This window comes from Oncorhynchus mykiss, chromosome 1 (genome assembly GCF_013265735.2).
Source record: "Oncorhynchus mykiss isolate Arlee chromosome 1, USDA_OmykA_1.1, whole genome shotgun sequence".
Taxonomy (NCBI): Eukaryota; Metazoa; Chordata; class Actinopteri; order Salmoniformes; family Salmonidae; genus Oncorhynchus; species Oncorhynchus mykiss.
In genome coordinates, this window is record NC_048565.1 from 16,570,395 (window position 1) to 16,714,573 (window position 144,179).

General features: G+C 42.3%; 4 protein-coding genes, 1 long non-coding RNA gene and 1 pseudogene across 9 annotated transcripts; 4 read left to right on the forward strand and 2 right to left on the reverse strand.

The window, feature by feature from the left end:
• The first annotated feature begins 8,561 nt into the window (after positions 1–8,561).
• LOC118941201 (phospholipase A2 inhibitor subunit gamma B-like) lies at positions 8,562–22,573 on the forward strand. The gene is made up of 6 exons (XM_036953512.1): positions 8,562–8,782; positions 9,517–9,669; positions 9,814–9,924; positions 10,124–10,288; positions 15,358–15,480; positions 22,057–22,573. Exons 1-6 carry the CDS (start codon positions 8,770–8,772, stop codon positions 22,281–22,283), a joined length of 792 nt encoding a protein of 263 aa, XP_036809407.1. The 5' UTR covers positions 8,562–8,769; the 3' UTR covers positions 22,284–22,573.
• Positions 22,574–26,414: 3,841 nt separating this feature from the next.
• On the reverse strand, positions 26,415–31,243 carry LOC118966506 (annotated as a pseudogene).
• A 3,735-nt stretch (positions 31,244–34,978) lies between these two features.
• On the reverse strand, positions 34,979–38,433 carry LOC118941208 (interferon-induced protein 44-like). 2 transcript variants are annotated; one of them, XM_036953607.1, is made up of 8 exons: positions 38,305–38,433; positions 38,008–38,186; positions 37,176–37,245; positions 36,861–37,062; positions 36,519–36,671; positions 35,931–36,102; positions 35,730–35,830; positions 34,979–35,329 (listed from the first exon to the last, which is right to left on the reverse strand). In XM_036953607.1, exons 2-8 carry the CDS (start codon positions 38,183–38,185, stop codon positions 35,141–35,143), a joined length of 1,065 nt encoding a protein of 354 aa, XP_036809502.1. In that variant the 5' UTR covers position 38,186; positions 38,305–38,433; the 3' UTR covers positions 34,979–35,140. The 2 variants fall into 2 exon arrangements, with proteins under 2 accessions (XP_036809502.1, XP_036809564.1); XM_036953669.1 differs by having other exon boundaries at positions 36,867–37,062; positions 38,305–38,432.
• A 3,772-nt stretch (positions 38,434–42,205) lies between these two features.
• On the forward strand, positions 42,206–53,804 carry LOC118941290. Its single transcript, XR_005037575.1, has 3 exons — positions 42,206–42,538; positions 42,636–42,706; positions 52,872–53,804. It is a non-coding gene; the product is annotated as an uncharacterized LOC118941290 (long non-coding RNA).
• A 48,037-nt stretch (positions 53,805–101,841) lies between these two features.
• On the forward strand, positions 101,842–108,446 carry LOC118941333. Its single transcript, XM_036953687.1, has 5 exons — positions 101,842–101,998; positions 102,165–102,257; positions 102,480–102,632; positions 107,531–107,647; positions 107,811–108,446. Exons 1-5 carry the CDS (start codon positions 101,929–101,931, stop codon positions 108,173–108,175), a joined length of 798 nt encoding a protein of 265 aa, XP_036809582.1. The 5' UTR covers positions 101,842–101,928; the 3' UTR covers positions 108,176–108,446.
• A 16,891-nt stretch (positions 108,447–125,337) lies between these two features.
• Positions 125,338–139,291, forward strand: LOC110491738 (phospholipase A2 inhibitor subunit gamma B). 4 transcript variants are annotated; one of them, XM_021565707.2, is made up of 6 exons: positions 125,338–125,554; positions 126,308–126,440; positions 126,642–126,695; positions 126,893–127,057; positions 132,351–132,473; positions 138,775–139,291. In XM_021565707.2, the coding sequence occupies exons 2-6, from the start codon at positions 126,392–126,394 to the stop codon at positions 138,999–139,001; spliced, it is 618 nt and encodes a 205-aa protein (XP_021421382.2). In that variant the 5' UTR covers positions 125,338–125,554; positions 126,308–126,391; the 3' UTR covers positions 139,002–139,291. The 4 variants fall into 4 exon arrangements, with proteins under 4 accessions (XP_021421382.2, XP_021421305.2, XP_021421139.2 ...); XM_021565630.2 differs by having other exon boundaries at positions 125,340–125,554; positions 126,289–126,440; XM_021565464.2 differs by having other exon boundaries at positions 125,414–125,554; positions 126,289–126,440; positions 126,585–126,695.
• Positions 139,292–144,179: the final 4,888 nt, after the last annotated feature.

Genomic DNA, 144,179 nt, shown 5'->3' on the forward strand with positions numbered 1-144,179 from the left:
GTGGCTGTTGAACAAGTTGAGCAGACTAAATTACTTGGTGTTACCTTAGATTGTAAACTGTCATGGTCAAAACATATACATTCAATGGTTGTAAAGATGGGGAAAGGTCTGGCTGTAATAAAGAGATACTGTGTTTTTTTGACACCACAGTCCAAAAAAAGCAAGTTCTGCAGGCTCTAGTTTTGTCTAATCTTGATTATTGTCCAGTCGTGTGGTCCAGTGCTGCAAGGAAATACCTAGTTAAGCTGCTGCTGGCCCAGGACAGAGCGGCACATTTTGCTCTTAATGTCATCAGAGGGCTGATATAAATACTATGCGTGCCAGTCTCTCTTGGTTAATAGTTGAGGGGAGACTGACTGAATCACTTATTATTTTATAAGAAACATACATTTTTTGAAAATCCCAAATTGTTTGCCGAGTCAACTTACACACAGCTCTGACACACATACTTATCCCACCAGACATACCACCAGGGGTCTTTTCATATCCAAAACAAATTCAAGAAAGTGTACAGTATTATATAGACCCCTTATTGCATGGAACTTTCTTCCATCTTATATTGCTCAAATAAACAGCAAACCTGGTTTCAAAAAACAGATAAAGCAACACCTCAAGGCACAATGCCTCTCCACTATTTGACCTAGATAGTTTGTGTGATATGTAGGCTACGTGGTTCTTTTTCAAACATTTATGTAGTTTTGTCCTTGAGCTGTTCTTGTCTATTGATGTTCTGTATTATGTTTCATGTTTTGTGTGGAACCCAGAAGGAGTAGCTGCTGCTTTTGGAACGGCTAATGGGGATCCTAATAAAGTACTAATTACCAAATTAATAGGTAAATTACTTTGTAAAATAGGGCAGCCTTGGATTATCTGTTGGCAACTTCATGTTGTACTTTCATTCCAGACTCAAGTGGAAATATTTCCACTGCCATAGAACAATTAGCTAAGGGGCGCTTTAATGGAAGGAGAGGCTGGTGATGGTAGTGTCGGGTTCACCTAGGGGTCATGAAAAGGGTTGTACCAAAATGTTCAATGTATTAGATTAATTAATTATGCTTATGTTTTATTAATAGAAGGGGAGGGGTTATAAGACACCAACCTCCTTACATTTATAGGGTCCTAAACTACAGATTAACAATATATACAGTCTTTATATAGTTTTAGAATTGTTCCACAGTTGTTTGCTCTTTCTCTCTCTCTCTCTCTTATAAAGAAGACCCTTCTTAGAGATGTGTGATTGAGACAGAACTCTGCAAGGGAGTGTGGGAGATAAGAGACTACTCAAACATTCCACAATAAATCAACTTTGGGGAGGGGACATTTATTGTCTAGCTTTTAGATAAACACTGACACTATGTTTGTATAGCTATGGATGCAGGGTTTTGGTCTCAGGAGTAAAAAGGTAATGACATAGTCAGTGACATCACTAAGACGGGACTTCGGTTTAATAAAACAACTTGAGATCTTTTGTTTGATGCGGAACTTACTCAGAAACATGCGTGCTATGTTCCTGTTTGTCAACTTCTGTCTGCAATTGCATTAATAAAGGTTTTTGAACGATTTAATTAAAGATATTGTCATAATGCCAATTTCACCAATTAACCAATGATTGACAAGGAAGGACGTAAGGAACAAATCCTAACATTAGCTGGCCTTTTACCTGGATGACTTCCCTGTTTGGTGCTTGGGGAGCAACAGTTTTCCATTGGATCATCTATGTAGTAAACCTTCTTGTTGTACTACTTAGATCGAGTGTTAGATCGAGTTCAAGTCCAGGCTCTGGCTGGTGGCTGGGCCACTCAAGGACATTCAGAGACTTGTCCCGAAGCCACTCCTGCGTTGTCTTGGCAGACCGTACCGTGAAGCATGGTGGTGGTAGAATCATGCTATGGGGATGTTTTTCAGTGGCAGAGACTGGGAGACTGGTAAGGATAGAGGGAACAATGAATGGAGCCAAATGCAAGAATATCCTTGATGAGAACTTCGGAGCGCAACTTCGACCTTAGACTGGGTCGAAGATTTACATTCCAACAGGACAATGACCCCGAGCATACAGCCAATGCAACCCTGGCATGGCTTTAGAACAAGAATGTGAAAGTCCTTGATTGGCCCAGCCAAAGCCCAGACTTGAATACCACGGAAAATCTGTGCAAAGAATTGAAGATTGCTGTTCACTGCCACTCACCATCTAACATAACAGAGCTTGAGAAAAACTGCAAAGAAGAATCTGAGAAAATCTCCAAAGCTGTTACCCAAGACGACTCAAATCTGTAATCGTTGCCTAAAGTGCTTCTACAAAGTATTGACTCAGGGGTGTGAATACTTATGTAAATTGTATCACAGAATACTTTCTGTATTATCCCAGGCATTTTCTTTTCTCTGACATATTTTAGTCTTACGGCTCACTTTTGAGACATGCTACTATTTGAAACACACTATGGCGGTTATGAATGTCAAGTTTTTTGAAGACTATTCCTCTGTTTCCCTCCTTGTAGTGGAATAGTTATGGTAATCCCTGACCAAGTTAAAATAGTTACATAGGTACTTTGGGACCATACTGTGGACAATCTTATTTACAAGACACAATTTAGTCTGAGAGACTCTCTCCTCCACTTTGAGCCATCTGAGGCTTTCGAAATGGGTATAGTCAAGAGGAGTAGGTGCTGGAAGTTTAAGAATATTCCTGAATATTTTTTTCTGAAATGTCTTCAGTTTGTTTTTATCTTGGGGGCACTACTGTACCAGGAAGAGCATGCCTAATCAAAGAGGCACTGAGCAAGAGCCCCTGCCAATGCCAACATTGCCGGCTTATCCAGAAATGTGGATGTTCTGGCCAGGAACCTGATTTCATGGTTCACTTTATAATTTTTTTTGTCAGATAGTTGCCTAGCACACATCCAAGATAATTAACTGAGTCACCTACTACCACCTTAAAGCCAGACTGTCTTCAGTCTGAAAAAAAAGAAGTTTTGACACAACCAATACTTTTCACACTACAACCATATTTGCAAGAATCCCAATGCATTTCAATGGCCATAGACTTGAATGGAGAAAATTCAGGTTGCTACCAGTCTTTAACCTTTAATGCTACAAACACCAAACCAACTCTAGAATGTGCAGACTGATTCAACTTAGGTTGCTTTTTGATACTACTTATACTTTTCACACTGTAACCATATTTGCATAAATGCCAATGCATTTGAATGGTTATAGGTTATCATAGAAAAAAAAATTCAACTGTTTAAGCTACAAACAAAAACCACCTTTATGGATATGTTACACTCCTCAGACAGAGGCGTGGTCAGCAGATAATAAACCTGAATTAACATGGTAAAATGATGAGACAGAGAAATGGTAGTAGTGTTCAGTAGTAGGCATTCTCCAAGATTCATTAAAATATTGTTGTCTTTTGTAAAAAAAAACATTTTTTTGTTGTCAATCAATTATCCATTACAACTCTGTTGTAGTATTAAATCTTCACATTTCATATTCCAGCTCAAAGAAATAAAAGGTCTCAGGTTAAAAAACTATAACCATACACCTGCTGTACACATTCACATTATATATATATATGTATACTGTATAACACAAAAGTGAGTACACCCCTCACATCTTTGTAAACATTTGAGTATATCTTTTCATGTGACAACACTGAAGAAATGACACTTTGCTACAATGTAAAGTATTGAGTGTACAGCTTGAGTGTACGCTGTATAACAGTGTAAATTTGCTGTCCCCTCAAAATAACTCAACACACAGCCATTAATGTCTAAACAGCTGGCAACAAAAGTGAGTACACCCCTAAGTGAAAATGTCCAAATTGGGCCCAATTAGCCATTTTCCCTCCCCGGTGTCATGTGACTCGTTAGTGTTACAAGGTCTCAGGTGTGAATGGGAAGCAGGTGTGTTAAAGTTGGTGCCATCGCTCTCACACTTCCTCATACTGACTGGTCACTGGAAGTTCAACATGGCACCTCATGGCAAAGAACTCTCTGAGGATCTGAAAAAAAGAATTGTTGCTCTACATAAAGATGGCCTGGGCTATAAGAAGATTGCCAAGACCCTGAAACTGAGCTGCAGCCCGGTGGCCAAGACCATACAGCGGTTTAACTGGACAGGTTCCACTCAGAACAGGCCTCGCCATGGTCGACCAAAGAAGTTGAGTGCACGTGCTCAGCGTCATATCCAGAGGTTGTCTTTGGGAAATAGACGTATGAGTGCTGCCAGCATTGCTGCAGAGGTTGAAGGGGTGGGGTGTGAGCCTGTCAGTGCTCAGACCATACATGCTCAGACCATCTGCATGGCTATCGTCCCAGAAGGAAGCCTCTTCTAAATATGATACACAAGAAAGCCCGGAAACAGTTGAACAGCTGAAGACAAGCAGACTAAAGACAGGGATTACTGGAACCATTTCCTGTGGTCTGATGAGACCAAGATAAACTTATTTGATTCTGATCGTGTCAAGCGTGTGTGGCGGCAACCAGGTGAGGAGTACAAAGACAAGTGTGTCTTGCCTACAGTCAAGCATGGTGGTGGGAGTGTCATGGTCTGAGGCTGCATGAGTGCTACCGGCACTGGGGAGCTACAGTTCATTGAGGGAACCATGAATGCCAACATGTACTGTGACATAGTGAAGCAGAACATGATCCCCTCCCTTCGGAGACTGGGCCACAGGGCAGTATTCCAACATGATAACAACCCCAAACACACCTCCAAGATGACCACTGCCTTGCTAAAGAAGCTGAGGGTAAAAAGGTGATGGACTGGCCAAGCATGTCTCCAGACCTAAACCCTATTGAGCATCTGTGGGGCATCCTCAAACGGAAGGTGGAGGAGTGCAAGGTCTCTAACATCCACCAGTTCCGTGATGTCGTCATGGTGGAGTGGAAGAGGACTCCTGTGAAGCTCTGGTGAACTCCATGCCCAAGAGAGTTAAGGCAGTGCTGGAAAATGATGGGGGCCACACAAAATATTGACACTTTGGGCCCAATTTGGACATTTTCACTTAGGGGTGTACTCACTTTTGTTGCCAGCGGTTTAGACATTAATGGCTGTGTGTTGAATTATTTTGAAATTTACACTGTTATACAAGCTGTACACTCACTACTTTATATTGTAGCAAAGTGTAATTTCTTCAGTGTTGTCACATGAAAAGATTTACTCAAATATTTACAAAAATGTGAGGGGTGTACTCACTTTTGTGATATACTGTGCAAAAGTGCAATATGTGATTTACTGATATACTGTGTATATATATATTTCTAAAGGTATACATTTTTTTCACCTTTATTTAACCAGGTAGGCCAGTTGAGAACAAGTTCTCATTTACAACTGGGACCTGGTCAAGATAAAGCAAAGCAGTGTGGCAAAAAACAACAACACAGAGTTACACGTGGGATAAACAAACGTACAGTCAATAACACAATAGAAAAATCTATATACAATGTGTGCAAATGGAGTAAGGAGGAAAGGCAATAAATAGGCCATAGTAATTACAATTCAGCAAATTAACACTGGATTGATAGATGTGCAGATGATGATGTGCAAGTAGAAATACGGGTGTGCAAAAGAGAAAAAATAAATTAAATAAAAACAATATGGGGATGAGGTAGGTAATATGATGGGCTATTTAAAGATGAGCTGTGTACAGCTGCAGCGATCGGTAAACTGCTTAGATAGCTGACACTTTAAGTTAGTGAGGGAGATATAAGTCTCCAACTTCAGCAATTTTTGCAATTCGTCCAATCATTGGCAACAGAGAACTGGAAGGAAAGGCGGCCAAAGGAGGTGTTGGCTTTGGGGATGACCTGTGGGATATACCTGCTGGAGTGCGTGCTACGGATGGGTGTTGCTATGGTGACCAGTGAGCTGAGATAAGCTGGAGATTTACCTAGCAAAGACTTATAGCTGACCTGGAGCCAGTGGGTTTGGCGACGAATATGTAGCGAGGGCCAGCAGACGAGAGCATACAGGTCGCAGTGGTGGGTGGTATATGGGGCTTTGGTGACAAAACGGATAGCACTGTGATAGACTGCATCCAGTTTGCTGAGTAGAGTGTTGGAGGCTATTTTGTAAATGACATCGCCAAAGTCGAGGATTGGTAGGATAGTCAGTTGTACGAGGGCATGTTTACTGGAGGCCTGTGCTAAACAAACATTATAAATCACTAACATTTAAGCTAACATTGACTGAAACCAACTAGCCTGGAGCTAGCCGCTTAGCCAAGCTAAATTTTGTTAGCATCAAGCTGGCTAACTGTTAAATGCTATTGTCGTACAAACATTTTCACTTCAACACATTTTATTGTGACATCACGTTTTTAAATATATTAACTGAACTAAACTGAACCTTTGTTTATAGACAATAAAACAAAGAGGAACTAAAACTTTGTACAAGAAGTATAAAAAGTTCTGACACTATCTTAATCCCTTCTCTTACATGTAAACCATTAGCAAATTAGCCAACCTCCATTACTTACAATGGGGGAAATACCAACCAGTTTGTCACTCCGTTAAAACTCAAATCAATTGCCTTCAAACATCAACTCATGGACTATGTAGTTAACCATGTTACCTCAATATTTTGAGAGTCATATTGCACATTTGCACATTACATACCTGAATTAACAGGGTAAAATGATGACACAGAGAAACATTAGTAGTGTAGGAATTCTCCTAGATTGAAGAAGAAACCTCCAAGACCTGATGATCTCACTTACTCTCTCCACTGACGTCACAGCTCCGCCTAGCCGCAATAATCATATACATTACTTTAAATGTAAATACCTAGGAGGCCTAGAAAAGGATACAAGGGACTGCCCCGTAAAATAACCAACAAAATAAAACATCAAAATTATGACCATACATATTTGTGTGTGTCACAAATACATTTGCATTAACCAGCATATCCCAAACTCGGTTCTCGGACCCCAAGGGGTGCATGTTTAGTTTTTTTGCCGTACACAACAGATTCAATTGAGCAAAGCTTGATGAATAGTTGATGACTTGAATTGGCTGTGTAGTGCTAGGGCAAATAACTAAACGTGCACCCCTTGGGGCCCCGAGGACCGAGTTTGGGAAACCCTTGCATAAACGCTCCAGGCTACAATGGGAAGTATTTGGATTTGGCACGGCTCTTGAAGCTACAAACACCAAACCAAGGTTGACATATGCAGACTGACTCAATGCATATTTCATTTCAAAAGATTGTTGATACTATCTGTTCTTCTTGAACTATAATCTTTTAAAATGCGCTGTTTGTGTTTGAAGATGGAGAGAGAAAAGGCATACAATGATAATTTGCTCAACGGAACAGAAGGAAATGTGTTACATATAGATTTTTTTCATTTATCTGAAGTTACCTCACCCTTCAGTCAAAGGTATTGCAGCCTCGGGTACAGTTCACATCTAGCCTGGGCCCAGATCTGTTTTAGGCTGTGTGGTTGACAATGACCACAGAAGTTGGGTGAGACAGCACGAACAGATCTGAGACCAGGCTAGTTCACATCAGGCTCATCACATGATTATTAATGTACCTAATTACCTATTCACTGAAATACTACTCCCCATGTTCTGTGTGTGGTTGTGAAAAGGGCATACTCTGAGAAAAGGGCTTCGTTGGAATGTGACAAAGTCTTTGGAAATAATAACTTAATTAAATTCTGCATTACAAATGGACTACCAAGGCCTCCCACAACATAATCACTCAAATTAAATTAAAATACATTTTAGTGGTTATAGATAGACCACAAAGTGCAGCTGTTAGTAGGTTTTAAGCATATGGATAAATTCTGTATCTATCTCTATGGTTACACAGTCGTTTCTGGTGTTGTGTTTGTACAAGCCAGTGGAGCACATAACAGGATGTGGTCTAAGGCTGAAAGCGGATCTGATCTCTCTTTTAACCTTCCTGTGTTCAACCACTCACTTCCTGCCTCTGGAGTCTGCATTGTCTGTCAGCTGAGTGGTTTTGCATTGGTTTAACTCTTACCACACATGAACTGTAAAATAAAGAATTGGATTTGTCAGTCTGTATAAAACAAAATGGGAACTTGTTGCTATGACCTGGTGATATAACTGATATGTTATTTTTTTCTAGCTGCTTTTCTAAGAGTTGGTGTTTATTAGCAGAATCACTAGGTCCAGTTAGGTTCATCCACTCTATGGATTAATTAAACCCCTATGCATCTATCTTTTACCTTTGAAGGTACGGTATGTTCATAGGTGGGTTGAGTGTTCCTTTACAGACTTCAATTCACCATGGTTGTACAGTACGATAGATTATTGGAGCATTTTTGTTATTGCAGAGCATTTTAACTTGTAATGCAGCCAAACCACGTGTACTGTAGCTAACCTGCACACCAGCTGTCACACCTTGAAACTGTCTTACATGAAAGTACACGCCCCTCCAACTGCAAATTACTAATGGGATCTCTCTGAGATCCGCCTTCTCCCACATGCTGAAATCTAGCAGTCACAGCTTTTCTGGCACCTAAATGCAACAAAACATCATTTATAAACACAATCTATTAATATGGTTTTTGAACACTATTATTTGTTTACGGGCATGATAACTGTACTTTTAGTTTATGGTAGACACAGCTTGTTCGCACATTTTCCAATTTTACCACTAGTTATGAACGCAACATGAGTTTCTACATCCCCCTCTCTTGTTAAATAAAAGTGCCACCACTGAAATACGCCTGTTACTTCCTGCCTCGTTGGGTGTTTGTCTGTCTTTTTCGAAACCATCATAGAGCATTTTCATTTAATGCAAGATATTGGTGAGTTGTATTTAATGTTTAAAATCTATTGATCATAAATCATAACATTTCCCTTCTTTAGCATTTTTTTGTGGTTCTGTTAGAATTGCTTTCCATCTTTCTGGCATTCTCTCATGTCCTCTTTCCACTATCTGCATGTCCATCCTTCAGCCAGTGGTGTAAGAATACTTGAAAGAACTAGTTACGCAGTTCTTTGGGGTATCTGTATGTACTTAACTATTTATATTGTTGACAACTTTAACTTTTACTCCACTACATTCCTAAGCAAAATATGTACGTTTTACTCCCATATGTTTTCCTTGACACCTAAAAGTAGTCAGGTGTTAGAATACGAATGCTCACTCAAGACAACAATATGGTATGATTAATGTACTGTATCAAAGTAACACGTTGCCATTCTTACTGGGTTTTTAAATTATGTCTGAGTTGGAGTGTGTCCCTGTCTGTTAAATGTTTGTTTTTTTTATATAATTCCGTCTAGTTTGCTTAAATTAAGGAATTTTATATATTTTACATTTTTGTATGTTTCAGCATTTACTTTTTACTTTCAAGTATGACAATTGAATACTTTGTCCACCACTTAAGTATATTTTAAAACAGATACTTTTAGACTTTTACTCAAGTAGTATTTTACTGGGTGACTCACTTTTACTTCATTTTCTATTAAGATACTTTTACTTCACATTCCTCCCAATCTCTGTCTCCACATTTCCTCCTCCTCACTGGTTTATAAGGACCTGTTTCCCAACCCAGAGTACCACTGCACACCTGCCTGTCTACCAGTCCCAGATCAGCCCACAGTACCACTGCTGTTCACCTGCTTGTCTATCTGTCCACGATGAAGCTCATCTTGACTCTCTCTCTCATCTGCATTCACTTCTGCTCAGGTAACACCACTGACCTCTCACAATTAGAGGTGTCTACCAAGATAAATGGTTTCTTAACTGCATCACTCCCAAATGCCTGTGTAAATATTCATCATAGCTAAATGGCCTTTACAGTACATTTGTTTAAATGTTCTTGTTTTTCAGTTGAGATGCTGCAGTGTTTCAACTGTACTGATGCAGCATGTACAAACTCTTCTTTAGTTACCTGTCCAGCCTCAAATGAAAGATGTCTCACTGCAACCAGAACCATACAAGGTGTGTTTAGAGTTTGTTGTCCACTACATGCTAACGCTTCAAGACAAATTAAATTATGCTGTTAGCTTCCTCATGAAGGATGCTTTTGAACACTCCTGTAAGATTACAGTGTAATTGACTCATTGCTCTATGATATTATTTCATATTATATTCTAAATTGATCTATTCTTCTCTGGTTTTGGATCTGTTACTGGTGAAGGTCCCGATAATACCACCGTGGTACTCAAAATGTGTTCACCATCCTCCATCTGTGTAACTCCTCTTAACACTGAAGTCACAGTGTCAGGGAACTTGGGCATCATAAGGGCTGCCTCTAACCAGCTCTGCTGTAACACCAATGGGTGCAACAAGGAAACTCTGTCTGGTAAGAGACTTGTGTCCTTTACTTAAATTAAATGTGGTTTTCAACAATGTATTTGATGTCCTGATTTCAATTGTCATAGTTTGAAGAAATATATGATCCGAGTGTGTTTCTTACATATCTGGACAGCATCCATGCCCATCTTCAGAAAATGTCTGAAACCCTACCTCTTTAGAGTATCTTAACTAAATCCCATAGCGCCCCCCCCCCCCCCCCCCCCCTCCCTCCAAGTGATCATGCTGTTTGTATGTGGCTAATATGAAAGTGAACTGTGTTTGCGTATGATCAGGGATGTATTCATTCTGCCGATTCTGTTGAAAAAAAAATCTTCAACGGAAGCAAACTAAATTCAGATACCTGAATTTGTCCAATAGAAACTCTTGTTTACAAATGTTGGACTAATGATTTCACCCTAGATCAGCTAGATGCAGGCAAGGGTGTGCAAGGCAGTATTGAATGTGTCACTGTCTGTCACCTTGATTACTCAAATGTTTCTCTCGACCTGTGGACCTACGTTGTAAACTTTCATTTATTGGCTAGGTTGTAACAACCTCATGATGGATACAGGGAAAATGCAAGTGTCATATAGTAGCCTAAACCTATTGATGTTACATTGAGCTGGTAGAATGGAATATGAATGACCGTCATCCAAAATGCTGTAATAGAAATAAGGCCACGCTCATAAAAAGATTATTGTCCTCCCTAATCTTAAACGGACCGACCACCACTGAATGGAACCCAGATCTATATGTGACCACTTGGTTACTGCGACAACGTTCTCCCAAGGACACACAAACCAGAGTGGCCCCTGCAAAGCCCAAGAGCCTGACCCTCTCTGGAAGTTGCTGTAGCCCTGCTTGGGATATTTAGCCTACATTGACTATTGGTTGAGACACAGGTCCCAGTCTACCATGGTATGGGGGATTGAAAATGGGAATTAGGCCAAGTTGGAGGTAATAATGCATTTTGATGATATTTTATTAAGATGCCTAAATACACCACGCTAAAAGATTGATTGTATGGCTGTTTTAAAATGAATTTCCTGCTATTCTTCTTAGTAATTATTTATGTTCACTACTTGGTCAAATGATTTGATGACAAAATCTATGCAAATAAATTATATTAATTGATAGTTCACCTCTCGGTCTTCTTTTATTCTGTAATAGGGTATATTGTAACCATGTGTCCAAGCTGATCAAATCAAAGTTTATTTTTTTGTCCTTGTAGAACCTACGCCTTATAGACCTACTCATCACGTATTATTATTATTACAAATAGAAGATTACCACTTCTCACAATGGTGCTTGTTAAGTAAAGTTAGATCAAAGCTGAATCACTGTCTGCAAGATCATATATTGATTACTCTGAACAAAAATATATACGCAACATGTCAAGTGCTGGTCCCACGTTTCATGATTTCTCTAAAATGTTGTGAGCAAATTTGTTTACATCCCTGTTAATGAGCATTTCTTCTTTACCAAGATAATCCATTAACCTGACAGGTGTGGCATATCAAGAAGCTGATTAAACAGCATGATCATTACACAGGTGCACCTTGTGCTGGGGACATTAAAAGGCCACTCTAAAATGTTTTGTCACACAACACAATGCCACAAATGTCTTCAGTTTTGAGGGAGCGTGCAATTGGCATGCTGACTGCAGGAATTTCTGCCAGAGCTGTTGCCAAAGAATTCAATGTTCACTTCCCTAACGTTTTAGAGAATTTGTCAGTACGTCCAACCGGTCTCATAACCGCAGACCATGTGTAACCAAGCCAGCCCAGGACCTCCACATCCTGTTTCTTCACCTGTGGGATTGTCTGAGACCAGCCACCCAAACAGCTGATGAAACTGTGTTTGTACAACTAAATCATTTCTGTACAAACTGTCAGAAACCGTCTCAGGAAAGCCTATCTGCATGCTCGTTGTCCTCTCCAGGGTCTTGACCTGACTGCAGTTTGGCGTCGTAAGCAACTTCAGTGGGCAAAGGCTCACCTTCGATGGCCACTGGCATGCTGGAGAAGTGTGCTGTTCACGGATGAATCGCGGTTTCAACTGTACTGAGCAGATGGCATACAGCGTGTATGGCATTGTGTGGCAAGCGGTTTGCTGATGTCAATGTTGTGGACAGAGTGCCCCACGGTGGCAGTGGGGTTATGGTATGGGCAGGCATAATCTACGGGCAACGAACACCATTGCATTTTATCGATGGCAATTTGAATGCACAGAGATACCGTGACGAGATCCATAGACCCACTGTAGTGACATTCATCCGCCACCATCACCTCATGTTTCAGCGTGATAATGCACGGCCCAATGCAGCAAGGATCTGTACATGATTCCTGGAAACTAAAAATGTCCCAGTTCTTCCATGGCCTGCATACTCAACAAACATGTCACCATTGAGCATGTTTGGGATACTCTGGATCGACGCGTACGACAGCATGTTCCAGTTCCCGCCAATATCCAGCAACTTCACACAGCCATTGAATAGGAGTGGGACAACATTCCACTGGCAACAATCAGCAGCCTGATCAACTCTATGCGAATGAGATGAGGCAAATGCGCTGCATGCGCTGAATGGGGCAAATGGTGGTCACACCAGATACTGAGTGGTTTTCGAATCCAATCCCCTATTATTGACAAAGCAACAGTGGTAAATAATGCATTGTTATTTTGGAGTGACTTTTTTTACAAATAATAATTGAATATGTTTCTAAACTCTTCTACATTAACTACCATGATTACAGATAATCCTGAATGAATCCCGAGTGGTGCAGCGGTCTAAGGCACTGCATCTCAGTGCTAGAGGCATCACTACAGACCCTGGTTTGGTCCCTGGCTGTATCACAACCGGCCGTGATCAGAAGTCCCTAGGGCGGCGCACAATTGACCCAGCGTCGTACGGGTTAGGGGATGGTTCGGAGTAGGCCGTCATTGTAAAATAAGAATTTGTTCTTAACTGACTTGCCTAGTGAAATAAAGGTCAAATAAATTAAAAGATCTTGCCGCCAAGACATTCTAAACTCTCCATTACCAATAACAGGGGGGTATGATATTTCACCCTCTAACTTTCTCACTCAGCATTATTCAAGGTTCATTCAGCATTAGCCATAATCATGGTAGCATCGACATGAATGTAGAAGTGTTCAGAAACATATTCTATTCTTATTTACAATAAAAGTGACACCAAAATGACACAATACATTACAATAATCTGAAACACAAACAAAAGAACTGCAAAGGCATTCAGTCACAAGCTTGATGTTGTCATTGTGTGCTAGGTATACGGGACCAAATACTACACTTTTGACTACTTTATTTACAGTGGGGCAAAAAAGTATTTAGTCAGCCACCAATTGTGCAAGTTCTCCCACTTAAAAATATGAGAGAGACCTGTAATTTCCATCATAGGCACACTTCAACTATGACAGACAAAATGAGTAGAAGAAAATCCAGAAAATCACATTGTAGGATTTTTAATGAATTTATTTGCAAATTATGGTGGAAAATAAGTATTTGATCATCTACAAACAAGTAACATTTCTGGCTCTCACGGACCTGTAACTTCTTCTTTAAGAGGCTCCTCTGTCCTCCACTCGTTACCTGTATTAATGGCACCTGTTTGAACTTGTTATCAGTATAAAAGACACCTGTCCCAGAACCACACGGGGAGACCTAGTGAATGACCTGCAGAGAGCTGGGACCAAAGTAACAAAGTCTACCATCAGTAACACACTACACCGCCAGGGACTCAAATCCTGCAGTGCCAGACGTGTCCCCCTGCTTAAGCCAGTACATGTCCAGGCACGTCTGAAGTTTGCTAGAGAGCATTTGGATGATCCAGAAGAAGATTGGGAGAATGTCATATGGTCAGATGAAACCAAAATAGAACTTTTTGGTAAAAACTCAAATCATCATGTTTGGAGGACAAAGAATGCTGAGTTGCATCCAAAGAACACCATACCTACTGTGAAGCATGGGGGTGGAAACATCATGCTTTGGGGCTGTTTTTCTGCAAAGAGACCAGGACGACTGATCCGTGTAAAGGAAAGAATGAATGGGGCCATGTATCGTGAGATTTTGAGTGAAAACCTCCTTCCATCAGCAAGGGCATTGAAGATGAAACGTGGTTGGGTCTTTCAGCATGACAATGATCCCAAACACACCGCCCGGGCAACGAATGAGTGGCTTCGTAAGAAGCATTTCAAGGTCCTGGAGTGGCCTAGCCAGTCTCCAGATCTCAACCCCATAGAAAATCTTTGGAGGGAGTTGAAAGTCTGTGTTGCCCAGTAACAGCCCCAAAACATCACTGCTCTAGAGGAGATCTGCATGGAGGAATGGGCCAAAATACCAGCAACAGTGTGTGAAAACCTCCTTCCATCAGCAAGACTTACAGAAAATGTGAAGACTTACAGAAAATGTTTGACCTCTATCATTGCCAACAAAGGGTATATAACAAAGTATTGAGATAAACTTTTGTTATTGACCAAATACATATTTTCCACCATACTGTGCAATTAAATTCATTAAAAATCCTACAATGTAATTTTCTGGATTTTTTTCTATTCATTTTGTCTGTCATAGTTGAAGTGTACCTATGATGAAAATTACAGGCCTCTCATCTTTTTAAGTGGGAGAACTTGCACAATTGGTGGCTGACTAAATACTTTTTTGCCCCACTGTATATGAATTTTTAGGGGTGTCAATTTCACCCCTACCTTTTTGAGAAAGAACCTATTACTTGTTAAACAGTCTCTTTCGCTGAGCAGTTTTATTAGTATAAAATCATATGTCCCTAGTTTTATTGCATACAAAATATTTATTTAAATGATTTATTTCATTCAGTCATTATTACTTATCTGTATCAAGGGTGTCAACAATGTCAGACCCCACTGTACTGTGTCATTGGCTCAATTCCGCTATCTGAACCAGGACAATATGCTTCCTGAATGTGTTTCCATTGCATTACCAATGAAAATAGTTATTTTTAGATCCTGGAGCTAGCTATGTCCACTGAATGTACTGTAGAATGCATATCCACTGATATACATTTCCGTTCTCTTCCTACAGCCCCGAGTTCACTGGCTAACGGAAGACAATGTACCTCTTACAGCAGCTTCCAAGGCGTTGTGCATAACAGCACTGTGGCCTGCCTGGGGGTGGAGGACCAGTGCTTGAGCTTCAGCGGCAATGGTGACTTGTTTTGTTGTTCATGATACAAAAACTCATCACATTTGTGCAACTATAGATCAGGTGTTCCCCCCCAAAAAATGTAAAATGCTATGTGAGATAGCCTATATCAATCAAATGTACACTGCTAAAAAAAATAAAGGGAACACAAAAATAACACATCTTAGATCTGAATGAATGAAATATTCTTATTAAATACTTTTTACATAGTTGAATGTGCTGACAACAAAATCACACAAAAATTAACAATGGAAATCAAATTTATCCACCCATGGAGGTCTGGATTTGGAGTCACACTCAAAATTAAAGTGGAAAACCACACTACAGGCTGATCCAACTTTGATGTAATGTCCTTAAAACAAGTCAAAATGAGGCTCAGTAGTGTGTGTGGCCTCCACGTGGCTGTATGACCTCCCTACAACACCTGGGCATGATCCTGATGAGGTGGCGGATGGTCTCCTGAGGGATCTCCTCCCAGACCTGGACTAAAGCATCCGCCAACTCCTGGACAGTCTGTGGTGCAACGTGGCGTTGGTGGATGGAGCGAGACATGATGTCCCAGATGTGCTCAATTGGATTCAGGTCTGGGGAACAGGCGGGCCAGTCCATAGCATCAATGCCTTCCTCTTGCAGGAACTGCTGACAAACTCCAGCCACATGAGGTCTAGCATTGTCTTGCGTTAGGAGGAACCCAGGGCCAACCACACCAGCATATAGTCTCACAAGGGGTCTGAGGATTTCATCTCGGTACCTAATGGCAGTCAGGCTACCTCTGGCGAGCACATGGAGGGCTGTGCGGCCCCCCAAAGACTGACCCACCGCCAAACCGGTCATGCTGGAGGATGTTGCAGGCAGCAGAACGTTCTCCACGGCGTCTCCAGACTGTCACGTCTGTCACGTGCTCAGTGTGAACCTGCTTTCATCTGTGAAGAGCACGGGGTGCCAGTGGCGAATTTGCCAATCTTGGTGTTCTCTGGCAAATGCCAAACGTCCTGCACGGTGTTGGGCTGTAAGCACAACCCCCACCTGTGGACGTTGGGCCCTCATACCACCCTCATGGAGTCTGTTTCTGACCGTTTGAGCAGACACATGCACATTTGTGGCCTGCTGGAGGTCATTTTGCAGGGCTCTGGCAGTGCTCCTCCTGCTCCTCCTTGCACAAAGGCGGAGGTAGCGGTCCTGCTGCTGGGTTGTTGCCCTCCTACGGCCTCCTCCACATCTCCTTATGTACTGGCCTGTCTCCAGGTAGCGCCTCCATGCTCTGGAGACTACGCTGACAGACACAGCAAACCTTCTTGCCACATCTCGCATTGATGTGCCATCCTGGATGAGCTGTACTACCTGAGCCACTTGTGTGGGTTGTAGACTCCGTCTCATGCTACCACTAGCGTGAAAGCACCGCCAGCATTCAAAAGTGACCAAAACATCAGCCAGGAAGCATAGGAACTGAGAAGTGGTCTGTGGTCCCCACCTGCAGAACCACTCCTTTATTGGGGGTGTCTTGCTAAATGCCTATAATTTCCACCTGTTGTCTATTCTATTTGCACAACAGCATGTGAAATGTATTGTCAATCAGTGTTGCTTTCTAATTGGACAGTTTGATTTCACAGAAGTGTGATTGACTTGGAGTTACATTGGGAATTTTAAGTGTTCCCTTTATTTTTTTGAGCAGTGTATTTATAAAGCCCTTTTTACGTCAGCCGATGTCACAACGTGCTGTACAGAAACCCAGCCTAATACCCCGAACAGCAAGCAATGCAGATGTAGAAGCATGGTGGTTAGGAAAAACTCCCTAGAAAGGCAGGAACCTAGGAAGAAACCTAGAGAGGAACAAGGCTCTGAGGGGTGGCCAGTCCTTTTCTGGCTGTGCCGGGTGGAGATTATAACAGTACATGGCCAAGATGTTCAAACATTCATAGATGACCAGCAGGGTCAAATAATAATAATCACAGTGGTTGTAGAGGGTGGAACAGGTCAGCACCTCAGTAGTAAATGTCAGTTGGCTTTTCATAGCTGATCATTCAGAGTTAGAGACAGCAGGTGTGGTAGAGAGAGAAAGTCGAAAAGAGCAGGTCCGGGACAAGGTAGCACATCCGGTGAACAGGTCAGTGTTCCATTGCCGCAGGCAGAACAGTTGAAACTGGTGCAGCAGCATGACCAGGTGGACTGTGGACAGCAAGGAGTCATCAGGCCAGGTCGTCCTGAGGCATGGTCCTCCGAGAGAAGAGAGAGTGAGAATTAGAGGTAGCATACTTAAATTCACACAGGACACCAGATAAGAAAATAGAAATACACCAGATTTAACAGACTGACCCTAGCCCCCCAACACAAACTATTGCAGCATAAATACTGGAGGTTGAGACAGGAGGCATCGGGAGACACTGTGGCCCCGTCCGACTATACCCCTGGACAGGGCCAACCAGGCAGGATATAACCCCACCCACTTTGCCAAATTACAGCCCCCACCCCACTAGAGGGATATCTTCAACCACCAACTTACCATCCTGAAACAAGGCCGAGTATACAGTAGCCCATGAAGATCTCCCCCACGGCACGAACCCGAGGGGAGCGCCAACCCGGACAGGAAGATCACGTCAGACTCAACCCTCTCAAGTGACGCACCCCTCCTAGGGACGGCATGGAAGAGCACCAGTAAGCCAGTGTAATAGGGTTAGAGGCAGAGAATCCCAGTGGAGAGAGGGGAACCGGCCAGGCAGAGAAAGCAAGGGTGTTTTGACGCTCCAGTGCCTTTCCGTTCACATTCACACAACTGGGCCAGACTACACTCAATCATAGGACCTACTGGAGAGAGGAGCCTTCAATAAAGACTTAAAGGTCGAGACCGAGTCTGCGTCTCTCACATGGATAGGGAGACCATAACATAAAAATTGAGCTCTATAGGAGAAAGCCCTGCCTCCAGCTCTTTGCTTAGAAATTGTAGGGACAATAAGGAGGCCTGCGTCTTGTGACTGTAGCATACATGTAGGTATGTACGGCAGGACCAAAACGGAAAGATAGATGGGAGCAAGCCCATGTAATGCTTTGTAGGCTAGCAATAGAACCTTGAAATCAGCCTTAGCCTTAACAGGAAGCCAGTGTAGAGAGGCTAGCGCTGAAGTAATATGATCACATTTTTTGGTTCTAGTCAAGATTCTAGCAGCCGTGTTTAGCACTAACTGAAGTTTATTTAGTGCTTTATCCGGGTAGCCGGATAGTAGAGCTTTGCAGTAGTCTAATTTAGAAGTGACATGGATTCATTTTTCTGAATCATCAGGATCCAGAGTAACGCTGAGGTCCTTTACAGTTTTATTTGAGATGACTGTACAACCATCAAGATTAATTGTCAGATCCAACATAAGATCTCTTTGTTTCTTGGGACCTAGAACTAGCATCTCTGTTTTGTCTGAGTTTAAAAGTAAAACATTTGCCACCATCCACTTCTTTATGTCTGAAACACAGGCTTCCAGGGAGGGCAATTTTGGGGCTTCACCATGTATCATCGAAATGTACAGCTGTGTATCGTCCACATAGCAGAGAAATTTAAGATTATGTTTCTGAATGGCATCACCAAGAGGTAAAATATATAGGGAAAACAATAGAGGTCCTAAAACGGAACCTTGAGGAACACCAACATTTTCAGCTGATTTGTCAGAGGACAAACCATCCACAGAGACAAACTGATAACTTTCTGACATATAATATCTAAACCAGGCCAGAACGTGTCCGTGTAGACCAACTTGGGTTCCCAATCTCACCCAATCGATGGTATCAAAAGCAGCACTAAGGTCTAGGAGCACGAGGACAGATGCAGAACTTTGGCCTGATGCCATTAAAAGGTAATTTACCACCTTCAAGAGTGCAGTCTCAGTGCTATGATGGGGTCTAAAACCAGACTGAAGCGTTTCGTATACATTGTTAGTCTTCAGGAAGACAGTGAGTTGCTGGGAAACAGCTTTTTCTACAATTATAGAGGAATGGGATATTTGATATAGGCCAATGGTTTTTCATATTTTCTGGGAGATGGGCTTTTACTGCTGCCACTTTTAGTGAGTATGGTACACATCCGGTGGATAGGGAGCCGTTTATTATGTTCAACATAGGTTGGCCAAGCACAGGAAGCAGCTCTTTCAGTAGTTTAGTCGGAATAGGGTCCAGTATGTAGCTTGAAGGTTTTGACTATTTTCATGAATGTGTCAAGAGAAATACGATTTGAAAAGCTTGAGTGTCTCCCTTGATCCTAGGTCCTGGCAGTGTTGTGCAGACTCAGGACAACTGTGCTTTGGAGAAATAAATAGATTTCAAGTGGAGTCCGTAATTTGCTTTCTAATGATCATGATCTTTTCGTCAAAGAATTTATCACCGCTGAAGTGAAAGCCATCCTCTCTTGGGGAATGCCGCTTTTTAGCTAGCTTTGCGACAGTATAAAAAATAATTGTAGGATTGTTCTTATTCTCCTCAAATAAATTGGAAAAATAGGATGATCGATCAGCAGTGAGGGCTCTTCAATTCTGCACGGTACTGTCTTTTCAAGCTAATCGGAAGACTTCCAGTTTGGTGTATTTCCGTTCCAATTTTCTGGAAGCTTGCTTCAAGGCTCGGGTATTTTCTATATACCACAGAGCTAGTTTCTTATGATAAATGTTTGTAGGGGTGCGACTGCATCTAGAGTATTACACAAGGTTAAATGAACTTCCTCAGTTACAGTAGGTGGTTAATCGATTGTTGTACTCCTATGTCCTTGGGTAGATGGAGGGAGTCTGGAAGGGCATCTAAGAATCTTTTAATTGTCCGAGAAGTTATAGCACGGCTTTTGATGACCCTTGGTTGGGGTCTGAGCAGATCATAAATTGCGATTGCAAACATAATAAAATGGTGGTCCGATTGTCCAGGATTATGAGGAAAAACATTTAGATCCACAATATTTATTCCACGGGACAAAACTAGGTCCAGAGTATGACTGTGGCAGTGAATAGGTCCGGAGACATGTTGGACAAAACCCACTGAGTCGACGATGGCTCCAAATGCCTTTTGGAGTGGGTCTGTGGACTTTTCCATGTGAATATTAAAGTCACCAAAGATGTGGATATTATCTGCCATGACTACAAGGTCCAATAGGAATTCAGCAAACTCAGTGAGGAACACTGTATACGGCCCAGGAGGCCTGTAAACAATAGCTATAAAAAGTGATTGAATTGGCTGCATAGATTTCATGGCTAGAAGCTCAAAAGATGAAAACGCAGTCATTTTTTTATTTTTTTAATTGAAATTTGGTATCGTAAATGTTAGCAACACCTCCACCTTTGCAGGATGCGTGGGGGATATGGTCACTAGTGTAACCAGGAGGAGAGGCCTCATTTATCACAATCAATTCATCAGGCTTAAGCCATGTTTCAGTCAGGCCAGTCACATCAAAAATATGATCAGTGATTAGTTCATTGACTATAACTTCCTTGGAAGTGAAGGATCTAACATTAAGTATCCCTATTTTGAGATGTGAGATATCACAATCTCTTTCTATAATGACAGGAATGGAGGAGGTCTTTATTCCATTGAGATTGCTAAGGCGAACACCACCATGTTTAGTTTTGCCCAACCTAGATCGAGGCACAGACACAGTCTCAATGGGGATAGCTGAAATGACTAAACTGACTGTGCTAGTGGCAGACTCCACCCGATTAATTTAGTTTAATCTGAGGGAATTAGGAAAATGTTGTTTGTTGTTTTGAAGCTCATTCATCTTTGAGTTAGGCTTTTTAATGATACTATTATGAATAATAATACAAATTAAGTCTAGACCCGATTTCCCCAAATTGTATTATTATGTTTTATTATGAACCCTCAATTTATATTGTACATATTCTATTTGACAAAAAGTGATTAGATCAATTGATAGGAACAGAGTCAAACATTGTATAAGATTTACTTCCTAACCCAAATCCAATTTCTTTGACTCCTCAAATTTAGAAGGTCGAAGCTCAGCTTCTGAATGTCATGGCAACAAACCAAAGATATTCCCATATGCATCAGAGTCGTGTCTTCACTCATAATTATTCATGATTCATTCATTTATTAACCATATTCATGGTAGCCTCCACATTAATGTAGAAGTGTTTAGAAACATATTCTATTATTACTTCTTTTTTTTTAAGTTACTCCAAAATGACACAATACATTATTTACCATTCATTTCTATTAGGCACAAAATCATTTGAAACACAATCAAAACAAACAGTAAATGCATCCAACAAGTTTGTAGAGTAACAAGCTTGATGTAATCATTGTGTGCTAGGAATATGGGGCCAAATACTAAACTTTTGACAACTGTAATACACATATTTTCTAAAACAGTTCACCGATATGAATGAAAATATCATCAAATTAAAGCCAACAGTTTGCGCTTTAACCTCAAGTCATTGTATAATTTCAAAGTACTGGAGTACAGAGCCAAAACAGCAAATGTGTCACTGTCCCAATACTGTTGGAGATCATGGTATTATTGTTGATTCAAAATAATTAGATTTTAGTTGTTCTATGAGAGAAAGATGTTCGGAAAATTAAATATGTTGTTCTCTTTGACAGTACTTGGCTCAATCAATTATATGGTGAACATCCAGGGCTGTACATCTACCAACGTGTGCAACTATATTGATCAACTGCTGCCCTCAAGTTACATCAACTTTGTGCAATTCACCTGTAACACAGCCCCTTTACCTGTAACTGTAACCAAAGCCCATAACACAGCCTGGTCCATTAGACTGAGCCTAGTCCCTCTGCTGCTGGGCCTCACTATCAGCAAACTCATCTGATATAAACAGAGATGAACATATCGGGACTCATCTGACAACATAATGCATTGATTACAAAACAACAGAATGTACAATGATTTTTATGTATTGTGAAATACGTACTATAATTGAAAATCTGTTGTTTATATGGAATTTGCCAGATGATGCCCTGTGACATTATATATGCTTGCTTGAGGAAATACTTTCTTATATATTATTCTGTATATTTGATAAAGTGGGATTGCTTGTAAGTTTAAAACAAATAATCTGTCAATGCCAATAAAGTTTCTATCACTTTACCAAAATGGAAATAAAGTGTTATCTTATTGTGAACGTAAACCAATCACACAATATTTTTTATTTTATTAGGAATTAATGCTTATTTGATTTTTTAACAGATAGGGATAATAGCTAATTAACACTCTTAAATCCAAATAATAACAGAGTGTATAGGAGAACCTAATCATACAGAATGCTACCGTCCAAACAGAAAATAAACTTAGACAGTCTTTTTTATTTGACTTAGTGGATTCAGTTTCTCTCTACACTTCCTCTACAGAGGAGAGGAAAACCTGCCGGGGAACAGGATGTGTCTATAAAGGAGAGGAAGGTGTGGTCTGCCGTGAAGCGTTCCACTTGGATCATACAGAATGGCACCATGCCAGCAGTGGCAGCCGCTGCCTTATTCCCCTCCATGTTTACCTCCACAAAGGCCTTATGTGTCACGTGTATAATTGATTGATTGGAGACAGGCGCAGGAATACGTAATAGGGGGTTTAAAATCGTGCAACATTTCAACGTCCTGCTACTCATGGCAGGAATATATTATATGCATATTATTAGTATGTGTGGATAGAAAACACTCTGAAGTCTCTAAAACTGGTTAAATCATGTCTGTGGCTTTAACAGAACGTGTTTAGGAGTAAGAATCCAGAGGAAAACTGTTCACAAAAACCACAAAAAAAAAGTCATCCGCCAGTCTATGTATTGTCTACGGCGAAAATAGATAGAGACCCGTTTCCTGGATCAGACGGGCTTCATAAATCAACATTTTGGGTATACTTTGACGGATTTAATCGGGAAAAAGACCCAATTGAGATGTTTATGGGACATATAGGAGTGCCAACAAACAATACACAGCACGAGAGCCGTAAACATTACACAGCACAAGACCCGTAAACAATACACAGCACGAGACCCGTAAACAATACACAGCACGAGACCTGTAAACAATACACAGCACGAGACCCGTAAACAATACACAGCACGAGACCCGTAAACAATACACAGCACGAGACCTGTAAACAATGCACAGCACGAGACCCGTAAACAATGCACGGGACGAGACAAGTAAACAATGCACGGCACGAGACCTGTAAACAATGCACGGCACGAGACCCGTAAACAATGCACGGCACGATACCCATAAAAAATACACGGGACGAGACCTGTAAACAATGCACGGGACGAGACCTGTAAACAATGCACAGCACGAGACCTGGAAACAATGCACGGCACGAGACCTGTAAACAATGCACGGCACGAGACCCGTAAACAATGCACGGCACGAGGCCCGTAAACAATACACAGCACGAGACCCGTAAACAATACACAGCACGAGACCTGTAAACAATGCACAGCACGAGACCCGTAAACAATGCACGGGACGAGACAAGTAAACAATGCACGGCACGAGACCCGTAAACAATGCACGGCACGAGGCCTGTAAACAATGCACGGCACGAGGCCCGTAAACAATGCACGGCACGAGGCCCGTAAACAATGCACGGCACAAGGCCTGTAAACAATGCACGGCACGAGACCCGTAAACAATGCACAGCACGAGGCCTGTAAACAATACACGGCACGAGACCTGTAAACAATACACGGCACGAGACCTGTAAACAATACACGGCACGAGACCTGTAAACAATGCACGGGATGAGACCCGTAAACAATGCACGGCACGAGACCTGTAAACAATGCACGGCACGAGACCCGTAAACAATGCACGGGACGAGACCCGTAATAACAATTGCACAGTACTACACAGGATGAGACCCGTAATAACAATTGCACAGTACTTCACGGGATGAGACCCGTAAAAACAATTGCACAGTACTACACGGGATGAGACCCGTAATAACAATTGCACAGTACTACAGGGGATGAGACCCGTAATAACAATTGCACAGTACTACACGGGATGAGACCCGTAATAACGTGTACACAATACACGCAGCACGAAAGCCGAAACAACAAAGCACAGGTACTCACAAGACCAACGGACATGTGAACAATAAGTGACAAGACAATGGTGAACAGAGGGCACGTTTGAAAATTACTAATCAGGGGAATTGGAATCAGGTGTGCGTAATGAGACAGTTCAGTGACGCCTAGAGGCTGGTGATATAGAACTCCAGAACTGGTGCACGGAATAAGCAGCAGTACTGGGGGAATCTGTGGCATTATGGGCCACTGTAGACAGGAAGAGCCCACCTCCTCCTGTTCATCCAAGACAAGTTGGCCCTGCCTCTGTTGAATATGCCCCTCACCTGTGCTAAGCTAACACTTCCTTGGCCACTTTGTACCTATATCCACATGTAGCCAGTGGCCCATAACCCCATGTGAAAGTGCCCCTATTATACAAAACAGGTTAAAACATCCCTAGACAGGCAACATGTACACAGGTCAAAATGGCTCTTACACATTCATTTTACTCAAAGCAAGACTTCTGTGAATGACGATTCATTGTAACCAATCTTACCGCAGCAAAACAAGCTGAAATTCACTACTTTCATTTATCTGCTTGCTCTGCCCTTGTTTTCTTTTCAGGACAACCAGGGCCACAAGTAGAACACAAAACATATAACATAAACAGTTGCATTGAGACTCAAGAAGTTAATTAACATGTTAACAATAGTGAAAACAAGTTTTTTTTAAACATGGTAAGCACATGTAATACATATTTCTATTACACTGCATTTCACAGCCTTGTTAAAGACCTTTTATCTTGGTTTGCATTTTGACTCAGAAAGTGATCTTGACTCAAAAGGTTGGTGAGCACTGGTTTAGGCTCTGTTGCTGCATTGTTCTGGGAGTGGAGATCCACATATTGCAGGATGTGGTACACAGCACTGAGCAGAAGGATGTTTTCTCTTTTTTATGTTTATTTTTTTTGGGGGGGGGGTAGATCAGCTTTAATATTGTAGATAGATTGAAGCTTCCATCAATGTATTGTCTGCATCATTTCCAATCTCCCAAATATTGTTTTGTAAATAAATATATATGTCTGTGTTCTCATCAACATCCAGCTCAGATGAGTAGTTCTTCACAGGCACGATGTAGCAGGTGGACATGCCAAGCAGAGCCCTAGCCTTGGTCATCTACTCACACACACACACACACAAACATTTGTTTTACTATCCTTGTGGGGACCAACCAATTGATCCCCATTTCTAAGTCCTATTTTTCCAAACCCTAAACTAACCTTACCCTAACCTTAACCCCAAACTCATAACCCTAATTATAACCTTAATTCTAACCCTAACCCAAACCTAACCCCTAAGCCTAAAATATACTTTTTCATTGTGGGGACCAGCAAAATGTCCCCACTTGTCTGAATGTTCATTAGTTTACTATCCTTGTGAGGACTTCTGGTCCCTCCAGACATTTTTCCCAAAATGTCTTAATGATGAAATGCCCATTATTGTTATGTTGTAAGTGTGAACATCAATTAATGCCTCCACTTCAGATTTCTCTACATTTGTTCTTGCTCTGTACCCAATGATTTATGAAAGCTTACTTGATAGGTCGATGTCCTCATTATGGTTTTACAGACGTGTTTAATACGTTTTATGTACCTACTTTATTAGAATACATATATTTCGTAACACTTGCTTATTTTCCCTCGACTCCAACCTCATTCGATGCATTGAACGGATGTGGGTGGAGCAATGTCTACAATAGGGTGCAAATTACAAAAACTCACAAAAGCTCTGACGAAGGTCTTGAGGCCGATACGTGAAGCTTAATAAAGAGCAGTGTGCAGATGTATTATTTTTTCCCCACCAAGATAGTAAAACCAAACACACACACACTCAAGTCAGACAATGATGCTCACAGGAGACCTACATACAGGGTGCTTACATTTCAGATGTTCCAATTGCTGACTAACACATCAATAAGGGAAATTATTGAGAGTAATGTCTGCTGAACAACCCGGCTTTTCTACACCTGGGTGATGTCACAGTCGGTTTCCTGACACACCTTGTCCAGTTGCGTCAGCAATGCCACTTGATGCACACCTACAAAACACATTTGTTTCACACACTGTCGACTGACAGAATTGACCACAGTTCCTACAACCATTACTGCCGTTGCTAAAACACTTCCTCCTATGCTCACCCATGTCACTGATGTCTCCGATCTCACAGGCTGCTCAGGACTGAACTGTAAAAGATTAATGGGAACATTAGATTGCATATTCAAACCAACCAGCTGAGAGAATATTGGAATATTCACTAAAAACAGAGACATTTATTTCAGGGGTGAGCACTATCTCACCTGATTCATAAATTTTTTATAAATTGAAGACTGTGATTAGTTCAATCAGGTGTGTTAAAGCTAAACTGGAACAAAAACCGGCAAACACTGCGGCCCCTGTTGCTCAACTCTGAGATATACGAAACTCGACTCCCAATACTTGCTCTCTGTCTTACACACACCGGTGGCACTTGTGTCCGTTCTCCCTCATGTACCTTGTGTCCCTCGGGTGCATGGCCTTTGATGATAGCCAGAGTGTCATGGAGGGTTAGTCCAGCGGTCTCCCCATCTCCCAGACCCATGACATCACACAGGACCAGCGCAGTAGGCTGCTCTGGACTCTGCCCACGGATGTTGAACAACTGGAGCTGAGATAGAGGACATAGAAAGAATTATACAGTGCCTTCGGAAAGTATTCAGACCCCTTGACCTTTTCAACATTTTGTTATGTTACCGCCTTATTCTAAAATGTATTAAATAAAAAAGCAATTTATACACGATACCCCATAATGACAAAGTGAAAACAAGTTTTTAGAAATGTTTGCAAATCTATAAAAAATAAAGCTCAGGTGCATCCTGTTTCCATTACTCATCCTTGAGATGTTTCTACAACTTGATTGGAGTCCACCTGTGGTAAATTCAATTGATTGGACATGATTTGGAAAGACACACCTGTCTATATAAGGTCCCACATTTGACACTGCATGTCAGAGCCAAAACCAAGGAATTGTCCTTAGAGCTCCGAGACAGGATTGTGTCGAGGCACAGATCTGGGGAAGTGTACCAAAACATTTCTGCAGCATTGAAGGTCCCCAAGAACACAGTGGCCTTCATCACTCTTAAATGGAATAAGTTTGGAACACCCAGGACTCTTCATAGAGCTGGCTGCCTGGCCAAACTGAGAACTCCAGAATTCCTCTGTGGAGATGGGTGAACCTTTCAGAAGTACAACCATCTCTGTATCACTCCACCAATCAGGCCTTTATGGTAGAGGGGCCAGAAGGAAGCAGCTCCTCAGTAAAAGGCACATAACAGCCAGCTTGGAGTTTGCCAAAAGTCACCAAAAGACTTTCAGGCAATGAGAAGCAATATTCTCTGGTCTGATGAAACCATGATTGAACTCTTTGGCTTGAATGCCAAGCGTCACGTCTGGATGAAACCTTGCACCATCACTATCGTGAAGCATGGGGCTGGCAGCATCATGCTGTGGGGATGTTTTTCAGTGGCAGGGACTGGGAGACGAGACAGGATCAGAGGCAAAACTGAATAGAGAAAAGTACAGAGAGATCCTTGATGAAAACCTGCTAAGGACCTCAGACTGAGGCAAAGGTTCACCTTCCAACAGGACAACGACCCTAGGCACACAGCCAAGACAATGCAGGAGTGGCTTCAGGACAAGTCTCTGAATGTCCTTGAGTGGCCTAGCCAGAGCCCCGACTTCAACCTGATCGAAAATCTCTAGAGGGGTCTGAAAAGCTGTGCAGCAACGTTCCCCATTCAACCTAATAGAGCTTATGAGGATCTGCAGAGAAGATTGGGAGAAACTCCCCAAATACAGACGTGCCAAGTTTGTAGCATTATACCCAAGAAGACTCGAGCCTGTAATTGCTGCCAAAGGTGCTTCAACAAAGTACAGAGTAAATGGTCTGAATACTTAGCTAAATGTGATATTTCAGTTTTTTTTGTTAAATAATGTGTGAGGATAGACTATGCGGTTTAAAATATGGTTAATAGTTTTTGCAACTTAACAAAATATTTTCAACCGGTCAAGCATCTTTATTTTGCATGTAAGCCCCAAAATTCCCAGTTTCTCACAAACTCAAATACTTTTTATGTTTTTTTACCTCTACCTTTTTGGTGAAGTTGGCAGGGGAAGAGCCAACCATGGCCCGTGCATGTGCATGCCGTCACCTACTGAGCAGGATGGAAACAATATGCCCAAAACAGTTAGTGAATCTTCCTGTGAAGACTGACTGAACAGAGCTGATGAAGCTGGACTTGCCGACTCCAACAGTCCCCAGCAGCAGAACCCGAGCCTCAGACAAAGCCTCACAATCAGGCTTATAGGAACTGATAGACTCCATCAGGGTCTCCCTGTGACTGGATACACATGGGTCATTTTAAATTCATTTTGATCACACCAGACGTAGTCTCGCGTAGCCGTACCTCCACATCACATTGTTATTACTAACAGTAATATTGAGAAAGGTGTCCCCCAACCAAAAACTGGTGCAGGAATCTCAGTTAGGCCTACCTTAACAGGTTGCCTGAAGCTGCCGAAAGACATGCTGTCAATGTAATAACATGTTCAATCATTTATCACAACTTTCAAGTATTTAGTGCCAATGGCTGTCATCATAAAATCAGATAGTGTTCAAAGAAGAACATAATTTACTTCGCTACTTACTTACTTAAAGTAGCCTATATAATGCAAAACAGTAGAGAGAAGATTGAGAGTTCAGTTGAACCTGTATCTGTTTCTCAGTAGATGTGTCTGTTGTGAGGAAACCAAAAGAGTTTTGATATGGGGAAGAAGACAAAAAATCATACAAACCACAAATAAAATATTACTAAATCAGGGCAATCTGTTGATGCGTTGTCAAGGAGGGTGGTCACTTGTGTTGTGAAGTAGAGGATCACAAGTTTGAGCCCAGTATGGCTACAGGGACAGTGTTTCATACCAGTAGAGCTGTGTTCAGCAGAAGCATAGCCTACTCAACATAGGCTTAGGCTATAGAATAATTATAATAAGTGTATATCCGAGTTTCAGTGTAGGATATTTGTGTAGTAATTAGAACAGTGTTTGAACTGGCAATCTTTCTCTTTTCGGGGAAATCTGTGCCATTCAGTTCCACACCTCACACGTCCATCAAAAGCATTAGAATATGAGACTAGAGGAGGATTATCCCACCATTGCTACCAGTGTATTAATTGAAGGGAAAGTGGGCAAACTGCACCAACTTGCGACAGTTCTGTTGGGCTCCCGAGTTGTGCAGCGGTCTAAGGCACTGCATCTCAGTGTAAGAGTTGTTACTACAGTCCCTGGTTTGAATCCAGGCTGTATCAAATCCTACCGTGATTAGGAGTCCCGTATGGTGGTGCACAATTGGCCCAGTGTCGTCCGGGTGTGACCGGGGTAGGCCGTCATTGTAAATAAGAATTTGTTCTTAACTGACTTGCCTAGATAAATAAAGGTTAAAAAAATACATATATATTCTGTTACAGGGAAAGCTCACTACTGCCCATGCTTCATAAGTCCAGACCTCTTGGAAGAGGTTGTACACTGACATACTGAGGATACACTTACGCCTATTGCATGAAATACTAAACTGATGCAACACATTTTCAGCAAGACACCAATTGCTGGGCCTCACCATCAGCAAAATAATCTGATGGGAACAGAGATGATATCGGGACTATCTGAAAACATAGTGCATTGATTAGAACACAACAGGATGTTCAATGATTTTCATGTATTGTGAAAGACGTACTATGAGTGAAATTATGTTATTGATATGGAATTTGCCAGATGATGGCCTGTTACATTATTATAGTGTGTTTGCTTGATTGAATATGTTCATATTACTCTGTATATTCCAGCTATCAAGTGTGCTTACTTAAGCATGTAAATTTAAAACAAATAATGTTTTTCAATGTCAATATAACACTCTGTTTAGAGGGTTCGGAGAGTGGAACGTCAACTGTACGAAATTTAAGACTAGACCGGAGCTTTACAAAACATTTACTTATTCTCTTTATTCTCTACAAGCAACCACCATCTCAATCATTTCACTTGACAGACAGGAATTTATAGACACAGGCCAGGCATTACTAATGTCACGACTTCTGACAAAGTTGCAGTCTCTCCTTGTTCAGGCGGTGCTCAGCGGTCGACATCACCGATCTTCTAGCCATCATTGATCCATTTTTTTCCCATTGTTTTTGTCTTGTCTTCCTACACACCTGGTTTCAATCCCATTCATTACCTGTCTTTGTCGGAGATTGTTTTATGTTCAGTATTCGTGTTTTGTATTATGATTTTGGAGTTATGTTTTTTAAGTTATTAAACTACTCCATTCCGACAAGTTTTGATTCTCCTGTTCCCTTCCCTTTCTCCTCAAACTAAGCCTGTACCTGGCCACGGTCCACCCAGCTCCATCGGACCGTGAGAAGAGTTTTGCCCTCGTTTCGTGCCTCACCGGGAAAGCCCTGGAGTGGCCAGCTCTGTGTGTGGAGGGGGAGATGCGGAGTTGGACGATTTTGAGGAGTTCACCTGCTGTTTCCGGACAGTATTCGACCACCCACCCGAGGGCAGAGCGGCGGGTGAGCACCTCTACCATCTGAGGCCGGAGATGAGGAGTGCCCAGGAGTTTGCACTGTAGTTTAGGACCCTGGCTGCCTGCGCTGGATGGAGCAACAAGGCCCTGATCGATCATTACCACTGTAGTCTACGTGAGGACGTCCGTCGGGAGCTGGCCTGCAGAGACACCACCCTCACCTTCGACCAGCTGGTGGACATGTCCATCGGGGTCTGGTTGTTTCATCCTCCCGCATACCCTCTCCGATACCCATGAAACTGGGAGGTGCGGTGCGCAGGGAGACCGGAGGGGGTTCCCGCTTGTGCACCATATGTGGCCACAGAGGTCACACTGCTGGTCGGTGCGGGGTTGTTTCCTCTGAGAATTGAGGTAGCAGGCAGGGCACTCTGGCGTCACCCCAGGTGAGTAGGCACCATTCTCATCCAGAGCCCTCTGTTGCACATATGTTTGTCTCTGTTACTTTTCCTGAATTTTCCCCACGTTCACAGCATAAGGCTCTAGTAGATTCAGGCGCGGCTGGGAATTTCATTAATAAAGGATTAGCTCATAGTTCAGGGATCCCCATTGTTCCTGTGGGTATGCCTTTCCCCGTTCATGCCTTAGATAGTCACCATTGGGGTCAGGGTTTATCAGGGAGGCCACCACTCCTTTGAGAATGGTAACGCAGGGGGGTTACAGTGAAAATATTAGTATTTTTCTTATTGATTATCCTGTGTATTCCATGGTGCTGGGCCTACCCTGGTTAGCTTGTCATAACCCCACTGTTTCTTGGCCACAGAGGTCTCTCACGGGGTGGTCGTGAGAGTGCTCAGGTAGGTGTTTAGGTGTTTCCGTTGGTGATACTACGGTGAAAAGTTCAGACCAGGTCTCCACTGTGCGCATTCCCCCAGAATATGCCGCATTGGCTCTCGCCTTCTGTAAAAATAAGGTGACTCAATTACCACCCCATCGACGGGGGGGATTGTGAAACAGATCTGCTGGCAGACGCTGCACTTCCCAGGAGTCACGTGTATCCCCTGTCACAAGCGGAGACGGTGGCTATGGAGACATATGTCTCCGAATCCCTGCGTCAGGGGTAGATTCAGCCCTCCATTTTACCTGAAGGATGGAGGTTTGCGCTCTCGCATTGAATATCGAGGTCTCAATAAAATCCTGGTGAGGTATAGTTGCTACCTCTTATCGCTATGGCGATTGAGTCAATGCACGGGGTGCGCTTCTTCACTAAACTGGATCTCAGGAGTGAGTACAATCTGGTGCGTATTTGGAAGGGAGACGAGTGGAAGACGGCATTTAGTACCACCTCAGGGCATTATGAGTACCTCTTCATGCTGTATGGGTAGAAGACTCTATTAGTCATCCAATCATTTGTAGACAAGATTTTCAGAGACCTGCACGGGCAGGGTGTAGTGGTGTATATCGATGACATTCTGATATACTCCGCTACACGTGCCGAGCATGTGTCCCTGGTGCGCAAAGTGCTTGGTCGCCTGTTGGAGCATGACCTGTACGTCAAGGCTGAGAAATGCCTGTTCTTCCAACAGTCCGTCTCCTTCCTAGGGCATCGGATTTCCACGTCAGGAGTGGAGATGAAGAGTTACCGCATTGCAGCCGTGCGTAATTGGCCGACTCCCACCACGATAAAGGAGGTGCAGTGATTCTTAGGGTTTTCCAACTACTACCGGAGGTTTATCTGGGGTTTTGGTCAGGTTGCTGCTCCCATTACGGCTCTGTTTACCTCGGTTCCTGTGTTGGCCCATCCGGATCCCTCTTTGCCGTTCATAGTGGAGGTGGACGCATCCGAAGCTTGGATAGGAGCAGTGCTCTCTCAGCGCTCGGGTACGCCACTGAAGCTCCGCCCCTGTGTCTTCTTTTCGAAGAAACTCAGCCCGGCGGAGCAAAACTATGATGTGGGGGACCGGGAGTTGTTGGCTGTCGTCAAGGCTTTGAAGGCGTGGAGACATTGGCTTGAGGGTGCTAAACACCCTTTTCTCATCTGGACTGATCATCACAATCTGGAGTACATGCGGGAGGCGAGTAGACTGAATCCTCGTCAGGCAAGGTGGGACATGTTTTTCACCCGTTTTGTGTTTACCCTCTCTTACAGACCAGGCTCCCAGAACGTGAAGGCAGACGCACTGTCCCGGCTGTATGACACAGAGGAGCGGTCCACGGATCCCACTCCCATACTCCCAGCCTCTTGTTTGGTGGCGCCGGTAGTGTGGGAGTTGGAAGCGGACATTGAGCGGGCGTCACGTGCAGAGTCCTCTCCCCCTCAGTGTCCAGCTGGGTGTCTGTACATTCAGTCTGCTGTCCGCGACCGACTGATCTATTGGGCCCACACCTCACCCTCCTCTGTTCATCCTGGGATTGGTCGGACAGTGCGTTGTCTTGTTGGGAGGTACTGGTGGCCCACTTTAGCTAAGGACGTGAGGATTTATGTTTCCTCCTGCTCAGTGTGCGCCCAGTGCAAGGATCCTAGACACCTGCCCAGAGGTAAGTTACAACCCTTACCCGTTCCACAACGGCCATGGTCGCACCTGTAGGTGGATTTCTTAACTGATCTTCCACCTTCACAGGGTAACACCACGATCCTGGTCGTTGTGGACCGTTTTTCGAAGTCGTCTCCTCCCTTTGCCCGGGTCTCCCTACGGCCTTACAAACTGCGGAGGCCCTGTTAACACACGTCTTCCGGCACTATGGGGTGCCTGAGGATATAGTGTCTGATCGGGGTCCCCAGTTCACGTCAAGGGTCTGGAAGGCCCGTCTGGGGGTCTCGGTCAGCCTTACCTCAGGTTTTCACCCCGAGAGTGATGGGCAGGTGGAGAGAGTTAACCAGTATGTGGGTAGGTTTCTGCAGTCTTATTGCCAGGACCGGCCGGAGGAGTGGGCGAAGTTTGTGCCCTGGGCAGAGATGGCCAGAACTCGCTCCGCCACTTCTCCACTAACCTTTCTCCCTTTCAATGTGTATTAGGGTATCAGCCGGTTCGGGCCCACCTTCAGGGCGCCATACTGCGCCAGAAAGTTGGCGCAGACCGTCACCGCAGTGAGGCCCCGGTGTTCGCACCAGGGGACAGGGTATGGCTCTCGACCCGAAACCTTCCCCTCCGCCTGCCCTGCCGGAAGCTTGGTCAGCGGTTTGTGGGGCCGTTTAAAGTCCTGAGGAGAGTGAACGAGGTATGTTGTAGGTTAAAGGTACCCACTAATTACCGTATTAACCCCTCGTTCCATTTGTCTCTCCTCAGGCCGGTGGTGGCTGGCCCGCTTCAGGAGGCTGAAGTGCGGGATGTTCCTCCGCCCCCTCTGGACATTTAGGGTGTCCCGGCGTACTCCGTTCGATCCATCTTGGATTCGAGGCGTCGGGCGAGGGGCCTTCAGTACCCCGTGGACTTGGAGGAGTACGGTCCGGAGGAGAGATTCTGGGTTCTGGTGGAGACGTGTTAGATCCTTCCATGCTGCGAGAATTCCCCCGTCTCCATCCGGATTGCACTGCGCCTCGTCCTCCGGGTCGGGGGGGGGGGGGGTACTGTCACGACTACTTATTTTCCACCATAATTAGCAAATAAATTCATTAAAAATCCTACAATGTGATTTTCTGGATTTTTATTTCTCATTTTGTCTGTCATAGTTGAAGTGTACCTATGATGACAATTACAGGCCTCTCTCATCTTTTTAAGTGGGAGAACTTGCACAATTGGTGTCTGACTAAATACTTTTTTGCCCCACTGTACTTGCTCACCTATGCTGAGCTAACACATTGTACCTATATACATGTGGCCAGTGACCCATAATCCCTTGTGAGAGTGCCCCTATTGTACAAAACAGCTTAAAACATTCCTAGACAGACAACATGTACACCGTTCAAAATGGCTTTTACTTATTTGTCTTAGTCAAAGCAAGACTTATGTAAAGGACAAATTAAATCAAATCAAATTAAAAAGTTAACAATAGTGCAAGCAAGTCAAAAAACATTATAAACATATGTAATGCATTTTTAAATAACATTTCACAGTCTTTTTAAAGAGACAGTTTAGGGTATGTTGCTGCACAGTCCTGGAAATGCAGATCCACGTATTGCAGGATGTGGTCCACAGCACTGAGCAGAAGGATGTCTGTGTTCTCATCGACGTCCAGCTCAGATGAGTAGTTCTTCACCGGAACGATGTAGGAGGTGGACATGCCAAGCAGAGCCCCAGCGTTGGTCATCTACGCACATGCACACACACACACATTTGTTTTACTATCCTTGTGGGGACCAAACAATTGATTCCCATTCAAAATCCTATTTTCCCTAACATCTAACCCTTATCCTAACCCTAACCTTGATACTAATCCTAACCCGTAACCCTAGCCCTGAACCTACCCCTAACCCTGATTCTAACCTTAACCCAAAGTGAAACCCTACACCTAACCCCTAAGCTTAAAATAGTATTTTTTTCCTTGTTTTACTATCCTTGTGAGGATTTCTTGTCCCCACCATGACAGTAAAACCAAATACACAAGTCAGTCAAGGATGTTCATACAGGGTGGTTAAATGTCAGATGTTCCGATAGCTGATGTTCCAATAGCTAACTAAAACGTCAATAAAGGGTATTATTGAGAATACCGTCTGCTGAACGATCCGACTGTTGTACACCTGGGTGATGTCACGGGCAGTTTCCTGACACACCTGGTCCACGTGTGTCAGCAGTGCCACTTGATGCACACCTACAAAACACATTTGTTTCACACACTGTCAACTGACAGAATTGACCACAGTCCCTACAACCATTACTTCCATTGCGAAAAAGCTTCTTGTATTGCTCACCCAGGTCACTGATGTGTTCTCTGAGCTGTTGGAAGGTGGTGCCCAGACCTTTGGTGTAGCTGGACACTTTAGAAGCATCCACCACAAAGACGACACAGTGGACCTTGTCTTTAAGGGACGGCTTCTTTACATACCCCACAGTCTCTGATCTCACAGGCTGCTCAGGACTGAACTGTAGAGGATGGATGAGAACATTAGCTTGGTTGTTCAAACCAACCAGCTGAGAGAGTATTTATAATATTCTCTACTGAACAGAGAAATTTATATCAGGGGTGAGCAACTCCTATCTTGTGAGGCTGCCTGCATGAGTATGTTCCAACCCAGCACTAACTCACCTGAATCATAATAGTGGTCTAAATTGCAGACTGTGATTAGTTGAATCAGGTGTGTTAGAACTAAACTGGAACAAAAATCGGCACACACTGTGTGTTAGAGCAGACCTGGAACACACTGTGGCCGCTGTTGCTCAACTCCGAGTTATATGAATGTTACACACACTGTGCCCCTGTAATTTTAACGTCGACATCCAATACTTGCATTCTTTCTTACACACAACGGTGGCACCTGTGTCCTTTCTCCCTCACGTACCTTGTGTCCCTCGGGTGCATGGCCTTTGATGATAGCCAGAGTGTCATGGAGGGTTAGTCCAGTGGTCTCCCCATCTCCCAGACCCATGACATCACACAGGACCAGCGCAGTAGGCTGCTCTGGACTCCGCCCACGGATGTTGAACAACTGGAGCTGAGATAGAGAACACAGACAGAATTATACGTGTAAGGATATACAATGTGGTTTACAATATGGAGTGATTAACAATAATAGTTGTTGTAACTTAACTAAATCTTTATTTACGCATGTAATTGATCTATATCATCCAGCCCCAAAACTCCCAGTTTCTAACAAACTCAAATACTTTCTATGTTTTTTTACCTCTACCTTTTTGGTGAAGCTGGCAGAGGAAGAGCCAACCATGGCCCGGTTAGTGAATCTTCCTGTGAAGACTGACTGAACAGAGCTGATGAAGCTGGACTTGCCGGCTCCGACAGGACCCAGCAGCAGAACCCGAGCCTCAGACAAAGCCTCAAAACCAGGCTTATAGGAACTGATAGACTCCATCAGGGTCTCCCTGCGACTGGGCAAACATTGGTCATTAACAATTAAATATAATTACATGGTGGATTGTTTAGTAGGCCTAGTTGGTGTACATAGGTAAGTGTGAGTGTATTGTTGTGATACCCTACTCACTCCTCAGTCCATGCCACCTCCCTCCATGGGGACTCCATCTTACTTTTCCACTGTTCTGCCCCTAGCAGGCCTAGAGTTGAGAGAGTATAGTGTAAGAGCAAACTAATGAAAATCATGAATTATCAGGTAAGTGTAGTCTACTGGAAAGTGGCAATGAGTCTCACAACACACAATAGGTGATTAAAGGTCTGGTGCAGCCAGTGTAGATTTCCCTGTTAGACTATTAAAGGCCCAGTGTAGATTTCCCTGTTAGACTATTAAAGGCCCAGTGCAGATTTCCCTGTTAGACTATTAAAGGCCCAGTGTAGATTTCCCTGTTAGACTATTAAAGGCCCAGTGCAGATTTCCCTGTTAGACTATTAAAGGCCCAGTGCAGATTTCCCTGTGTTTTATATATATTTCCACACTATAAGGTTGGAATAGTACTGTGAAATTGTGAAAATTATTATAATGCCCTTTTAGTGTACGAGCTGTTTGAAAAGACCACCTGAAATTGAGTGGAGTGGAATGGAGTTTTGGCCTGCCTAGTGACATCAGGCGGTAAATTAGTTAAAATACTAATAAGAAAGAGAGTTCTAAGCCTCTCTGCCAATAACAGCTAGTTTTCAGTTTTCCCTTCCATACTCCCAGACAGTCCCAGCAAAGTTATTGCTTGAGAAATTGCTCTTTGCTAAGCTATTTTTGTTTATTTTTGACCATTTTAATTGGAAACACTCACTCTAAGGTACTTAATTGTTACACAGAAATGATTTTATATTGAGATAAAAACGGCTGCATTGGACCTTTAAGAAATGTACTCCAACATCATGATAGTCAACACCTATTTGCTTACCTGCAAACACCCCAGGTGCATTTATCACATTCCCCTTGCTGACTTTACTCGAGTCGGGTCTGCCGTCCCCTCCCAACAGGTTTGTTGCCAAAGTTATTGATGAGGGTTTCTCACCATGCAAAACTGGTGCAGAAAAATTAGGACAACTTCCAGGTACCATCCCGAAGTTGAAGGACATGCTGTCAATGTAATAACATATTCATATACCATCATGCAACATTGAATTCTTAAAGCCAATGACCGTAATAAAATGAACATGGTTCAAAGAGTAACATAAAGTAAACTAAACAAACCTACCTAGCAAGATTGCTTGGAGATTGTATCCACAACCAGCTGAGCCTATGGATCAGTTTGACCTGATAGTATTGTGTATCTGTTTCTCAGTAAACTTGTGGGCGTGTTTGTTGTGTGGAAACGAAAGTGAAATTTTGAAATCCCATTTCTACTTGTCTTTCCAGTAGAGCTGTGTTCAGCCTAGAGTAAAAACAAACCTCAGTTAACTCAACATGAACTTAGACTTTTAATAATTACAATAAGTCTATCATCATTTTATAAAGGTCTGTCTTGGACTAGCAGGAAAAGAGGTGCGGCTGTTGGAAGCACAATCTATAACTGTTGTGGGTTCAGCAGGAGTGTTGCCCACATACTGAAGCTGAGGATCCAATTTCAGTATAGGTTACTCGTGTAGTGATTAGAACAGTGACATTATCTTGAGACTGCCCGAGGATTATCCCACCATTGCCACCAGTGTATTAATTAAATGGAAAGTGCTCAAACTGCACCAACTTGCGACCCTGTTGTGACAGGGAAATCTAACTACCGCCCATGCTATATAACTAAGTCCAGTCCTCTAGTACTACACTTGCGTGAAATACTGAACTGATGCAACACATTTTCAGCAAGACACCATTTTCAATGAGACAGAAAAACAGACAATGAATAGCCCATCGAAAAACTGAATCAGAAAGTTTGGGGCAATTATGCTGAATCTACATATTTTGCCTATGGACATGCTATTGTACACACACTGTAAGTCATTCACAGTCCTCTATGTACAGTGCATTCAGAAAGTATTCAGACCCCTTGACTTTTCCACATTTAGTTACATTACAGCCTTATTGTAAAATGTATCAATCCTCATCAATCTATACACAATACCCTATAATGACAAAGTGAAAACAGGTTTTTAGACATTTTACCTTATTTACATAAGTATTCAGACCCTTGCTATGAGACTGGAAATTGAGCTGAAGTGCATCCTGTTTGCATTGATCATCCTTGAGAGGTTTCTACAACTTGATTGGAGTCCACCTGTGGTAAATTCAATTGATTGGAAATGATTTGTAACGCACACCTGTCTGTATAAGGTCCCACAGTTGACAGTGCCTTTCAGAGCAAAAACCAAGCCGTAAGGTCTAGGAATTGTCTGTAGAGCTCCGAGACAGAATTGTGTCGAGGCACAGATCGGGGGAAGGGTACCAAAACATTTCGGCAGCATTGAAGGTCCCCAAGAACACAGTGGCTTCCATCATTCTTAAAATGGAAGAAGTTTGTAACCACCAAGAGCTTCAGAGTTCCTCTGTGGAGATGGGAGAACCGTCAAGAAGGACAACCATCTCTGCAGCACTCCACCAATCAGGCCTTTGTGGTAGAGTGGCCAGACGGAAGCCACTCCTCAGTAAAAGGCACATGACAGCCTGCTTGGAGTTTGCCATAAGGCACCTAAATGACTCAGACCATGAAAAACAAGATTCTCTGGTCTGATGAATCCAAGATTGAACTCTTTGTTCTGAATGTCAAGCGTCACGTCTGGAGGAAACCTGGCACCATCCCTATGGTGAAGCATGGTGGTGGCAGCATCATGCTGTGAGGATGTCTTTCAGAGGCAGGGACTGGAAGACTAGTCAGGATCGATGGAAAGATGAATGGAGCAAAGTACAGAGATATCCTTTATGAAAACTTGCTCCAGAGGGCTCAAGACCTCAGACTGGGGTGAAGTTTCACCTTCCAACAGGACAACAAACCTAAGCACACAGCCAAGACATTGCAGGAGTGGCTTCGGGACAAGTATCTAAATGTCCTTGAGTGGTTCAGCCAGAGCCCGTACTTGAACCTGATCGAACATCTCTGGAGAGACCTGAAAATAGTTGTGCAGCGACACTCCCCATCCAACCTGACAGAGCTTGAGAAGATCTGCAGAGAGGAATGGGAGAAACTCCCCAAATACAGGTGTTCCAAGCTTTTAGCATAATACTCAAGAAGACTCAAGGATGTAATCGCTGCCAAAGGTGCTTCAACAAAGTACTGAGTAAAGGACCTGAATACTTATGTAAATGTGATATTTCAGTTTTCCTGTTTTTGCTTTGTCATTATGGGGTATTGTGTGTAGATTGATGAGGGGGAAAAAACAATTGAATCCATTTTAGATTAAGGCTGTAACGTATCAACATTTGGAAAAAGTCAAGAGGTCTGAATCCTTTCCGAATGCACTATAAATTAACACATCCCAACAATAAAGTACAATAGATGAGAGCCTAAAGGTAATGCTACTTTTGCAGACTGTGATAGACGCACATCTGAAGTCAAAATGGTCTAACGAGTTTGTGTACTACATGTTGGAAGGCAGTTCCTCTGTGATACTCAGTTGGACTAACAAACAAAGCCTCCCTTCACCTCCAGAGAAACCTCAAGTAGAGTCTATACAGTAAGGCAGTCTGGGATTGAATGCTTATTTTTCATCATCTCACAGAATAGAGCACTGAACCAGGCCATGAAAGGGATAACGAGAATCATGTTACACTTGTCAGTCATTCAAAATGATAAGTCAATTTCACAATAACAATCTCAAAACATCATAGGAAACATTATTTTGAAATAACCAGATTGAGTGTTTAAACGCTTTACTGTCGGATACAGTACCCTACAATCATTCAGTAATTGTGACATTATGTCTCTGTGGAAGTAGGCATATTAAGACATTATGAAATGTAATGCATTTTTTTAAACAGAATTGATTCGAGAACTATGGGTTGTTTCTAGACCAGGCCACTGTCTTTAGGCCTGTATGACTTTCCTTCTTTGACATTCTGTTATGACTTCTACAGGTCTACATTTGGGAGAATCCCTGGGTGTATCACTGAAGAGCTTATCATTGAAACTGGGGGAGGATGCCATTCTGGACTGCCTTCTGTCCACTAACTGTAGGTTGGCCACTGTAAGCTGGTACAGGCAGAGTACAGGAGAGAGGATTGAGATAGTACTGAGCTACCCCCTGACCAACACCTCCCATCTGCTCTACGGTCAAGGCTTCCATCCCAACATGTTCACTGTCCAGACCAACGATAGCAGCCCATTTCACCAGCAGCAGTTAGTGATCCATGGATCTAAAGAGAATGACATGGCAGTTTATTACTGTGGACCTACAGAAGGACTTGAGAGAAACAACAACTGATTTGTAGAGATTAATGTAAGGTATACCATGTAATAACATTGTACTGTATCTACAGATGTAGGATCTTAATTTGATAACTCTTTTGTTGCTGAGTATTTTCCTGCACAGCAGGAAATGCAAACGTGTTGTTTATTCAATGTTGAAAAAGGCTTCTAAGGCTTGTAATTTCCACTTTAACATTTCTGACTGATTTGCCGTAAAAAAAGAATTGTCAACCCCTACTGAAAATATCCTTTAATTACAATCCACATAATAATTCATATTTCCAGTTGCTGCAGGATTATTTTCCTGTTGTAGCAAACTGGCTCAAATTAAAATTCTGCATCTGTATAAGGTTCTCTGTAATGGCCTTCCAAAGCAACTCCTAATAAACTCTCAGGTTGATGTTGTTGTTTTGTTATTGCCATGTTCTGAGAGTGAATATTTCTTGTGGGTTGACTAACAGTATGATGGCAAAGGGAGAAGTAAAGTTTGTGTAACCCGCTTGTGGTTCACAGACAATCCTCATTGTCAGAATCCCCCAAATACTCCAGAGTGGGCAGAACTGGAGAAGTCGTACATGAGTCTACATTTGTTTTAGACACAACCACTCGTGCCAGTTCTTCTTGTTTTTCTATACTCCTTCAAACTGAATAACTGATCTACTTGTTTTGAGCCTGCAATAGAGGGGCACAACACGTGGCTTGGGAAAAAAAACTCATGTTCCACCCAGATAGTTTTTCACAACATTTCCTCTTTGCACCGGTGTCCCGCCTCTAGACCAACTTAGTTGTGAGAAAGTCTGTATCTTTAGAGGAGGTAGCCATATGACTGTATCATTTATTGATATTCTCCTAATTAGTGATTAACTGACGGTTCTTAGCAGGATTGGGCTAAATGCTGAAATAAAAACCTGAGGTGAAGAACTATCTTTCCCTGCAGTAGAAGTCCATGTGAGAGGAGAGAGCTGTATGATACTAGAAGGACAAGACACCAATAAGGGGCTCACAGCAGGTGGGCTTTTCTCCTATCCAGAGCACCAACTGAAACAGACAGAATGAACAGAGCACGAGGACTGTGTTTCACTTTACTACTACTGGGGTAACTTTCAGCTCAACTTTCAATCCAGATTGCATTGCAGTCACTATGTGGACTTTTGCAGTGTTCTGGTGATAATTATGGTCATGTTTTTCCTTAGGTGTGTACATGGGAGCAAGTCTCCTCAAAGAGAAGTGGTATTCAGTAGAGGGATCCAACTCTTTGTTGAAGGTAGGCTAGAATTAAATCCCTTTTGCATTAATAAAATATAAATGTATAGGTGAATTGTTTTTGTACACATTCTCCCACAACGCAGACCACAATTGGGTCGTTCCACCAATTCGGAGCTTTTTGAGAAGTGTTCCAAAAAATGTTTGATTTCAAGTCATTTTAACGTTCTGTCATAAAGAGCCATTCAAATCAATTGTCACATGGTTTGCAAACAACAGGTGTAGACTAACAGGGAAATGCTTACTTATGGGTCCATGTCCAACAATGCAGAGTTAAAGCTAAGGTAAAACATGTAAAAATAATTGAAAAACCGACACAAGGAATAAATATACAGTGATTAACAAATAACAATGAGTAAAACATAACATGGCTAAATACAGGAAGTAGAAAATAATATGGCTATGTATAGGGAACAGAAAATAACATGGCTACATACAGGGAACAGAAAATAACATGGCTATTGACAGGGAGTAAAAAATAACATGGCTATATACAGGGAACAGAAAATAACATGGCTATATGCAGGGAACAGAAAATAACATGGCTATATACAGGGAACAGAAAATAACATGGCTATATGCAGGGAACAGAAAATAACATGGTTATCTATATACAGGGAGTAGAAAATAACATGGCTGTATACAGGAAGTAGAAAATAACATGGCTATATACAGGGAGTAGAAAATAACATGGCTGTATACAGGAAGTAGAAAATAACATGGCTATCTATATACAGGGAGTAGAAAATAACATGGCTATATACAGGGAGTAGAAAATAACATGGCTATATACAGGGAGTAGAAAATAACATGGCTATATACAGGGAGTAGAAAATAACATGGCTATATACAGGGAGTAGAAAATAACATGGCTATATACAGGGAGTAGAAAATAACATGGTTATTGATAGGGAGTAAAAAATAACATGGCTATTGATAGAGAGTAAAAAATAACATGGCTATTGATAGAGAGTAAAAAATAACATGGCTATTGATAGGGAGTAAAAAATAACATGGCTATATACAAGGAACAGAAAATAACATGGCTATTGATAGGGAGTAAAAAATAACATGGCTATACACAGGGAGTAGAAAATAACATGGCTGTATACAGGAAGTAGAAAATAACATGGCTATCTATATACAGGGAGTAGAAAATAACATGGCTGTACACAGGAAGTAGAAAATAACATGGCTATCTATATACAGGGAGTAGAAAATAACATGGCTGTATACAGGAAGTAGAAAATAACATGGCTATCTATATACAGGGAGTAGAAAATAACATGGCTGTATATATACAGGGAGTAGAAAATAACATGGCTATCTATGTACAGGGAGTAGAAAATAACATGGCTGTATACAGGGAGTAAAAAATACCATGGCTATCTATATACAGGGAGTAGAAAATACCATGGCTATCTATATACAGGGAGTAAAAAATAACATGGCTATCTATATACAGGGAGTAGAAAATAACATGGCTATCTATATACAGGGAGTAGAAAATAACATTGCTATTGATAGGGAGTACAAAAATAACATTGCTATATACAGGAAACAGAAAATAACATGGCTATATATATACAGGGAGTAGAAAATAACATGACTGTATACAGGAAGTAGAAAATAACATGGCTATCTATATACAGGGAGTAGAAAATAACATGGCTGTATACAGGAAGTAGAAAATAACATGGCTATCTATATACAGGGAGTAGAAAATAACATGGTTGTATACAGGAAGTAGAAAATAACATGGTTATCTATATACAGGGAGTTGAAAATAACATGGCTGTATACAGGAAGTAGAAAATAACATGGCTATCTATATACAGGGAGTAGAAAATACCATGGCTATATATATACAGGGAGTAAAAAATAACATGCCTATATACAGGGAGTAGAAAATACCATGGCAATCTATATACAAGGAGTAGAAAATAACATGGCTGTACACAGGGAGTGGAAAATAACATGGCTATCTATATACAGGGAGTAGAAAATAACATGGCTATCTATATACAGGGAGTAGAAAATAACATTGCTATTGATAGGGAGTAAAAAATAACATGGCTATATTCATGGAACAGAAAATAACATGGCTATATACAGGGAGTAGAAAATAACATGACTATCTATATACAGGGAGTAGAAAATAACATGGCTGTATACAGGAAGTAGAAAATAACATGGCTATCTATATACAGGGAGTAGAAAATAACATGGTTGTATACAGGAAGTAGAAAATAACATGGTTATCTATATACAGGGAGTAGAAAATAACATGGCTGTATACAGGAAGTAGAAAATAACATGGCTATCTATATACAGGGAGTAGAAAATAACATGGCTATGTATATACAGGGAGTAGAAAATAACATGGCTGTATACAGGAAGTAGAAAATAACATGGCTATCTATATACAGGGAGTAGAAAATAACATGGCTGTATACAGGAAGTAGAAAATAACATGGTTATCTATATACAGGGAGTAGAAAATAACATGGCTATGTATATACAGGGAGTAGAAAATAACATGGCTGTATACAGGAAGTAGAAAATAACATGGCTATCTATATACAGGGAGTAGAAAATAACATGGCTGTATACAGGAAGTAGAAAATAACATGGTTATCTATATACAGGGAGTAGAAAATAACATGAGATGTTTGATATGGGTCTGGAAGGAGAGTTTACAGTCTAACCAGACACCTAAGTATTTGTAGTTGTCCACGTATTCTAAGTCAGAGTTACAAGTTTTACTTGTATTTAAGAGCAATTGGAGGCCACGGAAGGAGAGTTGTATGGCATTGAAGCTTTCCTGGAGGGTTGTTAACCTGTCTAAGATATTGGTTCCCAATTGGGAATCAACCCTCCCACGTTCAGCTGAAACGGTGGCGCATGGAACGCAAAAATATTCTTAAAAATATTTAACCTCCACACATTAACAAGTCCAATAGCTCAAATGAAAGATAAACACCTTGTTCATCTAGCCAGCAAATCAGATTTCTAAAATGTTTTACGGCGAAAACATAGCACATATATATGTCAAACCACCACCAGACACAGCTCATTTGAATAGCCAAAACATGCAATCAACAAACGCAGGATAAAAAAATTAATCGTTCACTAACCTTTTGAAAATCTTCATCAGATGACAGTAGTAGGACATGTTACACAGTACATTTTTTTTTCAATAATATGCCATTTATATCCATAAATGTCCATTGACAGTGAGTTCACGTTCAGAAATTACTCAAAAATGTCCGCAGGAAATCTAGGTAGCGCGGCAAGATAACGTAAATAGACATCATAAACTTTGACTAAATATACATGTTCTACATATAGTTAGAAAGATACACTGCTTCTTTATGCAACCGCTTTGTTAGATTTATTTTTAACGTTACAGAAATCGCACACTATTCTATATGCTGAGACGGCGCTCAGATACAAGCTACATTTCTACGTAATGTTGGAGTCAACAGAAACACAGATTTCAGCATAAATATTCCCTTACCTTCGATGGTCTTCGTTCAGAATGTTCTGGAAGGCTTCATACTTACCCAATACATTGTTTGGTTTCAAGTCTTGCGTCTTTGTATTAGCTACTGCTAATAACATCAGCTGAAATGCACCCAAAACGTCCTCTGGTCCGGAAAAGTTGCGCATCAAAACTTCAAAATTACATATTATATGTCGACTAAACAGGTCAAATCAAGTGCAGAAGCAAGCTTTATGATGTTTTAGACACACAAAACAAACTTCAATTCAATCGGCCATCGTCTGCCCTTCTCTTGAGTGCTGGAACAAAGGAATGGCTGGGACCAATTCGCGCCACAACGCACAACCTATTTTCTCGTGGCACGCACTAATTTCACTCCCATAGGGTCAATTCTCGCGGAATTTGAACGATTCAAAGCTCTACTGAAAGAGGACATCTAGAGATAGAAAGTCTCCCCAGAATCATAACTGGTTGGGAAGGGTGGGGGCGATGACGTCAAAGTTGCTCCAACTTTCATGACCACAAAAACTAGTTTGGAAGAATGCCTGCCCTGTGAGTTCTGCTATACTTACAGACATAATTCCAATGGTTTTAGAAGCTTTAGAGTGTTTTCTATCCAATAATAATTATTAACACAGTGTCCAAAGAAGGGCCAGAAGTATACAGAATGGTGTCGTCTGCGTAGAGGTGGATCAGAGACTCACCAGCAGCAAAAGCGACCTCATTGATGTATACAGAGAAGAGAGTCGGTCCAAGAATTGAACCCTGTGGCACCCCCATAGAGACTGCCAGAGGTCCGGACAGCAGACCCTCCGATTTGACACACTGAACTCTATCAGAGAAGTAGTTGGTGAACCAGGCGAGGCAATCATTTGAGAAACCAAGGCTGTCGAGTCTGCCGATGAGGATGTGGTGATTGACAGAGTCGAAAGCCTTGGCCAGATCAATGAATACGGCTGCACAGTAATGTTTCTTATCGATGGCGGTTAAGATATCGTTTAGGACCTTGAGCGTGGCTGAGGTGCACCCATGACCAGCTCTGAAACCAGATTGCATAGCAGAGAAGGTATTGTCATGTATTGTCATGTTGTGTCTTGTTTCTGTCCTTTCCTTTCACCCTGTCTCCCTCTGCTGGTCGTACTAGGTTACCGTTTCTGTCCCTCTTTCCCCCAGCTGTTCCTTGTCTTCTCTGACTACCTCATTCACCCCTTTTCCCACCTGTTCCCTTTTTCCCTCTGATTAGGTCCCTATATCTCTCTCTGTTTCTGCTCCTGTCTTTGTCGGATTCTTGTTTGTGTGTCTCATGCCTGAACCAGACTATCATCGTGTTTGCTGCAACCTTGTCCTGTCCTGTCGGAATCTACCTGTCCATCTGAGCCCACGTGTGTTCATCATTAAAGAAACTCTGTTTGTTAATTCGCTTTTGGGTCCTCATTCACGCACCTGACAGGTATGGTGAGATTCGAAATGGTCGGTAATCTGTTTGTTGACTTGGCTTTCGAATACCTTAGAAAGGCATGGTAGGATAGATATAGGTCTGTAGCAGTTTGGGTCAAGAGTGTCCCCCCCTTTGAAGAGGGGGATGACCGCAGCTGCTTTCCAATCTTTGGGAATCTCAGACGACACGAAAGAGAGGTTGAACAGGCTAGTAATAGGGGTGGCAACAATTTCGGCAGATAATTTTAGAAAGAAAGGGTCCAGATTGTCTAGCCCGGCTGATGTGTAGGGGTCCAGATTTTGCAGCTCATTCAGAACATCAGCTGAACGGATTTGGGAGAAGGAGAAATGGGGAAGGCTTGGGCGAGTTGCTGTGGGGGGTGCAGTGCTGTTGACTGGGGTAGGAGTAGCCAGGTGGAAAGCATGGCCAGCCGCAGAAAAATGTTTATTGAAATTCTCAATTATGGTGGATTTATCAGTGGTGACAGTGTTTCCTATCTTCAGTGCAGTGGGCAGCTGGGAGGAGGTGTTCTTATTCTCCATGGACTTTACAGTGTCCCAGAACCTTTTTGAGTTAGTGTTGCAGGAAGCAAATTTCTGCTTGAAAAAGCTAGCCTTGGCTTTTCTAACTGCCTGTGTATAATGGTTTCTAGCTTCCCTGAACAGCTGCATATCACGGGGGCTGTTCGATGCTAATGCAGAACGCCATAGGATGTTTTTGTGTTGGTTAAGGGCAGTCAGGTCTGGGGAGAACCAAGGGCTATATCTGTTCCTGGTTCTAAATTTCTTGAATGGGACATGTTTATTTAAGATGGTTAGGAAGGCATTTAAAAAAAATATCCAGGCATCCTCTACTGACGGGATGAGACCAATATCCTTCCAGGATACCCCGGCCAGGTCGATTAGAAAGGCCTGCTTGCTGAAGTGTTTCAGGGAGCGTTTTACAGTGATGAGTGGAGGTCGTTTGACCGCTGACCCATTACGGATGCAGGCAATGAGGCAGTGATTGCTGAGATCTTGGTTGAAGACAGCAGAGGTGTATTTAGAGGGCAAGTTGGTTAGGATGATATATATGAGGGTGCCCGTGTTTATGGCTTTGGGGAGGTACCTGGTAGGTTCATTGATAATTTGTGTGAGATTGAGGGCATCAAGTTTAGATTGTAGGTTGGCTGGGTTGTTAAGCATGTTCCAGTTTAGGTCGCCTAGCAGCACGAGCTCTGAAGATAGATGGGGGGCAATCAGTTCACATATGGTGTCCAGAGCAAAGCTGGGGGCAGAGGGTGGTCTATAGCAGGCGGCAACGGTGAGAGACTTGTTTTTAGAGAGGTGGATTTTTAAAAGTAGAAGTTCAAATTGTTTTGGTACAGACCTGGATAGTAGGACAGAACTCTGCAGGCTATCTTTGCAGTAGATTGCAACACCGCCCACTTTGGCAGTTCTATCTTGTCTGAAAATGTTGTAGTTTGGAATTAAAATTTCAGAATTTTTGGTGGTCTTCCTAAGCCAGGATTCAGACAGCTAGAACATCCGGGTTGGCAGAGTGTGCTAAAGCAGTGAATAGAACAAACTTAGGGAGGAGGCTTCTAATGTTAACATGCATGAAACCAAGGCTATTACGGTTACAGAAGTCGTCAAAAGAGAGCGCCTGGGGAATAGGAGTGGAGCTAGGCACTGCAGGTCCTGGATTCACCTCTACATCGCCAGAGGAACAGAGGAGGAGTAGAATAAGGGTGCGGCTAAAAGCAATAAGAATTGGTCGTCTAGAACGTCTGGAACAGAGAGTAAAAGGAGGTTTCTGGGGGCGATAAAATAGCATCAAGGTATAATGTACAGACGGATAATGTATGTTAGGATGTGAATACAGTGGAGATAAACCTAGGTATTGAGTGATGAAGAGAGAGATATTGTCTCTGGAAACATCATTGAAACCAGGAGATGTAATTGCATGTGTGGGTGGTTATTTTCTACTTCCTGTATACAACCATGTTATTTTCTACTCCCTGTATATATATAGCCATGTTATTTTCTACTTCCTGTATACAGCCATGTTATTTTCTACTCCCTGTATATAGATAACATGGCTATCTATATACAGGGAGTAGAAAATAACATGGTTATCTATATACAGGGAGTAGAAAATAACATGGCTATCTATATACAGGGAGTAAAAAATAACATGGTTATCTATATACAGAGAACAGAAAATAACATGGCTATCTATATACAGGGAGTAGAAAATAACATGGCTATCTATATACAGGGAGTAAAAAATAACATGGCTATCTATATACAGGGAGTAGAAAATAGCATGGCTATCTATATACAGAGAACAGAAAATAACATGGCTATATACAGGGAACAGAAAATAACATGGCTATATACAGGGAACAGAAAATAACATGGCTATATACAGAGAACATAAAATAACATGGCTATATACAGGGAGTAGAAGATAACATGGCTGTATACAGGGAGTAGAAAATAACATGGCTATATATAGAGAGGTGAAAATGACATGGCTATATACAGGGAACAGAAAATAACATGGCTACATGCAGGGAGTAGAAAATAACATGGCTATATACAGGGAGTAGAAAATAACATGGCTATATATAGAGAGGTGAAAATGACATGGCTATCTATACAGGGAGTAGCAAATAACATGGCTACATGCAGGGAGTAGAAAATAACATGGCTATCTATACAGGGAGTAGAAAATAACATGGCTATCTATAGGAGTAGAAAATATAATGGCTATCTATATACAGGGAGTAGAAAATAGCATGGCTATTTACAGGAAGTAAAAAATAGCATGGCTATGTACAGGAAGTAGAAAATAACATGGCTATCAATACAGGGAGTATAAAATAACATGGTTACATACAGGGAGTAGAAAATAACATGGCTACATACAGGGAGTAGAAAATAACATGGCTATATACAGGGAGTAGAAAATAACATGGCTACATACAGGGAGTAGAAAATAACATGGTTATCTATATACAGGGAGTAGAAAATAACATGGCTACATACAGGGAGTAGAAAATAACATGGCTACATACAGGGAGTAGAAAAGAACATGGCTACATACAGGGAGTAGAAAATAACATGGTTACATACAGGGAGTAGAAAATAACATGGCTATATACAGGGAGTAGAAAATAACATGGCTACATACAGGGAGTAGAAAATAACATGGCTATATACAGGGAGTAGAAAATAACATGGCTATATACAGGGAGTACCAGTACGGAGTCGATGTGCAGGGGTACGAGGTAATTGAGGTAGCTATGTACTGTACATATAGGTAGAGGTAAAGTGACTAGGCAACAGCACTTGTTCATTTTCATAAATGACTATAGTAAGTGGCAATAAAACTCGACAGCTTGAAGTCCTAGACTCTGGACATGATTTACCTCTGGTTAGTTCAGTCATTCCTATGGGGGCAATTCATAGGGAAAGTGCCTACAAAAATACGCCATTACTTTTGCTTTCTATTAAGTGCCAAATAAAGTAACAGCATTAACTGTAACACGGTTGAGGATTTCATCTGAAATCAGCCATAAATCCCCTTGTGACAGGTGGGATTGAAAGCTTGTTGTGTGAAACAGGGAGTGGCATTTGCATGCAAGCTTTACCATCAAAAATGTTTTTGTTAAAAAATTTCTAGCCTGTCTGTCTATGGGTAACAGGGTTGATGTGTTATTCTCGACCCGCTCAGTCTTCCCCCACAACACCAGACAATTGCCAAAAAAGAGCAGAACCAGCTCAGCTGCTTTTACACTATGATTGTACAATTATATGTTCAATGTTTCTTGTGAAAAAGGAATAGTTAAAGGAATAGTTTCACCATATTAAAACAAAAGCTCAGTTCACGTAACAGGGATGACCTTAAAATGAGGGATGGATGTAAATGAATCATAACAATAAATAAATAATAATCTTCAGATATGGCTTTGTCAAAGCAATATAATAACTAGGAAACCTGGAGAATGATTGGGTGAAGTGGGTTAAAATATTCCAAGGTTACACAGGGTTGATGCTGAGTTTTGAAACTTTGGCAAATATTTATTCATATTGAAAATCCGATTTATTTACTTCATTTACTATCATTTTAAGGACAGATGTAGGAGAAGAGAAGCAAGAACAGGTAGGCAATATTTAATAAAAACACGGACATGAAACAGAACACAGACAGCGTCTGGACAGGGGAAACATAAACGACAATAATGCTGACACGGGGAACCAACTGAGGAACAGACAGATATAGAGGGGCAATCCACACATTTTAAGGAGTCCAGGTGAGTCCAATGAGCACTGATGCTGGTGACAGGTGTGCATAATGAAGGGAAGCCTGGCACCCTTGAGCACCAGAGAGGGGGAGAGGGAGCAGGTGTGACAGTACAGCGTGGAAGCCGACGGGCAGGGTGAGGCGTGAAAGCCTGACGAAACGGCTGAGGCGTGAAAGCCTAACGAAATGGCTGAGGCGTGAGAGCCCGACCAGCTAGCTGAGGCGTGGGAGCCCGACCAGCTAGCTGAGGCTTGGGAGCCCGACCAGCTAGCTGAGGCGTGGGAGCCTGACCAGCTCGCTGAGGCGTGGGAGCCCAACAAGCTAGCTGAGGCGTGGGAGCCCGACGAGCTAGCTGAGGCGTGGGAGGCCGACGAGCCGGTTGAGGCACCCCCGGATCCATCGGCGACGGCATATGGACCCAACGTTACCAACAAAAACAAAAAACATAGACTCCCTGAAGCTTCCAATAGTGGTGTCAGACACGGACAGCGTCTGGACACGGGAAAAGTAAACTACAATAATGCTGACAGGGGGAACACAACTTAGGAACAGACAGATATAGAGGGGCAATCAACAAAATGATGGAGTCCATGTGAGTCCAATGAGCGCTGATGCGTGTAATGATGGTGACAGGTGTGCATAATGAAGGGCAGCCTGGCGCCCTCGAGCGCCAGAGAGGGGGAGTGGGAGCGGGAGCAAGCATGATAATAATATAACAGGCTTTAAAATTCTATATTGGGGCACAATTTCTACTTAAAATATCAAAAGGACACAAAAGGCTCTCATTTCGTGGAACGACCCAATTGTCTGTATTCAATAACATTTATTCAAGATATACTGTAGTACAGAGTTCCAAATGTTTCTAAACATGTTTGGTTCCAACACCTTTCACCCCGAGAGCTTCATGCATGTTGATATTCTTTCTCTCCTCAGGTTTGAACCCTTCTAATCCCTCTGTAGTAATCCTCTCCTCATTTGGGCACAACCCTGGTGCTTCAGCTACACTGGTGTGTATACTCAGTGGTTTAAAAACACACCATTTGTTGGACATCATTTGGTGGATCAACAACACAGTGGTAACCCCTGAGAACAATGCCATTTGGAGTTCCAGGGGAAGTGATGGCACGTACACAACTACCGGACTGTGGACTATGTCTGGAAAGGACTGGAATCCCTATAGTAACTATGAGTGTGGAACCAGACATGAAGGAAAGCATTATAGAAATGGTACACAGCCCTCACTTTGCATGGATTTTACTTGATTACAAATATTTGTTAACCTATCAAAAATTATCCTTAGCATTTCATGTACAATCTTTACTATTATTAAAGTATTCATGATGTTTCTTGAGTATTTTATTGAAAGATCAGGTAGCCTAGTGGTTAGAGCTTTGGAATAGTAACTGAAAGGTTGCAAGTTCAAATCCCTGAGTTGACAAGGTACAAATCTGTTGTTCTTCCCCTTAAGAGACAGTTAACCCACTGTTCCTAGGCTGTCACTGAAAATAAGAATTTGTTCTTAACTGATTTGCCTAGTTAAAGAAAAAAATACAAATAAATAAATACAGATTATCATTCTAGTTGCCATTACCATATGTTGACACTAGATGGTGCTCACTGCCTGCAGTTGTAGTGTTTGTGTTGAGTGATGGTAAATTCATATGCATGGCATCTCTGTTTCACAAACTCACTGATTTCAACTGAGACAATGCTGCTCTTGTTCCTGGATGTATCTCTCAACAACAAGCTGTTATACAAATGGTCATATGCACAAAGCTGAATACTCTTTAGTTTATGTTCCAAACAACAATTGTGTTTCTGTCAGCCCTTTAAAAATATTTTTGCATAATTTATAAGTTCATAATATCATCAATAAAATATACAAATAATGAACTAATCTGCATTGCACTTTCACATACAAACTCACAACCACTTCTTTATTTTGTCCTGGTCATGCATGCGTATGCTTATGTTCTTGGGGCCACTGGTTGCTGTCTGATTCCTGTGAAGAATTAACCATAACAACCCAATTGCCATTATCAGCCAATGAAATTGCTTTTGGAGCTCAGCTAACTGCTTGCTGTGTGAGTCAATTCAGCAGATTTGGGACACTTGTTGAAGAAACCTTGGAGATATGAGGAATTTCTGAATGGGAGATGGGATGGGAAAACGTTTACGTTGTGAGTGTGTGTCTGTGAGCTGTTTCCAATTTGAAAGGCAACGTATTTTGTCAGTACACCCAGAAAAAAAGTTATATCTAGAACCTCGGGTTCTTCGGCTGTCCCCATAGGATAACCCTTTGAAGAACCCTTTTTGGTTCCAGGTAGAAGAACCCTTTTGGGTTCCATAAAGAACAATTTTTACAGAGGGTTCTACATGGAACCCAAAATGGTTCTACCTGGATCCAAAAAAGGTTAATCTATAGGGACAATGAAGAACCCTTTTGGAACCCTTTTTTCTAAGAGTGTATGTACCCCGTCTGATTCATCTCACTGCCAAGTGTAACCTGCTGTCTTCACAATAACTTGAACGTGACCACTGCTTGGGGTACTATCATGGAAAATGAACTCCATACTCACTGGGCACAGATGTCAACTCAACGTCTATTCCATGTTGGTTCAACCTTATTTAATTGAAATTACGTGGCGACAACATTAATGCAACCAGTGTGTGCCCAGTGGGTATCTGACTCCAAGTTAGTAAATTCTAATTGCAAATCTATGACACGCATTTCAAGATATAGCATGACGAGCATGGAGAGACAAGTCATTGAGTGATCGACAGTACCAGTCAAAAGTTTGGACACACCTACTCATTCAAGGGTTTTTCTTAATGTTTTACTAGTTTTTACCTTGTAGAATAATAGTAAAGACATCAAAACTATGAAATAACACATATGGAATCATCAACATTTATTTGAGATTCTTCAAAGTAGCCATCCTTTGCCTTGATGACAGCTTTGCACACTATTGACATTCTCTCAACCAGCTACACCTCGGCTGCTTTTCCAACAGTCTTGAAGGAGTTCCCACATATGTTGAGCACTTGTTGGCTGCTTTTCCTTCACTCTGCGGTCCAACTCATCCCAAATCATCTCAATTGGGTTGAGACCAGGTCCTCTAATGCAGCACTCCATCACTCTCATTTTTGGTCAAATAGCCCTTACACAGCCTGGAGGTGTGATGGCTCATTGTCCTGTTGAAAAACAAATCATAGTCCCACTAAGTGCAGACAAGATGGGATGACGTATCTTTGCAGAATGCTGTGGTAGCCATGCTGGTTAAGTGTGCCTTGAATTTTAAATAAATCACCAGCAAAGCCCCCCCACGCAATCACACCTCCTTCTCCATGCTTCACGGTGGGAACCACATATCAGAGATCATCTGTTCTTCCACTCTGCATCTCACATAAACACGGCGCTTGGAAACAAAAATCTCAAATTTGGACTCATCAGACCAAAGGAGAGATTTCCACCGGTCTAATGTCCATTGCTCGTGTTTCTTGGCCCAAGCAAGTCTCTTCTTCTTATTGGTGTCCTGTAGTAGTGGTTTCTTAGCAGCAATTCGACCATGAAGGCCTGATTCACTCAGTCTCCTCTGAACATTTGATGTTGAGATGTGTCTGTTACTTGAACTCTGTGAAGCATTTATTTGGGCTGCAATTTCTGAGGCTTGTAACTCTAATTAATTTGTCTTCTGCAGAAGAGCTATCTCTGGGTCTTCCTTTCCTGTGGCGTTCCTCATGAGAGACAGTTTCATCATAGCGCTTGATGGTTTTTGTGACTGCAATTGAAGAAACTTTAAAAGTTCTTGGCATTTTCCGGATTCACTGTCCTTTGTGTCTTAAAGTAGTGATGGACTGTCATTTCTCTTTGTGTATTTGATCTGTTACGGCCATAATATGGACTTGGTATTTTACCAAATAGGGTTTTCTTCTGTATAAAACCCCTACCTTCTCACAACACTACTGATTGACTCAAACGCATTAAGGAGGATGTTACGCGGAGTGGAACAGGGGAACCCAAGAGCAGACTCAGACGAGGAAACTGGGATGAAGTAAACAAGGTATTAATTGAAACACAGGGGGAAGATGGAGTGCAGGCCAGGGCAAGCTTGGGTGGACTGCAGGAAACCAGGTGCGGAGGCTGAGGCTGGAGCGAGAGGGGTTGGGGCATCCGCCCACACAATCACACACAGAGAGAGAGAGGGAGAGGGAGAGAGTACTGGGGGAGTGGCGTCAGGTCAAGGAGACACAGGATGAGCAGTAGAGGGCGTGACAGGAGTAGATGTAACAAAGGAAAGAAATTCCACTATTTAACTTTTAACAAGGCACACTTGTTAATTGAAATGCATTCCAGGTGACTAACTCATGAAGCTGGTTGAGAGAATGCCAAGAGTATGCAAAGCTGCTGTCAAGGCAAAGGGTGGCTACTTTGAAGAATCTCAAATATAACATATATTTTGATTTGTTTAACAGTAATAGTAAAAATAAAATAAAAAACTAGAATGAGTAGGTGTATCTAATCTTTTGAATGGTACTGTACTTGTGAAACATGTTGTTACCCCCATGGACTGATCTCAGATTTGTATTTTACCTCCTAATGGTCATGGTAAGGATACAGTGGGGTAATTTGATCCTAGATCTGCACATGGGGCCAACCTGCATCTCTATAAGGACACCAGCGAATAAACAGTGTGTGCCACTGCATTTGGGCTGTTCTATGGAAGAGGTCAGGAAGCTCACCCATTCATTTTGGTTTCTCTGACTAAGCAGGAAGTACCTTTGTGCTCAGCCCTCACTGATTGGCTGTGGTGATGAGAGACATGTACTGCATTACTATTGGAGTTGTAGATAGAGAGGGGGGGGGGATAGGGGGAGGGATGGAGGAAGGGAACAGAGAGCTATGCCGACTATTTATCCATGTGACATTGCAGTCTTTCACAATTGCCTCCTCACCGTACTCACACACACACATACACGCTCAGCAGTCACACACACAAATACACACACACACAGGCTCTCTCCCTATCCCAAGACTTGCCAGCCCTATTGGAGGCAATGGTATTTTCACTACGGATGGAGTGGGTTGGCCAGTGGCCTCGTTAACCTGAAGTGCTGAGAGGATGGAAACCAGGAGATGATCTGGATGAAGCCGGCTGCTGGTGGTTGCTTGGGGAGAAAATAGAAACAAAGGCCTCATTAAAGGATTTCAAATGTTAAAGAATTAGTTGGGTGGTGGTTTGACTACTGTAGATGTTTGTTGTCAGCTGTGACATTAATGTCCTGAAATTTCAAGCAAAACTTTGAGAGGATGAATATGCTTTTTCTGATGAAAGTTCCAGACAAAGTACAGTAGTTAAATAGCCCCTAAACCCCGAGCAACCTTACAACCCCCACTGACGATAGGGACATATTCCCTTTCATAGCTTTAGATTATACGGTACAAACTCAGTCGTGTGTACATGAATAATGAGTAGAATGAATGAGTAGTGAGACATGCTCAGGGGTGGGTTCTTAGTCCCCTCCTGTACTCCCTATTCACCCACGACTGGATGGCCACGCACGACTCCAATACCATCACCACCGGAGGGTAAAGTCTTGGACCAAAAGGCTCCTGAACAGCTTCTACCCCTAAGCCCTTACACTGCTGAACAGTTAATAAAATGGGTACCTGACTATTTATATTGACCCCGTTCTTTTGCACTGATTCTCTTGCATTGGCTTTATGCACACTCACCGGATACTACTCAAACATACTACACTGACACTCCAACACACACACACACACACACACACACACACACACACACACACTCCATATGCTCACACACATAAAACCCACACTTATATGCATATTGATGCCACACACTCACACAGACACACTTTCACACTATTTCACACTCTTCACATACACCGATGCTACTCTGTTTATTGTCTATCCTGATTTGCCTAGTCACTTTTACCCCTTCCTACATGTGCATATTACCTCAATTACCTCAATTGCCTCGTACCCCTACACATTGACTCGGTACGGGTACTTATTGTATATAGCCTCGTTGTTGTTATTTAATTGTGTTACTATTTCCTTTTTTTGTGCAAATTTTTCATACTTTTTTAACTCTGCAATGTTGGGAAAAGGCTCACAAGAAAGCATTTTACGGTAAAGTCTACACCTGTTGTATTTGGCACATGTGACAAATACATTTGATTTGATTTGCTGCAACTAAACATGTCAATATGTGACTGCTGACACTGGTTATTATCAGTACCCCTCAATAACAACAGTTGTCTGACGCAACTGGCCTGGCTGCCTGCAGGTCTGCTCTACCGGTTGGGCCCTTAGTGTTCGACAGCTGAACCCTGTCTGTCTGAAGCTGCAGACATGTTGTTCAGCTGCAGAAATAGTCCTACCAGATAAGAGGAATGTAGTAAACAGATACCAGTCATGTTTTAATCCTTAAAGTCTGTATAATTGGAATGAGTTTGCACTACAAAGTCTGTCAGCAAAGGAGAGAGGGGAGATGTTAGTTAGGACTATATAAACCCCATTTTGAAGCCAGTTTATGCTTCTTGGCCTCAATTCAGTGAATCACACTTTTGTTTTTTGGGACCAATTTTTCTTTTTCTTTTGACCCTTTAGGAGGTTAGAAGCTGACAATTGTCCAGTCTGTTCAATCTCCCCCAACTCCACACTCCCCACTCCCCATCTCCACCACCCAACCCCAAGTATTTTTACAGCAGACAAGCAGGAAAGGGATTCTTTGTACAAAAACATGCAATAAATACATTTTCCATGCAAAACGGAGGAACTTGGCTGAATTGTGTAACATTGTGTAACCCAGCTGAGGCCACTTCACTGGCAATGGTCCCTCTAGTCTAAACTGCCGCGCAGAAGAACTATCACGCCACGCAGAGAGGCGTGATTAAACTTCACTGAGTTCACCCAATTTAATTTGCACTATATAGATCACTGTTTTTTCTGTGATCGAATCAACATTATGTCAGCCCCTTTTCAATGCTAAAAACCAAAACAAATCTATATTTGCAAGATTTAGTCTATGATTTTGTTGTTGGGAGAGCCAGAGCGCAGCAGAGTATAATTATATTGGCGGGGGTAGCCCATGAGCGGTCTTTCAGTCACCTGCGAGCGAATGCGCTTTTCAGATCAGTTCATATCAGAGTGCCGCGCGTGTGCACATTGGTTGATATTCTTTGCTCGTTAGCGAGCTATTAGCCCAGTTATAGCTAAATATAGGTCGGCAATGGGGAGTTTCTGATTCCTACAAGAGTACAAAACATGTATTCAGGTAAAAAGCTTATGTCTTAATTAAAATCAAATGTTATTTTACACATGTGCCGAATACAACCTTACAGTGAAATGCTTACTTACAAGCCCTTAACCAACAATGCAGTTTCAAGAAAAATACAAAAAAAAAAAAGAAATATTAGTAACAAATTATTAAAGAGCAGCAGTAAAATGACAATAATATACATGGGTTACTGGTATAGAGTCAATGTGCAGCACCGGTTAGTCAAGGTAGTTGAGGTAATATGTACATGTAGGTAGAGTTATTATAGTGACTATGCATAGATAATAAACAGAGAGTAGCAGCAGCGTAAAAGAGTTTGGGTAGCCATTTGATTAGATGTACAGGAATCTTGTGATTTGGGGGTAGAAGCTGTTTAGAAGCTTCTTGGACCTAGACTTGGCGCTCCGGTACCACTTGCCAAGCAGTAACAGGGAGAACAGTCTATGACTAGGGTGGCTGGAGTCTTTGACAATTTTTAGGGCCTTCCTCTGACACCGCCTGGTATAGAGGTCATGGATGGCAGGAAGCTTGGCCCCAGTGATGTACTGGGCTGTACGCATTACACTTTGTAGTGCCTTGCGGTCCGAGGCCGAGCAGTTGCCATACCAGGCAGTGATGCAAACAGTCAGGATGCTCTCGATGGTGCAGCTGTAGAATATTTTGAGGATTTGAGGACCCATGCCAAATATTTTCAGTCTCTTGAGGGGGAATAGGTTTTGTCGTGCCCTCTTCACGACTGTCTTGGTGTGTTTGGACCATGTTAGTTTGTTGGTGATGTGGACAACAAGGAACTTGAAACTTTCAACCTGTTCCACTACAGCCCTGTTGATGAGAATGCGGGTGTGCTCGATCCTCCTTTTCCTGTAGTTCACAATCATCTCCTTTGTCTTGATCGCATTGAGGGAGAAGTTGTTGTTGTTGTTGTCCTGGCACCACAGGTCTCTGTGGACCTCCTCCATATAGGCTGCCTTGTGGTTGTCGGGGACCAGGCTTACCACTGTTGTGTCATTGGCAAACTAAATGGGTAGTGTTGTATTTTGAGACAGGCTTGAATATGCAAATAAGCTAATGGGCAGAGGGGTAGCCTACATTGTCTAATTCTCTTTAAGGTAATAATAGTAGATTTTATTTTGTAAAGTGGTTTCTTGCATCGGAATTTAAAACAAAAATCCAGAAAATCACAGAGTATGATTTTTAAGTAATTCATTTGCTTTTTATTGCATGACATAAGTATTTGATACATCAGAAAAGTATAACTTAATATTTGGTAGAGAATCCTTTGTTTGCAATTACAGAGATCATACGCATCCTGTTGTTCCTGACCAGGTTTGCAAACGCTGCAGCAGGGATTTTGGCCCACTCCTCCATACAGACCTTCTCCAGATCCTTCAGGTTTCGGGGCTGTCGCTGGGCAATATGGACTTTCAGCTCCCTCCAAAGATGTTCTATTGGGTTCAGGTCTGGAGACTGGCTAGGCCACTCCAGGACCTTGAGATGCTTCTTACGGAGCCACTCCTTAGTTGCCCTGGCTGTGTGTTTCGTGTCGTTGTCATGCTAGAAGATCCAGCCACGACCCCTCTTCAATGCTCTTACTGAGGGAAGGAGGTAGTTGGCCAAGATCTCGCGATACATGGCCCCATCCATTCTCCCCGCAATACGGTGCAGTCGTCCTGTCCCCTTTGCAGAAAAGCATCCCCAAAGAATGATGTTTCCACCTCCATGCTTCACGGTTAGGATTGTGTTCTTGGGGTTGTACTCATCCTTCTTCTTCCTCCAAACACGGCGAGTGGAGTTTAGACCAAAAAGCTCTATTTTTGTCTCATCAGACCACATGACCTTCTCCCATTCCTCCTCTGGATCACCCAGATGGTCATTGGCAAACTTCAGACGGGCCTAGACATGCGCTGGCTTGAACAGGGGGACCTTGCGTTTGCTGCAGGATTTTAATCCATGACGGCGTAGTGTGTTACTAATGGTTTTCTTTGAGACTGTGGTCCTAGCTCTCTTCAGGTCATTGACCAGGTCCTGCCATGTAGTTATGGGCTGATCCCTCACCTTCCTCAAGATCATTGATGCCCAACGAGGTGAGATCTTGCATGGAGCCCCAGACCGAGGGTGATTGACCATCATCTTGAACTTCTTCCATTTTCTAATAATTGCGCCAACAGTTGTTGCCTTCTCACCAAGCTGCTTGCCTATTGTCCAGTAGCCCATCCCAGCCTTGTGCAGGTCTACAATTTTATCCCTGATGTCCTTACACAGCTCTCTGGTCTTGGCCATTGTGGAGAGGTTTTGGTCTGTTTGATTGAGTGTGTGGACAGGTGTCTTTTATACAGGTAACGAGTTCAGACAGGTGCAGTTAATACAGGTAATGAGTGGAGAACAGGAGGGCTTCTTAAAGAAAATCTAACAGGTCTGTGAGAGCCGGAATTCTTACTGGTTGGTAGGTGATCAAATACTTATGACATGCAATAAAATGCTAATTAATTACTTAAAAATCATACACTGTGATTTTCTGGATTTTTTAAATTCCGTCTCTCACAGTTGGAGTGTACCTATGATAAAAATGACAGACCTCTACATGCTTTGTAAGTAGGAAAACCTGCAAAATCGGTAGTGTATCAAATACTTGTTCTCCCCACTGTATGTGCATCACACAGGTCATTGAAGCTACTTTGGATTTTTGTTGTTGTTGTTGTTGTTGTTGTTGTTGTTGTTGTTGTTGTTGCTCAAGACATGTATAATCACCACGAGACCCTATCTATAAGACCCCAAATGCCGCATGAAACATGAAGAGGGGGCGATATCAATATTTACATTCTAGGAGAGTTCTACTCCTCCTTTTTTTCACATTCCTTTTATTGGTCATGTCACGTTAATTTCACAACAGTGCAAAGTCCTTTATTTGTTTCGGACAATAAGGGATACTAATCAAACTGGCTATAATTGCTCTAAAGTAATAGTTTTTCCGAGGCGTCGGTCTGAAAAGCCCTCAATCCCTCCCAGACTAGGGAGGATGTGCAGCTTCAGGGTTTTCATATAGAACTCCTGTCCTCTCTGCAAACAACCCCAGAAGCCCTGTGTGTGTGAAGCCTTATCGCTGCTTTCGGTGTCCAACCACCGACAAGAGAGTAGTCTAGAGAGCTGTGAGCCAGAGTGGGTGTTGGCTTGCTCTCTCTCTCTTTCGCTCTCTTTCTCTATCCCTCTCTGTCTCCCTCTCTCTTCATGTGAGCCTCTCTTCACTTAATTTGCGTCTCTCTACTTCTCTCTCTCTCTCTCTCTCTCTCTCTCTCTCTCTCTCTCTCTCTCTCTCTCTCTCTCTCACTCTCTCTCTCTCTCTCACAAGACAGAATGGTGACTAATGCTGGCGGCAAGCCAGGCCGGTATTTACATGTCAGTGAAGGGAAAGGGGAAAACAGGAACCGGTCTGAACCAGCGCGCGCCGACTCTCAGGGGAAGTCCAACCCACTCCCTCCTTTCTCTCGCTCTCTCTCTCTCTCTCTCTCTCTCTCTCTCTCGCTCTCTCTCTCCCTATCTCTCTTTCTGACTCAGACGAGGACTGGCTGAACTTTTCCTCAAGCACCCCGTTACATTCTGTCTCCTGTAAAAGGACCCGGGTATACATTCCTGAGAAGTGGAAGAGGACCCATCCTCCATCTTCTCCCAAGGCAGTTCAATGATGATGAAAATGCATGCATGGGGATCGGAGCACCACAGGGCGTCCATGACAGGTGTTTTCACCACAGTTACATAAGGCGGTCAGGAGGTGTCATGGGCATGTCATATGTATTGATTATCATAAGGCATGCATACTTGACATGAGTACATATCTACACATACCTACGCTGAGAAGAACCATATGTACTGGATGGGGTGTAGTGGATACACCTCATATGGGTCAGGGCACTGGCGTATCCGCCCTCCCCCTCCCTGCAGCCGCAAGATGGGGCCCACAGTCTCTGGGGGGGAATGTGTAGAATAGCAGAAAATTAGCTTTAACATGCTAAATTCTCTTAGCCTCATTGGAAAATGTGTAGAATAGCATGATATTAGTTATAAAACTGCACATTTTTCTCTGCCCAATGGCAATATGTGTAGAATTGCAGGATATTAGCAACATTTTCTCAGCCTCATTTCAAAATGTGTAGACAAGCAGGACGTTAGCTATGAAACTGCAAATGTTTCTCTTTGTCCCTTGGCAATATCAGTAGAATTGTAGGTAATTCGCTTTAAAACAGCAACATTTCTCTCAGCCTCATGGCAAAAGGTGTAGGCAAGCATGAGATTAGCTATAAAACTGCACATTTTTCTCTTTGTCCATGGCAAAATGTGTAGAATTGTTTCCCCATAGAAAAAATAAAAAAATAAAACCAATATATATATATATATATATATATAAACTCAGCAAACTAAGAAATGTCCTCTCACTGTCAACTGTGTTTATTTTCAGCAAACTTAACATGTGTAAATATTTGTATGAACATGACAAGATTCAACAAATGAGACATAAACTGAACAGGTTCCACAGACATGTGACTAAAATAAACAGAATAATGTGTCCCTGAACAAAGGGGGGGTCAAAATCAAAAGTAACAATCAGTATCTGGTGTGGCCACCAGCTGCATTACATACAGCAGTGCATCTCGTCCTTATGGACTGCACCAGATTTGCCAGTTCTTGCTGTGAGATGTTACCCCACTCTTCCACCAAGGCACCTGCAAGTTCCCAGACATTTCTGGGGGGAATGGCCCCAGCCCTCACCCTCCAATCCAACAGGTCCCAGACGTGTTCAATGGGAATGAGTTCCGGGCTCTTCGCTGGCTATGACAGAACACTGACATTCCTGTCTTGCAGGAAATCACGCACAGAATGAGCAGTATGGCTGGTGGCATTGTCATGCTGGAGGGTCATGTCAGGATGAGCCTGCAGGAAGGGTACCACATGAGGGAGGAGAATGTCTTCCCTGTAACGCACAGCATTGAGATTGCCTGCAATGAGAACAAGCTCAGTCCGATGATGCTGTGACACACCGCCCCAGACCATGACGGACCCTCCACTTCCAAATCGATCCCACTCCAGAGTACAGGCCTCGGTGTAACACTCATTCCTTCGACGATAAACGCGGACCATCACCTCTGGTGAGACAAAACCGTGACTCGTCAGTGAAGAGCTCTTTTTGCAAGTTCTGTCTTGTCCAGCGACGGTGGGTTTGTACCCATAGGCGACTTTGTTGCCGGTGATGTCTGGTGAGGACCTGCCTTACAAGAGGCCTACAAGCCCTCAGTCCAGCCTTTCTCAGCCTATTGGGGACAGTCTGAGCACTGATGGAGGGATTGTGCGTTCCTGGTGTAACTTGGGCAGCTTGTTGTTGTCATCCTGTACCTGTCCGGCAGGTGTGATGTTACACGTGGTCTGCCAATGCGAGGACGATCAGCTGTCCATCTTGTCTCCCTGTAGCACTGTCTTAGGCGTCTCACAGTACGGACATTGCAATTTATTGCCCTGGCCACATCTGTAGCCCTCATGCCTCTCTGCAGCATGCCTAAGGCACGTTCACACAGATGAGCAGGGACCCTGGGCATCTTTCTTTTGGTGTTTTTCAGAGTCAGCAGAAAGGCCTCTTTAGTGTCCTAAGTTTTCATAACTGTGGCCTTAATTGCCTACCGTCTGTAAGCTGTTAGCGTCTTAACGACCTTTCCACAGGTGTTCATTAATTGTTTATGGTTCATTGAACAAGCATGGGAAACAGTGTTTAAACCCTTTACAATGAAGATCTGTGAAGTTATTTGGATTTTTATGAATTATCTTTGAAAGACAGGTTCCTGAAAAAGGGACATTTATTTTTTTGCTGAGTTTATGTACTGAACAAAAATATAAATGTAGGGCCTCCTGGGTGGCGCAGTGGTTACGGGCTGTGCCACCAGAGACTCTGGGTTCGCGCCCAGGCTCTGTCGCAACCGGCCGTGACCGGGAGGTCCGTGGGGCAATGCACAATTGGCCTAGCGTCGTCCGGGTTAGGGTGGGTTTGGCAGGTAGGGATATCCTTGTCTCATCGCGCACCAGCGACTCCTGTGGCGGGCCGGGCGCAGTGCACGCTAACCAAGGTTGCCAGGTGCACGGTGTTTCCTCCGACATATTGGTGCGGCTGGCTTCCGGGTTGGATGCGCACTGTGTTAAAAAGCAGTGCAGCTTGGTTGGGTTGTGTATCGGAGGACGCATGACTTTCTACCTTCGTCTCTCCCGAGCCCGTACGGGAGTTGGAGCGATGAGACAAGATAGTAGCTACTAACAATTGGATACCACAAAATTGGGGAGAAAAAGGGGTAAAATTGCAAACAAAAAAACACAATATATATATATATATATATATATATATATATATATATATATATATATATATATATATACAAATGTAACATGTAACAATTTCAAAGATTTTACTGTTACAGTTCATAGAAGGAAATCAGTCAATTGAATTAAATTCATTAGGCCCTAATCTATGGATTTCACATGAATGGGAAGGGGCGCAGCCATCCACTGGGGAGCCAGGCCCAGCCAATTGGAATGAGTTTTTCACCACAAAAGGACTTTATTACAGACAGAAATATTCCTCAGCACTTTATGTGTTCAGTGTATAAATATATATACAGTATATACAATTTGGAGAGGAGGGGTTTGCTCAGACCTTGCGGGGGGGGGGGGGGGGGGGGGGGGGGGGGCAGTGAAACTGCGGAACACGACTGGGGTGAGGGGGTGTCATGGCTCTCGTCGTAATGAGGATCAGACCAAAGCGCAGCGTGGTAAGTGTTCATGATTTTATTTGATCACAAAACACTCTAACAAAATAAACAAGAGGGAAAACCAAAACAGTTCTGTACGGTGCATAAACTATACGGAAAACAACTACCCACAAAATACAGGTGTGGAAAAGGCTGCCTAAGTATGATTCCCAATCAGAGACAACGATAGACAGCTGTCCCTGATTGAGAACCATACCCGGCCAAAACATAGAAATAAAGAAACTAGAATGCCCACCCTTGTCACACCCTGGCCTAACCAAAATAGAGAATAAAAGCCTCTCTATGGCCAGGGCGTGACAGGGGGTTTAAACATCCGCCCATGACTGCCCATGCTGTGGCTTCATTTGGTTTGGGAGTCATCTGCCGGCTATTTAGGGCACATTTACGCTTAAGATCTATATCAGGACATCATGATCATCAGCACAGAGATCACACTTGTCCAGTCCGGCAAATTGATTTCTCATCCTGACCATCTATGCATGTGTGGAGAGACTTCTCTTTTGGCCAGCTAGGATATGACACTAAATTATTTCTTTCTGTCATACTGTATTTTGAAGGAAATAGGAGAAAAGGAAAAATTTTATAAGAATTAGAACATAGAGAAGTTATAGAGAAGAGAAGTTATTTGACATAGCATCAGAATAAATTACACTCAAATCAAATGTTTACAGCCCATTACTGCCTAACACGCAATGACAGCCAGGTTGGCGTTATGAAACCAATTGTCAGACTGAATAGAATCAGATTAAATATCTGCAAGTAAGGGGACAGGGTCAGGCTGGTGCAAGCTGCTTCAAACTACAGACAGTCAGGCTACAGACACCCACTACAGACAGTCATGCTACAGACACCCACTACAGACAGTCACACTACAGACACACACCTCGGACAGTCATGATACAGACACCCACTACAGACATTCAAGCTAAAGACACCCACTACAGACAGTCAGGCTACAGACACCCACTACAGACAGTCACACTACAGACACCCACTACAGACAGTCAAGCTACAGACACCCACTACAGACAGTCAAGCTACAGACACCCACTACAGACAGTCACGGTACAGACACCCAATACAGAGAGTCACACTACAGACACCCACTACAGACACCCACTACAGACAGTCACGCTACAGACACCCACTACAGACAGCCAAGCTACAGACACCCACTACAGACAGTCAAGCTACAGACACCCACTACAGACAGTCACGCTACAGACACCCAATACAGAGAGTCACACTACAGACACCCACTACAGACAGTCACGTTACAGACACCCACTGCAGACAGTCAAGCTACAGACACCCACTACAGACAGTCAAGCTACAGACACCCACTACAGACAGTCAAGCTACAGACACCCACTACAGACAGTCACACTACAGACACCCACCTAAACCAGTCACGCTATAGACACCTACTACAGACAGTCAAGCTACAGACACCCACCTAAACCAGTCACACTACAGACACCCACTACAGACAGTCACGCTACAGACACCCACTACAGACAGTCAAACTACAGACACCCACTACAGACAGTCAGGCTACAGACACCCACTACAGACAGTCATGCTACAGACACCCACTACAGACAGTCAGGCTACAGACACCCACTACAGACAGTCATGCTACAGACACCCACTACAGACAGTCAAGCTACAGACACCCACTACAGACATTCAGGCTACAGACACCCACTACAGACAGTCACGCTACAGACACCCACTACAGACAGTCAAGCTACAGACACCCACTATAGACAGTCAAGCTACAGACATCCACTACAGACAGTCAGGCTACAGACACCCACTACAGACAGTCATGCTACAGACACCCACTACAGACAGTCAGGCTACAGACACCCACTACACACAGTCATGGTACAGACACCCACTACAGACAGTCGAGCTACAGACACCCACTACAGACAGTCAGGCTACAGACACGCACTACAGACAGTCAAGCTACAGACACCCACTACAGACAGTCACGCTACAGACACCCACTACAGACAGTCAAGCTACAGACACCCACTACAGACAGTCACGCTACAGACACCCACTACAGAGGTCCACACTACAGACACCCACTAGAGACAGTCAAGTTACAGACACCCACTACAGACAGTCAAGCTACAGACACCCACTACAGACAGTCAAGCTACAGACACCCACTACAGACAGTCAAGCTACAGACACACACTACAGACAGTCACACTGCAGACACCCACCTAAACCAGTCACGCTATAGACACCTACTACAGACAGTCAAGCTACAGACACCCACCTAAACCAGTCACACTACAGACACCCACTACAGACAGTCAAGCTACAGACACCCACTACAGACAGTCAAGCTACAGACACCCACTACAGACAGTCACACTACAGACAACCACCTAAACCGGTCACTCTACAGACACCCACTACAGACAGTCAAGCTACAGAAACCCACTACAGACAGTCATGCTACAGACACCCACTACAGACAGTCAAGCTACAGACACCCACTACAGACAGTCATGCTACAGACACCCACTACAGACAGTCAAGCTACAGACACCCACTACAGACAGTCAAGCTACAGACACCCACTACAGACAGTCATGCTACAGACACCCACTACAGACAGTCAAGCTACAGACACCCACTACAGACAGTCAGGCTACAGACACCCACTACAGACAGTCACGCTACAGACACCCACTACAGACAGTCAAGCTACAGACATCCACTACAGACAGTCAAGCTACAGACACCCACCTAAACCAGTCACACTACAGACACCCACTACAGACAGTCAAGCTACAGACACCCACTACAGACAGTCACGCTACAGGCACCCACTACAGACAGTCACGCTACAGACACCCACTACAGACAGTCACGCTACAGACACCCACTACAGACAGTCAAGCTACAGACACCCACTACAGACAGTCACGCTACAGACACCCACTACAGAGAGTCACACTACAGACACCCACTACAGACAGTCAAGCTACAGACACCCACTACAGACAGTCACAATACAGACACCCACTAGAGACAGTCAAGCTACAGACACCCACTACAGACAGTCATGCTACAGACACCCACTACAGACAGTCAAGCTACAGACACCCACTACAGACAGTCACGCTACAGACACCCACTACAGACAGTCACGCTACAGACAGTCAAGCTACAGACACCCACTACAGACAGTCAAGCTACAGACACCCACTACAGACAGTCACGCTACAGACACCCACTACAGAGAGTCACACTACAGACACCCACTACAGACAGTCACGTTACAGACACCGACTACAGACAGTCAAGCTACAGACACCCACTACAGACAGTCACACTACAGACACCCACCTAAACCACTCACGCTATAGACACCTACTACAGACAGTCAAGCTACAGACACCCACCTAAACCAGTCACACTACAGACAACCACTACAGACAGTCAAGCTACAGACACCCACTACAGACAGTCACGCTACAGACACCCACTACAGACAGTCACACTACAGACACCCACTACAGACAATCACGCTACAGAAACCCACTACAGACAGTCAAGCTACAGACACCCACTACGGACAGTCAAGCTACAGACACCCACTACAGACAGTCAAGCTACAGACACCCACTACAGACAGTCATGCTACAGACAACCCACTACAGACAGTCAAGCTACAGACACCCACTACAGACAGTCACGCTACAGACACCCACTACAGACAGTCACGCTACAGACACCCACTACAGACAGTCAAGCTACAGACATCCACTACAGACAGTCAAGCTACAGACACCCACTACAGACAGTCAAGCTACAGACACCCACTACAGACACCCACTACAGACAGTCAAGCTACAGACAGTCAAGCTACAGACAGTCAAGCTACAGACACCCACTACAGACAGTCACACTACAGACACACACCTAAACCGGTCACTCTACAGACACCCACTACAGACAGTCACGCTACAGACACCCACTACAGACAGTCAAGCTACAGACACCCACTACAGACAGTCATGCTACAGACACCCACTACAGACAGTCACGCTACAGACACCCACTACAGACAGTCATGCTACAGACACCCACTACAGACAGTCAAGCTACAGACACCAACTACAGACAGTCACACTACAGACACCCACCTAAACCGGTCACTCTACAGACACCCACTAGAGACAGTCAAGCTACAGACACCCACTACAGACAGTCATGCTACAGACACCCACTACAGACAGTCACGCTACAGACACCCACTACAGACAGTCACGCTACAGACAGTCAAGCTACAGACACCCACTACAGACAGTCAAGCTACAGACACCCACTACAGACAGTCACGCTACAGACACCCACTACAGAGAGTCACACTGCAGACACCCACTACAGACAGTCACGTTACAGACACCCACTACAGACAGTCAAGCTACAGACACCCACTACAGACAGTCACACTACAGACACCCACCTAAACCAGTCACGCTATAGACACCTACTACAGACAGTCAAGCTACAGACACCCACCTAAACCAGTCACACTACAGACAACCACTACAGACAGTCACACTACAGACACCCACTACAGACAGTCACGCTACAGACACCCACTACAGACAGTCACACTACAGACACCCACTACAGACAGTCACGCTACAGACACCCACTACAGACTATCAAGCTACAGACACCCACTACGGACAGTCAAGCTACAGACACCCACTACGGACAGTCAAACTGCAGACACCCACCTAAACCAGTCACGCTATAGACACCTACTACAGACAGTCAAGCTACAGACACCCACCTAAACCAGTCACACTACAGACACCCACTACAGACAGACAAGCTACAGACACCCACTAAAGACAGTCACGCTACAGACACCCACTACAGACAGTCAAGATACAGACACCCACTACAGACAGTCAAGCTACAGACACCCACTACAGACAGTCACACTAAAGACACCCACCTAAACCGGTCACTCTACAGACACCCACTACAGACAGTCACGCTACAGACACCCACTACAGACAGTCAAGCTACAGACACCCACTACAGACAGTCATGCTACAGACACCCACTACAGACAGTCAAGCTACAGACACCCACTACAGACAGTCAGGCTACAGACACCCACTACAGACAGTCACGCTACAGACACCCACTACAGACAGTCAAGCTACAGACATCCACTACAGACAGTCAAGCTACAGACACCCACTACAGACAGTCACGCTACAGACACCCACTACAGACAGTCATGCTACAGACACCCACTACAGACAGTCAAGCTACAGACACCCACTACAGACAGTCAGGCTACAGACACCCACTACAGACAGTCATGCTACAGACACCCACTACACACAGTCAAGCTACAGACACCCACTACAGACAGTCAAGCTACAGACACCCACTACAGACAGTCACGCTACAGACACCCACTACAGAGAGTCACACTACAGACACCCACTACAGACAGTCACGTTACAGACACCCACTACAGACAGTCAAGCTACAGACACCCACCACAGACAGTCAAGCTACAGACACCCACTACAGACATTCAAGCTACAGACACCCACTACAGACAGTCACACTACAGACACCCACCTAAACTTGTCACGCTATAGACACCCACTACAGACAGTCAAGCTACAGACACCCACCTAAACCAGTCACACTACAGACACCCACTACAGACAGTCAAGCTACAGACACCCACTACAGACAGTCACGCTACAGACACCCACTACAGACAGTCACGCTACAGACACCCACTACAGACAGTCACGCTACAGACACCCACTACAGACAGTCACGCTACAGACACCCACTACAGACAGTCAAGCTACAGACACCCACTACAGACAGTCACACTACAGACACCCACTACAGACAGTCACGCTACAGACACCCACTACAGAGAGTCAGACTACAGACACCCACTACAGACAGTCACGTTACAGACACCCACTACAGACAGTCAAGCTACAGACACCCACTACAGACAGTCACGCTACAGACACCCACCTAAACCAGTCACGCTATAGACACCTACTACAGACAGTCAAGCTACAGACACCCTCCTAAACCAGTCACGCTATAGACACCCACTACAGACAGTCAAGCTACAGACACCCACCTAAACCAGTCACGCTATAGACACCTACTACAGACAGTCAAGCTACAGACACCCACCTAAACCAGTCACGCTATAGACACCTACTACAGACAGTCAAGCTACAGACAACCACTACAGACAGTCAAGCTACAGACAGCCTATGTGACATAGGCTTTGAAAAAGCTCATGTGAATAGGTTACCAGTGTGGCAAGTGCCACTGACTGCTGCTGAGCTTTCTTGACTTGGACATTCATTTTTGCCTACACTTGGCTAACCTTTGTTTAACAAGCTAAACAGCTGCTCTTAGCGAAAATGTTTTTAGAGTTACCTAGCTAATAGGTTATGTTAGAGTTTACACTTCCTCTTCCAATTATTATGTGGGGAGGTCAAAATAATGAAAAACGCTCTACTAAATCAATTGATTTTAAAATGTTGACTACTGTTGACTACTTCCGCCATTATCGTTCACCATCATACGATAAGACAAGACAGCACATTTTTTGCTAATGTTTGATGGGTTCCCTGGGTCGGCGGTTTGCCTGAGAGGGGGTCCCTGGGTCGGCGGTTTGCCTGAGAGGGGGTCCCTGGGTCGGCGGTTTGTCTGAGAGGAGGTCCCTGGGTCAGCGGTTTGCCTGAGAGGGGGTCCCCGGGTCGCCGGTTTGCCTGAGAGGGGGTCTTTTACGCCAAACATAACGTTTTGCATTGTTGCCAAAAAGTCCAAAGTTTCATCTGACCAGAGCACCTTCTTCCACATGTTTGGTGTGTCTCCCAGGTGGCTTGTGGCAAACTTTAAACAACACTTTTTATGGATATCTTTAAGAAATGGCTTTCTTCTTGCCACTCTTCCATAAAAGCCAGATTTGTGCAATATACGACTGATTGTTGTCCTATGGACAGAGTCTCCCACCTCAGCTGTAGATCTCTGCAGTTCATCCAGAGTGATCATGGGCCTCTTGGCTGCATCTCTGATCAGTCTTCTCCTTGTATGAGCTGAAAGTTTAGAGGGACGGCCAGGTCTTGGTAGATTTGCAGTGGTCTGATACTCTTCCATTTCAATATTATCGCTTGCACAGTGCTCCTTGGGATGTTTAAAGCTTGGGAAATCTTTTTGTATCCAAATCCGGCTTTAAACTTCTTCACAACAGTATCTCGGACCTGCCTGGTGTGTTCCTTGTTCTTCATGATGCTCTCTGCGCTTTTAACGGACCTCTGAGACTATCACAGTGCAGGTGCATTTATACGGAGACTTGATTACACACAGGTGGATTGTATTTATCATCATTAGTCATTTAGGTCAATATTGGATCATTCAGAGATCCTCACTGAACTTCTGGAGAGAGTTTGCTGCACTGAAAGTAAAGGGGCTGAATAATTTTGCACGCCCAATTTTTCAGTTTTTGATTTGTTAAAAAAGTTTGAAATATCCAATAAATGTCGTTCCACTTCTTGATTGTGTCGCACTTGTTGTTGATTCTTCACAAAAATATACAGTTTTATATGTTTATGTTTGAAGCCTGAAATGTGGCAAAAGGTCGCAAAGTTCAAGGGGGCCGAATACTTTCGCAAGGCACTGTATATAGCCCTTCTTACATCAGCTGATATCTCAAAGTGCTTTACAGAAACCCAGCCTAAAACCCCAAACAGCAAGCAATGCAGGTATAGAAGCACGGTGGCTAGGAAAAACTCTCTAGGAAGGCCAGAACCTAGGAAGAAACCAAGAGAGGAACCAGGCTGTGAGGGGTGCTCAGTCCTCTTCTGGCTGTGCCGGGTGGAGATTATAACAGAGCATGGCCAAGATGTTCATAGATGACCAGCAGGGTCAAATAATAATAATCACAGTGGTTGTAGATGGTGCAACAGGTCGACACCTCAGGAGTAAATGTCAGTTGGCTTTTCATAGCCGATCATTCAGAGTATCTCTACCGCTTCTGCTGTCTCTAGAGAGTTGAAAACAGCAGGTCTGGGACAGGTAGCACGTCCAGTGAACAGGTCAGGGTTCCATAGCCGCAGGCAGAACAGTTGAAACTGGAGCAGCAGCACGGCCAGGTGGACTGGGGACAGCAAGGAGTCATCAGGCCAGGTATTCATGAGGCATGGTTCTAGTGTTCAGGCCCTCAGAGAGAGAAAGAAAGAATTAGAGAGAGCATACTTAAATTCACACAGGACACCAGATAAGACAGGAGAAATACTCCAGATATAACAGACTGACCCTGGCCCCCAGACACAAACTACTGCAGCATAAATACTGTAGACTGAGACAGGAGGGGTCAGGAGACACTGTGGCCCCATCTGACGATAACCCCAGACAGGGCCAAACAGGCAGGATATAACCCCACCCACTTTGCCAAAACACAGCCCCCACACCACTAGAGGGATATCTTCAACCACCAAACTTACCATCCTGAGACAAGATAGAGTATAGCCCACAAAGATCTCCGCCACGGCACAAACCAAAAGGGGGCGCCAACCCAGATAGAAAAATCACGTCAGTGACTCAACCCTCCTAGGGACAGAATGGAACCTCACCAGTAAGCCAGTGACTCGGCCCCTGTAATAGGGTTAGAGGTAGAGAATCCCAGTGGAGAGAGGGGAACTGGCCAGGCAGAGACAGCAAGGGAAGTTCGTTGCTCCAGTGCCTTTTCGTTCACCTTCACACTCCTGGGCCAGACTACACTAAATCATAGTACCTACTGAAGAGATGAGTCTTCAATAAAGTCTTAAAGGTTGAGACTGAGTCTGTCTCTGACATGGGTAGGCAGACCATTCCAAAAAAATGGACCTCTACAGGAGAAAGCCCTGCCTCCAGCTGTTTGCTTAGAAATTCAAGGGACAGTTAGGAGGCCTGCATCTTGTGACCGTAGCGTACATGTAGGTATGTACGGCAGGACGAAATCGGAAAGATAGGTAGGAGCAAGCCCATGTAATGCTTTGTAGGTTAGTAGTAATACCTTGAAATCAGCCCTTGTCTTAACAGGAAGCCAGTGTAGAGAGGCTAGAACTGGAGAACTATGATCAAATTTTTTGGTTCTAGTCAAGATTCTAGCAGCTGTGTTTAGCACTGAAGTTTATTTAGTGATTTATCCGGGTAGCCGGAAAGTAGAGCATTGCAGTAGTCTAACATAGAAGTGACAAAAGCATGGATGAATTTTTCTACATAATTTTTGGAGAAAATGTATGGTTTTTGCAATGTTACGTAAATGGAAAAAACTTGTCATTGAAACAGTCTTGATATGTTCGTCAAAAGATAGATCAGGGTCCAGAGTAACTCCGAGGTCCTTCACAGTTTGATTTGAGACGACTGTACAACCATCAAAATTAATTGTCAGATTCAACAGAAGATCTCTTTGTTTCTTGGGACCTAGAACAAGCATCTCTGTTTTGTCCGAGTTTAAAAGTAGAACATTTGCAGCCATCCACTTTCTTATGTCTGAAACACAGGCTTCCAGTGAGGGCAATGTTGGGGCTTCACCATGTTTCATCGAAATGTACAGCTGTGTGCCATCCGCATAGCAGTGAGTTAACATTATGTTTTCGAATGACATCACCAAGAGGTAAAATATATAGTGAAACATTAGTGGTTGTAAAACTGAACCTTGAGGAACACTGAAATGTTCAGTTGATTTGTCAGAGGACAATCCATCCACACAGACAAACTGATATCTTTCTGACAGATAAGATCTAAACCAGGCCAGAACTTGTCCATGTAGACCATTTTGGGTTTCCAATCTCTCCAAAAGAATGTTGTGATCGATGGTATCAAAAGCAGCACTAAGGTCTAGTTGCACGAGGACAGATGCAGAGCCTCGGTCTGACGCCATTAAAAGGTAATTTACCACCTTCACAAGTGCAGTCTCAGGGCTATGATGGGGTCGAAAACCAGACTTAAGCGCTTCGTATACATTGTTTGCCTTCAGGAAGGTAGTCAGTTGCTGCGCAACAGCTTTTCTACTATTTTTGAGAGGAATGGGAGATTCGATATAGGCCGATAGTTTTTATATTTTCTGGGTCACGTTTTGGCTTTTTCAAATAGAGGCTTTATTACCACCATTTTTAGTGAGTTTGGTACACATCCTGTGGATAGAGAGCCGTTTATTATGTTCAACATAGGAGGGCCAAGCACAGGAAGCAGCTCTTTCAGTAGTTTAGTTGGAATAGGGTCCAGTATGCAGCATGAAGGTTTAGAGGCCATGATCATTTTCATCATTGTGTCAAGAGATATAGTACTAAAACACTTGAGTGTCTCCCCTGATCCTAGGTCCTGGCAGAGTTGTGCAGACTCAGGACAACTGAGCTTTGGAGGAATACGCAGATTTAAAGAGGAGTCCGTAATTGACTTTCTAGTGATCATGATCTTTTCCTCAAAGAAGTTCATGAATTTATCACTGCTGAAGTGAAAGCCATCCTCTCTTGGGGAATGCTGCTTTTTAGCTAGCTTTGCGACAGTATGCATTTTGTGGGGGATTGTTCTTATTTTCCTCATTAAGTTGGAAAAATAGGATGATCGAGCAGCAGTGAGGGCTCTTCGATACTGCACGGTACTGTCTTTCCAAGTTCATTGTAAGACTTCCAGTTTGGTGTGGTTCCATTTCCGTTCCAATTATCTGGTAGCTTGCTTCAGAGGATAAACATTAAGACCCACAACATTTATTCCACGGGACAAAAACTAGGTCCAGAGTATGACTGTGGCAGCGCGTAGGTCCAGAGACATGTTGGACAAAACCTACTTAGTCGATGATTGCTCCGAAAGACTTTTGGAGTGGGTCTGTGGACTTATCCATGTGAATATTAAAGTCACCAAAAATTAGAATATTATCTGCCATGACTACAAGGTCTGATAGGAATTCAGGGAACTCAATGAGGAACGCTGTATATGGCCCAGGAGGCCTGTAAACAGTAGCTATAAAAAGTGATTGAGAAGGCTGCTTAGATTTCATGACTAGAAGCTCAAGACGAAAACATTTTTTTTTTGGTAAATTGACATTTGCTATCATAAATGATAGCAACACCTCTGCCTTTGGTTGGATGCGCGGGAGATATGTTCACTAGTGTAACCAGGAGGTGAGGCCTCATTTAACACAGTCAATTCATCAGGCTTAAGCCATGTTTCAGTCAGGCCAATCACATCAAGATTATGATCAGTGATTAGTTAATTGACTATAACTGCCTTGGAAGTGAGGGATCTAACATTAAGTAGCCCTATTTTGAGATGTGAGGTATGACAATCTCTTTCAATAATGGCAGAAATGGAGGAGGTCTTTATTCCAGTGAGATTGCTCGAACACTGCCATGTTTAGTTTTGCCCAACCTAGGTCGAAGCACAGACACAGTCTCAATTGGGATAGCTGAGCTGACTACACTGACTGTGCTAGTAGCAGACTCCACTAAGCTGGCAGGCTGGCTATCTCATTTTGGAGCTAGGGGAGTTAGAGCCCTGTCTATGTTCATAGATAAGATTAGAGCACTCCTCTAGCTAGGATGGAGTCTGTCACTCCTCACAGGCCAAGCTTGGTCCTGTTTGTGGGTGAGTCCCAGAAAAAGGGCCAATTATCTACAAATTCTATATTTTGGGAGGGGCAGAAAACAGTTTTCAACCAGCGATTGAGTTGAGACTGCTGTAGAGCTCATCATTCCCCCTAACTGGGGGGAGCCAGAGACAATTACTAAATGCCTACACATCTTTCTAGCTGATTTACACGCTGCAGTTATGTTGCGCTTGGTGACCTCTGACTGTTTCATCCTAACATTGTTGGTGCCGACTTGGATAACAATATCCCTATACTCTCTACACTCGCCAGTTTTAGCTTTAGCCAGCACCATCTTCAGATTAGACTTAACGTCAGTATCCCTGCCCCTGTTAAACAGTGTATGATAGCTGGATGATTTGTTTTAAGTCTAATACTGCGGGTAATGGAGTCGCCAATGACTAGGGTTTTCAATTTGTCAGAGCTAATGGTAGGAGGCTTCGGCGTCTCAGACCCCGTAACTGGAGGAGGTAGAGACCAGAGATGGCTGGCCTTTGACTCCGACTCGTTGATTAATGGGGAAAACCAGTTGAAAGTTTCTGTTGGCTGAAGAGCGACGCCGGTTGAGCATTCCTACATCATTTCCCTCCAGAAGCCATGAGAAAGTTGTCCGGCTGCGGGGACTGTGCGAGGGGATTTATACTACTATCTGACTTACTGGTGGCATATATGCGGTTTCATCCTTTCCTACACTGAAATTACCCTTGCCTAACGATTGCATCTGAAGCTGGGCTTGCAGCTCAGCTATCCTCGCCATAAGGCGATCGTTCTCCTGTATATTATGAGTACAGCGACTGCAATTAGAAGGCATCATGTTAATGTTACTACTTATCTTCGGCTGGCGGAGGTCCTGACGAACCACGTCCAGATAAAGCGTCCGGAGTGAAAAAGTTAAATGAACAAAAATTGAGCGAGTGGAAAAACTACAAATATGAACAGTAATTAAAACGTTTAAAACGTAAATGTTGGAGGGATCACGTGACCCTTGAACGAGATGGCCTCATGAACTAAGAGCTCCGCACAAGTAGTCTCCAAATCCTAATCTTACCTCCACTCCAAGTTCAAACTCATTTAGCTTTAGTAAGAAAAAGTCATGGTGGCTACAAAAGGCGACACTACAGGTGACATTTTTACCCGGACTCAAGCATTAGCGACGGAAAAAGCCTCCACGAAGAAGCTAGCTTCAGAAAAAACTAGCGCCATTAGCCAGGAGCAAGAGAACCCGCTCCCCCCCGAGGCACAACGAATGCCAACCTCGCACTCTGTCGAAGACATCCTTTCTGAGTTGAGATCCCAACGTAGAGAACTAAACACCAAATAAGATGCCATTAACTGTCAGCTCAGTGCGATAGGGGGCAAGGTGACAATACTGGAAAACGCTTTGCCTGACATCAACAACAAGAACCATAAACGCGGGGCGCCTGGATTTGGCAGAGGGGCGAATCCTATCCATGGAAAACTTATTGACAGATGCCATGGAAACAATAGCATATGCTAAAAAGAAAATCAAGCATCTGGAAGAGAAAACAGAGGACCTGGAAAACAGGCGGCGAAGGAATAATTGTGTTCTATTCAATCTGGGCGAAAAAGAAGAGGGAAACATGCCACTCATCCGCTACCTGCAAGACAAACTTCCCGAGTGGCTCCACCTGTCCACTGACAGGCCCTTAGAACTCGAGAGAGCTCACCAAGCACAGAGGCCCCCACCAGCAGCCAGACAACCACCGCGCCCAATCACCATACGTTTCCTGAGATTCACCGACAAGGAACGAGTCCTATAGGCGGCGAAAAACAACACCATCACAGTGGGAAACGCCAAACTCGCTTTACACCAGGACCTGTCAGCTGGAATACGCCGAAAGCGCTGAGAGTTTGACGAAGTGAAGAAATACTCAATTGACCGAGGCATCTTCAGGGGATTCAAATACCCAAACGAGCTCAGGATTCTTCACCAAGGAACCTTGCGACACTTCAAAACTCCCGAAGAGGCAAAATGTTTTTTAAAAGACAATCCTGGTCAATGAGAAATGGAGGTAATAGATCCAACGGGATGTGTCGAGTTGTTTGGGAACTCGGCTGGGGTGTTCAGAGATCATTATTTTATGTACACCATTTATTTTCCTTTTATGTGAACGCAGCTGTAACTACTATCCACTTTTACCCAGCGATGACTTGCACTAAAGTTCGATTACTGTTCGATGACGATGACTAGTACCTTAAATCTATTGACATGGAACTGCCATGGTCTCGGGCATGCAATAAAACGGAAAAAGATACTATGTGCTCTAAAAAAGGAAAAAGCAGACATCGCGCTATTACAAGAGACACACCTCTGTGATGCTGAACATGCCAAACTCCGCAGAGCTTGGGTGGGACAGGTGTATTTCTCATCTTTCAAATCAAACAGTAGAGGCACAGCCATACTTATCCATAAAAATGTTCCATTCATAATTGACAAAAACATATCTGATCCGGAGGGGAGATTTATTTTGATAACTGGGCCACTATATGGTCAACCAATTACTATATTAAACATATACGCCCCTAAAACAGATACTCCTGCCTTCATGTCAAAAATGATAACCCTGTTCAATGAGCATTGTGTCTCCTTTGGCGTGGTGGCCGGAGATTTTAATTGTACCTTTAACCCAACCCTAGACAAATCATCTCAAGTCCCCACCACAAATCCTAGATCTGCAAAGATGTTGAACTCTCTTACTAAAGAGATGGGACTGATAGATATCTGGAGAGAGACTAATAGCTCATCTATGGACTATACATACTACTCTAATGTCCATAACACCTACTCTCGTATAGATTGCATTTTTATCCCAAAGAGTTTCATAAATTCAGCCACATGTACAATCGGACCCATAGCACTTTCAGATCACGCCTTTGTCCACCTCCGCTTTGACCTCTGCAAAAACATCCCGAGGTCAAAGAGCTGGAAATTCAACACCTCCATGCTATCAAATAAAGTGTTCCATACATTGGTAACTACATGGATAGACAACTACACACAAGACAATAAAAATTATCCTGTTTCTCCGGCCACAATGTGGGACGCTGCTAAAGCCACACTAAGAGGCCATCTAATCGCATATGCTTCCTCTAAGAAAAAGCAATGGAAGCACACAGGCTAGATCTTGAGAGGTAGCTGGAATACTGTGAAAAAATACATAAACAATCCCCAGACAGCACCTCCTGAAGTCATCTTAAAGCAGCCAAAGCCAAACTGAATTTGGACTACAATCGGGAGATAAAAAAAAAAGTTTTCTTTACTAAACAGAAATACCATGAGTATAGCAATAGGCCCAATAGATTGCTTGCTTACCAATTAAAAAAGGAGCAGTCAGAGCGTACAATCATGGCTATCCGAACAGCAGAGGACGAGGTCACATATGACCCCAAAAAGATCAATTTAACTTTTCATGATTTTTACTGCAAACTATACACCTCTGAGAGAAAACACACGGAGGCAGAACTCCACTCTCTTTCCTAGAGGGAATCTCGCTACCTAAACTATCAAAGACCGACCAAAAAGATCTCAACTCCCCCTTCACTCCTGAGGAGATCCTGGAGGCAAATACCTCCATGCCACCTAATAAGTCCCCAGGCCCAGATGGATTCCCCAGAGAGTTCTACAAAGCTTTTTGGCCCCAGCTCCGCCCTATCTTCATGCCAATGCTGGAGGATTTTTGCAAAAACTGAGTTCTCCCAGACTCAATGCACACAGCTCGCATTACAGTGTTGCTAAGAAAGGACAAGGACCCCCCATCCTGCTCGTCCTTCCGGCCCATAAGCTTGTTGGATTTCGACTATAAAATAATTACCAAATTGCTCGCCAAAAGACTAAACACTCTTCTTCCCAAAATAATAAAAGCTGACCAAACTGGATTTATTAGAGACAGATACTCTTCTGATAACATTCGCCGTCTTTTTGATATTATTGATCAAGTAAACGCACAGAAGACCCCTGTCCTGCTGGCTTCACTGGATGCTGAGAAGGCGTTTGACAGCATGGAGTGGAGCTTTCTGTTTTCAGTCTTAGAAAAGTTCAATATGGGCCCAAATTGTATTAAATGGATCAAATCACTATACTCTCATCCAAATGCCATGGTGACTACTAATGGACTGAACTCTGACAGATTCCCTCTGGAACGGGGCACAAGACAAGGGTGCTCGCTGTCCCCCCTGCTCTACTTGTTGGGGGCGGAGCCTCTGGCAGAGCTGATAAGGAGCAATCCAAGTATTATGGGTGTTTCTGCAGGCGGCCTGCAGCACAAGATTTCGCTTTACGCGGATGATGTCTTGCTCTACATATCCAACCCTGAGAAATCCCTCCCTCTCATTTTAGACACAATTGCTCAGTATGGCAAGTTTTCAGGTTATAAGATCAATTTTAACAAATCCACTGTTTTCCCTCTCAATATTACACTCACCAGCTCTATGAAGACACTATGTCCTTTCCAATGGAGAACAGAGGGGTTTCAATACCTCGGGATCTTCATAACACCAGATCTGAATAGCTTGTTTAAGGAAAATTATCTTCCACTCCTGGATCGAATCAAGAACGATCTCCAAACCTGGATCTCCCTCCCAATTAGCTTAGTAGGAAGAATTAATGTCATCCGTATGAACGTCCTCCCTAGACTGAACTACTTATTTCAGATGTTCCCATGCTATCTCATAGTTTCCTTCTTCAAAACAACTAACCAAAGCATCACCAAATTTATATGGGGCAATAAAAAACCTAGGATCAAGTTTTCCACTCTCTCGAAACCTGAATCTAAGGGTGGTCTTGCCCTTCCCTCCCTTCAATTGTACTACTGGTCTGCCCAAATCTGCAACATGCTAACATGGATCACAAACAGACAAGAGTCAATGTGGATTCAGCTAGCCCAGAAGCTAATCAGAAGCTAACCACGGTTTGTGGTCATCGGCTGTCCTTTAGTTCGAAAATCTATCGAAAATCTATCGCCAGTTTTGTACGGCGCAGCGCGGCTCGGGAAACGGAACATACCGGACCATTTTTTTTTCTCTCTCCATGTCCCTGGATTTCAACTGCTCTCTGGACGTTCATACCCGGATCTCACAGCTAGCTAGCTGCTATCCGTGTGACAGTCGGCTTTCGTCGATTCCGGAGCAAACATCGATTGTTCCGGTGCTAGCCAGCTCCGTCAATCACGCCTGAGTTCCATCATTCACTCCTGGGCTGCAGTCACCTATCCGGACCCGTTTCACTGCCTACGCGGAGCCCCACCGGGCCTTCACAACCGGACTGCCGACGTTATCTACCTGAAGGAGATCCGGCTGGCTCCTCTGTCGCGACGTTACCGGAACGCCCATCTGCGGCCCGCTAACCGTTAGCTGTCTTTCCGGCTGCTATCTGAATAGACAATCGGACAATTTATTTATTTGAATTATTATGTTTTCTTCTCGGGCCTCTATAACTATATCTATTGTTCTTATTTTTGTTGTTGTGTGATTTGGATTAATCCCCTCTACCACACGGAACCCCACTAATCTACTGACCGAACGCAAGAGGTGGCTAACAACAGACTCCATCCTATGCTAGCTTGCTACCGGTTGGCTTGGCTAGCTGTCTAAATCGCCGTGACCCTAAACCAACCTCTCCACTCACTGGACCCTTTTGATCACTCGACTAAGCATGCCTCTCCTTAATGTCAATATGTCTTGTCCATTGCTGTTCTGGTTAGTGTTTATTGGCTTATTTCACTGTAGAGCCTCTAGTCCTGCTCACTATACCTTATCCAACCTATTAGTTCCACCACCCACATATGCAATGACATCTCCTGGTTTCAATGATGTTTCTAGAGACAATATCTCTCTCTTCATCACTCAATACCTAGGTTTACCTCCACTGTATTCACATCCTACCTTACCTTTGTCTGTACATTATACCTTGATGCTATTTTATCGCCCCCAGAAACCTCCATTTACTCTCTGTTCCAGACGTTCTAGACGACCAATTCTTATTGCTTTCAGTCGCACCCTTATTCTACTCCTCCTATGTTCCTCTGGCGATGTAGAGGTGAATCCAGGCCCTGCAGTGCCTAGCTCCACTCCTATTCCCCAGGCGCTCTCTTTTGACGACTTCTGTAACCGTAATAGCCTTGGTTTCATGCATGTTAACATTAGAAGCCTCCTCCCTAAGTTTGTTCTTTTCACTGCTTTAGCACACTCTGCCAACCCGGATGTTCTAGCTGTGTCTGAATCCTGGCTTAGGAAGACCACCAAAAATTCAGACATTTTAATTCCAAACTACAACATTTTCAGACAAGATAGAACTGCCAAAGGGGGCGGTGTTGCAATTTACTGCAAAGATAGCCTGCAGAGTTCTGTCCTACTATCCAGGTCTGTACCCAAACAATTTGAACTTCTACTTTTAAAAATCCACCTTTCTAAAAACAAGTCTCTCACCGTTGCCGCCTGCTATAGACCACCCTCTGCCCCCAGCTGTGCTCTGGACACCATATGTGAACTGATTGCCCCCCATCTATCTTCAGAGCTCGTGCTGCTAGGCGACCTAAACTGGAACATGCTTAACACCCCAGCCATCCTACAATCTAAACTTGATGCCCTCAATCTCACACAAATTATCAATGAACCTACCAGGTACCTCCCCAAAGCCTTAAACACGGGCACCCTCATAGATATCATCCTAACCAACTTCCCCTCTAAATACACCTCTGCTGTCTTCAACCAAGATCTCAGCGATCACTGCCTCATTGCCTGCATCCGTAATGGGTCAGCGGTCAAACGACCTCCTCTCATCACTGTAAAACGCTCCCTGAAACACTTCAGCGAGCAGGCCTTTCTAATCGACCTGGCCGGGGTATCCTGGAAGGATATTGACCTCATCCCGTCAGTAGAGGATGCCTGGATATTTTTTAAAAATGCCTTCCTAACCATCTTAAATAAACATGCCCCATTCAAGAAATTTAGAACCAGGAACAGATATAGCCCTTGGTTCTCCCCAGACCTGACTGCCCTTAATCAACACAAAAACGTCCTATGGCGTTCTGCATTAGCATCGAACAGCCCCCGTGATATGCAGCTGTTCAGGGAAGCTAGAAACCATTATACACAGGCAGTTAGAAAAGCCAAGGCTAGCTTTTTCAAGCAGAAATTTGCTTCTTGCAACACTAACTCAAAAAAGTTCTGGGACACTGTAAAGTCCATGGAGAATAAGAACACCTCCTCCCAGCTGCCCACTGCACTGAAGATAGGAAACACTGTCACCACTGATAAATCCACCATAATTGAAAATTTCAATAAGCATTTTTCTACTGCTGGCCATGCTTTCCACCTGGCTACTCCTACCCCTGTCAACAGCACTGCACCCCCAACAGCAACTCGCCCAAGCCTTCCCCATTTCTCCTTCTCCCAAATCCATTCAGCTGATGTTCTGAAAGAGCTGCAAAATCTGGACCCCTACAAATCAGCCGGGCTAGACAATCTGGACCCTTTCTTTCTAAAATTATCTGCCGAAATTGTTGCCACCCCTATTACTAGCCTGTTCAACCTCTCTTTCGTGTCGTCTGAGATTCCCAAAGATTGGAAAGCAGCTGCGGTCATCCCCCTCTTCAAAGGGGGGGACACTCTTGACCCAAACTGCTACAGACCTATATCTATCCTACCATGCCTTTCTAAGGTCTTCGAAAGCCAAGTCAACAAACAGATTACCGACCATTTTGAATCTCACCATACCTTCTCTGCTATGCAATCTGGTTTCAGAGCTGGTCATGGGTGCACCTCAGCCACGCTCAAGGTCCTAAACGATATCTTAACCGCCATCGATAAGAAACATTACTGTGCAGCCGTATTCATTGATCTGGCCAAGGCTTTCGACTCTGTCAATCACCACATCCTCATCGGCAGACTCAACAGCCTTGGTTTCTCAAATGATTGCCTCGCCTGGTTCACCAACTACTTCTCTGATAGAGTTCAGTGTGTCAAATCTGAGGGTCTGTTGTCCGGACCTCTGGCAGTCTCTATGGGGGTGCCACAGGGTTCAATTCTTGGACCGACTCTCTTCTCTGTATACATCAATGAGGTCGCTCTTGCTGCTGGTGAGTCTCTGATCCACCTCTACGCAGACGACACCATTCTGTATACTTCCGGCCCTTCTTTGGACACTGTGTTAACAACCCTCCAGGCAAGCTTCAATGCCATACAACTCTCCTTCCGTGGCCTCCAACTGCTCTTAAATACAAGTAAAACTAAATGCATGCTCTTCAACCGATCACTACCTGCACCTACCCGCCTGTCCAACATCACTACTCTGGACGGCTCTGACTTAGAATACGTGGACAACTACAAATACTTAGGTGTCTGGTTAGACTGTAAACTCTCCTTCCAGACCCATATCAAACATCTCCAATCCAAAGTTAAATCTAGAATTGGCTTCCTATTTCGCAACAAAGCATCCTTCACTCATGCTGCCAAACATACCCTTGTAAAACTGACCATCCTACCAATCCTCGACTTTGGCGATGTAATTTACAAAATAGCCTCCAATACCCTACTCAACAAACTGGATGCAGTCTATCACAGTGCAATCCGTTTTGTCACCAAAGCCCCATACACTACCCACCATTGCGACCTGTACGCTCTCGTTGGCTGGCCCTCGCTTCATACTCGTCGCCAAACCCACTGGCTCCATGTCATCTACAAGACCCTGCTAGGTAAAGTCCCCCCTTATCTCAGCTCGCTGGTCACCATAGCATCTCCCACCTGTAGCACACGCTCCAGCAGGTATATCTCTCTAATCACCCCCAAAACCAATTCTTTCTTTGGCCGCCTCTCTTTCCAGTTCTCTGCTGCCAATGACTGGAACGAACTACAAAAATCTCTGAAACTGGAAACTCTTATCTCCCTCACTAGCTTTAAGCACCAACTGTCAGAGCAGCTCACAGATTACTGCACCTGTACATAGCCCACATATAATTTAGCCCTATCAACTACCTCTTTCCCAACTGTATTTAATTTATTTATTTATTTTGCTCCTTTGCACCCCATTATTTTTATTTCTACTTTGCACATTCTTCCATTGCAAAACTACCATTCCAGTGTTTTACTTGCTATATTGTATTTACCTTGCCACCAAGGCCTTTTTTGCCTTTACCTCCCTTCTCACCTCATTTGCTCACATTGTATATAGACTTGTTTATACTTTATTATTGACTGTATGTTTGTTTTACTCCAGGTGTAACTCTGTGTTGTTGTATCTGTCGAACTGCTTTGCTTTATCTTGGCCAGGTCGCAATTGTAAATGAGAACTTGTTCTCAACTTGCCTACCTGGTTAAATAAAGGTAAAATAAAAAAAAAATAAATAAAAAGATAGAAGCCCAATCCTGTGGTTCATTGCCCTTAAGCTCAATTATATTCATTAATAACTTTAGTGAAGTGGGCAACATAGCCAAAACCTTTGTGATTTACAGCACCCTACTAGCGTGGAGGGACTGTAAGAAATACCTGAGCATTTCCTCCCAAATATGTTCTCACTCGCCTATAGTAGGCAACCCAGACTTGCCAAAATCCCTGAGGGATGCCAACTTTAATCTTTGGCATACTCTAGGAATCAGGACCTTTTCAGACCTATTTAATCAGAAAACCACCACTGAAATCCTTTCAAGAGCTGCGCAGTGAATTCGATGTGCCAAGATCCCATTTTTTAAAAATATCTTCAAATTAGACATGTCATTTCGTCATTTACCTCCAAGAGGACGTTTAGAACTCAGTTGAATGAAGTTGAAACCCTTCTTGTCAAAGCACAATCCATTAAAGGCAAAATATCTTACATCTAAACTCCTTTCTGAGAAAGGAGGCTCCTCCTTTACTCCTTTGAAAATAATCTGGGAAAAGGACCTTGGTCTGACTATCAGTGATGAGTTATGGACGGAGGTTTGCGACAGGGTATACTGCTCCTCTACCAATGTAAAAATGAAATAATCTAATTACAAATTTTATTATACTCATTTGAGACTCCATAGAATGAAAACAGATATGTCTCCTAACTGTAAAAGATGTACCTCTGAAAGTGGAACCTATATGCATGTATGTTGGATCTGTAGAGAGATTGCCAGAATCTATACATACTGCTGCACAGAAAATACTAGAGGTACAGTTTGATATGACCCGTGTATCTATCTTAATGCCCAGCAGGACTTTGTTCTTGATCCTGACAGAGAAAATTTGCTTATGACTATTACATACTTTGCTAAGAAATGTATTCTTCTATTGTGGGCCTCTAATACCCCTCCTACATTTAAAATGTGGATTGACCAGATTGTTGACTTTCTTCCTCTTGAAAAGCTCACTTATGACCTCCACAAGAGACAGCCCAAGTTTGATAGACTCTGGTCTCCACTATTCAACTATATTTCAAACTGGACAGAGTGAACGGGGTGACTAGGGAAATGCGCAGATACATGTTGTGTAAGGTACTGTAAAACCTAAAAACGAATTATTGGCCTGTCGTCTCAGCGAATGCTAGAAATAGCCGATAAGAACCTTGATAGTGCTGTTTTTTTTGTGTTTTTAATTTAATTTAGTTTTTGAGTACTTACTTGTTCATTTTTCAAAAAACAAGCCTGAAACCTTTTATAAAACTGTTGAAGTCAGGACAAGTACAGAGGGGAACAATGAGACACTGTGCTCCAAAAACACAAATGTTAAAGCACGTTCATTCCATTCCACGACGGTGGAATTTATTATAAAACAGCAAGACTGTACTTGTCCTGACTTCTTCCTTTACTGTTCATGATGGCCCAGTATTACCTGAAGTTCAACTTTCTGCTGACATGTCTTGCCTGTGTTAAGTGACCTAGACTATGACAAGCAATAATGGTAAAATTTGTCTCTTCAGCTGGGGTATATTCTGAGAAGACTGGCCAAGATCTGACTATATAGGAGTATAGAGTGGTGGTGCCTTTAGTTTTATGCAAAGCAACCGCTAAACATAAAATCTCATTATATTTGTCACATACACCAAATACAACAAGTGTAGATCTTACTGTGAAATGCTTACTTACAAGCACTTAACCAACAATCCAGTTCCAGAAATAGAGTTCAGAAAATATTTACTAAATAAACGAAAGTAAAAAAATAAAATAAAAAGCAACACAATAAAATAACAATAACGAAGCTATATACCGTTACCGAGGCAATGCGCGGTAGTACAGGTTGAGGTAAATAGTACATGTACATGTAGGTAAGGGTAAAGTGACTGCATAGACAATAAACAGCGAGTAGTTAAAACAAAGGGGGGGGGTGGTCAATGTAAATAGTCTGGTGGCTATTTGATTAATTGTTCAACAGTCTTATGGCTTGGGATTAAAAGCTGTGAAGGAGCTTTATGGACCGAGACTTGGCGCTCTGGTATTGCTTGCCATGCGGTAGCAGAAAGAGAACGGTCTATAACTTGGGTGACTGGAGTCTTTGACAATTTTTTGGGCCTTCCTCTGACACTGCCTAGTATATACAGTTGAAGTTGGAAGTTTACATACACCTTAGGCAAATACATTTAAACTCAGTTTTACATAATTCCACAATTGGGTGCTGCCTGCCAGAGGCTGGTGGTTTTTATATTATCTCGAGCATTGGTGACAGCAACTGTACTGCTGGCAACAATTTAATTACACTTTTTTGCCATATTCAACGGGTGTTGAGCGTACAAAAATGTGTCAGTTATTCTGCACTCTAGCACACTCACATGAGAGTTCTCTGAAATCAGAGTAGATAGCCAGAGCGAATTTACCAGCTACGTCTATCAGCAGTTGTCGCATTGAGATCATGAACATTCTATTGAAATGGTTACTTGCATAGTGGAGTCTTTTGTTAAGACATATAGCTAGCTAGCTACTGTTGACTAACCCCGTTCCGTAAAAATTTGTGCAACCTCGGCACGAGGCTGCAATGAAAACCAATGGGACTGTGGCGGCTGGGGCGTGTACTACGTTTCTACTCAAGCGTTGAATGACATTATAATCAAATCAAATTGTATTTGTCACATACACATGGTTAGCAGATGTTAATGCGAGTGTAGCGAAATGCTTGTGCTTCTAGTTCCGACAATGCAGTAATAACCAACAAGTAATCTAGCTAACAATTCCAAAACTACTACCTTATAGACACAAGTGTAAGGGGATAAAGAATATGTACATAAAGATATATGAATGAGTGATGGTACAGAGCGCATAGGCGCTCATAATGCAACTCATTTTGTCGTACAGCCTCTCTCCACGAGGTGTACCGCTTTTCTCGCAGATTAAGAACAATAAAGAGCAGGGACTGGGTAAGGGGGGGATACCAAGTCAATTGTACAACTGACTGCATTCATTTTTGCGTCATCCCCGCAAGCCAACATGACTATCAAAAGCCACAACAGCCGCTGTTTACTTCTGAAGATAACTTTAGCACACCCTTAGTTGTTATGGCTGCAATCCCGTTACCGGGATAATTGTTATCAACAACCGCTGAACTGCATAGCGCTACATTCAATGAATATTACAAAAAATATTTATATTTATGAAATCACAAGTGCAATATAGGAAAACACAGCTAAGCCTTTTGTTAATCCACCTGTCGTGTCAGATTTTGAAAATATGCTTTACAGCGAAAGCAATCCAAGCGTTTGTGTAAATTTATCGATCGCTCGACAAAACATTATGTACACTTAGCATCAAGTAGCTCGGTCACGAAAATCAGAAAAGCAATCAAACTAATCGTTTACCTTTGATGATCTTCGGATGTTTTCACTCACGAGACTCCCAGTTACACAATAAATGTTTGTTTTGTTCCATAAAGATGATTTTTTATATCCAAAATACCTCCGTTTGTTTGGCGCGTTATGTTCAGAAATCCACAGGAAAGAGCGGTCACGACAACGCAGACAAATTCCAAATAGTTTCCGTAATATCCACAGAAACATGTCAAACGTTTTTTATAATCAATCCTCAGGTAGTTTTCAAAATATATAATCGATAATATATCAACCGCAAATGTCTTTATCAGTAGGAGAGGGAAAGGCAATGGCAGCCCCAAATCTGTTTCACGAGCAAAACTCATTCGACCACTTGACGCGATGTTATCGTTCTGGCTCATTTTTCAAAATAAAAGCCTGAAACTATGTCTGAAGACTGACACCTTGAGGAAGCGATAGGAAAATGAATCTGGTTCATATCCCTTTAAATGGAGCAAAGGGAGGCTATGGAACATGGAGTTTTCAAAATAGAAGCCACTTCCTGCTTTGATTTTCCTCAGGGTTTCCAATGCAATATCAGTTCTGTTATACCCACAGACAATATTTTGACAGTTTTGGAGTTTTCTATCCAATACTAATAATAATATGCATATATTAACAACTGAGACTGAGGAGCTGGTCGTTTACAATGGGCACCTTTTCATCCAAGCTACTCAATACTGCCCCTGCAGCCATAAGAAGTTAAAAACCCGATTCAAATTCGACACAAACTTTCAAAAACGTATGTAATGACACATTATATAAACTCTTTATAATGTTTTATTTACATTTTAGAGGTGATAAGTTGGGCAGATCGGGTGAAAAAGCAATTTCCCCACACAGCTTCTCTGTCACGTTCGTCGTAAGGAGTAGACCAAGGTGCAGCGTGGTAGGCATACATATTCCTTTATTAAATGAACACCAACAAAAACAACAAAATACCAAATGAAGCATGAAGCTACTGGTGTGCACTCAGGCAACTTAATGTAGACAAGATCCCACAAACACAAATAAGGAAATGGCTACCTAAATATGATCCCCAATCAGAGACAACGATAAACAGCAGTCTCTGATTGGGAACCATATCAGGCCAACATAGATATACAAAAACCTAGATGACCCACCCTAGTCACTATCACGCAACTAGCAATCCTGTATCCGGGAGCGTAATCATAGCCTCAAGCGCATTACCATAACGCAACTTTTCCTATTCATGAAAATCGCAAATGAAATGAAATAAATATATTCAAACACAAGCTTAGCCTTTTGTTAACAACACTGTCATCTCAAAATATGCGTTACAGCCAACGCTAGACGAGCATTTGTGTAAGTTTATCATGGCATAATGCTATGCTAGGCTCTGCTGGCAGCAGGCAACATTTTCACGAAAATAAGAAAAGCAACCAAATTAAATAATTTACCTTTGAAGAACTTCAGATGCTTTCACTCAGGAGACTCCCAGTTAGACAGCAAATGTTCCTTTTTTCCAAAAATATTATTTTTGTAGGCGAAATAGCTCCCGTTTGTTCATCCTGCTTGGCTGAAAAATCGACCGAAAAATACTTCAACTATAACGCCAACCTTTTTTCAAAATTTGCTCCATAATATCGACAGAAACACGGCAAACGTTGTTTAGGATCCATCCTCAAGGTGTTTTTAACATATGTATTCGATAATATATCCGTCGAGGCAGTTGGTTTCTCATAAGAAGCGATTGGAAAAATGGCTACCACAGTATTTTACGCAAGGTTTTCTGCGGGAGTGATCATGTGACCACATGCCATATATGGTCCCTTGCAGCCATTCTTCAAGGGAAATGCCTAAAAAGACGTCCCAATGCTGTAGACACCTTGGGGAAAACGTGGAAAACATAAGCTCATTCGTAGCTCATTCACAGCCATATAAGGAGTCATTGGCATGAGGCGGTTTCAAAAAATGCAGCACTTCCTGATTGGATTTTTATCTGGGTTTCGCCTGTAACATCAGTTCTGTGCCACTCACAGACAATATCTTTGCAGTTTTGGAAACGTCAGAGTGTTTTCTTTCCAAAGCTGTCAATTATATGCATAGTCAAGCATCTTTTCGTGACAAAATATCTTGTTTAAAACGGGAACGTTTTTCATCCAAAAATTAAAATAGCGCCCCCTATATCGAAGAGGTTAACAGCTTACTATGTTCAGGGCGTGACATTATCTCTCCCTTTCCCTATCATGCAGTAGGTTTTGCATCCCCACCCGCCTTTATAAAAAAGGCGGAGTTCCTTGCCTTCTTCAATCATGCAGATATGGGCAGCATGAAGGTCTAGTCATTGATTTTGTTGGAAAGGGGACAAATTGTGCTTTACAATGGTATTCATATTACTGTTGACCTGGAAGGATTACATTTTTGGGTGGCAAATTAAGGTCAATTGTACGTTACAGCGCTATGTGTTGCATAACTATAGCTAGCTAAACAGTTAACAGTTAACAACCATAATCCCAACTCATGACGTTACTACACTGCATGAATCTAACCAACAAGGTTCAATGTTAGCTAGCTAACATTAGGCTATAACTATCTAAGAAAATGGCACTGAGATGCGAATAATATTACTTCACAGATCACACACGTAACGTTAGCTAGCAAACCAGCCAGCTAACGTTAGCTAGCTAGTTTATAGTACACTTTAACTTGAAATTAAAATTACTTTTTGACTAAATTAGAAATGTGTAATATCTGAAAATGTAGCTAGCTAGACTATCTTACCCATATATATGGATGGACGCTTTCCCTCTCTGCTATGGTTGCCCTTAGTTTGACGATTTAATCTGGAGACAGGTGCTTTCTCCGTCTCCTTAGCTCCATCTCCTTAGCTACTCTAAATTCCCCTGATTTAAAAACTCATTCTCTCAGCCAATCATGGCTAGCGGTAAGGTTGCTATTTTTTTCTGTGGCTAAACCAACTAGGCTCGTAATTTAACAATTTTATTTGTATTTACAGATAGCATAAAAGTTTGTTATAAAGGCACATGAAAGTTCACATGTTCCAGAAGGCATTTCTGCCAAAAATACTAGTTACTTTGAAAAAGTAGTTCACTACATCCAAACTACTTTGTGAAAATGTATAACTCTTCTGCGCTATGGATTGAATCAAGCTCCCAGTCTATATTACTTGATGAACAATAATAAAGAAATACAATGTAATGAATTCAGGACAACCATCACTGAACTCAAACTCACACACTCATGCACTGTTAAGATGGCGCCGAAGAGCATGACTGACGTTATACATGCCGTAACCAATTGTGCTATTTTGTTAGTTTTTTTGCGTTTGTAACTTATTTTTTTACTTATTTTGTAGATAATGTTGCTGCTACCGTCTCTTATTACCGAAAATAACTTCTGGACATCAGAACTGGAATTACTCACCACTAACTGGAAGAAGCTTTTTCCTTTAACGAGTCTGACAAGAAAGATAAACTGCTCTCCCAGGAACAGGCCCAGATCCTGTCATTTGAGTGAAGAAAAGATGACGGAAAAGAGGATGCAGATCTGGCTGCCTTATGAGAATCTGTAGGTGAGTAAACTCCCACTGCCATCAATTATACTTGCTAATGTAGCAGTGTGAAGTTGTTCCTCTAGATTATGCACCCAGTTACACACAAGGACCAGTTCAAATAGGCCAGTTCAAAAGGGGAGGTTAATAATTTGATAATAATAATATTTCAGAGTGTGCTTTTAATTTCATTACAGCTGCATAGCTAATGCAGTTTTTTGTGTGCAAACACTTTTTCATATCTATATTGTAAAATACAATTGATTGTGAAAGTTTTGTATATTTTGGTTTGGTCCATCGTGTGGTGTCTGTGTTCCGTACCCTCCTATTGTTCTCTCTTGCCTGACCCTCAGTTAGCAATTTTTTTGCTTTTTAAAAAACTTTATTTAACCAGGCAAGTCCGTTAAGAACAACTTCTTATTTTCAATGACGGCCTAGGAACAGTGGGTTAACTCCCTGTTCAGGGGCAGAACAACAGATTTGTACCTTGTCAGCTCGGGTTTGAACTTGCAACCTTCCGGTTACTAGTCCAACGCTCTAACCACTAGGCTACCCTGCCACAATGTATGTTGTCCTTGGCTCCTCTATTTTTCAATATTAAACTGTGGTAATATTACACAATGTGCTGTTATGGTTGCATAAGTTTAGCTAAATATTTATATTGTACATATTGAATGTTCAAAAATGTTATCAAGTTCTCTAGCTAGGGTACCTATTGTAACCTGTGGGTACTTGGGACAATGTTTGAGTGAGTTCCCATGTGCTTGCGCAGGTGCCTGAGTTGTGACTGCGCCAAGGGCTAACATCTTGTACGTTGTCTCTTCATGCACAGGTATATATTTTATTTTGTCTGAATTATGTTGTATATCATTTTACTTTCATTGTATTGTATTGTTGTGCACTGACTGTGTGCACGCAGCACCTGCTTTTAATTTTTGGTTGCTTTCTCTTGCCTGACCCTCAGTTAGCGAGGTGCCTGAGGACTGTGACTGTGCCAAAGGCTAACATCTTGTACATTGTCACTTCGTGTGCAGGACAAATAAAAATCCAACAAACAGACCTCCAGTTGTGGTAGTGTCCTCATTAAATTACACATCGCAGAATGAATCACTCTTCACTAACATGCAATCATTGTAAAATAAAATGGATGACCTACTATTAAGATTATCCTACCAACGGGACATTAAGAACTCTTATCCCTGAAACTTTTAAGTTTCAGCGAGCCGTGGCTGAACGAAGACACAGATAATATAGAGCTGGATGGATTTTCAATGCAACGGCAGAACAGAGAAGCCATCCTTCTGATTCCTGCTTACAAGCAAAACTAAAGCAGGAAGTTACCAGTGACTCGCTCAATACAGTGGTCAGATGACGTGGATGCTACGCTACAGGACTGTTTTGCTAGCACAGACTGGAAATTGTTCCGGGATTCATCCAATGGCATTGAGGAGTATACCACCTCAGTCAGCAGCTTCATCAATAAGTGCACTTTCGTCCCCAAAGTACAATACATATCCCAACCAGAAGCCATGGATTACAGGCAACATCCGCATCGAGCTAAAGGCTAGAGCTGCCGCTTTCAAGGAGCGGGACACTAATCCGGATGCCTATAAGAATCCAGCTATTTCCTCAGACGAACCATCAAACAAGCAAAGCGTCAGTACAGGATTACGATTGAAACCTACTACACCGGCTCTGATGCTCGTCAGATGTGGCAGAGGTTGAAAACAATTATGGACTACAAAGGAAAACCCATACGTGAGCGGCCCAGTGAAGCGAGCCTACCAGATTAGCTAAATGCCTTTTATGCTCACTTCGAGGCAAGCAACACTGAAGCATGCATGAGAATACCAGCTGTTCTGGATGACTGTGTGATAACGCTCTCGTAAGCCGATCTGAGCAAGACCTTTAACTTCTCTGGGATAGGTGGGACGGTAGCGTCCCAAACATCCAGCGAAAATGCAGAGCGCGAAATTCAAATAAATTACAATAAAAATTAAACTTTCATGAAATCACACATGCAATACTCCAAATTAAAGCTACACTTGTTGTGAATCCAGCCAGCATGTCAAATTTCAGATTTTATTTGAAATTTGGCACGGTTATTTGGCAAGTTTGATTCAGAAAAACACCAGTTGGAACATGAGCGACATGACTACAAACTATTTCAAAAGTTACCTGTAATCGTTGTCCAAACATTTCAAACTACTTTCCTGATAAAACTTTAGCTATTTTTTAACGGAAATAATCGATCAAATTTAAGACGGGTTTAACTGTGTTCCATTCCGGATGAAAACAAAGTGGAGCGTGCTTTTCAGGTCACGCGCCTCTAACAAAGAGTACACTTCCCTCTACCTTCATTCTGAACAGAGCTACTTCTTCATTTCTCAAAGGACAAACCTCAACCAATTTCTAAAGACTGTTGACATCCAGTGGAAGCGATAGGAACTGCAAGCCCGCCCCTTAGAAATCTGGAATCCCAATGAAAATCAATTGAAAAGAGAGTGACCGAAAAAACAACAATTCTGAATGGTTTGTCCTCGGGGTTTCGCCTGCCAAATAAGTTCTGTTATACTCACAGACATCATTCAAACAGTTTTAGAAACTTCAGAGTGTTTTCTATCCAAATCCACTAATAATATGCATATCTTAGTTGCTGGGCCTGAGTAGCAGGCAGTTTACTTTGGACGCGTTTTTCATCCGGACGTGAACATACTGCCCCCTATCCCATTGAAGTTAAACTGGTCATCATTCACAAAGCCGCAGGGCCAGATGGACTACCAGGACGTGTACTCAGAGCATGCACTGACAAACTGTTAAGTCTTCACTGACATTTTCAACCTCTCCCTGACTGAGTCTGTAATATCTACATGTTTCAAGCAGACCACCATAGTGCCTGTTCCCAAGAACACTAAGGTAACCTGCCTAAATGTTTAACGCCCTGTAGCACTCACATCGGTAACCATGAAGTGCTTGGTTAGGGTTAGGTTTAAGGTAAGTATAATGGCTCTATTAAATGCCACTGGCACAGGTTGAGAGCAGTTCTTGACGCATCCACATACAGTACAAATTATCAATGAACCTGCCAGGTACCATCTCAAAGCCATAAACATGGGCAACCTCATAGATATCATCCTAACCAACTTGCCCTCCAAATATACCTCTGCTGTTTTCAACCAAGATTTCAGCGATCACTGCCTCATTGCCTGCATCCGTAATGCTTCTGCGGTCAAACAACCACCCCTCATCACTGTCAAACGCTCCCTAAAACACTTCAGTGAGCAGGCCTTTCTAATCGACCTGGCCCGGGTATCCTGGAAGCATATTGACCTCATTCCGTCAGCAGAGGATGCCTGGTTATTCTTTAAAAGTGCCTTCCTAACCATCTTAAATAAGCATGCCCCTTTCAAAAAATGTAGAACCAGGAACAGATATAGCCCTTGGTTCTCTCCAGACCTGACTGCATTTCACCAGCACAAAAGCACCCTGTGGCGTAATGCAGTAACATCGAATAGCCCCCGTGATATGCAACTTTTCAGGGAAGTTAGGAACCAATATACACAGGCAGTTAGGAAAGCTAAGGCTAGCTTTTTCAAGCAGAAATTTGCATCCTGTAGCACAAACTCAGTAAAAGTTCTGGGACACTGTAAAGTCCATGGAGAATAAGAGCACCTCCTCCCAGCTGCCCACTGCACTGAGGCTAGGAAACACTGTCACCACCAATAAATCCACTATAATTGAGAATTTCAATAAGCATTTTTCTACGGCTGGCAATGCCTTCCACCTAGCTACCCCAACTGCCCTGCACTCCCCACAGCAACTCGCCCAAGCCTCCCCCATTTCTCCTTTACCAAAATCCAGATAGCTGATGTTCTAAAAGAGCTGCAAAATCTGGAATCCTACAAATCAGCCGGGATAGACAATCAGGACCCACTCTTTCTAAAATTATCTGCCGAAATTGTTACAACATCTATTACTAGCCTGTTCAACCTCTCTTTCTTATTGTCTGAGATTCCCAAAGATTGGAAAGCTCGCGTGGTCATCCCCCTCTTCAAAGGGGGAGACACACTACACCCTAACTGCTACAGACCTATATCTATCCTACCCTGCCTTTCTAAGGTCTTCGAAAGTCAAGTTAACAAACAGATTACCGACCATTTAGAATCCCACCGTACCTTCTTCGCTATGCAATCTGATTTCAGTGCTGGTCATGGGTGCACCTCAGCCATGCTCAAGGTCCTAAACGATATCATAACCGCAATCGATAAGAGACATTACTGTGCAGCCGTATTCATCGACCTCGCCAAGGATTTCGACTCTGTCAATCACCACATTCTTATTGGCAGACTCAACAGCCTTGGTTTCTCAAATGATTGCCTTGCCTTGTTCACAAACTATTTCTCTGATAGAGTTCAGTGTGTCAAATCGGAGGGCCTGTTGTCTGGACCTCTGGCAGTCTCTATGGGGATGCCACAGGGTTCAACTCTCGGGCCGACTCTCTTCTCTGTACACATCAATGATGTCGCTCTCGCTGCTGGTGATTCTTTGATCCACCTCTATGCAGATGACATCATCCTTCTGTATACTTCCGGCCCATCGTTGGACACTGTGTCAACTAACCTCCAGACGAGCTTCAATGCCATGCAACTCTCCTTCCGCAGCCTCCAACTGCTCTTAAATGCAAGTAAAACTAAATGCATGCTTTTCAACCTATCACTGCATGCACCTGCCCACCCGTCCAGCATCATTACTCTGGATGGTTCTGACTTAGAATATGTGGACAATTACAAATACCTAAGTCTCTGGCTTGACTGTAACTTCTCCTTCCAGACTCACATTAACCTGTTATAGCTGCAATCCCCCTATCGGGATAAGTGTCATCAACAACTGCTGAATAGCATAGCGCTACATACAATAAATATTACAATAAATATTTATATTCATGAAATCACAAGTGCAATATAGGAAAACACAGCTTAGCCTTTTGTTAATCCACCTGTCGTGTCATATTTTGAAATAATGCTTTACAGCGAAAGCAATCCAAGCGTTTGTGTAAGTTTATCGATCGCTCGACAAAACATTAAATACACATAGCATCAGGTAGCTCGGTCACGAAAATCAGAAAAGTTATCAAATGAATCATTTATCTTTGTTGATCTTCGAATGTTTTCACTCACGAGACTCCCAGTTACACAACAAATGTTCAGTTTGTTCCTTAAAGTTGATTTTTATATGAAAAATACCTCAGTTTGTTTGGCGCGTTATGTTCAGAAATCCACAGGAAAGAGCGGTCACGACAACGCAGACGAAAATTCCAAATAGTTTCCATTATGTCCACAGACACATGTCAAACATTTTTTATAATCAATCCTCTGGTTGTTTTTAAAATATATAATCGATAATATATCAACCGCAAATGTCTTTCACAGTAAGAGAGGGGAAACAATGGCTGTCCAAATTCTGTTGCACAAGCAAAACTCATGTGACCACTTGACGCGATGTTATCGTTCTGGCTCATTTTTCAAAATATAAGCCTGAAATTATGTCTGAAGACTGTTGACACCTTGAGGAAGTGATAGGAAAATGAATCTGGTTCATATCCCTTTAAATGGAGCAAACGGAGGCTATGGAACATGGAGTTTTCAAAATAGAAGCCACTTCCTGCTTTGATTTTCCTCAGGGTTTCCAATGCATTATCAGTTCTGTTATACTCACAGACAATATTTTGACAGTTTTGGAAACTTTAGAATGTTTTCTATCCAATACTACTAATATTATGCATATATTAGCAACTGAGACTGAGGAGCTGGCCGTTTACAATGGGCACATTTTCATCCAAGCTACTCAATTCTGCCCCTGCAGCCATATGAAGTTAAGCATCTCCAATCCAAAATTAATCTAGAATCAGCTTCCTATTTTATAACAAAGCATCCTTCACTCATGTTGCCAAAAATACCCTCGTAAAACTGATCATCCTACCGATCCTCGACTTTGGCGATGTCATTTATAAAATAGCCTCCAACACCCTACTCAACAAATTGGATGCAGTCTATCACAGTGCCATCTGTTTTTTCACCAATGCCCCATACACTACCCACCACTGCAACCTGTATACTCTCGTTGGCTGGCCCTCTCTTCATACTCGTCGCCAAACCCACTGGCTCCAGGTCATCTACAAGTCTCTGCTAAGTAAAGCCCCGTCTTATCTCAGCTCACTGGTCACCATAGCAGCACCCACCCGTAGCACGCGCTCCAGCAGGTATATCTCACTGGACACCCCTAAACCTAATTCCTCCTTTGGTGATATAAAAAATTTCATAAAAAATGTATTTTCAGATCTAGATATTTGACTTGGTGATGTCCCCCTTTATTGTAGTTATAAAAGATAATTGTCATACAACATTAAGAAATGCATCTGTAAGTGTTAGTGTTTGAGTCTGATGGTAGGAACAGTAAACAATCTTCTCTCACCTGTGCTGACACTTCCTAGTCAGCTACATGTGACCCCTAAGCCCATGTGAGAGTGCCCCTCTCATTTTCACTTTCAATTTCGCTGAAATGAAGAGACGATAAGTTTTCTTTTCTTGTAACATATTTGGGAGTGACAAAGTCACATATTTGGGATCAGAGACAAATTGACAGCAGAAAATGTACTTCATTTTCACTTTCAATTTTACTCAAAAGTGATCAGAAATATTTGTATTATTATTGAAGTGTAATGCAGCATAGTTTTTGTTTATTTTTCTTGATTGGGAAATGCACAGTAAAACTAAAAATAAGTATAATGTAATGAATTCAGGAGAGAAACTGCACTGAACTCAAACCCACACATTAATTTGGAGTGCAGCAGATATATAGTAACTAGTAAATGGTCTTTACATTTAGATGCCTTAAAATTCTATCTTAAAAGGAATACATTGGAATCCATCCCAATCTACACAACCTACTACACATTTTCAAAGTTTAAAAAAAAATACATGGTTAAGCACCATTTACTTGGTTAAAGCACCATTTGCAGCCATTAAAGATGTGAATAATTTTGAATAATATTCTACCAAGCTCAATAAAGTTGGTTGAAAATCTTTGATGGACAGCAACATACAAACCTTGTCTCTGATTTTCAAGCAAATCTAATTCAGGACACGGACTGGAGCGAACAGAAACACTCAACACCTCTTGGAAAGATTCAGTTGTTTCTTTGGAATTAGATTTTTGTGCAATTATTGTCCCGCTAAAGAAATAAAACTCTATCCCAGGGTTAGGTTATCAAGAAGACAGAGGCGGGTTTTCCTTTATCTTTTTACCTGGGCATTGCTCCTTTCATATTTCCTTTTATCCCGTCAAACTTTCCAGTCCCTGCCGATGACAAGCATACCCAAACATGGTGCTGTCGTCACAATACTTAAAAATATAGGGGGTTTCACTCTGTGTTCTGTTGTATTAGATTTGACACAAGACTGAAGTTTTTCAATTTAGACCATAAAGTGTATGTCTTTGCTGTGTTGTCTCGCAGTATTACTTAGCCTTAATGCAAACAGAATGAATGATTTGGAGTTGTTTTCTTTAGCACAGACTCCCTTCTTTTCACTTTGTCATACAGGCCAGCAATGTGGAGAGGATGCAATGTTGTTAATCGTCTCTATTTTCAAGTATTGTGGTTGTAGCATCATGTTATAGATCATGATCACTTATGTTAGCAGAATAACTTATGTTCCCAGGGCACATGAGTGGAGAAACTTGTTAAACATGAAATACAGCAACATTTCTGACATTACCCCATCCTGCCCTACCTTGGATGATGGGTTTATAAGGACCTGTCTCCCAGCCCAGATACCACTGCTGTTCATCTGCCTGTCTACCAGACCAGCCCAGAGTACTGTACCACTGCTGTTCAAATGCCTGTCTATCTGTCCAGAATGAAGCTTATCCTGACTCTCTCTCTCATCTGCACTCTCTTCTGCTCAGGTAACACCTCTGAACTCACAATGAGATGTGCATAAAGGTTTTTTTGACTGCATCACTCCCACATGTATGTGTTGATATTTCAACATAGCAAAATTGCTTTTACAGTATATTTCTCAATTTTCTTATTTAATGTGTATGTATTTGTATTTATTTTCTTGTTTTTCAGTTGAGATGCTGCAGTGTTTCAACGACTCATTTATAGTCAACTGTTCAGCCCCTTTGGGAGAAACATGTCTCACTGCAAACATCAATGCAAAAGGTGTGTTTAGAGTTTGTTGTCCACTTCACTATTATGCTTCAAGACAAATTAAATGATGTCGTTAGCTTCCTCAAGAAGGATGTTTTTAAACCCTCCTGTAAGATTACAGTGTACAATATTTATTGGTAATTGACTCGTTGCTCTATGCTACTATTTCATTAGATTACATTCTACATTGATCTATCTTTCTCTGGTTCTGTAAATGATCTGTTACTGGTGCAGGTCTCATCAATTCAACCCAGGTAGTCAAGGAGTGTTCCCCATTCTTCAGCTACGGTGAAGCCACAGTGTCAGTGAACCTGGGCTTCTTACACATTGTCTCTAACCAGTTATTTTGTAACATCGATGGGTGCAACAAACAAACTCTACAGCCTGGTAAGATAACTGTCTTTTACCTAAATTAGGTTTGGGGTTTTCAAAGGTCAAATGCAGGTGTTTTCATCTCAATATCAAACCATTTCTGGGTAACAATTAAGTAACTTACTGTGATTGTTTTCAATTGAAATGGTCAAAAATAAACAAAAACAGGCTGAAATTTCAAGCTGTGTTTTCAAACAGCTCTTACGCTGGAAGGGCATTATCTTAATGTTCACAATTGCACAGTATTATTCCAACCTCATAGTGCAGAGACATATATAAAACACAGGGAAATCATGTTTTGGAGCTCACTGTATATTTATTCAAACTATGACAACTGAAATCAGGACATGAAATACATTGCTGAAAGGCCCAGTAAAGTCAGTATTGGAACAGTGACACATGTGTCGTTGTTTTTTAAATGATATAATGACAATGATGTTAAAAGTGCAGACTGTTAGCCTTAATTTGAGGGTATTTTCATCCATATTGGGTGAAACAATTTGAAATTACAGCTTTTTGTATATAGTAGTCCCTCCATTTTAGGGGACTAAAAGTATTGGGACAAAAGTTTTGTATTTGGTCCCATATTCCTATTACAAAATAATTACATTAAGCTTGTGACTTTACAAACATGTTGGATACATTTTCTGTTTGTTTTGGTTATGTTTCAGATCATTTTGTGCCCAATAGAAATTAATGGTAAATATTATATTGTGTCATTTTGGAGTACCAATGTAATTTTGGAGTTTACCAATAAAATAGGGGGATGGTGAAGCAGACATACTTGGTATTTACTTCTCAAAAAATATAAATGAACTGACCACAATTAATTTCAATAGAAAGTTAGCAAAAATAGATAAGATTCTGCAAAAAAATATTTCATTTTATTTGGAATGCTAAGCCAGACAAAATTAAACGTGCCTATTTATATAATGAATATGAGTTTGGGGGGCTAAAAATATTAAAGCTTTAAACAAGCTGGTTACAATGTCATCATTATCTTCCAGAAAAGATAGAACAAATATTACTACGAATGTTATGGTTAAATTCAAATATACTGATTAATAAAAAAACATTCTTTACGGAATTGTATTTTTAAATGGTATTTATTTGTTAATGGGATTATGAATAGAAAGGGAGGAGTTACAGTGGGACAAAAAAAGTATTTAGCCAGCCACCAATTGTACCAAGTTCTCCCACTTAAAAGATGAGAGAGGGCTGTAATTTTCGTCACAGCTACACTTCAACTATGACAGACAAAATGAGCAAAACAAATCCAGAAAATCACATTGTAGGATTTTTTATGAATTTATTTGCAAATTATGGTGGAAAATAAGTATTTGGTCACCTACGAACAAGCAAGATTTCTGGCTCTCACAGACCTGTAACTTCTTCTTTAAGAGGCTCTTCTGTCCTCCACTCATTACCTGCATTAATGGCACCTGTTTGAACTTGTTATAAGTATAAAAGACACCTGTCCACAACCTCAAACAGTCACACTCCAAACTCCACTATGGCCAAGACCAAAGAGCTGTCAAAGGACACCAGAAACAAAATTGTAGACCTGCACCAGGCTGGGAAGACTGAATCTAAAATAGGTAAGCGGCTTTGTTTGATGAAATCAACTGTGGGAGCAATTATTAGGAAATGGAAGACATACAAGGTCACTGATAATCTCCCTCGATCTGGGGCTCCATGCAAGATCTCACCCCATGGGGTCAAAATGATCACACGAACGGTGAGCAAAAATCCCAGAACCATACGGTGGGACCTAGTGAATGACCTGCAGAGAGCTGGGACCAAAGTAACAAAGCCTACCATCAGTAACACACTACGCCGCCAGGGACTCAAATCCTGCAGTGCCAGACGTGTCCCCCTGCTTAAGCCAGTACATGTCCAGGCACGTCTGAAGTTTGCTAGAGAGCATTTGGATGATCCAGAAGAAGATTGGGAGAATGTCATATGGTCAGATGAAACCAAAATATAACTTTTTTGGTAAAAACTTAACTCGTCGTGTTTGGAGGACAAAGAATGCTGAGTTGCATCCAAAGAACACCATACCTACTGTGAAGCATGGGGGTGGAAACATCATGCTTGGGGGCTGTTTTTCTGCAAAAGGACCAGGACGACTGATCTGTGTAAAGGAAAGAATGAATGGGGCCATGTATCGTGAGATTTTGAGTGAAAACCTCCTTCCATCAGCAAGGGCATTGAAGATGAAACGTGGCTGGGTCTTTCAGCATGACAATGATCCCAAACACACCGCCCGGGCAACGAAGGAGTGGCTCCGTAAGAAGCATTTCAAGGTCCTGGAGTGGCTAGCCAGTCTCCAGATCTCAACCCCATAGATAATCTTTGGAGGGAGTTGAAAGTCCGTGTTGCCCAGCAACAGCCCCAAAACATCACTGCTCTAGAGGAGATCTGCATGGAGGAATGGGCCAAAATACCAGCAACAGTGTGTGAAAACCTTTTGAAGACTTACAGAAAACGTTTGACCTCTGTCATTGCCAACAAAGGGTATATAGCAAAGTATTGAGATAAACTTTTGTTATTGACTTTTGAAAAAGTCCTACAATGTGATTTTCTGGATTTTTTTTCTCATTTTGTCTGTCATAGTTGATGTGTACCTTTGATGAAAATTACAGGCCTCTCTCATCTTTTTAAGTGGTAGAACTTGCACAAATGGTGGCTGACTAAATTATTTTTTTGCCCCACTGTATGTCACATATGCTGTTATTGAAAATATATTGGAATATCTGCTCAATCCAAATTTACAACCAACTGGTTGCAGCACTACCACAAAAAATGGAGGATGCAAGTGGAAAAGGGAGAAGGTAGGGAATTTGTTTGCCTGCCATATATTAATAAAGACACAAATTGGCTGAAAGGAACTGGCATAAATAGAAAAATATACCAATTTCATCTGAGGACAAAAATGTTGACAGCTGCGCCATACCGGTTGCAAAATAAATGGGAGCAGAGTTTTGATGTACCAATTCCATGGCATATGGTTTAACTCAGTTTTTCAATTTCAATTATTATATAAAACTCATGCCACCAACAGAGTGCTTGCTATGTATATGGGGCATAAAACAATCTCAGCTCTGTAGATCTTGCTGCGAAGAGACTAATATGACTAACCAATAAATGACTAACCAATAGGTCATTTATTCTGTTATTGTTATTCTGTTATTAAGGTTCAGGAATGATAATAAAAAAAAAATCACAACATGCAATTAAAATGAACCTTCCAAATAGCAGTGTTGGGCGATTTGGAAAGCCATAGTCAGTCAATAAATAATAATACATATAGGAAAGGTTTTCATCTTTAGCTCACAATCTGTGGATAATTTACGTTTAGAAAGGTTAAAACATGTTGTATAACATCACAGCACAATTAAAAAATATATGGCACATGGAAACCGAAGGAGGGTGGTCTATGTTGATAGGTGTGATGGGCTGAGAGTGGCTGAAGGTTGGGATTAAAGAGCTGAGGTCTATGGTGATAGGTGTGATGGGCTGAGAGTGGCTGAAGGTTGGGATTAAAGAGCTGAGGTATATGTTGATAGGTGTGATGGGATGAGAGTGGCTGAAGGTTGGGATTAAAGAGCTGAGGTCTATGTTGATAGGTGTGATGGGCTGAGAGTGGCTGAAGGTTGGGATTAAAGAGCTGAGGTCTATGTTGATAGGTGTGATGGGCTGAGAGTGGCTGAAGGTTGGGATTAACGAGCTGAGGTCTATGGTGATAGGTGGGATGGACTGAGAGTGGCTGAAGGTTGGGATTAAAGAGCTGAGGTATATGTTGATAGGTGTGATGGGATGAGAGTGGCTGAAGGTTGGGATTAAAGAGCTGAGGTCTATGGTGATAGGTGGGATGGGCTGAGAGTGGCTGAAGGTTGGGATTAAAGAGCTGAGGTCTATGTTGATAGGTGTGATGGGCTGAGAGTGGCTGAAGGTTGGGATTAAAGAGCTGAGGTCTATGGTGATAGGTGTGATGGGCTGAGAGTGGCTGAAGGTTGGGATTAAAGAGCTGAGGTCTATGTTGATAGGTGGGATGGGCTGAAAGTGGCTGAAGGTTGGGATTAAAGAGCTGAGGTCTATGGTGATAGGTGTGATGGGCTGAGAGTGGCTGAAGGTTGGGATTAAAGAGCTGAGGTCTATGTTGATAGGTGTGATGGGCTGAGAGTGGCTGAAGGTTGGGATTAAAGAGCTGAGGTCTATGGTGATAGGTGTGATGGGCTGAGAGTGGCTGAAGGTTGGGATTAAAGAGCTGAGGTCTATGGTGATAGGTGTGATGGGCTGAGAGTGGCTGAAAATTGGGATTAAAGAGTTGATGTTTGGTAATGTATTATTGTTAGGTAACTATAAAAGTACCATGTATGTAAAATGTTTTTGTAAAATGTATATGTCAAATGTATGTACAGTATATTTAGCAAAATTGCTGTTAAAAAAAACTACAATATTTGTCCTCTGGACGGGGGCGTTCATAAACAAATTTAATATAAAGAGCAAATGCATCCAGTTTGGGGGATTGTGTGCAAAAAGTGCTGCAATTTCTAAACAATTCATGTGATACCACTGTACCTTTGGCTCTGTACCTCAGGAGACAGGTTAAATAAGGAGTTGTAAGCATTGAGGGGGATGCAGCTCAATATTAGGAAGGTGTTCCCAATGTTTGGTATACTCAGTGTACACAATCCATGTCTAAACTGTCTCAAGGTTTAAAAATAATTATTTCTTCTCTTTAATCTACAATGACTGAAGTGGATTTAACTAGTGACATCAATAAGGGATAATAGCTTTCACCTAAATTCACCTGGTCAGTATATGTTTTGGATACTCACTGTATATGACCACTGAATGTGGAATAAATACTGTATATACAAATTCCCATCTCTGTTCTCTTCCTACAGCCCCCAATGTTCTGGCTAATGGAAGACAATGTCCCTCCTGCAGCAGCTTCAGGGATACGATGTGTAACAGCACTGTGACCTGCCTGGGTGTGGAAGACCAGTGTTTTAGCGGCAGTGGTGAGTTGTCTTGTGGTTATTTTCATGATACCAAACCTTATCACATTTGTTCATCTCTAAAAAATATTTTGCTGTTCATACAGAGCAGCTACTAATTGTTGAGCTTTTAGTTGTTTTACAAGAGATCTAAATGTTGGGAAAACTATGTTTTTATCTTTGACAGTAACACCTGGCATCAATTCTACTACGGTGAATCTCAAGGGCTGTACAACTTCCAACGTGTGCATTTCCATTAATCAACTGCTGCCCTCAATAAGTCAACTGCTGCCCTCAGTGAATCAATTGCTGCCCTCAGCGATTAGCATTAGTAACCTCGGGAATGTGTTCACCTGTAAGACAGCTCCTGTAACTGTAACCACAGCTCCTGTAACTGTAACCACAGCTCCTGTAACTGTAACCACAGCTCCTGTAACTGTAACCACAGCCTCTGTTATTGTAACTACAGGCCCTGTAACAGCCACAGCCTGGTCCATCAGACTGAGCCTAGTCCCTCTGCTGCTGGGCCTCACTATCAGCAAATTAATCTGATATAAACAGAGATGAACATATCGGGACTCATCTGACAACATAATGCATTGATTAGAACACAACATAATGTACAATGATTTTCATGTATTGTGAAATATGTACTATAAGTGAAATTCTGTTATTTATTTGGAATTTTCCAGATGACGCCCTGTTACATTATATAGTGTGTTTGCTTATATATGTATCAGTATATTTTATCAATTGTGATTGCTTGTAAGTTTAAAACAAATAATATGTTTAAATGCCAATAAAGTTTCTATCACTCTACCAACATGGAAATAAACTTTTGTCTTATTGTAATATAATCAAATCACCACACATTTTAAATAGTCTTTTTTTAATAATTGTTTTGATCTTTTAACAGATAATACAAACAGGATAATAGCTCTCTTAAATCTAAATAACAACAGTGTAAGAGGGAACCATGATCATACACAATGATACTGTCCAAACAGAAAATACAGTGCCTTGCGAAAGTATTCGGCCCCCTTGAACTTTGCGACCTTTTGCCACATTTCAGGCTTCAAACATAAAGATATAAAACTGTATTTTTTTGTGAAGAATCAACAACAAGTGGGACACAATCATGAAGTGGAACGACATTTATTGGATATTTCAAACTTTTTTAACAAATCAAAAACTGAAAAATTGGGTGTGCAAAATTATTCAGCCCCTTTACTTTCAGTGCAGCAAACTCTCTCCAGAAGTTCGGTGAGGATCTCTGAATGATCCAATGTTGACCTAAATTACTAATGATGATAAATACAATCCACCTGTGTGTAATCAAGTCTCCGTATAAATGCACCTGCACTGTGATAGTCTCAGAGGTCCGTTAAAAGCGCAGAGAGCATCATGAAGAACAAGGAACACACCAGGCAGGTCCGAGATACTGTTGTGAAGAACTTTAAAGCCGGATTTGGATACAAAAAGATTTCCCAAGCTTTAAACATCCCAAGGAGCACTGTGCAAGCGATAATATTGAAATGGAAGGAGTATCAGACCACTGCAAATCTACCAAGACCTGGCCGTCCCTCTAAACTTTCAGCTCATATAAGGAGAAGACTGATCAGAGATGCAGCCAAGAGGCCCATGATCACTCTGGATGAACTGCAGAGATCTACAGCTGAGGTAGGAGACTCTGTCCATAGGACAACAATCAGTCGTATATTGCACAAATCTGGCCTTTATGGAAGAGTGGCAAGAAGAAAGCCATTTCTTAAAGATATCCATACAAAGTGTTGTTTAAAGTTTGCCACAAGCCACCTGGGAGACACACCAAACATGTGGAAGAAGGTGCTCTGGTCAGATGAAACCAAAATTGAACTTTTTGGCAACAATGCAAAACGTTATGTTTGGCGTAAAAGCAACACAGCTGAACACACCATCCCCACTGTCAAACATGGTGGTGGCAGCATCATGGTTTGGGCCTGCTTTTCTTCAGCAGGGACAGGGAAGATGGTTAAAATTGATGGGAAGATGGATGGAGCCAAATACAGGACCATTCTGGAAGAAAACCTGATGGAGTCTGCAAAAGACCTGAGACTGGGACGGAGATTTGTCTTTCAACAAGATAATGATCCAAAACATAAAGCAAAATCTACAATGGAATGGTTCAAAAATAAACATATCCAGGTGTTAGAATGGCCAAGTCAAAGTCCAGACCTGAATCCAATCGAGAATCTGTGGAAAGAACTGAAAACTGCTGTTCACAAATGCTCTCCATCCAACCTCACTGAGCTCGAGCTGTTTTGCAAGGAGGAATGGGAAAAAAATTCAGTCTCTCGATGTGCAAAACTGATAGAGACATACCACAAGCGACTTACAGCTGTAATCACAGCAAAAGGTGGCGCTACAAAGTATTAACTTAAGGGGGCTGAATAATTTTGCACACCCAATTTTTCAGTTTTTGATTTGTTAAAAAAGTTTGAAATATCCAATAAATGTCGTTCCACTTCATGATTGTGTCCCACTTGTTGTTGATTCTTCACAAAAAAATACCGTTTTATATCTTTATGTTTGAAGCCTGAAATGTGGCAAAAGGTCGCAAAGCTCAAGGGGGCCGAATTCTTTCGCAAGGCACTGTACATGTCAACATTATTTTTGTTTGACTTAGTGGATTCAGCTCACTCTAGAGTTATTCTTCAGATGAGATGAAAACTTGGAGAAGAAGATTATGTTGTTCTTGTTGTGTCTGATGAAGAAGAGGAAGGGGTGGTCTGCCGTGAACTGTTCCTTTCGGATCATAAAGAACGGCACCATGCAAAGGGTGGAGACTGAAGCCTCTGTTCCCCTCCTTGTTTACCTCCACAAAAGCCTTATGGGCTTACTACTGCCCATGCCATATCAGTCCTGACTAGGCAGTGGCCATACTACACTTAGATACTGATGCTACACATGCTTGAAATACTTAACTAAACTCCAACACAATTTCAACAAGACACACCAATTGCACCACATTTTCAGAAGCGTGGAAATACTGTATACTGTATATAACATCACAATGACTGCAGGCTGACTGATCTACACATCACCTTGCATCATAAATAACAACTCAATATTATTTGTAGATCAGTTAGTCAGTCACAATTTACCCATGATACATTTCATTTTTGATCCTCTCGAACACAGCCAGTGTTTTTGATTCCACTAGGGTGGCTGGAGTCTTTGACAATTTTTAGGACCTTCCTCTGACACCGCCTGGTATAGAGGCGTGCTCGGTCCTCTTTTTCCTGTCATCCACAATCATCTCCTTTGTCAAATCCAGGTAATTCTAAAGGGTTCACATATTTTAACTTCCCACTCTATGTATGTATGTATGTAAACATACAGTGGGGCAAAAAAGTATTTAGTCAGCCACCAATTGTGCAAGTTCTAACACTTAAAAAGATGAGAGAGGCCTGTAATTTTCATCATAGGTACACATCAACTATGACAGACAAAATGAGAAAAAAAATCCAGAAAATCACATTGCAGGATTTTTTATGAATTTATTTGCAAATTATGGTGGAAAATAAGTATTTGGTCAATAACAAAAGTTTATCTCAATACTTTGCTATATACCCTTTGTTGGCAATGACAGAGGTCAAACGTTTTCTGTAAGTCTTCACAAGGATTTCACACAATGTTGCTGGTATTTTGGCCCATTCCTCCATGCAGATCTCCTCTAGAGCAGTGATGTTTTGGGGCTGTTGCTAGGCAACACGGACTTTCAACTCCCTCCAAAGATTTTCTATGGGGTTGAGATCTGGAGACTGGCTAGGCCACTCCAGGACCTTGAAATGCTTCTTACGAAGCCACTCCTTCGTTGCCCGGGCGGTGTGTTTGGGATCATTGTCATGCTGAAAGACCCAGCCACGTTTCATCTTCAATGCCCTTGCTGATGGAAGGAGGTTTTCACTCAAAATCTCACAATACATGGCCCCATTCATTCTTTCCTTTACACGGATCAGTCGTCCTGGTCCCTTTGCAGAAAAACTGCCCCAAAGCATGATGTGTCCACCCCCATGCTTCACAGTAGGTATGGTGTTCTTTGGATGCAACTCCAAACACGACGAGTTGAGTTTTTACCAAAAAATTATATTTTGGTTTCATCTAACCATATGACATTCTCCCAATCTTCTTCTGGATCATCCAAATGCTCTCTAGCAAACTTCAGACAGGCCTGGACATGTACTGGCTTAAGCAGGATTTGAGTCCCTGGCGGCGTATGTTAATGATGGTAGGCTTTGTTACTTTGGTCCCAGCTCTCTGCAGGTCATTCACTCGGTCCCCCCGTGTGGTTCTGGGATTTTTGCTCACTGTTCTGGTGATCATTTTGACCACACGGGGTGAGATCTTGCATGGAGCCCCAGATCGAGGGAGATTATCAGTGGTCTTGTATGTCTTCCATTTCCTAATAATTGCTCCCACAGTTGATTTCTTCAAACCAAGCTGCTTACCTATTGCAGATTCAGTCTTCCCAACCTGGTGCAGGTCTACAATTTTGTTTCTGGTGTCCTTTGACAGCTCTTTGGTCTTGGCCATAGTGGAGTTTGGAGTGTGACTGTTTGATGTTGTGGACAGGTGTCTTTTATACTGATAACAAGTTCAAACAGGTGCCATTGATACAGGTAATGAGTAGAGGACAGAGGAGCCTCTTAAAAATGTGTGAAAGTTAAATATTTCTAAAAATATATATTTTTGAATTTTCCACGCTGCCTTTTCAGTGGAATGTTGGGGGGGTGGTTCCATTAGCGGAATCGGTGTGTCCTAGACAGGTTAAACCTCATAGAGCTACCCCCCTACTATTCTCAATTTCCACCTGAAGACATCCCCAAATCTAACAGCCTGTAGCTCAGGCACAGAACCAAGGATATGCATATTCTTGGTACCATTTGAAAGGAAACACTCTGAAGTTTGTGTAAATGTGAATTGAATGTAGGAGAATATAACACAATAGTTCTGGTTTAGATAATACAATGAAAAAAAACATACGTTTTTTATTTTAACATCATCATCTTTAAAGTGAACAAGATAAAACAAACATTCAGATTTCAGTTAAATTTGAGTGAAAAACATAAGAGGGCAACAGTACTTGTGCAAAGTTTCAGAATGATAACTTCCAAAATGAGTGTGCTACATGACATTTATCATGAAGTCACCCAGGTGTCCCACACAAGTACCCCAAATGTACCCAAGTGGCCAAATTGGTGAAGGTATACATTTTGAAACATTTGGAAGACCCTTAGTCCTCTATCAAATCAAATGTATTTATATAGCCCTTCATACATCAGTGCTGTACAGAAACCCAGCCTAAAACCCCAAACAGCAAGCAATGCAGGTGTAGAAGCACGGTGGCTAGGAAAAACTCCCTAGAAAGGCCAGAACCTGGGAAGAAACCTAGAGAGGAACCAGGCTATGAGGGTGGCCAGTCCTCTTCTGGCTGTGCCGGGTGTAGATTATAACAGAATATGGCTGAGATTTTCAAACGTTCATAGATGACCAGCAGGGTCAAATAATAATAATCACAGTAGGTGTAGAGGATGCAACAGGACAGCACCTCAAGAGTAAATATGAACAGTTTAGGGTTCCATAGCCGCAGGCAGAACAGTTGAAACTGGAACAGCAGCACGGCCAGGTGGACTGGGGACAGCAAGGAGTCATCATGCCAGGTAGTCCTGACGCATGGTCCTAGGGCTCAGGTCCTCCGAGAGAGAGAAAGAGAGAATTAGAGAGAGCATACTTAAATTCACACAGGACACCGGCTAAGACAGAAGAAGTACTCCAGATATAACAAACTGACCCTAGCCCCCCGACACAAACTACTGCAGCATAAATACTGGAGGCTGAGACAGGAGGGGTCAGGAGACACTGTGGCCTCATCCGATGAGACCCCCGGACAGGGCCAAACAGAAAGGATATAACCCCACCCACTTCTGCTGTAAAGCAGAGGGTCACCAAGCATGTGGCGCAGGTGATGGGGGACTTAATTTTGCAAAGAACACAGCGACGCCTCCATGCTGTGCCCTTTTGGCCCTGAGGCACATCCATGCCTGCAGAAATACATTTGTGCAGATGAACACCACTTGTGGCAGGAGCTGGATGAACCAGCTTCAGTGGGGGATGGAAACCTTGGCCCTGGGGGCTGCCATTCGGAGTCAGTGTCACTGTGAAAGATAATGTTTAGTTAGAATAGTTTCACATATGAGCCCTGTATCAACAGGTATAATAAACAGACATATACAGTATATAGAGTACAGGGAACATAAGGTTGAATCTATTATTATGACCTGCTAGATCTACTGTCTCTATTATATTATGACAGACCAGCTAGATCTACTGTCTTTATTATATTACAACAGACCAGCTATATATACTGTCTCCATTTCACTTTGGCCATTGTTGTGGGCCTGCCCTCCCCTCAACAGCCTCAAACAGGCTATTTCATGTGGGTTGGGGTGGGGCGGCAGACACACGCATCTCACATTTCATGACATTACATATTTATATATTGCTTTAAAAATTAAAGAAAATCCCAAATAATGTTTTATAGTATTAATTTCAAACAAGGGCATTAGCATGATAAGAACTTACCTGTCCAAAACAATGTCCTCTCCCGTTCAAAAAATATTCCTCCACAATCGCTAAATGAATCGTCCTACAACAATCTCTGTCTCACTTTCCCAATCAATTTATTCTAAAATTGTGTGTACATCTGTATATCTAGACTTAGATTTAGCTTTCCCTGACTTAGTCGCCATACCGATTGATATATAAACAGCTGAATCTGCGCGTTTACCAAACAATGCAGTGCGTAATATGTGTTTCTCCTTCCGGTATGAAACTTCAATAGCGAATTACTCTCTTTACGCTGGAGCTTACTACATGGGTTGGTCTTGCAACACATAAACATAACCTATTGCCGTTTGCCTCAGCCCATTGGCTATCTACCCAGCTAGATTTCAAGACGATCAGTGGTCATTCGGTTAAAATACAGTCAATCAACGAAACAGCGGGCAAATCATTGGTGCAGAAGGATGTCATGACTTGTTGTCTTCAAATCAGTTTCTTTCAGTCAATACGTCTCGCGAAATGACCCATCAGGTTTGATTGTGTTACAAACAAACCAGTTGATTGCAGTGAAACCAAACATGACTGGAAAAGTCACGTTCTGTGTGGGTTATTTACCTGGAATGTGTTGTCGAAAATGGAATGAGACGGAATTCACGACACAAGCGGTTCACACAATGTTTCGTGTTAGGCTATAAAAACGGATTTTATCAAACAAAAGATCATTCATTGTGTAACAATGAGCATTGGAATTGCAAACAGACGAAGATCGTCAAAGGTAAACAATTTATTTTAATGCAGTTTGTGATTATGTTACGCCTGTGCTGGTTGAAATAGTTGTTTTTTATGGGGCTTTATACTCAGAAAATCGCATCGTATTATTTCGCAGTAAATCCTTTTTTCAAATCTGACAACGCAGTTGGATTAGCAAGATTCTAGGCTTTAGATACATGTGAGACACTTGTATTTTCATGAATGTTTAATATGACTATTTATGTAGCGATCACCTTATGTTGTGGAATTTCAGCCCGCTACCGGGTTCCGTGCACAGAGAGGTTAAGGAATAATTTGTACCAATTACAATGCTCTGAGTTTTAGAGACGTTCAGGACCAGTTTATTACTGGCCACCTATTCCAAAACAGACTGCAACTCTTTGTTAAGGGTTTCATTGGCTTCATTGGTTGTGGTTGCTGATGCGTATATGGCTGAATCATCAGAATACATGGACACACATGTTTGTTTAATGCCCGTGGCAGGTCATTGGTAAAAATAGAAAGGAGTAGAGGGCCTAGAGCTGCCTTGCGGTACACCACACTTTACATGTTTGACATTAGAGAAGCTTCCATTAAAACCTCTTTGGGATAGGGGGCAGCATTTTCACTTTTGGATAAATAGCGTGCCCAATTTAAACTTCCTGCTACTCATGCCAAGAACATAAGATATGCATATTATTAGTAGATTTGGATAGAAAACACTGACGTTTCTAAAACTGTTTGAATCATGTCTGTGAGTAGAACAGAATTTATGTTGCAGGCAAAACCCAGAGGACTAGCTATTCAGAATTATTTATTTTTGAGGTTGCTGTCTGTTCAATGGGTTCTCATGGAGAAACGATATTTCTTAGGCACTTGTTTGCAGTTCCTACCGCTTCCACTGGATGTCATCAGTCTTTGGAATTTGGTTGAGGTTATTGTGCAATAAAGAAGTACGGCCATCCTGGAAAAGGGTAACGCTGTTGAGAGTTGGCCAAGACTTGAAAAGTAGCGTTAGTTTCCTCTCGTCCTCTATTGAAACAGATAGACCAGTCTTCAATTTGATCGATTATTAACGTTTAAAAATACCTAAAGTTGATTTACAAAAGTATTTTGAAATGTTTTGGCAAAGTTTACAGGTAACTTTTGAGATATTTTGTAGTGACTTTGCGCAAATTGGAAGCTGTTTTTTTCTGGATCAAACGTGCCAAATAAATGGATATTTTGGATATATATGGACGGAATTAATCGAACAAAAGGACCATTTGTGATGTTTATGGGACATATTGGAGTGCCAACCAAAGAAGCTCGTCAAAGGTAAGGCATGTTTTATATTTTATTTCTGCGTTTTGTGTAGCGCCTGCAGGGTTGAAATATGCTACTCTCTTTGTTTACTGCTGTGCTATCATCACATATTAGCTACCTATGCTTTCCCCAAAAAGCCTTTTTGAAATCTGACATGTTGGCTGGATTCACAATGAGTGTAGCTTTAATTTGCTATCTTGCATGTGTGATTTAATGAAAGTTTGAATTTTATAGCATTTTATTTTAATCTGGCGCATTTTCCCTGGCAATTGGCCAAGTGGGACATTTGAATCCCCCTATCCCAGAGAGGTTAAATAAAACCCTTTGAGTTCTATTAAGTTCTAGACCTCAGCTGAATCTGGTAATGAATGGTGTGGCTGTTGAACAAGTTGAGCAGACTAAATTACTTGGTGTTACCTTAGATTGTAAACTGTCATGGTCAAAACATATACATTCAATGGTTGTAAAGATGGGGAAAGGTCTGGCTGTAATAAAGAGATGCTGTGTTTTTTTGACACCACAGTCCAAAAAAAGCAAGTTCTGCAGGCTCTAGTTTTGTCTAATCTTGATTATTGTACAGTAGTGTGGTCCAGTGTGGCAAGGAAAGACCTAGTTAAGCTGCAGCTGGCCCAGAACAGAGCGGCACGTTTTGCTCTTAATGTCATCAGAGGGCTGATATAAATACTATGCGTGCCAGTCTCTCTTGGTTAATAGTTGAGGGGAGACTGACTGAATCACTTATTATTTTATAAGAAACATAAATTTTTTGAAAATCCCAAATTGTTTGCCGAGTCAACTTACACACAGCTCTGACACACATACTTATCCCACCAGACATACCACCAGGGGTCTTTTCATATCCAAAACAAATTCAAGAAAGTGTACAGTATTATATAGACCCCTTATTGCATGGAACTTTCTTCCATCTTATATTGCTCAAATAAACAGCAAACCTGGTTTCAAAAAACAGATAAAGCAACACCTCAAGGCACAATGCCTCTCCACTATTTGACCTAGATAGTTTGTGTGATATGTAGGCTACGTGGTTCTTTTTCAAACATTTATGTAGTTTTGTCCTTGAGCTGTTCTTGTCTATTGATGTTCTGTATTATGTTTCATGTTTTGTGTGGAACCCAGAAGGAGTAGCTGCTGCTTTTGGAACGGCTAATGGGGATCCTAATAAAGTACTAATTACCAAATTAATAGGTAAATTACTTTGTAAAATAGGGCAGCCTTGGATTATCTGTTGGCAACTTCATGTTGTACTTTAATTCCAGACTCAAGTGGAAATATTTCCACTGCCATAGAACAATTAGCTAAGGGGCGCTTTAATGGAAGGAGAGGCTGGTGATGGTAGTGTCGGGTTCACCTAGGGGTCATGAAAAGGGTTGTACCAAAATGTTCAATGTATTAGATTAATTAATTATGCTTATGTTTTATTAATAGAAGGGGAGGGGTTATAAGACACCTACCTCCTTACATTTATAGGGTCCTAAACTACAGATTAACAATATATACAGTCTTTATATAGTTTTAGAATTGTTCCACAGTTGTTTGCTCTTTCTCTCTCTCTCTCTCTTATAAAGAAGACCCTTCTTAGAGATGTGTGATTGAGACAGAACTCTGCAAGGGAGTGTGGGAGATAAGAGACTACTCAAACATTCCACAATAAATCAACTTTGGGGAGGGGACATTTATTGTCTAGCTTTTAGATAAACACTGACACTCTATGTTTGTATAGCTATGGATGCAGGGTTTTGGTCTCAGGAGTAAAAAGGTAATGACATAGTCAGTGACATCACTAAGACGGGACTTCGGTTTAATAAAACAACTTGAGATCTTTTGTTTGATGCGGAACTTACTCAGAAACATGCGTGCTATGTTCCTGTTTGTCAACTTCTGTCTGCAATTGCATTAATAAAGGTTTTTGAACGATTTAATTAAAGATATTGTCATAATGCCAATTTCACCAATTAACCAATGATTGACAAGGAAGGACGTAAGGAACAAATCCTAACATTAGCTGGCCTTTTACCTGGATGACTTCCCTGTTTGGTGCTTGGGGAGCAACAGTTTTCCATTGGATCATCTATGTAGTAAACCTTCTTGTTGTACTACTTAGATCGAGTGTTAGATCGAGTTCAAGTCCAGGCTCTGGCTGGTGGCTGGGCCACTCAAGGACATTCAGAGACTTGTCCCGAAGCCACTCCTGCGTTGTCTTGGCAGAGTGCTTAGGGTCTTTGACCTGTTGGAAGGTGAACCTTCGCCCCCGTGTCTGAGGTCAGCAACCGTCTAACACCACCCATACCGTGAAGCATGGTGGTGGCAGAATCATGCTATGGGGATGCTTTTCAGTGGCAGAGACTGGGAGACTGGTAAGGATAGAGGGAACAATGAATGGAGCCAAATGCAAGAATATCCTTGATGAGAACTTCGGAGCGCAACTTCGACCTTAGACTGGGTCGAAGATTTACATTCCAACAGGACAATGACCCCGAGCATACAGCCAATGCAACCCTGGCATGGCTTTAGAACAAGAATGTGAAAGTCCTTGATTGGCCCAGCCAAAGCCCAGACTTGAATACCACGGAAAATCTGTACAAAGAATTGAAGATTGCTGTTCACTGCCACTCACCATCTAACATAACAGAGCTTGAGAAAAACTGCAAAGAAGAATCTGAGAAAATCTCCAAAGCTGTTACCCAAGACGACTCAAATCTGTAATCGTTGCCTAAAGTGCTTCTACAAAGTATTGACTCAGGGGTGTGACTACTTATGTAAATTGTATCACAGAATACTTTCTGTATTATCCCAGGCATTTTCTTTTCTCTGACATATTTTAGTCTTACGGCTCACTTTTGAGACATGCTACTATTTGAAACACACTATGGCGGTTATGAATGTCAAGTTTTTTGTAGACTTTTCCTCTGTTTCCCTCCTTGTAGTGGAATAGTTATGGTAATCCCTGACCAAGTTAAAATAGTTACATAGGTACTTTGGGACCATACTGTGGACAATCTTATTTACAAAACACAATTTAGTCTGAGAGACTCTCTCCTCCACTTTGAGCCATCTGAGGCTTTCGAAATGGGTATAGTCAAGAGGAGTAGGTGCTGGAAGTTTAAGAATATTCCTGAATATTTTTTTCTGAAATGTCTTCAGTTTGTTTTTATCTTGGGGGCACTACTGTACCAGGAAGAGCATGCCTAATCAAAGAGGCACTGAGCAAGAGCCCCTGCCAATGCCAACATTGCCGGCTTATCCAGAAATGTGGATGTTCTGGCCAGGAACCTGATTTCATGGTTCACTTTATAATTTTTTTTGTCAGATAGTTGCCTAGCACACATCCAAGATAATTAACTGAGTCACCTACTACCACCTTAAAGCCAGACTGTCTTCAGTCTGAAAAAAAAGAAGTTTTGACACAACCAATACTTTTCACACTACAACCATATTTGCAAGAATCCCAATGCATTTCAATGGCCATAGACTTGAATGGAGAAAATTCAGGTTGCTACCAGTCTTTAACCTTTAATGCTACAAACACCAAACCAACTCTAGAATGTGCAGACTGATTCAACTTAGGTTGCTTTTTGATACTACTTATACTTTTCACACTGTAACCATATTTGCATAAATGCCAATGCATTTGAATGGTTATAGGTTATCATAGAAAAAAAAATTCAACTGTTTAAGCTACAAACAAAAAACACCTTTATGGCTATGTTACACTCCTCAGACAGAGGCGTGGTCAGCAGATAATAAACCTGAATTAACATGGTAAAATGATGAGACAGAGAAATGGTAGTAGTGTTCAGTAGTAGGCATTCTCCAAGATTCATTAAAATATTGTTGTCTTTTGTAAAAAAAAACATTTTTTTGTTGTCAATCAATTATCCATTACAACTCTGTTGTAGTATTAAATCTTCACATTTCATATTCCAGCTCAAAGAAATAAAAGGTCTCAGGTTAAAAAACTATAACCATACACCTGCTGTACACATTCACATTATATATATATATATATATATATATATATATATATATATATATATATATATATACTGTATAACACAAAAGTGAGTACACCCCTCACATCTTTGTAAACATTTGAGTATATCTTTTCATGTGACAACACTGAAGAAATGACACTTTGCTACAATGTAAAGTATTGAGTGTACAGCTTGAGTGTACGCTGTATAACAGTGTAAATTTGCTGTCCCCTCAAAATAACTCAACACACAGCCATTAATGTCTAAACAGCTGGCAACAAAAGTGAGTACACCCCTAAGTGAAAATGTCCAAATTGGGCCCAATTAGCCATTTTCCCTCCCCGGTGTCATGTGACTCGTTAGTGTTACAAGGTCTCAGGTGTGAATGGGAAGCAGGTGTGTTAAAGTTGGTGCCATCGCTCTCACACTTCCTCATACTGACTGGTCACTGGAAGTTCAACATGGCACCTCATGGCAAAGAACTCTCTGAGGATCTGAAAAAAAGAATTGTTGCTCTACATAAAGATGGCCTGGGCTATAAGAAGATTGCCAAGACCCTGAAACTGAGCTGCAGCCCGGTGGCCAAGACCATACAGCGGTTTAACTGGACAGGTTCCACTCAGAACAGGCCTCGCCATGGTCGACCAAAGAAGTTGAGTGCACGTGCTCAGCGTCATATCCAGAGGTTGTCTTTGGGAAATAGACGTATGAGTGCTGCCAGCATTGCTGCAGAGGTTGAAGGGGTGGGGTGTGAGCCTGTCAGTGCTCAGACCATACATGCTCAGACCATCTGCATGGCTATCGTCCCAGAAGGAAGCCTCTTCTAAATATGATACACAAGAAAGCCCGGAAACAGTTGAACAGCTGAAGACAAGCAGACTAAGGACAGGGATTACTGGAACCATTTCCTGTGGTCTGATGAGACCAAGATAAACTTATTTGATTCTGATCGTGTCAAGCGTGTGTGGCGGCAACCAGGTGAGGAGTACAAAGACAAGTGTGTCTTGCCTACAGTCAAGCATGGTGGTGGGAGTGTCATGGTCTGAGGCTGCATGAGTGCTACCGGCACTGGGGAGCTACAGTTCATTGAGGGAACCATGAATGCCAACATGTACTGTGACATAGTGAAGCAGAACATGATCCCCTCCCTTCGGAGACTGGGCCACAGGGCAGTATTCCAACATGATAACAACCCCAAACACACCTCCAAGATGACCACTGCCTTGCTAAAGAAGCTGAGGGTAAAAAGGTGATGGACTGGCCAAGCATGTCTCCAGACCTAAACCCTATTGAGCATCTGTGGGGCATCCTCAAACGGAAGGTGGAGGAGTGCAAGGTCTCTAACATCCACCAGTTCCGTGATGTCGTCATGGTGGAGTGGAAGAGGACTCCTGTGAAGCTCTGGTGAACTCCATGCCCAAGAGAGTTAAGGCAGTGCTGGAAAATGATGGGGGCCACACAAAATATTGACACTTTGGGCCCAATTTGGACATTTTCACTTAGGGGTGTACTCACTTTTGTTGCCAGCGGTTTAGACATTAATGGCTGTGTGTTGAGTTATTTTGAAATTTACACTGTTATACAAGCTGTACACTCACTACTTTATATTGTAGCAAAGTGTAATTTCTTCAGTGTTGTCACATGAAAAGATTTACTCAAATATTTACAAAAATGTGAGGGGTGTACTCACTTTTGTGATATACTGTGCAAAAGTGCAATATGTGATTTACTGATATACTGTGTATATATATATATATATTTCTAAAGGTATACATTTTTTTCACCTTTATTTAACCAGGTAGGCCAGTTGAGAACAAGTTCTCATTTACAACTGGGACCTGGTCAAGATAAAGCAAAGCAGTGTGGCAAAAAACAACAACACAGAGTTACACGTGGGATAAACAAACGTACAGTCAATAACACAATAGAAAAATCTATATACAATGTGTGCAAATGGAGTAAGGAGGTAAGGCAATAAATAGGCCATAGTAATTACAATTCAGCAAATTAACACTGGATTGATAGATGTGCAGATGATGATGTGCAAGTAGAAATACGGGTGTGCAAAAGAGAAAAAATAAATTAAATAAAAACAATATGGGGATGAGGTAGGTAATATGATGGGCTATTTAAAGATGAGCTGTGTACAGCTGCAGCGATCGGTAAACTGCTTAGATAGCTGACACTTTAAGTTAGTGAGGGAGATATAAGTCTCCAACTTCAACAATTTTTGCAATTCGTCCAATCATTGGCAACAGAGAACTGGAAGGAAAGGCGGCCAAAGGAGGTGTTGGCTTTGGGGATGACCTGTGGGATATACCTGCTGGAGTGCGTGCTACGGATGGGTGTTGCTATGGTGACCAGTGAGCTGAGATAAGCTGGAGATTTACCTAGCAAAGACTTATAGCTGACCTGGAGCCAGTGGGTTTGGCGACGAATATGTAGCGAGGGCCAGCAGACGAGAGCATACAGGTCGCAGTGGTGGGTGGTATATGGGGTATTGGTGACAAAACGGATAGCACTGTGATAGACTGCATCCAGTTTGCTGAGTAGAGTGTTGGAGGCTATTTTGTAAATGACATCGCCAAAGTCGAGGATTGGTAGGATAGTCAGTTGTACGAGGGCATGTTTACTGGAGGCCTGTGCTAAACAAACATTATAAATCACTAACATTTAAGCTAACATTGACTGAAACCAACTAGCCTGGAGCTAGCCGCTTAGCCAAGCTAAATTTTGTTAGCATCAAGCTGGCTAACTGTTAAATGCTATTGTCGTACAAACATTTTCACTTCAACACATTTTATTGTGACATCACGTTTTTAAATATATTAACTGAACTAAACTGAACCTTTGTTTATAGACAATAAAACAAAGAGGAACTAAAACTTTGTACAAGAAGTATAAAAAGTTCTGACACTATCTTAATCCCTTCTCTTACATGTAAACCATTAGCAAATTAGCCAACCTCCATTACTTACAATGGGGGAAATACCAACCAGTTTGTCACTCCGTTAAAACTCTAATCAATTGCCTTCAAACATCAACTCATGGACTATGTAGTTAACCATGTTACCTCAATATTTTGAGAGTCATATTGCACATTTGCACATTACATACCTGAATTAACAGGGTAAAATGATGACACAGAGAAACATTAGTAGTGTAGGAATTCTCCTAGATTGAAGAAGAAACCTCCAAGACCTGATGATCTCACTTACTCTCTCCACTGACGTCACAGCTCCACCTAGCCGCAATAATCATATACATTACTTTAAATGTAAATACCTAGGAGGCCTAGAAAAGGATACAAGGGACGGCCCCGTAAAATAACCAACAAAATAAAACATCAAAATTATGACCATACATATTTGTGTGTGTCACAAATACATTTGCATTAACCAGCATATCCCAAACTCGGTTCTCGGACCCCAAGGGGTGCATGTTTAGTTTTTTTGCCGTACACAACAGATTCAATTGAGCAAAGCTTGATGAATAGTTGATGACTTGAATTGGCTGTGTAGTGCTAGGGCAAATAACTAAACGTGCACCCCTTGGGGCCCCGAGGACCGAGTTTGGGAAACCCTTGCATAAACGCTCCAGGCTACAATGGGAAGTATTTGGATTTGGCACGGCTCTTGAAGCTACAAACACCAAACCAAGGTTGACATATGCAGACTGACTCAATGCATATTTCATTTCAAAAGATTGTTGATACTATCTGTTCTTCTTGAACTATAATCGTTTAAAATGCGCTGTTTGTGTTTGAAGATGGAGAGAGAAAAGGCATACAATGATAATTTGCTCAACGGAACAGAAGGAAATGTGTTACATATAGATTTTTTTCATTTATCTGAAGTTACCTCACCCTTCAGTCAAAGGTATTGCAGCCTCGGCTACAGTTCACATCTAGCCTGGGCCCAGATCTGTTTTAGGCTGTGTGGTTGACAATGACCACAGAAGTTGGGTGAGACAGCACGAACAGATCTGAGACCAGGCTAGTTCACATCAGGCTCATCACATGATTATTAATGTACCTAATTACCTATTCACTGAAATACTACTCCCCATGTTCTGTGTGTGGTTGTGAAAAGAGCATACTCTGAGAAAAGGGCTTCGTTGGAATGTGACAAAGTCTTTGGAAATAATAACTTAATTAAATTCTGCATTACAAATGGACTACCAAGGCCTCCCACAACATAATCACTCAAATTAAATTAAAATACATTTTAGTGGTTATAGATAGACCACAAAGTGCAGCTGTTAGTAGGTTTTAAGCATATGGATAAATTCTGTATCTATCTCTATGGTTACACAGTAGTTTCTGGTGTTGTGTTTGTACAAGCCAGTGGAGCACATAACAGGATGTGGTCTAAGGCTGAAAGCGGATCTGATCTCTCTTTTAACCTTCCTGTGTTCAACCACTCACTTCCTGCCTCTGGAGTCTGCATTGTCTGTCAGCTGAGTGGTTTTGCATTGGTTTAACTCTTACCACACATGAACTGTAAAATAAAGAATTGGATTTGTCAGTCTGTATAAAACAAAATGGGAACTTGTTGCTATGACCTGGTGATATAACTGATATGTTATTTTTTTCTAGCTGCTTTTCTAAGAGTTGGTGTTTATTAGCAGAATCACTAGGTCCAGTTAGGTTCATCCACTCTATGGATTAATTAAACCCCTATGCATCTATCTTTTACCTTTGAAGGTACGGTATGTTCATAGGTGGGTTGAGTGTTCCTTTACAGACTTCAATTCACCATGGTTGTACAGTACGATAGATTATTGGAGCATTTTTGTTATTGCAGAGCATTTTAACTTGTAATGCAGCCAAACCACGTGTACTGTAGCTAACCTGCACACCAGCTGTCACACCTTGAAACTGTCTTACATGAAAGTACACGCCCCTCCAACTGCAAATTACTAATGGGATCTCTCTGAGATCCGCCTTCTCCCACATGCTGAAATCTAGCGTCACAGCTTTTCTGGCACCTAAATGCAACAAAACATCATTTATAAACACAATCTATTAATATGGTTTTTGAACACTATTATTTGTTTACGGGCATGATAACTGTACTTTTAGTTTATGGTAGACACAGCTTGTTCGCACATTTTCCAATTTTACCACTAGTTATGAACGCAACATGAGTTTCTACATCCCCCTCTCTTGTTAAATAAAAGTGCCACCACTGAAATACGCCTGTTACTTCCTGCCTCGTTGGGTGTTTGTCTGTCTTTTTCGAAACCATCATAGAGCATTTTCATTTAATGCAAGATATTGGTGAGTTGTATTTAATGTTTAAAATCTATTGATCATAAATCATAACATTTCCCTTCTTTAGCATTTTTTTGTGGTTCTGTTAGAATTGCTTTCCATCTTTCTGGCATTCTCTCATGTCCTCTTTCCACTATCTGCATGTCCATCCTTCAGCCAGTGGTGTAAGAATACTTGAAAGAACTAGTTACGCAGTTCTTTGGGGTATCTGTATGTACTTTACTATTTATATTGTTGACAACTTTAACTTTTACTCCACTACATTCCTAAGCAAAATATGTACGTTTTACTCCCATATGTTTTCCTTGACACCTAAAAGTAGTCAGGTGTTAGAATACAAATGCTCACTCAAGACAACAATATGGTATGATTAATGTACTGTATCAAAGTAACACGTTGCCATTCTTACTGGGTTTTTAAATTATGTCTGAGTTGGAGTGTGTCCCTGTCTGTTAAATGTTTTTTTTTTTTATATAATTCCGTCTAGTTTGCTTAAATTAAGGAATTTTATATATTTTACATTTTTATATGTTTCAGCATTTACTTTTTACTTTCAAGTATGACAATTGAATACTTTGTCCACCACTTAAGTATATTTTAAAACAGATACTTTTAGACTTTTACTCAAGTAGTATTTTACTGGGTGACTCACTTTTACTTCATTTTCTATTAAGATACTTTTACTTCACATTCCTCCCAATCTCTGTCTCCACATTTCCTCCTCCTCACTGGTTTATAAGGACCTGTTTCCCAACCCAGAGTACCACTGCACACCTGCCTGTCTACCAGCCCAGATCAGCCCACAGTACCACTGCTGTTCACCTGCTTGTCTATCTGTCCACGATGAAGCTCATCTTGACTCTCTCTCTCATCTGCATTCACTTCTGCTCAGGTAACACCACTGACCTCTCACAATTAGAGGTGTCTACCAAGATAAATGGTTTCTTAACTGCATCACTCCCAAATGCCTGTGTAAATATTCATCATAGCTAAATGGCCTTTACAGTACATTTGTTTAAATGTTCTTGTTTTTCAGTTGAGATGCTGCAGTGTTTCAACTGTACTGATGCAGCATGTACAAACTCTTCTTTAGTTACCTGTCCATCCTCAAATGAAAGATGTCTCACTGCAACCAGAACCATACAAGGTGTGTTTAGAGTTTGTTGTCCACTACATGCTAACGCTTCAAGACAAATTAAATTATGCTGTTAGCTTCCTCATGAAGGATGCTTTTGAACACTCCTGTAAGATTACAGTGTAATTGACTCATTGCTCTATGATATTATTTCTTTATATTCTAAATTGATCTATTCTTCTCTGGTTTTGGATCTGTTACTGGTGAAGGTCCCGATAATACCACCGTGGTACTCAAAATGTGTTCACCATCCTCCATCTGTGTAACTCCTCTTAACACTGAAGTCACAGTGTCAGGGAACTTGGGCATCATAAGGGCTGCCTCTAACCAGCTCTGCTGTAACACCAATGGGTGCAACAAGGAAACTCTGTCTGGTAAGAGACTTGTGTCCTTTACTTAAATTAAATGTGGTTTTCAACAATGTATTTGATGTCCTGATTTCAATTGTCATAGTTTGAAGAAATATATGATCCGAGTGTGTTTCTTACATATCTGGACAGCATCCATGCCCATCTTCAGAAAATGTCTGAAACCCTACCTCTTTAGAGTATCTTAACTAAATCCCATAGCGCCCCCCCCCCCCCCCCCCCCCCCCTCCCTCCAAGTGATCATGCTGTTTGTATGTGGCTAATATGAAAGTGAACTGTGTTTGCGCATGATCAGGGTATGATCATTCTGCCGATTCTGTTGAAAAAAAAATCTTCAACGGAAGCAAACTAAATTCAGATACCTGAATTTGTCCAATAGAAACTCTTGTTTACAAATGTTGGACTAATGATTTCACCCTAGATCAGCTAGATGCAGGCAAGGGTGTGCAAGGCAGTATTGAATGTGTCACTGTCTGTCACCTTGATTACTCAAATGTTTCTCTCGACCTGTGGACCTACGTTGTAAACTTTCATTTATTGGCTAGGTTGTAACAACCTCATGATGGATACAGGGAAAATGCAAGTGTCATATAGTAGCCTAAACCTATTGATGTTACATTGAGCTGGTAGAATGGAATATGAATGACCGTCATCCAAAATGCTGTAATAGAAATAAGGCCACGCTCATAAAAAGATTATTGTCCTCCCTAATCTTAAACGGACCGACCACCACTGAATGGAACCCAGATCTATATGTGACCACTTGGTTACTGCGACACCGTTCTCCCAAGGACACACAAACCAGAGTGGCCACCGCAAAGCCCAAGAGCCTGACCCTCTCTGGAAGTTGCTGTAGCCCTGCTTGGGATATTTAGCCTACATTGACTATTGGTTGAGACACAGGTCCCAGTCTACCATGGTATGGGGGATTGAAAATGGGAATTAGGCCAAGTTGGAGATAATAATGCATTTTGATGATATTTTATTAAGATGCCTAAATACACCACGCTAAAAGATTGATGGTATGGCTGTTTTAAAATGAATTTCCTGCTATTCTTCTTAGTAATTATTTATGTTCACTACTTGGTCAAATGATTTGATGACAAAATCTATGCAAATAAATTATATTAATTGATAGTTCACCTCTCGGTCTTCTTTTATTCTGTAATAGGGTATATTGTAACAATGTGTCCAAGCTGATCAAATCAAAGTTTATTTTTTTGTCCTTGTAGAACCTACGCCTTATAGACCTACTCATCACGTATTATTATTATTACAAGATTACCACTTCTCACAATGGTGCTTGTTAAGTAAAGTTAGATCAAAGCTGAATCACTGTCTCGCAAGATCATATATTGATTACTCTGAACAAAAATATATACGCAACATGTCAAGTGCTGGTCCCACGTTTCATGATTTCTCTAAAATGTTGTGAGCAAATTTGTTTACATCCCTGTTAATGAGCATTTCTTCTTTACCAAGATAATCCATTAACCTGACAGGTGTGGCATATCAAGAAGCTGATTAAACAGCATGATCATTACACGGGTGCACCTTGTGCTGGGGACATTAAAAGGCCACTCTAAAATGTTTTGTCACACAACACAATGCCACAAATGTCTTCAGTTTTGAGGGAGCGTGCAATTGGCATGCTGACTGCAGGAATTTCTGCCAGAGCTGTTGCCAAAGAATTCAATGTTCATTTCCCTAACGTTTTAGAGAATTTGTCAGTACGTCCAACCGGTCTCATAACCGCAGACCATGTGTAACCAAGCCAGCCCAGGACCTCCACATCCTGTTTCTTCACCTGTGGGATTGTCTGAGACCAGCCACCCAAACAGCTGATGAAACTGTGTTTGTACAACTAAATCATTTCTGTACAAACTGTCAGAAACCGTCTCAGGAAAGCCTATCTGCATGCTCGTTGTCCTCTCCAGGGTCTTGACCTGACTGCAGTTTGGCGTCGTAAGCAACTTCAGTGGGCAAAGGCTCACCTTCGATGGCCACTGGCATGCTGGAGAAGTGTGCTGTTCACGGATGAATCGCGGTTTCAACTGTACTGAGCAGATGGCATACAGCGTGTATGGCATTGTGTGGCAAGCGGTTTGCTGATGTCAATGTTGTGGACAGAGTGCCCCACGGTGGCAGTGGGGTTATGGTATGGGCAGGCATAAGCTACGGGCAACGAACACCATTGCATTTTATCGATGGCAATTTGAATGCACAGAGATACCGTGACGAGATCCATAGACCCACTGTAGTGACATTCATCCGCCACCATCACCTCATGTTTCAGCATGATAATGCACGGCCCAATGCAGCAAGGATCTGTACATGATTCCTGGAAACTAAAAATGTCCCAGTTCTTCCATGGCCTGCATACTCAACAAACATGTCACCATTGAGCATGTTTGGGATACTCTGGATCGACGCGTACGACAGCATGTTCCAGTTCCCGCCAATATCCAGCAACTTCACACAGCCATTGAATAGGAGTGGGACAACATTCCACTGGCAACAATCAGCAGCCTGATCAACTCTATGCGAATGAGATGAGGCAAATGCGCTGCATGCGCTGAATGGGGCAAATGGTGGTCACACCAGATACTGAGTGGTTTTCGAATCCAATCCCCTATTATTGACAAAGCAACAGTGGTAAATAATGCATTGTTATTTTGGAGTGACTTTTTTTACAAATAATAATTGAATATGTTTCTAAACTCTTCTACATTAACTACCATGATTACAGATAATCCTGAATGAATCCCGAGTGGTGCAGCGGTCTAAGGCACTGCATCTCAGTGCTAGAGGCATCACTACAGACCCTGGTTTGGTCCCTGGCTGTATCACAACCGGCCGTGATCAGAAGTCCCTAGGGCGGCGCACAATTGACCCAGCGTCGTACGGGTTAGGGGATGGTTTGGCCGGAGTAGGCCGTCATTGTAAAATAAGAATTTGTTCTTAACTGACTTGCCTAGTGAAATAAAGGTCAAATAAATTAAAAGATCTTGCCGCCAAGACATTCTAAACTCTCCATTACCAATAACAGGGGGGTATGATATTTCACCCTCTAACTTTCTCACTCAGCATTATTCAAGGTTCATTCAGCATTAGCCGTAATCATGGTAGCATCGACATGAATGTAGAAGTGTTCAGAAACATATTCTATTCTTATTTACAATAAAAGTGACACCAAAATGACACAATACATTACAATAATCTGAAACACAAACAAAAAGAACTGCAAAGGCATTCAGTCACAAGCTTGATGTTGTCATTGTGTGCTAGGTATACGGGACCAAATACTACACTTTTGACTACTTTATTTACAGTGGGGCAAAAAAGTATTTAGTCAGCCACCAATTGTGCAAGTTCTCCCACTTAAAAAGCTGAGAGAGACCTGTAATTTCCATCATAGGCACACTTCAACTATGACAGACAAAATGAGTAGAAGAAAATCCAGAAAATCACATTGTAGGATTTTTAATGAATTTATTTGCAAATTATGGTGGAAAATAAGTATTTGATCATCTACAAACAAGTAACATTTCTGGCTCTCACAGACCTGTAACTTCTTCTTTAAGAGGCTCCTCTGTCCTCCACTCGTTAGCTGTATTAATGGCAACTGTTTGAACTGTTATCAGTATAAAAGACACCTGTCCACAACCTCAAACAGTCACACTCCAAACTCCACTATGGCCAAGACCAAAGAGCTGTCAAAGGACACCAGAAACAAAATTGTAGACCTGCACCAGGCTGGGAAGACTGAATCTGCAATAGGTAAGCAGCTTGGTTTGAAGAAATCAACTGTAGGAGCAATTATTAGGAAATGGAAGACATACAAGACCACTGATAACCTGTATTAATGGCACCTGTTTGAACTTGTTATCAGTATAAAAGACACCTGTCCCAGAACCACACGGGGAGACCTAGTGAATGACCTGCAGAGAGCTGGGACCAAAGTAACAAAGTCTACCATCAGTAACACACTACACCGCCAGGGACTCAAATCCTGCAGTGCCAGACGTGTCCCCCTGCTTAAGCCAGTACATGTCCAGGCACGTCTGAAGTTTGCTAGAGAGCATTTGGATGATCCAGAAGAAGATTGGGAGAATGTCATATGGTCAGATGAAACCAAAATATAACTTTTTGGTAAAAACTCAAATCATCATGTTTGGAGGACAAAGAATGCTGAGTTGCATCCAAAGAACACCATACCTACTGTGAAGCATGGGGGTGGAAACATCATGCTTTGGGGCTGTTTTTCTGCAAAGAGACCAGGACGACTGATCCGTGTAAAGGAAAGAATGAATGGGGCCATGTATCGTGAGATTTTGAGTGAAAACCTCCTTCCATCAGCAAGGGCATTGAAGATGAAACGTGGTTGGGTCTTTCAGCATGACAATGATCCCAAACACACCGCCCGGGCAACGAATGAGTGGCTTCGTAAGAAGCATTTCAAGGTCCTGGAGTGGCCTAGCCAGTCTCCAGATCTCAACCCCATAGAAAATCTTTGGAGGGAGTTGAAAGTCTGTGTTGCCCAGCAACAGCCCCAAAACATCACTGCTCTAGAGGAGATCTGCATGGAGGAATGGGCCAAAATACCAGCAACAGTGTGTGAAAACCTTGTGAAGACTTACAGAAAACGTTTGACCTCTATCATTGCCAACAAAGGGTATATAACAAAGTATTGAGATAAACTTTTGTTATTGACCAAATACATATTTTCCACCATACTGTGCAATTAAATTCATTAAAAATCCTACAATGTAATTTTCTGGATTTTTTTCTATTCATTTTGTCTGTCATAGTTGAAGTGTACCTATGATGAAAATTACAGGCCTCTCTCATCTTTTTAAGTGGGAGAACTTGCACAATTGGTGGCTGACTAAATACTTTTTTGCCCCACTGTATATGAATTTTTAGGGGTGTCAATTTCACCCCTACCTTTTTGAGAAAGAACCTATTACTTGTTAAACAGTCTCTTTCGCTGAGCAGTTTTATTAGTATAAAATCATATGTCCCTAGTTTTATTGCATACAAAATATTTATTTAAATGATTTATTTCATTCAGTCATTATTACTTATCTGTATCAAGGGTGTCAACAATGTCAGACCCCACTGTACTGTGTCATTGGCTCAATTCCGCTATCTGAACCAGGACAATATGCTTCCTGAATGTGTTTCCATTGCATTACCAATTAAAATAGTTATTTTTAGATCCTGGAGCTAGCTATGTCCACTGAATGTACTGTAGAATGCATATCCACTGATATACATTTCCGTTCTCTTCCTACAGCCCCGAGTTCACTGGCTAACGGAAGACAATGTACCTCTTACAGCAGCTTCCAAGGCGTTGTGCATAACAGCACTGTGGCCTGCCTGGGGGTGGAGGACCAGTGCTTGAGCTTCAGCGGCAATGGTGACTTGTTTTGTTGTTCATGATACAAAAACTCATCACATTTGTGCAACTATAGATCAGGTGTTCCCCCCCAAAAAATGTAAAATGCTATGTGAGATAGCCTATATCAATCAAATGTACACTGCTAAAAAAAATAAAGGGAACACAAAAATAACACATCTTAGATCTGAATGAATGAAATATTCTTATTAAATACTTTTTACATAGTTGAATGTGCTGACAACAAAATCACACAAAAATTAACAATGGAAATCAAATTTATCCACCCATGGAGGTCTGGATTTGGAGTCACACTCAAAATTAAAGTGGAAAACCACACTACAGGCTGATCCAACTTTGATGTAATGTCCTTAAAACAAGTCAAAATGAGGCTCAGTAGTGTGTGTGGCCTCCACGTGCCTGTATGACCTCCCTACAACACCTGGGCATGCTCCTGATGAGGTGGCGGATGGTCTCCTGAGGGATCTCCTCCCAGACCTGGACTAAAGCATCCGCCAACTCCTGGACAGTCTGTGGTGCAACGTGGCGTTGGTGGATGGAGCGAGACATGATGTCCCAGATGTGCTCAATTGGATTCAGGTCTGGGGAACAGGCGGGCCAGTCCATAGCATCAATGCCTTCCTCTTGCAGGAACTGCTGACAAACTCCAGCCACATGAGGTCTAGCATTGTCTTGCATTAGGAGGAACCCAGGGCCAACCACACCAGCATATAGTCTCACAAGGGGTCTGAGGATCTCATCTCGGTACCTAATGGCAGTCAGGCTACCTCTGGCGAGCACATGGAGGGCTGTGCGGCCCCCCAAAGACTGACCCACCGCCAAACCGGTCATGCTGGAGGATGTTGCAGGCAGCAGAACGTTCTCCACGGCGTCTCCAGACTGTCACGTCTGTCACGTGCTCAGTGTGAACCTGCTTTCATCTGTGAAGAGCACGGGGTGCCAGTGGCGAATTTGCCAATCTTGGTGTTCTCTGGCAAATGCCAAACGTCCTGCACGGTGTTGGGCTGTAAGCACAACCCCCACCTGTGGACGTTGGGCCCTCATACCACCCTCATGGAGTCTGTTTCTGACCGTTTGAGCAGACACATGCACATTTGTGGCCTGCTGGAGGTCATTTTGCAGGGCTCTGGCAGTGCTCCTCCTGCTCCTCCTTGCACAAAGGCGGAGGTAGCGGTCCTGCTGCTGGGTTGTTGCCCTCCTATGGCCTCCTCCACATCTCCTTATGTACTGGCCTGTCTCCAGGTAGCGCCTCCATGCTCTGGAGACTACGCTGACAGACACAGCAAACCTTCTTGCCACATCTCGCATTGATGTGCCATCCTGGATGAGCTGTACTACCTGAGCCACTTGTGTGGGTTGTAGACTCCGTCTCATGCTACCACTAGCGTGAAAGCACCGCCAGCATTCAAAAGTGACCAAAACATCAGCCAGGAAGCATAGGAACTGAGAAGTGGTCTGTGGTCCCCACCTGCAGAACCACTCTTTTATTGGGGGTGTCTTGCTAAATGCCTATAATTTCCACCTGTTGTCTATTCTATTTGCACAACAGCATGTGAAATGTATTGTCAATCAGTGTTGCTTTCTAATTGGACAGTTTGATTTCACAGAAGTGTGATTGACTTGGAGTTGTTCAAACATTCATAGATGACCAGCAGGGTCAAATAATAATAATCACAGTGGTTGTAGAGGGTGGAACAGGTCAGCACCTCAGTAGTAAATGTCAGTTGGCTTTTCATAGCTGATCATTCAGAGTTAGAGACAGCAGGTGTGGTAGAGAGAGAAAGTCGAAAAGAGCAGGTCCGGGACAAGGTAGCACATCCGGTGAACAGGTCAGTGTTCCATTGCCGCAGGCAGAACAGTTGAAACTGGTGCAGCAGCATGACCAGGTGGACTGTGGACAGCAAGGAGTCATCAGGCCAGGTCGTCCTGAGGCATGGTCCTCCGAGAGAAGAGAGAGTGAGAATTAGAGGTAGCATACTTAAATTCACACAGGACACCAGATAAGAAAATAGAAATACACCAGATTTAACAGACTGACCCTAGCCCCCCAACACAAACTATTGCAGCATAAATACTGGAGGTTGAGACAGGAGGCATCGGGAGACACTGTGGCCCCGTCCGACTATACCCCCGGACAGGGCCAACCAGGCAGGATATAACCCCACCCACTTTGCCAAATTACAGCCCCCACCCCACTAGAGGGATATCTTCAACCACCAACTTACCATCCTGAAACAAGGCCGAGTATACAGTAGCCCATGAAGATCTCCCCCACGGCACGAACCCGAGGGGAGCGCCAACCCGGACAGGAAGATCACGTCAGACTCAACCCTCTCAAGTGACGCACCCCTCCTAGGGACGGCATGGAAGAGCACCAGTAAGCCAGTGTAATAGGGTTAGAGGCAGAGAATCCCAGTGGAGAGAGGGGAACCGGCCAGGCAGAGACAGCAAGGGTGTTTTGACGCTCCAGTGCCTTTCCGTTCACATTCACACACCTGGGCCAGACTACACTCAATCATAGGACCTACTGGAGAGAGGAGTCTTCAATAAAGACTTAAAGGTCGAGACCGAGTCTGCGTCTCTCACATGGATAGGGAGACCATAACATAAAAATTGAGCTCTATAGGAGAAAGCCCTGCCTCCAGCTCTTTGCTTAGAAATTGTAGGGACAATAAGGAGGCCTGCGTCTTGTGACTGTAGCATACATGTAGGTATGTACGGCAGGACCAAAACGGAAAGATAGATGGGAGCAAGCCCATGTAATGCTTTGTAGGCTAGCAATAGAACCTTGAAATCAGCCTTAGCCTTAACAGGAAGCCAGTGTAGAGAGGCTAGCGCTGAAGTAATATGATCACATTTTTTGGTTCTAGTCAAGATTCTAGCAGCCGTGTTTAGCACTAACTGAAGTTTATTTAGTGCTTTACCGGGTAGCCGGATAGTAGAGCTTTGCAGTAGTCTAATTTAGAAGTGACATGGATTCATTTTTCTGAATCATCAGGATCCAGAGTAACGCTGAGGTCCTTTACAGTTTTATTTGAGATGACTGTACAACCATCAAGATTAATTGTCAGATCCAACATAAGATCTCTTTGTTTCTTGGGACCTAGAACTAGCATCTCTGTTTTGTCTGAGTTTAAAAGTAAAACATTTGCCACCATCCACTTCTTTATGTCTGAAACACAGGCTTCCAGGGAGGGCAATTTTGGGGCTTCACCATGTATCATCGAAATGTACAGCTGTGTATCGTCCACATAGCAGAGAAATTTAAGATTATGTTTCTGAATGGCATCACCAAGAGGTAAAATATATAGGGAAAACAATAGAGGTCCTAAAACGGAACCTTGAGGAACACCAACATTTTCAGCTGATTTGTCAGAGGACAAACCATCCACAGAGACAAACTGATAACTTTCTGACATATAATATCTAAACCAGGCCAGAACTTGTCCGTGTAGACCAACTTGGGTCCCAATCTCACCCAATCGATGGTATCAAAAGCAGCACTAAGGTCTAGGAGCACGAGGACAGATGCAGAACTTTGGCCTGATGCCATTAAAAGGTAATTTACCACCTTCAAGAGTGCAGTCTCAGTGCTATGATGGGGTCTAAAACCAGACTGAAGCGTTTCGTATACATTGTTAGTCTTCAGGAAGACAGTGAGTTGCTGGGAAACAGCTTTTTCTACAATTATAGAGGAATGGGATATTTGATATAGGCCAATGGTTTTTCATATTTTCTGGGAGATGGGCTTTTACTGCTGCCACTTTTAGTGAGTATGGTACACATCCGGTGGATAGGGAGCCGTTTATTATGTTCAACATAGGTTGGCCAAGCACAGGAAGCAGCTCTTTCAGTAGTTTAGTCGGAATAGGGTCCAGTATGTAGCTTGAAGGTTTTGACTATTTTCATGAATGTGTCAAGAGAAATACGATTTGAAAAGCTTGAGTGTCTCCCTTGATCCTAGGTCCTGGCAGTGTTGTGCAGACTCAGGACAACTGTGCTTTGGAGAAATAAATAGATTTCAAGTGGAGTCCGTAATTTGCTTTCTAATGATCATGATCTTTTCGTCAAAGAATTTATCACCGCTGAAGTGAAAGCCATCCTCTCTTGGGGAATGCCGCTTTTTAGCTAGCTTTGCGACAGTATAAAAAATAATTGTAGGATTGTTCTTATTCTCCTCAAATAAATTGGAAAAATAGGATGATCGATCAGCAGTGAGGGCTCTTCAATTCTGCACGGTACTGTCTTTTCAAGCTAATCGGAAGACTTCCAATTTGGTGTATTTCCGTTCCAATTTTCTGGAAGCTTGCTTCAAGGCTCGGGTATTTTCTATATACCACAGAGCTAGTTTCTTATGATAAATGTTTGTAGGGGTGCGACTGCATCTAGAGTATTACACAAGGTTAAATGAACTTCCTCAGTTACAGTAGGTGGTTAATCGATTGTTGTACTCCTATGTCCTTGGGTAGATGGAGGGAGTCTGGAAGGGCATCTAAGAATCTTTTAATTGTCCGAGAAGTTATAGCACGGCTTTTGATGACCCTTGGTTGGGGTCTGAGCAGATCATAAATTGCGATTGCAAACATAATAAAATGGTGGTCCGATTGTCCAGGATTATGAGGAAAAACATTTAGATCCACAATATTTATTCCACGGGACAAAACTAGGTCCAGAGTATGACTGTGGCAGTGAATAGGTCCGGAGACATGTTGGACAAAACCCACTGAGTCGACGATGGCTCCAAATGCCTTTTGGAGTGGGTCTGTGGACTTTTCCATGTGAATATTAAAGTCACCAAAGATGTGGATATTATCTGCCATGACTACAAGGTCCAATAGGAATTCAGCAAACTCAGTGAGGAACACTGTATACGGCCCAGGAGGCCTGTAAACAATAGCTATAAAAAGTGATTGAATTGGCTGCATAGATTTCATGGCTAGAAGCTCAAAAGATGAAAACGCAGTCATTTTTTTATTTTTTTTATTGAAATTAGGTATCGTAAATGTTAGCAACACCTCCACCTTTGCAGGATGCGTGGGGGATATGGTCACTAGTGTAACCAGGAGGAGAGGCCTCATTTATCACAATCAATTCATCAGGCTTAAGCCATGTTTCAGTCAGGCCAGTCACATCAAAAATATGATCAGTGATTAGTTCATTGACTATAACTTCCTTGGAAGTGAAGGATCTAACATTAAGTATCCCTATTTTGAGATGAGATATCACAATCTCTTTCTATAATGACAGGAATGGAGGAGGTCTTTATTCCATTGAGATTGCTAAGGCGAACACCACCATGTTTAGTTTTGCCCAACCTAGATCGAGGCACAGACACAGTCTCAATGGGGATAGCTGAAATGACTAAACTGACTGTACTAGTGGCAGACTCCACCCGATTAATTTAGTTTAATCTGAGGGAATTAGGAAAATGTTGTTTGTTGTTTTGAAGCTCATTCATCTTTGAGTTAGGCTTTTTAATGATAATATTATGAATAATAATACAAATTAAGTCTAGACCCGATTTCCCCAAATTGTATTATTATGTTTTATTATGAACCCTCAATTTATATTGTACATATTCTATTTGACAAAAAGTGATTAGATCAATTGATAGGAACAGAGTCAAACATTGTATAAGATTTACTTCCTAACCCAAATCCAATTTCTTTGACTCCTCAAATTTAGAAGGTCGAAGCTCAGCTTCTGAATGTCATGGCGACAAACCAAAGATATTCCCATATGCATCAGAGTCGTGTCTTCACTCATAATTATTCATGATTCATTCATGTATTAACCATATTCATGGTAGCCTCCACATTAATGTAGAAGTGTTTAGAAACATATTCTATTATTACTTCTTTTTTTTTAAGTTACTCCAAAATGACACAATACATTATTTACCATTCATTTCTATTAGGCACAAAATCATTTGAAACACAATCAAAACAAACAGTAAATGCATCCAACAAGTTTGTAGAGTAACAAGCTTGATGTAATCATTGTGTGCTAGGAATATGGGGCCAAATACTAAACTTTTGACAACTGTAATACACATATTTTCTAAAACAGTTCACCCGATATGGATGAAAATATCATCAAATTAAAGCCAACAGTTTGCGCTTTAACCTCAAGTCATTGTATAATTTCAAAGTACTGGAGTACAGAGCCAAAACAGCAAATGTGTCACTGTCCCAATACTGTTGGAGATCATGGTATTATTGTTGATTCAAAATAATTAGATTTTAGTTGTTCTATGAGAGAAAGATGTTCGGAAAATTAAATATGTTGTTCTCTTTGACAGTACTTGGCTCAATCAATTATATGGTGAACATCCAGGGCTGTACATCTACCAACGTGTGCAACTATATTGATCAACTGCTGCCCTCAAGTTACATCAACTTTGTGCAATTCACCTGTAACACAGCCCCTTTACCTGTAACTGTAACCAAAGCCCATAACACAGCCTGGTCCATTAGACTGAGCCTAGTCCCTCTGCTGCTGGGCCTCACTATCAGCAAACTCATCTGATATAAACAGAGATGAACATATCGGGACTCATCTGACAACATAATGCATTGATTACAAAACAACAGAATGTACAATGATTTTTATGTATTGTGAAATACGTACTATAATTGAAAATCTGTTGTTTATATGGAATTTGCCAGATGATGCCCTGTGACATTATATATGCTTGCTTGAGGAAATACTTTCTTATATATTATTCTGTATATTTGATAAAGTGGGATTGCTTGTAAGTTTAAAACAAATAATCTGTCAATGCCAATAAAGTTTCTATCACTTTACCAAAATGGAAATAAAGTGTTATCTTATTGTGAACGTAAACCAATCACACAATATTTTTTATTTTATTAGGAATTAATGCTTATTTGATTTTTTAACAGATAGGGATAATAGCTAATTAACACTCTTAAATCCAAATAATAACAGAGTGTATGGGAGAACCTAATCATACAGAATGCTACCGTCCAAACAGAAAATAAACTTAGACAGTCTTTTTTATTTGACTTAGTGGATTCAGTTTCTCTCTACACTTCTTCTACAGAGGAGAGGAAAACCTGCCGGGGAACAGGATGTGTCTATAAAGGAGAGGAAGGTGTGGTCTGCCGTGAAGCGTTCCACTTGGATCATACAGAATGGCACCATGCCAGCAGTGGCAGCCGCTGCCTTATTCCCCTCCATGTTTACCTCCACAAAGGCCTTATGTGTCACGTGTATAATTGATTGATTGGAGACAGGCGCAGGAATACGTAATAGGGGGTTTAAAATCGTGCAACATTTCAACGTCCTGCTACTCATGGCAGGAATATAGTTTATGCATATTATTAGTATGTGTGGATAGAAAACACTCTGAAGTCTCTAAAACTGGTTAAATCATGTCTGTGGCTTTAACAGAACGTGTTTAGGAGTAAAAATCCAGAGGAAAACAAAAAGTCATCCGCCAGTCTATGTATTGTCTACGGCGAAAATAGATACAGACCCGTTTACAATGCCTACAGCTTCCACACAATGTCGCCAGTACTGGCATTTTATTAGCAGTTTATCCTTGGTGTGATGACGAATAGGCACTTCCTGTCTTGGGGTCCACCGAAGGAAGTTATGAAAGGGAAAATATGGACGATGATTTCAAGACTTGCTGCTATCGAATACAGATCGCCCCGTGATAAATTTTATCGATTATTAACGTTTATTAATACCTAAAGTTGGTTTACAAAAGTAGTTTGAAGTGATTTGTAAAAGTTTATAGGCAACTTTTAGTAATTTTATACAATGACGTTGCGTTTTGGAAAGGCGCTTTTTCCTGGATCAGACGGGCTTCATAAATCAACATTTTGGGTATACTTTGACGGATTTAATCGGGAAAAAGACCCAATTGAGATGTTTATGGGACATATAGGAGTGCCAACAAACAATACACAGCACGAGAGCCGTAAACATTACACAGCACAAGACCCGTAAACAATACACAGCACGAGACCCGTAAACAATACACAGCACGAGACCCGTAAACAATACACAGCACGAGACCCGTAAACAATACACAGCACGAGACCCGTAAACAATACACAGCACGAGACCCGTAAACAATACACAGCACGAGACCTGTAAACAATGCACAGCACGAGACCCGTAAACAATGCACGGCACGAGACCTGTAAACAATGCACGGCACGAGACCCGTAAACAATGCACGGCACGAGACCCATAAAAAATACACGGGACGAGACCTGTAAACAATGCACGGGACGAGACATGTAAACAATGCACAGCACGAGACCTGGAAACAATGCACGGCACGAGACCTGTAAACAATGCACGGCACGAGACCCGTAAACAATGCACGGCACGAGGCCCGTAAACAATACACAGCACGAGACCCGTAAACAATACACAGCACGAGACCTGTAAACAATGCACAGCACGAGACCCGTAAACAATGCACGGGACGAGACAAGTAAACAATGCACGGCACGAGACCTGTAAACAATGCACGGCACGAGACCCGTAAACAATGCACGGCACGAGACCCATAAAAAATGCACGGGACGAGACCTGTAAACAATGCACGGGACGAGACATGTAAACAATGCACGGCACGAGACCTGTAAACAATGCACGGCACGAGACCCGTAAACAATGCACGGCACGAGACCCATAAAAAATACACGGGACGAGACCTGTAAACAATGCACGGGACGAGACATGTAAACAATGCACAGCACGAGACCTGGAAACAATGCACGGCACGAGAACTGTAAACAATGCACGGCACGAGACCCGTAAACAATGCACGGCACGAGGCCCGTAAACAATACACAGCACGAGACCCGTAAACAATACACAGCACGAGACCTGTAAACAATGCACAGCACGAGACCCGTAAACAATGCACGGGACGAGACAAGTAAACAATGCACGGCACGAGACCTGTAAACAATGCACGGCACGAGACCCGTAAACAATGCACGGCACGAGACCCATAAAAAATGCACGGGACGAGACCTGTAAACAATGCACGGGACGAGACATGTAAACAATGCACGGCACGAGACCTGTAAACAATGCACGGCACGAGACCTGTAAACAATGCACGGCACGAGACCCGTAAACAATGCACGGCACGAGGCCCGTAAACAATGCACGGCACAAGGCCCGTAAACAATGCACGAATCGAGACCTGTAAACAATGCACGGCACGAGGCCTGTAAACAATGCACAGCACGAGGCCCGTAAACAATGCACGGCACGAGGCCTGTAAACAATGCACGGCACGAGACCCGTAAACAATGCACGGCACGAGGCCTGTAAACAATGCACGGCACGAGGCCCGTAAACAATGCACGGCACGAGGCCCGTAAACAATGCACGGCACAAGGCCTGTAAACAATGCACGGCACGAGACCCGTAAACAATGCACAGCACGAGGCCTGTAAACAATACACGGCACGAGACCTGTAAACAATACACGGCACGAGACCTGTAAACAATACACGGCACGAGACCTGTAAACAATGCACGGGATGAGACCCGTAAACAATGCACGGCACGAGACCTGTAAACAATGCACGGCACGAGACCCGTAAACAATGCACGGGACGAGACCCGTAATAACAATTGCACAGTACTACACAGGATGAGACCCGTAATAACAATTGCACAGTACTTCACGGGATGAGACCCGTAATAACAATTGCACAGTACTACAGGGGATGAGACCCGTAATAACAATTGCACAGTACTACACGGGATGAGACCCGTAATAACGTGTACACAATACACGCAGCACGAAAGCCGAAACAACAAAGCACAGGTACTCACAAGACCAACGGACATGTGAACAATAAGTGACAAGACAATGGTGAACAGAGGGCACGTTTGAAAATTACTAATCAGGGGAATTGGAATCAGGTGTGCGTAATGAGACAGTTCAGTGACGCCTAGAGGCTGGTGACATAGAACTCCAGAACTGGTGCACGGAATAAGCAGCAGTACTGGGGGAATCTGTGGCATTATGGGCCACTGTAGACAGGAAGAGCCCATCTCCTCCTGTTCATCCAAGACAAGTTGGCCCTGCCTCTGTTGAATATGCCCCTCACCTGTGCTAAGCTAACACTTCCTTGGCCACTTTGTACCTATATCCACATGTAGCCAGTGGCCCATAACCCCATGTGAAAGTGCCCCTATTATACAAAACAGGTTAAAACATCCCTAGACAGGCAACATGTACACAGGTCAAAATGGCTCTTACACATTAATTTTACTCAAAGCAAGACTTCTGTGAATGACGATTCATTGTAACGAATCTTACCGCAGCAAAACAAGCTGAAATTCACTACTTTCATTCATCTGCTTGCTCTGCCCTTGTTTTCTTTTCAGGACAACCAGGGCCACAAGTAGAACACAAAACATATAACATAAACAGTTGCACTGAGACTCAAGAAGTTAATTAACATGTTAACAATAGTGAAAACAAGTTTTTTTTAAACATGGTAAGCACATGTAATACATATTTCTATTACACTGCATTTCACAGCCTTGTTAAAGACCTTTTATCTTGGTTTGCATTTTGACTCAGAAAGTGATCTTGACTCAAAAGGTTGGTGAGCACTGGTTTAGGCTCTGTTGCTGCATTGTTCTGGGAGTGGAGATCCACATATTGCAGGATGTGGTACACAGCACTGAACAGAAGGATGTTTTCTCTTTTTTATGTTTATTTTTTTTGGGGGGGGGGGGGTAGATCAGCTTTAATATTGTAGATAGATTGAAGCTTCCATCAATGTATTGTCTGCATCATTTCCAATCTCCCAAATATTGTTTTGTAAATAAATATATATGTCTGTGTTCTCATCAACATCCAGCTCAGATGAGTAGTTCTTCACTGGCACGATGTAGGAGGTGGACATGCCAAGCAGAGCCCTAGCCTTGGTCATCTACTCACACACACACACACACAAACAATTGTTTTACTATCCTTGTGGGGACCAACCAATTGATCCCCATTTCTAAGTCCTATTTTTCCAAACCCTAAACTAACCTTACCCTAACCTTAACCCCAAACTCATAACCCTAATTATAACCTTAATTCTAACCCTAACCCAAACCTAACCCCTAAGCCTAAAATATACTTTTCCATTGTGGGGACCAGCAAAATGTCCCCACTTGTCTGAATGTTCATTAGTTTACTATCCTTGTGAGGACTTCTGGTCCCTTCAGACATTATTCCCAAAATGTCTTAATGATGAAATGCCCATTATTGTTATGTTGTAAGTGTGAACATCAATTAATGCCTCCACTTCAGATTTCTCTACATTTGTTCTTGCTCTGTACCCAATGATTTATGAAAGCTTACTTGATAGGTCGATGTCCTCATTATGGTTTTACAGACGTGTTTAATATGTTTTATGTACATACTTTATTAGAATACATATATTTCGTAACACTTGCTTATTTTCCCTCGACTCCAACCTCATTCGATGCATTGAACGGATGTGGGTGGAGCAATGTCTACAATAGGGTGCAAATTACAAAAACTCACAAAAGCTCTGACGAAGGTCTTGAGGCCGATACGTGAAGCTGAATAAAGAGCAGTGTGCAGATGTATTATTTTTTCCCCACCAAGATAGTAAAACCAAACACACACACACTCAAGTCAGACAATGATGCTCACAGGAGACCTACATACAG

Excerpts from the sequence above, each read along its gene's own strand:
- LOC118941201 (XM_036953512.1), top strand. Across the intron at positions 9,670-9,813 it reads CTGCATTCACTTCTGCTCAG|TTGAGATGCTGCAGTGTTTC; the intron begins GTAACACCACTG and ends CTTGTTTTTCAG. Across the intron at positions 9,925-10,123 it reads TGCAACCAGAACCATACAAG|GTCCCGATAATACCACCGTG; the intron begins GTGTGTTTAGAG and ends TTACTGGTGAAG.
- LOC118941208 (XM_036953607.1), bottom strand. The coding sequence starts at position 38,185 with ATGTCCTTCAACTTCGGGATGGTACCTGGAAGTTGTCCTAATTTTTCT. Across the intron at positions 37,246-38,007 it reads TGCACCTGGGGTGTTTGCAG|GCCTGCTAGGGGCAGAACAG; the intron begins GTAAGCAAATAG and ends TCTCAACTCTAG. Across the intron at positions 36,103-36,518 it reads ATGCACCCGAGGGACACAAG|TTCAGTCCTGAGCAGCCTGT; the intron begins GTACGTGAGGGA and ends CATCCTCTACAG.
- LOC118941333 (XM_036953687.1), top strand. The coding sequence starts at position 101,929 with ATGCCTGTCTATCTGTCCAGAATGAAGCTTATCCTGACTCTCTCTCTC. Across the intron at positions 102,258-102,479 it reads TGCAAACATCAATGCAAAAG|GTCTCATCAATTCAACCCAG; the intron begins GTGTGTTTAGAG and ends TTACTGGTGCAG. Across the intron at positions 107,648-107,810 it reads CCAGTGTTTTAGCGGCAGTG|TAACACCTGGCATCAATTCT; the intron begins GTGAGTTGTCTT and ends TATCTTTGACAG.
- LOC110491738 (XM_021565464.2), top strand. The coding sequence starts at position 126,392 with ATGAAGCTCATCTTGACTCTCTCTCTCATCTGCATTCACTTCTGCTCA. Across the intron at positions 126,696-126,892 it reads TGCAACCAGAACCATACAAG|GTCCCGATAATACCACCGTG; the intron begins GTGTGTTTAGAG and ends TTACTGGTGAAG. Across the intron at positions 132,474-138,774 it reads CTTGAGCTTCAGCGGCAATG|TACTTGGCTCAATCAATTAT; the intron begins GTGACTTGTTTT and ends TCTCTTTGACAG.